The 144,179-nt window shown below is 45.8% G+C and overlaps 1 protein-coding gene across 1 annotated transcript; it reads left to right on the top strand.

Moving 5' to 3' along the window:
* The first annotated feature begins 37,357 nt into the window (after positions 1–37,357).
* On the top strand, positions 37,358–117,329 carry FSHR (follicle stimulating hormone receptor). The gene is made up of 10 exons (XM_033145475.1): positions 37,358–37,622; positions 67,506–67,577; positions 81,537–81,611; positions 84,514–84,588; positions 94,201–94,272; positions 95,954–96,031; positions 102,931–102,999; positions 105,086–105,160; positions 109,970–110,155; positions 116,099–117,329. Exons 1-10 carry the CDS (start codon positions 37,459–37,461, stop codon positions 117,327–117,329), a joined length of 2,097 nt encoding a protein of 698 aa, XP_033001366.1. The 5' UTR covers positions 37,358–37,458.
* Positions 117,330–144,179: the final 26,850 nt, after the last annotated feature.

Raw genomic sequence — 144,179 nt, 5'->3', positions numbered from 1 at the left:
AGTGGGAACTGATAATTCAATACAGACCAAATATGGACTGACAGCAAGGGAAATTGCTAACAGCAATAGGCAATCAAAGCTTTTTAGTCTACTTTCATTAAGTAAACCCGGTTGTCCAAAAAGCTTCAGCAAGCTGACTAAAAAAGCAGCTTTCCACAAACTTCTGAAAGCAGTTCCCATTGAATTCAAAAGACAGACAACCAGTTATTATGCAGCTTTTGATCACATGGAGATGGTTGAGCAAGGCATCGAGCTATATCACTTAACAGAGATCCTAAAAGAGGGAGAGGTGGATCCAAGAGAGCTTTTGATCCTGAGAAACCAAGACCCTACACAGCTAGGAATCTACAATCGTTACAGACGCATCGACTGCAAGGACCGGTGTGGGACTGTGTCATCCGGCCGAGGAAGACAACCTACGTCCCATCACGTGTGGCAGAGAAAAGACTGGTGCCCAGAGAAAGACACTTCTTGTGGCGGTTAAAGATAGTAAAAGGGACCTTGAACATCGTGGCTGTTACTTTGTCCAGGAGACCAGAGGAAGAAGACTGTTGGTGCATTAATAAATTGTTTATTAATAGTATGCTTATTTAATGCATTTAACAAAGGTATGTAAATAAGTAATGTATTTGCAGATGCATTATCTCGTTTCTTTTAAAGAAGAGAGTTATTTGCTTGTGTATATATCAAATATAAAACAGGTATTTTGAATCATTTGCTGGTATAAAGATGGCAAAAGCCTAAGGGTGAAAGTTTATTGTGTTTTTAAAGTAACCCTATGATTGTGACTATTTGCACCGGCATTACTATCCTTTAGGTAGTGAATGCCTATGCAAATTCTCAGAGGTGGGGAGAAATGTAACGGACCAACCCTGTGCCTGGGTGTGGGCAGGTGCCCAGCACTCGAAGAGTTAACACCCACTCTAGATGACTGGCAGCACAATCGCAGAGGCGGGTCTTTTCCTCCTTTTAAAAGGGGAGAATGGCAGTTGGGGCGGTTGGTTCTGGGTTGTGGGTCAGGGAGTGAGGGTGAGAGGGAGAGCGGGTTGGAGGTTAGGCTTAGGTTAGGAAAGGAAAACGTTTATTCCTGTTTAAAGTTGTATCCAAGCTTATGTACCTAATTGAAGAACATTGTAACCGCATTCTACCTTAACATCCTTGATTTAAATGTTACCTCAATAAACATATTTTGTTTGTTCAAACGTTAGTGGACTCTGGCAGTGCGTCAGTACCTCTAGAGGTGTGGTTGAGGGGAAAAACACGTAGAGGTTTCCTTGAGGAGAGGGGACGGGTGGCTTATTTCCCTAACACACAGAGGACTGGGCAGGGAAGCCAAAGGTGCCACACAGTTGCCAGAAGGAAAGGGCAAGCTGCAGCAGTTTGGGAACCCAGGGTGGGAGAATCCCAAGGTGGCAGGAGTTTCACTTTAAGAACGTGGAGAACTGAGGTACCCCGAGGACTTCTCTCATAACTTTCATTGTGGGGATTTCATTTTAGTCGTCGGTGAACCCTAGGGAGAGACACAGTCAGGGGAAACGTTTTACAGTTGTGAGGGCTCTTGGTGGGACACTGAAAGGGCTCGTCACAGTTGGCTGATCAGCTTGACAGCTCAGAACTCTTGAGCAAGGCTAAGGATGCCAAGATGGTGAAGGGCAGTTCAAAAGCTTTAAGGGCACAGAATTTAAAAGTGGGTTGTCAGTGGTAGAAGATCTAGCCGACTTTAGCCAGCAACGGGAGGAGAACTTAGCAAATGACTGTGCTGTGGCTTTGAAAGTGGCACCGTTGACTCTAAGGCAGGTGTGGGGGGGACCCTCTAGATGTTGCTGAACTGCAACTCCCATCAACCCAGTGGCCAGGAATTATGGGACATGGAGGGCCAGTGGTTCCCCATGCCTGCACTAGAGTTCAAGTTAGGAGATGTTACAGGAAAACGGAATGCTAATACCTGTATTCTAATAATTTTTATTATTTTATACTATACTACGGCAAAAAATCAAACATACATTCACATACATTTTCCAATTTTGGCTAACATAGCCGTGACTTCCCTCAGACCTTCCATATGGCTTTCAAAATTGTATCTTAGTATTATACTTCTTTAATCAACCATTGCTTACATTATCATAAATCTCATACATACTCTAACTACCATACTTACAATAATATTTCTACACATTTTCTACAAAACTTCTTGAAGTCCTATTAGCATATTCAATTGTAAATTGTCTTTCAAATAGTTCGTAAACTTTAACCAGTCTTTGATTAATTTCTGGTCCCGCTGTTCCCGGATTCTTCCTGTCATTTTGTCCAGTTCTGCATATTCCATCAATTTCACTGTCCATTCTTTTTTCATCGGTAATTCTTCTTGTTTCCACCTTTGTGCTAGCCAAATCCTAGCTGCAGTCACTGCGTATTGGAAAAGCTTAATGTCCTTTTTTTCAATGTCCGTACCTACAATACCTAGTAAAAAAGGCTTCAGGTTTCATAACAAAACCGGAATGCTAATACCAAAACAGTTATTGAAGCCATGGAACTACCGGTAGGTATTCAGTTCTCTTCTGTCAGGAGAAAGAATGAGCAGAATGGACTTTCAGTGCTGATTTATTTCAGCCACTGTTGTGTGACAGAGAAATGGAAGCAGAAGGCTGAACTCAAATCCTGCCGGGTTCTCAAAACCACCCTTTTCTGTCCTTTTAAGGATGTGGGATATGGAAGAGAAGAGCTCAATACCAAACATGCAAGGTCCCTCCAAAAATCACTGCTTAGCTACCACCGAGGAAGACAAAGGTCACAGACTTTTAATGGGAACCATTGAGGACTGAGACCACCTACAGGACCATTAGGAGAAGACAGTGTTCTCTAGTGGTCAGATGCTGGATCAAGGGAGATCACGGCTCAAATCTCTACTCTGCCAAACACCTTTGTAGGTGATTTTGAACCACTTGCAGTCGAAGGAGTCTGAAGTGATACAGTCCAGATTCTAGTTTACAACCATGGTGAAAATGGCCTGGTTCAACAAACTCTGAGAAAGTCAATTTCTTTCTTGAATGAACTGTTCTGGCTTCTTATACTATGCCTGAGGGCAGGGGGAGTGCAAGGAAGAGCAGTGCCCAACATCCATGGGAAACCAGTTGAAATCATTTGTTTTTAAAACAAAAGCAAAAACCCTATAATTTAAAATGAATCTGAAATCTGGTTTTCTGAGCCAAAAGTAATGCATTTAACACTTAACCTGCGCCTCACGGAAACAACTTTGGGCTGCCACAACTTTCCCCTAACCTAACATTTTTCCTGTACCTTCATGAGTTTTTCCATCACGCTGTGAGATTCTGCAAAGGACAAGAATAAATATAACCAGTCACCTCAGAATCAAGATTTGAAGGAAAGACATATAACTGCTGCACGGTGTTGCCATGGCAACAAAGGCTCCAACACGATCCTAATCTGCTTATGAATTCCATCTCTGAGATGAACAAAATCAACACAAGAGGAGGAAAGAAAATCTGCTAAGTTGAAGGAAAGGTGATGAGGATATTTCAGGTGGGCCATTAATTCTGTGCCCCCAGATTTGCGGCATCAACAAACCCGTTCACCTCGGAGCAGCTCTGGACATTACCAAGAAGCAGCAAAGACACTAGCCGCGTGGTGAAAGGCCGATTTGTATCCAGTCCAGGAATGCCATTCATAATCACAGCTGAGTGCAGAGGCGTTCACACATTACATTCTGTGAGTGTACAATCTGCATACCAGTATACATGAACAGCTACGCTTTGCAGCTATACAGGTATTCACTTACAACTTTCAACAGGTGTGCAGATTGTGTACCTGTGAACACAATAGCTGAGCCGTGCAAATCAACAAGTGTGAAAACACTTTCACACAAATGCATGTACACATAAGCAGGTGTAGCTTGCACTGTATGAGAGCCCTTGTGGTGTCGTGGTTGGGTGTTGCACTGAGACCTGGGAGACTCAAAGTTATTCCTCTAGAGTCTTAGGGAGCTCCTCTAGGGAACCAGCATGGTATAGTGTTTAAGAGCGGTGGACTCGTAATCTGGTGAACCGGGTTCATGTCTCCGCTCCTCCACATGCAGCTGCTGGGTGACCTTGGGCTAGTCACACTTCTCTGAAGTCTCTCAGCCTCACTCACCTCACAGAATGTTTGTTGTGGGGGAGGAAGGGAAAGGAGATTGGGACCTCACTGGTTTTGCAGAAATATATACAACAAAAAATTAATCAATTTGAGTCGTGCCAGGCCCCAAAGATTTAAGCAATGTGGACTAAAGTCACTTCCGTGACCCCTCCAGGATTAGGGGCCCTGAAGTTTAAGCTTCATTAGTTTCATACAGGGCCAAAGCGGGGGGAGAGCCATGGCCCCAGGCTCACAATTTTTGTGGGGCCGAAAACCAGGCATCCCCAGTGTGGCCAAACTCAGTGCCAAGGGCCATGTTGACCAGCCAGGCCCCTACCCCACCCTGGCACACACATCGCCCACCCAATGCCCACGCACCCATCCCAGGCACTGACAACTGATGCTACGCTGCTGAATCCATAAAATATCCACCCCTGGTGGCTCCTTATAGCAGCAGTGATGCACCAGGGAGTAGCTCCTTTACAAGATGGTGGAAAGGAGATGGTGAAAACTGGGCTCTCTTTAGATGATGATGTAGCAGCAGCAGCCAGAATCCTTAACTACTGCATTCTCTCAGGGGCTTCTCACATCCTAGAGAACTCTATAGTATGAACCAGAGCTTTGGCTATAAATTTATTCGAGTAGCAGATCTAAAATGGATCGTAGAGAACAGAACCGTTTGCAAACGTGCCCAGATCTTCTCTGCAAGGTTGGTTCTGTTCCAGTGTGGCACAGGGTAGAATTTTAAAAGGCTTCTTAAATAACTGAGTGCGAGCCGCATGCTTTCTCTGTGTGAGCGCGATCCCAACCTCGGACTGCTGCAGTCAATAGGAAAGCTCGGCCAAGACAGGATTCCACCCTGTGTGAGTTACATGCATATCAAAACAGTGTATGGGAACATCAGGCTCTGAGTCTATAAATATTGGATTTGTGTAAATAGATACAGATGGGCTGCTTGATACAAGGAAAGCTAACAGGTATTAGGGAAAAGAGAGTCCATGAAGCTGACACATGAATAATCCCAGAAAGTGCATAGCACAGAATTTTATAAAAGCTTTCTTTTAAGGAGGAGGAGGAGGAGGAGGATGAGATGGATGGAGCATTTTTTAAATAAACGATTTATAATAAAACTTCAGCATCTCATTATTGAGGATGAAATGAGAGACTCTTAGAATTGTGGAGTTGGAAGAGACCCATAGGGTCATTTAGTCCAACCCCCTGCAATGCAGGGATCACGGCTAAATCCACAGCAGCTATTATGTTCTTGTTGATCTTAAAATAGTTGAGGAAAGGAATGTGCCTTCCGGAAATATTTCCATGTGCCCAAGGAGCTCTTCAGTTCTAATTTAATAGGGCAGGCGATGGTTAGTAGGGAGGGGAAAGCATTGCATGGCAATGTCCCTCTCCTCCCCGTGGAAATAATGACACAGACACATTATGTAAATTTTAATGGGCGTAAAGGCCACAACTTTATTGGTTACGGATGTTGAGCGGTATTGGCTTAGGCATTGGACCCTATCAGCTATATCTGACCCCAACCTGTGTGTTGGAAGTCATGGAAGGGTTAACCACCAGTAAGGAACCCCAGTGATGTACATCAACCGGAATTCCCCCTGTGATCACTGTTAGGGGCGTGCCTTAGGCCCTCAGCTCCCCAGGCTTCGGACAGGGCCACGCCCCCGGAATCCTTTAACGGAATACCCTTCAATTGAGGGGCAGTTGATGACACTACCTCCCCTCCTCACTTCTATGGAAATTTTCCAATGCCTAACCGCCAAACCAAGAGTTGTGACGATTGCTATGAGGTAGGTGAAAAAACCCATTTGGCTAGTACAATTGGGAAAAAGTCCTACCAGCCAGTGTGGTGTAGTGGTTAAGAGCGGTAGACACGTAATCTGGGGAACCGGGTTCGTGTCTCCACTCCTCCACATGCAGCTGCTGGGTGACCTTGGGCTTGTCGCACTTCTTTGAAGTCTCTCAGCCCCACTCACCTCACAGAGTGTTTGTTGTGGGGGAGGAAGGGAAAAGAGAATGTTAGCCGCTTTGGGACTCCTTCGGGTAGTGAAAAGCGGGATATCAAAGCCAAACTCTTCTTCTTCTTCTTCTCTTCTTCTGGCCAACCAAGGCGACCAACTGAAGTCCATAGCAAGGTCGAAGCTAAATCTAAAAGGGGGGTGGGTGGGCGGGCGAACCTAAGCAGCTGGGAAGCGGGACAAAGAGGGCGAGTTTCCCGCCCATCTCTAGTTTAAAGGAACTAGGACACGCCTCCCAGGCCGTCCAGATTGGTCGGCCTGCGGGAGGCGTGGGGATATTCTACCAATCGTGCAGTGGCTGAGCTCAGCCCCTACGCGCGTGATCGGGTCTTGACGCCCGCAAATCCACCTCCGTTGTCATGCGGAAGTGGGCCTCTGCACATAGTCAGGATTCTGAAGGCAGAAATGGCCATTCCACTGAAGAAAACATGAAGCATGGATCTGGTTTTAAGCATTCAACTAGCAATCATAGTAATGATTTCACTACTGAGCCCAAACGAGACCTGGAATATATTAGTCCACGATACAGGAGAAAACATTCATAGCCAAGGGTCTAAATTTGGAGGGGGCGTTGTCAGCCACTTTTGCATTATTTTGTTATATTGTCTTACTATTTATACCCTCACCTTTCCCCACGAAAACAGGACAGCTTCCAACATTCAATATAAAGAAGAACATATCAAAACAACTCAACGTATCAAACAACGAAATGGTGTAGTGATCAGCAAAACAAGGGGGAGAACCAAAGGCAACGATGCAGAATGAAGCCATATTTCATCTTTTGAAAAGAGGATGCACTTCAAAGCCAGATCTGTGCTTTTGACAGGGAAACGGTGCCCAGCTAAGTGCAGCTGTGCATGTGATTCATAGCAGTAATGCCCAGCGATAGTTCAGAAACTCTTAACCGCAGTGCCAAGAATCGAAAGAACCTGGGAAGTGTAGTAGTTGGGATGTCCAAAAGTGATATACAATTGAAATGGGTCTCAAACAAGTGGGGCCCTGCAACAAAGGGTTGCAGCATGACGCACTCCCTAACCACCAGCTAACTAATTGGCAGTCAGTGCAGTTGGGTCAGCATTGATGTTACATGCTCAAATTGTTGTTGTGGTGAGCAACCTCGCCGTCAAATTTTGCACTTGCTAAAGTTTCCAAACCATCTTCAAAGGCAGCCCCACATATAATGCATTGCAGTAATCCAACCTAGAGGTTGCCAGAGCTTAGGCCACAGAAATTAGGCTATCCCTGTCCAGATGGGAATGTAGCTGGGCCACCAGCCAAAGCTGACAGAAGCCACTCCGTGCCACCAAGGCCACCTGGACCTTAAGCAACAGTAACGGATCCAGGAGCACCCCCAAGCTACGTACCTGCTCCTTAAGAGAGAGTATAACCCTCTCAAGAGCAGGGAACCTCCAGGCAGCCAGCCCACTCGCAGAGTATCTGTCTTATCCGATTATGCTTCAGTTTATTGGCTCTCCATGAAGTCCAACAACATCTGGAGGCAGCAACGTTGACTTCCGCTGGTTTTAGAGTAAAACAAAAATAGGCTGCATTCTACATTGCATGGACAAATGGTGACACTATTAGATCACCCGGGGACTAGTTAGTATGCTGGCCCTGTGCAGATCTTCCGTTCCGACCAACCCTTGCCAGAGCAGCGTTTGCCGACGACTGTCAACAATCGAATGAATTATAGATGATGTTGGTAAACAAAATGCTGCCGTGATGAACGACGAGCTGCGCCATTATGACACCACGGCTAAGTCATTCAAAGTGCTGATTAAAGCCATTACAGTAAAATAATCACCATCCATTACCTTTTAGTATTGGGAACTGACAACGTAGTTAAGTCAGCTGACGATGTCAGCAAAACATGATTTGTTGGGCCGGGTGTCCAATGGTGATAAATCACGTCAGTAAATCAATGCACCCAAGCGATGAAACAATACATTTTCTTTTCCCTTTTTCGTGGCACTGAGTTGCAAAAGAGGTACACAGAGTTATTCTTAAACACTGACACTGCTAGAGTCAGTAACCTTCATTATTTTATTTATCAATTTAGAGCAAATGTTTGCCCATTTTGTTTTCTGCTTCCTCCTCCTCCTCCCCCCTCTTGAATCTGTGACTTTTTTTCCCCAGTGTTCTCATATATTCAGGTTTAGCAGCAGAACATCCATCATTCTTCTTTGGGGTCATTTTGCTCAGCGGTTGTGGAAGCGATTCCCACCCGCATTTATTTAACTAAAGCATTTTTACTCACCCTGTTCAGTCAGAAAGGTTCCCTTTAAGAAAGGCAGCCAGTAGAAAAAAACAGTCCCTGCCTGGAGGCTTATTATCAAAAAGAAATGGCATAAAAGGAAAAAAGGCATGAGGAGGGAAGATGAAAGCAAGCAAACAGGCGCCAATTCTTAAACATAAATAGCAGGGTTTCTTTATTGTTGTTGCTGTTGTAATTATTTTGTTTATACCCCACTCATCTGGCTGGGTTTCCCCAGTCACTCTGGGCCGCTTACAGCAGATATATATGAAAGCATAATAAAACATCAAACATTAAAAACTTCCTGATACAGGTCTGCCTTCAGATGTCTTCTAAAAGTCAGATAGCCATTTCCTTGACATCTAAAGGGAGGGTGTTCCACAAGGAGGGCGCCACTACCGAGAAGGCCCTCTGCCTGGTTCCCTGTAACTTCACTTCTCACAGTGAGGGAACTAGCAGAAGACCCTCAGAGGAAGACTTCAGTGTCTGGGTTGCCCGATGGGAGTGGATAACCAGCTGGAATGGAGATAATTCAGGGGAAAGAGAAGTCAAATGGAGCTGGACTCTCAGTAGTGCTGAAAAGCGTGGTCCTGCTTCCTGTCTGTCTGTCTGTGTCAGGAAACCCCCCTCCCGACAATCGGCGGGATCGTGAGAGCGTTTGCAGTATAGGGAACCTCCTGTGCATTTCACCAGCTCGTCCTCCCCCTCCTCCGCCGGAAGCTACCATTCCTCCAGTGGGGAGGGGGAGTCGGAGGCAGGAAGGCGGTGCAGGATCGCAAAGCCTCAGCGCCAAGGGGAGAGTGGGGAACGGGGTCAGGTTCCCACGCTCCGAGGGCGCAGGCCGGAAGGACGCGGAAGGGGGAGGCGGGGGTTCAGAATCCCGCGCCTCTTTTGCTGGACAAAGAACAGGAAGGGGTCATTCCTGGACTCTGCAGAGGGATGAGATGGACGTTTGAACCTTTGCTCCACTGTAAATATTTTGCACAATAAAGAACTTAGTTTTAGAAGTTCTGCGTTTGGCTGATTTCTTGTGAGCAACCACTGAACGTCCTTACAGTCTGTCTGTCTATCTGTCTGTCTGTCTGTTTGTCTACCTACCTACCTATCTATCTGCTGCAGCCAGATGGAATAGCTGCTGCCACGCAACAGGTGATAGTGGGCAGAGCCTGATAGAAAATGTATTCAACTCAACTCATTTTATTTCAGCTTTAAGCCCATATACATAACAACCAAAAACAGAAACAGAACAGCACAGTCTGGTTTACAGTTACTAACAATAAAATAGATTTAAAATTTAGGGAGAGCTGATGGAATGGTCTTGCTTCCCTTCTTTCTCTCTCCTGCAGCCAGATGGAAGGGGAATCACAAGTGGGGGAAATGATGTTGTGCTCAGGTGCTGCTTGCTGGCTTCCAATGGGCATCTGGTTGGCCACCTTAAGAACAGGATGCTAGACTAGATGGGCCACAGGCCTGATCCAGCAGAGCTCTTCTTACATTCTTATTGTTGCTTCTAAGTGAGTTCCCGTAATTCCTTTCATGGTAGGATATCAAGACAAAGTCAAAATGCTTGTATTTTGGGGTGATTATCTGTTCTTTACAAATGCACTTCAGAAAGCAAAGAACCAAATAATAGCAAACAAACTGTTACATAACCTGAAGCGGTTGATGTCTGAACGAGGACCAGCCAAATCCACTGCTTTTCCATAGAAGCCCAGCGCTTAAAATTGGATAAAGGAAATTAGTTTATGAGCCTAAAGGCAAGAATCCTTTTTATTTTTCTGCAGTGGGTAATGAATGCCAAGTGCGGTACAGGTGCTTTTATGAATATTAAATGGTGCTTTTTAAACAAAACAAAAAAAATCCCTTTATTATATTGTAGGAGGATAAGATTTAAAACAAAAGGACAACTGTTAAGAATAAAAATGCTACTGATATAAACATTAGTCATGTGTTTTAGTGCTGGGCTGAATACATTCTCCTCCCTGCTGTCTTTTTGCAGCATGATTCATTCCCTGCTAAAGTGGGGAGGGGAGCTAATCATCAATTTGGGGAAGAAATCAATGCATTTTTTGGTCTTAACAATGAAGTGGCCTGGAGTTTTATCTTTCTTTCTTTCTTTCTTTCTTTCTTTCTTTCTTTCTTTCTTTCTTTCTTTCTTTCTTTCTTTCTTTCTTTCTTTCTTTCTTTCGCAGCCCAATAAGCCTTGCTGTCATTTTCCTGAAGCTCAACATCAAAAAAACTAAGATCATGGCCACTGGCCCCATCACCTCCTGGCAAATAGAAGGGGAAGAAATGGAGGCAGTGAGAGATTTCGCTTTCTTGGGTTCCATGATCACTGCAAATGGTGATAGCAGTCAAGAAATTAGAAGACACCTGCTTCTTGGGAGAAAAGCAATGACAAACCTAGACAGCATCTTAAAAAGCAGAGACATCACCTTGCCGACAAAGGTCTGTATAGTTAAAGCTATGCTTTTCCCAGTAGTGATGTATGGAAGTGAGAGCTGGACTCGAAAGAAGGTTGATTGCCGAAGAATTGATGCTTTTGAATTATGGTGCTGGGCTCAGGGAGCGGAGCCCGGGGGAAAGGACAGGGGCAGGCCAGCTGGCCCAACCCCTCTCCTTTCCCCAGGACAGCTCTGCTCACGGAGTGCAGCGGGAGAGGGGCGGGCCAACGGGCCCGCACGGAGGCGTTGTTCCGTGCGCATGCGTCATGACGTCATGCGCACGGAGCGACGCCCTGCCCCCATGGGTGTCGCTGGGCTTTCCGCCCCCGGCAGCCCAGCGGCTAGCTACGCGCCTGCATTAGCTAAAGTGGTACCTCAGGTTAAGAACAGTTTCAAGTTAAGAACGGACCTCCAGAACGAATTAAGTTCTTAACCCGAGGTACCACTGTAGACACAAGAAGAGCCCTGTTTGGTAGTTTGGAGGGTAGCAGTGCCTGGCGATAGCATTCCCTCCAAAATTTCTCCGGTGAAAATAGGGTAGTCCTACCATACCCTCCAGTATTTCCCCAATGAAAATAGGGGGAAGCTTCTGTAAATCCAGGACTATCCCCAGAAAATAGGGATGCTTGGAGGGGTCTGTGATAGAGCTCACTTGTCAGCAGCTCACTTTATGAAAAAGAGAGAAAACATCTCCCAAAGCAGCTCACATCAATTAAAATTCAAGACGCAATCCTACCGGCAGGAGCTGGGAAACAACGAAAATGAGAGCCAGGCCCTGCCCTCAGACTTGTAAGGCAAAAGCCCAGGACGCACAAGGGCCAGGAAGAGGGTAGGGGAGAGAAAAGAGAGAAAGGGGGAGTTTTAATTAAAAAGGTGAGTTGTTAACGAGCCCTTGCATCCAGCTGGGCCAGGCAGGTTTGTCCCAGCTGGGGTTCTTGCCAGCGCAGAACTGATGCAGCCCCCTGTACCTGGCCTGTACTTCTTCCTTCCAGCAAACAATAAGGAACTTTGACCACATGGGGCACATTCATGCCATACATTTAAAGCATTCATAGCTTCCCCCAAAGAATTCTGGGAGCTGTAGTTTCTTAAGGGTGCTTGGGAGTTTTTAAGGAGACCCCCTATTCCCGTCCCAGAGCTACAGTTCCCAGAGTTCCCTTTGAAATAGTATTGACTGTTAAACCACCCTGAGAGCTGTAGCTCTGAAAGGGGAACAGGAGTCGCCTAGCAACTCTAAGCGCCAGTGTTACTTTTCTAGAAAAAGAGGTGCTGGAACTCACCATGAACGCCTGCCTCCCTTGTTCTCTTATAACGGCAATGGCATCCACCTGAGAGGTGCTGGAACGGAGTTCTAGCGAGTTCCGGTTGGGGGGAAAAGCCCCGCTTAATGCCCTTACCAAACTACAATTCCCAGGATTCCCCATGATCGCTAGAGTGGCCTTTGAATAGGGATGGGGAATGGCAACTCTCGGCACCCTTAGCAAACTGCACCTCCCAGAATTCTTTGGGGGAAGCTGTAGCTTTTTAAATGTGCTACAATTGATGTCACTGGATAGCTCAGCTGGTTAGAGAGTGGCGCCGGAAATGTCAAGGTTGCAGGTTCGATCCCCCATACGGGAGAGCTGTGTATTCCTGCATCGCAGGGGGTTGGGCTAGATGATCCTCAGGGTCCCTTCCAGCTCAATGATTCTATGATTGTGCTTTAAATGTAGCGTGCGAATGTGGCCAAACTTTCTTCAATGGAAGGAAACCTGACTGTCTTTTATTGGGCAGTGAAGTGGGAGATGTGAGGTGTTAAGTAAGGAGATAGATATTCTCTCTCTCTCTCTCTCTCTCTCTCTCTCTCTCTCTCTCTCTCTCTCTCTCTCTCTCTCTCTCCATCCATCATGACTTCTAAATTTTAAAAACTTTCGGCACCAGCTATTCTGTTCTGACTACTTCTTGTCTCCCCCCACCCACCCTCACCCCAAGTACTGAGGGAGCTCATTACGCAAGGAAACTGTTCATTAAATCAAGGTGTGTGTGTGTGTGTGTGTGTGTGTGTGTGTGTGTGTAGGCTCTCGGGCTCTCTGCACCACCCCATGCCCCCAGAGCCCCATAATAAGAGAAATGGATAACTTGTCATACGGCATGTGCTTGCTCTGTGGAATTGTCTGCCTCGTGTCAAAATGGATCCCCCCCCTTCTACTTTTTGTAGTCATTCCGCCATGTAGCTTGTAGCTACACAATCCAGCAAGCGCTTATGAGCTCGTGCTCACATTCCTACTGGGTCTCCTTTCATTAAAATCTCATTCCTCCTGCAATCCTAGGAAATTAAAATAAAGTATCGTCATTTAATATTTATAAAAGCACCTGCACTGCGCTTGGCGCTCATTATATACACGGAGTAAAAACAAACAGGGTCCTGCCTGAAGGCTCATGACCTAATAAGCATGCAAAGTGCTGATGCAGCCCAGGCTGGATAAACATGTATGCAAACTTACACGACCACCTGAGAACCACACTGAGCGAGGTATATCAGCAAATATCTGCTGCAAATTGATGGAAGTGTTTTGTGTTTGCAGGGCGATCGGTGGGTAACATAAGAACGTCGGAAAAGCCCTGCTGGATCCAGCCAGGGGCTCATCTATTCTAGCGTCCTCTTCTCACATTGGCCAGCGAAATGCCTGTGAGAAGACAGCTCAGTCGGCAGAGCATGAGACTCTGAATCTCAAGGTTGTGGGTTCGAGCCCCACGTTGGACAAAAGATTCCGGCCTTGCAAGGGGTTGGACTAGAGGACCTCTGTGGTCCCTCCCAACTCTGTGATTCCATGATTTGCCGGTAAGCAGGCCCTGAATGCAACAACCTGTTGTGGGCAAGGAGTCAGCTTCACCTGATGAACAGCAACCTGGAAATGGGAGGAGGCGGAGTGACTCTACCTGCAGCTGATCAGCTTTCAAGGACATGGAGAAGAAGGCACAGATGAGAACCAGCTGGCTTCAGCCTTCCTAAACAAAGATTTCAGCAGCAGACAGGGGATAGGAACAATGCCTGTTGTCAGTGGCGTAGCAAGGTCAGGTGGTACCCAGTGTGAAAAAATTCTTGTCACCAACACACTGATTTTTTTCCTGCAAAAATGGTTTGATTTGCTTTCAGATTTTTGGGGGGGAGCCAGAGTTGTTGAGCTTTTTTCAACAAAAAGGCCCCCTACGGCTGTACGACACAACATTTTGTCACCCCCCTTGGAGGTGACACCCAGGGTGATCCGCACCCACCTTGCTCCACCCCTGCCTGTGGTTCCTGGTCCAACCATGCTGCTTCCTGCTCTCCATCTGGACCTATGGCTTTGTAAAAATCAGACTCCCTGACCGCTGGATTGTCTGGCTATGTGGACTGCTGTTTGTCCAACCTTTGGAACGGACTTGACTTCATATGCTGATGCTGCCAAGCTTATATTTCAGAGACTCTTCTCTTTGTCCTCAACACTGTTGCTCGTCAATGGGACTATGACACGATTTCTCCTTACTTGTGATTCCCAGCAAAGTGGCATTCAGTGGAGGCAGAACACAGCCATCGTGGCTAGTAGCCATCAGCAGAGAAATCAGCTACTAAAATATATTGTTGCCTGTGCGCCATTGCATGAGTTCTACCACCCTATGATTCTAAGCATTGGAGTGGTCATTGTCGATGGTTTCTGGCTTCACAATAATCCTATCACCGTTGTTTGTAAGAAATATATATATATATATATACATATATATATATATATATATATATACACACACACACACACATATATATATACACACATACACACACACACACACGTGGTACCTCGACTTACGAATTACTCGACATACGAATTTTTTGACTTACGAATGAAAAAAGTGCCCGCACGCCTACGAATTTTTCGACATCCGAAGGACATCCGTTGGCAGTTTTAGATGGGGTTTACTCGACTTACGATTTTTTCTGAATTTTTCGCTTCCAATGCATTCCTATGGGGAAATCGTTTTTTTCGACTTACGAATTTTTCGACCTACGAATGTGCATTCGGAACGGATTAAATTCATAAATTGAGGTACCACTGTATATGTGTATGTGTGTGTGTATATCCTACTGAATTAGACCAAAAGCCCATCAACCTGTTCTCACCCTGGCCAAGCAGGTCCCTCTGGGAAGCCTGCAAGCAATGCTGTGTATACATAGATAAATAAATTGTGATGATAATGTCCAGGGTCCTTATATTAGAAAAAAAACACCACTTTACTTTCTTATATAACTTAGAAGAATATATTGACAATCTCATGCTCAGGTTTCTCCCTATTAACGTTTAGGGATCTCCTCTGTCTGTTTCACTTCAGACAGATCACGCTAACACAAACAGTCCTCAGCAGTGTCCTGAGAAGTCTCTCTCATCAGCCATTCTCACACGCAGAGAGATAAAGCAGAAAAGCAGTTAAAAACAACAGTGACTTGAGTAACAGTCACAACGGAATAGAATGCCTCTCCCATGTGACTCAGCCAGCCAATCACATGAGAGCTACTGTCAAAGGAAAACTGCGTGCGGAACACACACAGCACTTCAACATAAGCAAACGTTCCCATTTCAGGAAATTAAACCATTATCCTTAACAAGCAGTGCATGAGTGCAATCTCCACCTCTGCTGATACCAGAGGTGGAGCTGAGTAGCCTTCATGACTAGTAGATCCCATTTTAAAGCCATCCAAGCTGGTGACCATCACTTCATCTTGTGCTGGCATCTCCACAAGCACTTTCGGCGTGGACCAAAACAGCAGATGCTACCACCTCATAGTTACAGCCTTCCATGAGGCTAGTCCCATGCCTCTCTGTAAATCAAACAGTAATTATAACTAACAGCCCATACAACTGAAACAGCCAACGCTATGTTGAAGTACTTTCTTCTATCCATCTTAATCTTCCAATATTCAGCTTTATTAGGTACCCATGAGTTCTTGTGTTATGAGGCAGGGAGAAAACCTTTCCTCCATGCTCGTCCTTGCTTTCACTGGCTCTGCCTCTCCTACACACCACAAGGGCAGCCATTTTGTGCTATGCCACACCCTTACGGCAGCCATTTTGTGACTAGCATCCACAGCACTTGCCTTAAAATGTCTTCTGTGCTTACTGGCTCAAGATAATTGGCGGTCCTTGGCCTAGTTTGTCAGGTCCCTCATGGCTGGGATTTTATTGCACAATATAAACAGTGAACCTGACACTTTCTTAGGAAACTGAATTAAATGAATGGAAACATACTAGTTTTGCAAGGAAATCATTTGCAGGCTAGGATTGAAAGGAATGCGTGCGCCCCCCTTATAAACGGATGGGTCTAAAATTTTACTACATCTTGCCAATAATTATTTCCTGTAAACCAAACAAATTTCCCACCGTCCCTTCCACTGCTGTCAAGAGAGATACGGGGAAACCACAAGTGTTATGAAAAACCTGTCAACATGCACGACACCTCAGGGTTGAAAGAAAGAAAGAAAAACCAAGTTCCGTAATTATTTGTTTGAGTCCCAAGATTATTAGTGGAAAGATAACCCTCTAAAACTAAATGAAGTTGAGGATATGGTTTCTTAACAAAGCCAAAAACATTGGCAGGGAGAGGAGGAGGGAGACTTTCATTGATGAAATGTAAATTTGTATTTGCAGCAAGTCACAGATAAAATGCTTTTAATAAAGTTTTCTCCCCTTAAGGGGAAATGGTGGGGGTGGGAGAGAGAGAGAGAGAGAGAGAGAGAGAGAGAGAGAGAGAGAGAGAGAGATTTGAACACCATATTGCTGAGCTCACAAAATGGAAGAGAAGGAGACCCGCTTGATAAACAACCCAGGAGCAAAATGCGGCCCTCCAGAGCTCTCAATCTGGCCCTCATAACTTTCCCCAGGCCACACCCCTCACAAGACCCACCCTGCCTCACTATCCCTCCCCTTCCAAGTGTTTTCGCTTGGCTAGAATTTGTCTTTGAACTCGGATAGTTCCTCCTGCTTGCTTAGATGGAGAATAGAGAAGGGTGTGTGTGTGTGTGTGTGTGTGTGTGTGTGTGTAGAAAACATACCCTCCAAGTGTCCTTTTCTAAAATTTATTTATTGCTTTTCTTTTTTGTAAATTGTTATAAGAACTCCAAGATCTGAAATATATAATAAATATTCATAAACACACACGTATCTAAATATAGAATATCTGTCTTGCTTTCCACTGGATCCAGTCTCCATCTATTCTTCTCTGACCGATCATGGACTTAGGGGACTCAAGAGTCCCAAGGGGAGTTGGGCAGCAAAAGCCAAATCCCAATTTTTACATCAAAATCTACCAAAGATTGAAATAAAATCAGGATTAAAGGGTTTTCTCAGGATGGTGGATGCCCTTCTTCTGTTAGGAAATGCTCTGCAGGAAGTGGGATGACATAAATGGGGAGTCATTTGGGGTCATTTAGGGTGGAGTGAGAAATGCCCCTATTTTCATCTGAGGACAGTTGGAGGGCATGAGAAACTAGCCTATTGTACAAAGATGAAATTCTCATTCCAGTGAAAAATAAAATTGCCTTTAATCAAGTTGGTGACAAGTAGTACAGTCATTGTAACTTTACACTAGCCTTCCTTGGGTATTCTTTTTCCATGTTTAGTGAACATGCAAGGGGGGTAGATGGGAAGAGCACATTCTGTCTACCCATTAAATCACCGTGGTCCACTGGAGTTCCCCGGGAGAATGAACTCCATCACCTTCTTCCTTGCAGCATGACTGGGGGGGAGGGGGGTCTGCATTTGGTGCTGGGCCAAAGGGATGCTTTGGGTCAGGGATGCTTTGGGTCTACCAGTCCCCTGGTGCCCAACAACCTCCATGGCCAGGTTAGCTGAGGTGATCTTTGGCATGGTGCAGAAGGAGCCCAAGGTGGTGGTGCCAGATGACTTAGACATCCATGCTGAGGACATATTGCGCCTGGCTTGAGATTTCATGGCCTACAAGGCCTTGAACAACTTGGGCCCAGGAGATATTAAGGACCACTTGAGCCCAGCTGGATCATTGAGATAATCAGAAGGAGTGTTATTAGGTGTCCCCAGTTCTACAAAGGCCCAACTGGCCTCCACAAGAAGTTGGGGACTTAGTATCACTCTTTCAGCAGAGATTTGTCAGGCACCCTCACTTTCAGGCATCTCTTGAGAACTTTTAAGCCAACAGGGTTTTGTGTTTTAACATGGTAGACCACCCTGATGTGATAGGATATGCCTACAACTCAGGCCTCAAAACCGGGAGGGCCAGCATCCCACCTTCGTCGCCAGTATTAAATATTCAAGAAAAGTCAGAAGCCCAATGTAACTTCATTTATTCAACAGCTCACTTCCATATTAAAACAAGAACACACTATGAAAGCCCCAACAAAAACTGACAGTTGGCAGTTGACAGAGCTTGCCATTAGAACTTTTGTCCACCTACGCTTCTGCGATTGGTTAAAACATAACATGTGTTAAACCCAATACATAACAATATGGCAGTTCAGAAATGCTTTTATAAACAAATAAATGATGTATTTTATTGGATAAAATGTCACATAACGTAATAACACGTCACAATAGTTAACAAAGGCTTGGTATAAGAAGTCTTTGGCAAACTTTGCTCTGAGGCCGAGCAAACAAGCCATGCACTCGGATTGTATGAAAGGAAAACCAGAAACCAAAACAGCCCCAGTTACTTTCCTAAAATACCCGGTTCGCCCCTACATGGATGAAACAGGTTTGAATTTCATCCCTGAATGAAAGGCAAAGCAGAAAATGAAAATCAAAAGTGATGTTTCTCGACACGCTATTGATTTTCCACTTAGCCCACCCTGAGTAAATGTTGGGGAGAGTGAAGTTAAATTGGAAGCAGTAAAGAGGCTGAATTTGAAACAGAAAAGATCAGCACAACTGCTGATTGGTTCATAACCATACTGGTTCACCCCTCTCCGTGGGGTGCAAATGTGAGCACCAGCTTCCCTTTTCAACACATACCACAGTTGCTGGCTTTCTGGGGTTTGCTGTGCGTGAGATGGATGTTGGTACACACTGCCTGATCACTCCCTTGGTACGAGCAGAAAACAAACCAGGAATTAAGCTTGGCTTCCTGTGGGTCTTGGGTTTTGCTCGCTAAGAAGTGAGGATGGGTAGCCAGCCTTAAGCCCTAGTTTATTTTTGGTTTACAAATCCTAGCTTGTTAGGGCATAACTAAATCACAGTCCCAGGTTCAACTGCCACGGGAAGCTAGGGATTGGGAGGAAATTGGATTCATAAACATTTAAAGGTGAACAGATGTGATTTGCACTTTCTGCAAAATAAAACACAGCCATCCTTCGAAATCTGCACCATTCCGATTCTGCTGTGCAGTTGTCCAGTGAAGTAAGGCATTTAAACATTGCATATACTGGGGTACATTTGGCATATAAATGCCTACCGTATATTAGCTAAAATGACATGCAAAGCTGCATATTAGGGGAAATGTGTATATTTGGCAAAATTGCATGTAAAACTGTGTATATCAGGAATGCTGATGAGTTTTCATGAGGATTTGTTTTTTTAAAAATAAAAAAAACAACCCTCAGTTACAGGTGGGTAGCCGTGCTGGTCTGCCATAGTCGAAACAAAATAGAAAATTCTTTCCAGTAGCACCTTAGAGACCAACTGAGTTTGTTCTTGGTATGAGCTTTCGTGTGCATGCACACTTCTTCAGATAACAACCCTCAAATTGATGTGGAAATGTGGATAACTGTACTAAAGATGGGAAAGGTGAGAAAATGGGAGAAATTGAAAATGACTGGTTTGCTCATCTCTACAGGATGCCAGGCTTAATTTGCTTGTTCCTGGTTTGGGTCTTCTACTCGCGCCAGGTGAAGCAGGACCGGTGGGATGTCATAATCAGGGAGCTGTGGTAAACCCAGGTATTGATCTTCTAAAAGTCTTGTAGAGCCTCCTGTAAGATTTCTAAGGTTGCTGAGCTGTAGAGAGGACCACTTTGGTGGTGGCCCCATACCTGTGGAACTCCCTCCTCAGGGGAGATAAGTGCTGGCTTTTAAAGTGGCATTGAAAACCCAATTGTAATTTAAGACGCGGGACTTTTCAGTGTTTTACATCACTGCTGGTTTTAAACCGCTGGCTTTCAATTGCTCTTCTTGGCTGCTTCAATTAATTTTGAATGAATGTAGTGCTGGCTTTTGAAATGTTTTAGCTGTTTTAACTTTGATAGCGTTTGATTGGAATCGTGTTTTAATCTCTTTATGTCTGTAACTGTGAGAAGGCTTCGCCCTAAAAGGCAGTCGAGCTATCCTCAAAATAAACCGAGAGGGTGAGCCTTGACCAGCTCATTCATCCTAGGCCCAGCAACTGCTTACCCCCATTTTAACGGGGACATCCCGAATCACAGGTGCCAATTCCGGCTTCTGTTTGGATCCCTGCATGTCCTATTTAAGACTGGCACCATGGCACAAATCAACAGGGTCTCTTTGGCAATCATCAAAGGGGTGTGGCAGACAGTAGGTGGTGGACCTGGGCAGGTGGGGGGGTGAAAAGCCGAGTCGGCCTGGGTGGGTGAAGGGTGGGTATGGGGGGCTAGGACGTGGGTGGCGCTGTGGTCTAAACCACTGAGCCTCTTGGGCTTGCTGATCGGAAGGTCGGCGGTTCGAATCCCCGCGACAGGGTAAGCTCCCATTCCTCTGTCCCAGCTCCGGCCAACCTAGCAGTTCGAAAGTACGCCAGTGCAAGTAGATAAATAGGTACCGCTGTGGTGGGAAGGTAAACAGCGTTTCCTTCCAGTGTTCCATTGCGCCAGAAGTGGTGTAGTCATGCTGGCCACATGACCTGGAAAGCTATCTGTGGACAAATGCCAGCTCCCTCAGCCTGATGCGAGATGAGTGCCTCAACCCCATTGCTGCCTTAGACTGGACTTAACCACCCAGGGGTCCTTTACCCTTTACCTTTTACTTGTGGGGGGCTGCATGAGGGGGTGGGCCTGGATTTGGGACAGAAAATGTTGGAGAATATGGGACTAAGGAATGACGTCCAATGTTTTAATCCAGGAATGGGCAACCTGTAGCCTTTAATCCAGGAATGGGCAACCAGGAATGGGCAACCTGGACAATGTTTTAATCCAGGAATGGGCAACCTGGACTCCCATCAGCCCCCAACCAACAAAGCCAGTGAATGATGGGAACCAGCAATATCTGGATGGCTACAGTTTCTGTTCCCCCATTCCTGCTTTGCCACTACACTTCAGCGGCTCTTTTGCCAGTGTATCCAGGTGGAAATAAGCTCTCTTGTTTATATAAACAATCTTTTGGCCCTCTTCAGCCAGGCTGCGTTGTATTATAAAGGTAAAGGGCAAAGGGACCCCTGGCCGTTAGGTCCAGTTGCAGACGACTCTGGGGTTGCGGCGCTCATCTCGCTTTACTGGCCGAGGGAGCCGGCGTATAGCTTCCAGGTCATGTGGCCAGCATGACTAAGCCACTTCTGGCGAACCACAGCAGCACACGGAAACGCTGTTTACCTTTCTGCCGGAGCGGTACCTATTTATCTACTTGCACTTTGACATGCTTTCAAACTGCTAGGTTGGCAGGAGCAGGGACCGAGCAACGGGAGCTCACCCCATTGTGGCGATTCAAACCGCCGACCTTCTGGTTGACAAGCCCTAGGCACTGTGGTTTAACCAACAGCGCCACCCACGTACCTAGTGCATTGTATTATACTGATTTTTTTATTTTTTTTATTTTAAGATACGATGATTTCTTTGTAAAGTTTCACACACACACACCCCTCTGGTTCAGCATCTTAATTCTAATCATGGTTTCCTGTTAATCAAGGAACAAGAGGAGAGTTTTAAATATGCAGTTTCATTTTTCTAAAAAAAAAATATATTCAAAAGATGTATGGAATTTATGGTGAATAATTCATGTCCTTTAAGATCAGAAGTTTTTAGACATAAAAAGGGGATTCCACAGGGGTTTGGTGCATTGAAAACCAAAAATAAAATAAAAATAAAATGTCTTTCCAGATAAATGCAGCTAAAGTGGGATAAATCTTGCAGCAGCAGCAGAGGAAACGCATATTCTAAAGAGGGTCGGGGGTGTGTGTGTTGTTTTTTAGTTTTTGCTCAAGCTGACACAACTTTCCTCCAGAATTAAAATATTCGATTTGGGGGTCGATGAATTCTGGTTAACATTCGCTTTTATTGTCTGCCATACTTGTTTTCCAGAATATAAAGAACAAGTCTCCAAAGAACTAATGGTGAAAAAGAAGTACCCCCCCCACACACACACCAAAGCTTATATACCCCCGCAAAGAGGTTATCCTGATTAAATGATCACTTAAATTACTGCTCTCTTGTGAAATTAAAAAGAGGAGAGAGAAATGGCCTTTAATTGGGGGAAACTGAGTGGTGATAAATAGAATAAGCTTCTTAAGAAGAAGTGCAGCGAAGACATCTATGAACCTCAAATCTCCAATCCTCCCCAAGCTTAGTCAGAAGCTCCATTTACATTAAAGGGATTTTAAAGGGATTTACTTTTGAACAAAAGTGGCTAGAATTGAGGTGTCAGGTGTTTACTCAGAAGTAAACCCTACTGCGTTCATTGAGGCTTACTCAACCTATGGAACTTGCTCGCCCAGAAAGCAGTGATGGCCACCAACTCGGATGTCTGTAAAAGAGGTTTAGATACCCTCCAACATTTATCCAATGAAAATAGGGGCGTCCTATTCAATAATGATAATAATTGTATTATTTATACCCTGCTATTCTGACTGGGTTGCTGCAGCCACTCTGGAAGGCTTCCAACATATACATAAAAATAAATAATAAAACATTAAACTTTTTTTTTTTTTAAAAAAAAATATCCTTATGCAGGGCTACCTTCAGATGTCTTCTAAAGGCTGTCTAGTTACTTTTCTCCTTGGCTCAGGGAATCACATAACTCCACACCCTCCAAGAGCTTTCCAAAGAAAATAGGGGCATCCTACCATACCCTCCAACATTTCTCCAATGAAAATAGGGGCATTCTAAGGAAAAGCTGGACATTCTAAGGAAAAGCAGGGCCTCATATGCTGGTGTATGGAATGATCAGGATGAACATTTGCCTGTTGGTGATTTACCAACGTTTTCGTCACCATATGCCGTGTGAGCAGGGGAGAAACATTGGTCAGAAAAGGCAGATGGCTGCCATGGTTACTACTCTGGAAGAAGACTATTCCTCCCAAGAGACAGGCCCAGTGTAAGAAAAGTTGCTGCTTGGAATGGCAACTGGCACCCTACCTGCTCTTGTTAAGACTCGTAGAACCCAAGATGAGCCAGGTTGTTTTTTTGGGAGGGAACCCCACAAATTCATCTCCCAACTCCCAGCAGTAAAATAATAATGGTGATGAAAAATAAGCATTTGCTGCCCTGCAAAAAAGATCAAACTTATCCATCCTTAAAGAAATCAGCCCTGAGTGCTCACTGGAAGGACAGATCCTGAAGTTGAGGCTCCAGTACTTTGGCCACCTCATGAGAAGAGAAGACTCCCTGGAAAAGACCCTGATGTTGGGAAAGATGGAGGGCACAAGGAGAAGGGGACGACAGAGGATGAGATGGTTGGACAGTGTTCTTGAAGCGACTGGTATATGTTTGGCCAAACTGCTGGAGGCACTGGAGGGTAGCGGTGCCTGGCGTGCTCTGGTCTATGGGGTCACGAAGAGTCGGACATGACTGAACGACTGAACAACAACAAATCACCCCCCCCCCCCGATCAGATGCCTGAGGTGGCTTCTCTAAGAGTAGAACTGGGCATGATGGATTCATCGCTGCATGCGGTCTTCCCATTCACGCCTTTGTCTCACTATTGTCTTTCAACTGGAGGCTCAGCTGGCAGAACGCATGTTTTCTCGTAGAACCTGCTTGTATAACTTGTTACCCATAAAGCTGAATGCAGCTCATCAACCATCTACTGTGGGTCGATTCAGCCACAGAATCATGGAGCTGGAAGGAAATCCAAGCCCAAGTGATGGCCACCCAACCTCGGCTTAACAATCTCCAATGAAGGAGACTCCACCACCTCCTGAGGGAGTCTGTTCCACTGTTGAACAGCTCTTACTGTCAGAAAGTTCTTCCTGGTATTGAGTTGGAATCTCCTTTCTTGTTACCTGAAGCCATTGGATTGAGTCCTGCCTTCCAGAGCAGGAGAAAACAAGGTTGCTCCATCTTCAATAAATTCACTGGTTTTGTTGCCTGGTTGTGTGTGTGAGGGCGGGGGGTCCGTCATGCATCTGGTAAAACATAATGGCTGGCTGGCTGTGTTCAACCCAGTGGGTGGCAAGTGCTGTGGAGCAAAAATGACACCCCCCCCCAAAAAAAAGTTGTTATCCCACTCCGAGGCACAGCACTTGAGGGAGATGAAGACGGAGGGTGCAACTATTTGGGATTTAGTATATCTCTGAGCATTAGTTGATGCTTTCAGAATTCTAGCTTGAAAGCGCCTACGAGGGATAAGAATAGAGATCGTTCCATCTTTGCAAATGAGCATTGCTTTTCCATTTCTGTCGAGATATTATTCAAGAACAATACCTTTTAAGAAGGCTTTCTGAGAGAGAAAGCCATTTTTGGAATCACAGACGCATGTTTTGTTCGGTTCCTTTACCATTTTACCTGTGGGAGCAGAAGGTCAAACAGGGCATTAGCAGGCAGCCTTGACTATACGAAAGGCAACAAATGCTCTCAGTAGCATTTGTTGCAAACACTAGATGCAGAATTTTGGGGATGCTGAAAATGCCAGTCGATAGGAGAGCAGTCGCCCTTATAAACAGGACTGGTTAGGAACCACTAATCTGGGAGCAGGGATGGGGGATAAATTTGTTTTCGTTTGCATTTAAAGGTGAACATACTTAATCTGCACTTTCTGTAACAATACAAGTGACTCTCGGTTTACATGGGGGTTAGGTTCTGGGGATTGTGCCTAAAGCCAAAATCATATATAGTCAAAATAAATTGGGTTCAATGGCAGGTGGGATTGTCAGAAATCTTTTCCCTGAACACCCACCTCCTTTAAAATAATAATAATAATAATAATAATAATAATAATAATAATAATAATACTGCCAAGACAAAGTCATTGATATCTTACAGATGTAAAAGAGTATTTGAAATTGTAAAACAGAAAATTAAATAAAAATTATATCATTAAAAAAATGTGTGTAAGTTGTGAGTTACATGTCGTCCTTCAAAATTTGCACCCCCTGAATTTTGCAATGCGTGTCTCCAGCCAAGCGATGTGCACAAAATGGGTAAAGTGCACATAAAGATGCACATATTGCTAAAAATGACACACCACACAAAAATGCACTGAGAGAAATGCTTTGCAAAAATGTGTATGTTAGGCAAAACTGAGTGCAATCATGGGTGCATTAGGAGAAATTCTCACTCGAATGCTGATGAATTTTCACGAGGTGTTAAAAAACTTCAAAATAACATGGAAATGTGGGGAGCGGAAGTTAAGACTAGATAAAGAAGAAACAGAGAGGAACGGAAATTGAAGTCAGGTGTGAGGCAGGAAGTTATAGGGGGAACCCATCTCACGCAAAGCACACCTGTAAGGCATTTCCACAAGTCCCAACTATCAGCTGATCGTTGTGTCTTGCGGAGCCTTTTGCAAAGCACTCCGAAAGACCCTTGAAAGCAGAAAAGGGCCAGGTTTACAGTGGCAGGAAGTGTTCAGCTTCAGGTATCATGATGGAGAGGAAGCTCAGCCTCTCTTCACCAGGTGTGCAGCAGTTCCACAGGTGAAAAACAACAACAACACGCAGACTGGCCTCTTCATTTTCCTTGCACCTCTAATCTACTTTCCTCTCGGCTCCTTCTTTCTAGCAGTGGCCTGACTCATCTCAGTGTCTTTGTTGCTCTCTTTAGAATGGTCAAAGAACCTTTTGGAAGATTCTGAAAATGCTCCATTTCTTTCCTGTGTTCTCTCTCTCTCTCTCTCTCACACACACACACACACACCATATGTGCTCTGTTTTAATGAACCATCAAGACAGGCTGCTGTAAGAGGGCTGCATTTCCCAGAAGGATTCGGTGAATATGTTATGTCTCTATTCATTTGGAGCCTTTCTTTTCCACATGCAGATCTAGTTTGTCTAAAGCAGCGCGAGGTCAAGTAGAGAGAAGATGTATTTTATTTTTAGACATTACAGGCTACTGAGCGAGAGAATGCAGGCAGCTCGAATATACGGCATACATTTTTAGTAGGGCAAATAAATAAAATAATGTTTAAACAAACTAGCACAGGAGTAAAAATGGCTTATTCCTCTGACAGATTCTTAAAAACTTTATTCTTCCATACCCTGTTTTCCTGTTTATCATTTGAAGGGCCATTGAATTCAATGGAATCTACTGCCAGGTTTGTGCCTACGATTGCTGCCCTGGAATCATGCAGCGAAAATTTTGATGTGGCGCTTACCCCAACGTTCATTCTTACAAATAAATGATTGTCTGGACCTTTTTAGACTTTAGAGCAAAGAGGGGGAATAGAATCTAGCTAGGGGGCCAGATCCTGACCTCCTTGACCCAACTCCACACATGTTGACATGTGGGCAGGGGCTCCCATTTGTCAATCACCTGATGTCATCAGGTGACCCACGGTTGGACTGCTGCAAAACACTCCAAGTCACTTTGAAGGTGACTCGGAAAATACAACTAATCCAGAATGTGGCAGCTAGAATGGTGTCTGGGAGTGGCTGCTGGGACCATATAAAGCTGGTCGTGAAAGAACTACATTGGTTTCCAGTATGTTTCTGAGCACAATTCAAAGTGATGGTGCTGACCTTTAAAGTCCTAAACGGCTTTGGTCAAGTATACCTGAAGAGGCATCTCCATCCCCATCATTCAGCCCAGCCACTGAGGTCCAGCTCCGAGGGCCTTCTAGCAGTTCCCTCATTGTGGGAAATGAGAACAAAATTAAAAAATTAAAAAATTCCTTCCAGTAGCACCTTAGAGACCAACTAAGTTTGTCCTTGGTGTGAGCTTTCGTGTGCATGCACACTTCTTCAGTGGGAAGTGAGGTTACAGGGAACCAGGCAGAGGGACTTTTTCGCAGTTGAATCCTCCCTATGGAATGCCCTCCCATCAGATGTCAAGGAGATAAGTAAATATACAACATTTAGAAGACACCTGAAGGCAGCCCTGTACTGGGAGGCTTTTAATGTTTAATGTTATATTTTTGTATATGCTGTATGCCACCCAGAGTGGCTGGGGCAACCCAGTCAGATGGGTGGGGCACAAATAACAAAGTAGTAGTAGTAGTAGTAGTAGTAGTAGTAAAGGTAAAGGGACCCCTGACCATTAGGTCCAGTTGCGGACGACTCTGGGATTGCGGCGCTCATCTCGCTTTATTGGCCGAGGGAGCCGGCGTACAGCTTCCGGGTCATGTGGCCAGCATGACTAAGCCGCTTCTGGCGAACCAGGGCAGGGCACAGAAATGCCGTTTACCTTCCCGCTGGAGGGGTACCAATTTATCTACTTGCACTGGTGTGCTTTCGAACTGCCAGGTGGACAGGAGCAGGGACCAAGCAACAGGAGCTCACCCTGTCGCGGGGATTCGAACAGCCGACCTTCTGATCGACAAGCCCTAGGCTCTGTGGTTTAACCCACAGCACCACCCGTGTCCCTCTAGTAGTAGTAGTAGTAGTAGTATGAATACTAGGGAGGCTGTTCTCCACTCTTGTAGATTCCCCCTAGTTCAGTTTGTCTACCGCCCAAACCTTTCATGATTCTTTCACTTACTCCATCTGCCTAAGCTCAAGTCCTTTTCCTCAAGTCTTGAGTTTATTCTCCATTTCTCCCTTCCTTCTGACTAATTACACTGGCGCTCCTGGACCTGCTTTTACCTGGCCTGTCTCTGTCTAGGAACCTGATTCCGCCTTCTCTTTCATGACTGACCACCCTGGCGCTCCCATGCCTCACTCCCTGACCCGACAAATCTGCTCACACCTCGACTCGCTTCTCCCAGGTTGAGAAGTCAGAGAGCAGCTCACTGCGGCTCTGACTCTGGACTCCCTGCTTCCCCACGAAACCAACCCCTCAGCCTCCCCACTTCAGTTCTCATCAGCAGCATCTTTTAAGACTCGCCAAGTAATTAGGCCATTTTCAGCTGTCTTCTATCAATATTAATAACCTTCAGTAATTGCACGAGGCTTTCAAATTTCCCTTCCTTTTCATCAGTCCACTACGGGGATTCATCCTTCATTTGCATCTTTTTGGGGAGAGTTTAACAAATGTTAATTTGTCATTTTTACCTCTCTATTTATTTCATTAAGTGTCAGGATAAAATGCATTTCCCGGAAGACTGTTCTTTGCCTTTCATGCCTCAGTCAAGTGCTGAGCTTCCCCCTTTCCCTTCTTTCATGCCTAGCTGGTTCCCCGCCTCCCCCAGAAGCAGCATGGGGTCAAGGAATAAGGAGACACAGAGGAGGATGGTGCATTGCAGGGTACCTTGCAAGTTATGATGTGGGGGGGGGAGAAATGATTCAGGATTAAGCTGGGCAGGAATCAGCTGGGCAGGGGGGAAATCTTAGATTCAAAATGGGATTCAGGGCAGGATCTACAAGGGACATGATAACATAAGACCATAGTCATAGCCCTGGTGGGTCCATCTCCTTCAGAATCCTTGCCAACGAGATATGCCTGTGGAAAGCAAGCAAGCAGGATCTGAGCCCAGCTCTGCCTACTGGGGATTGCCGAAAAAATAAACCTATGCTGCCAATACTCGTGGTAAATCAGTGTACAATAAGCAGCACAAAAACGGCGCACACGAATCTACCAAACCATTCCAAGTTCTGAATTCTATATTGGTAGTCCAACCAAGGAGAGAGCAATGTAAGAAGTCTAACAGAGAAGCCACAAACAGAAAACTCATTCAAGTTAGTGCAACAGGACAATTTCAGTCTTTAAATTTCTTTAGCCAGGCTCCTGTAGATATTGATGAAAATAGGTCCAGTCAGATGAAATATCAATGATGATACGCACAGATGTTAATTGACGTAAGCAAGTCCAATCAGATGAAATATTGAAGATGTTACACACAAAAGTTGTAAACAGGGTGCCGGTGTTTGTCCCCTGTTTCGCCCATGGACAGTTTGGGGCTTCTTCAGTAAATTATTTCCCAGGGTTTACTGTATTTTCATACATACACTGGTGGGATAAGTCAAACCTTATTAAAATTAAAACATACAGTGCAAAGGGTATCAAAGTTTGTAAATAGTGTCTGGACAGACAAATACAAAAATCCATACTTACAATTTACATGTTACATCTCATCTTAACTAGAACATCTAGTCTTCTTCTTCAAAGAAACCAGGAGTAAATCACACCATTCACAGTTGGAGTCAACTCATTCCAGTTGTACCTTGGTTCTCGAACGGAATCTGTTCCGGAAGTCCGTTCGACTTCCAAAAACATTCGAAAACCAAGGCATGGCTTCCGATGGGGCTTCCTGCACTCAGTCGGAAGCTGCGTAAGCCACGTCGGACATTTGGCTTCCAAACAAAGTTTGCAAACCAGAAAACTCACTTCCGAGTTTGTGGCGTTCAGGAGCCAAAACGTTCGAGTCACAAGGCGTTCGAGAACCAAGGTACGACTATATCAGCAAAAATACTATCTTCACAGGCTTGACTGAGTGTCAGGCCTAATGAGCACAGTGATCTTACTCCAAGAATTCAGCTGCCGAGACTGAAAGTCCCTGCCTCCCTGCAGCCTTCTAAGTCCCCAACTTTCCAGAACTTTCCCCAAGCAATCAGAGACTACACCTGCATGAAGCCTGTTGCTGCTCTGCCCGTTTCAGCCCTCGTCTGGTTCTGGGAAACAAGGAGGGAGGGGAGCTTGTTTCAGCAGGAGGGGGAGGCACTTGTGACTCTTCACCAGCCTAACTCATTTCTACCTCTTGGCCTCCTTCCTCCCAGTCTCCTGCTTCAGCTTCGCCTTCTGATTCTGGACTTCTCTCTGCCACAGATTCTCCCTTCTTACTAAGCCTTGTTGCCTCTTCAGCTTCCTACACCTCCTCTTCCCCGTCTCCTCCCTCTGACCACTCATTGGCATCCCATCACCTCTCCCAGGGCTCTGAGCCTTCTTCCCTTGGGCGTTCCCCAGCGGGTTCTTCCCACCAAATACTCCAAAAAAGGTCCTTGATCAGCACTGATCTCCCCTTTGAAGGAAGCTAAAACCTAATAGCACTACCCCTAGAATATTTTCCAAGCTGAGGGCCACATTTCCCTCATGGGCAACTTGGCAGGGGCTGCATGCCGCTGCTGGAAAAAGTGCTTGCGGCCAGAACCATGGAAGGGACTCTTAAGGTTTGCCCAGTAGGCCACATTCTAGCTACTGCAAATGTCAGAGGTTTCTGAGTCTGCACATATCTCAGCATCCTCCAAGCAGACAAACACCAGGCATTATCGCAACTCAAGGGCACATTCTCACTAGGCAAAGAGGCGCTCCAACGGATGCAGAATGAGGCTGGGGTGTCAGTTGAGAGGCCCAACCAGCTTCCAGGGCTGAGGTTTCCCACATCTCACTGCTTAGGAAACTGGGTGTTATATAGAAATATCAACTCACTCTCACTTTGTACCACAGATTTAACCCAGAACTTTTTTTTTTAATCCCTGTGAGGCATAGTACAATTAGGTTAGGAAGGACAGCGATGAAACAGGAATATGAGCCTCGGCAAAATCAGCCCCTCGTGCCTGTCTTTATTATGGTTTTCTGTCTGCCTCTCTTAATATCACTTTGTGGCAATTTTATTTCAGCATCAGAAATGTGCTCCTCTGACCCGGCCAAGTAGCCGAATGCCACTTAAGAGTGAGATTGGATAAAAGCTTCGTGCCAGTCCTTGTGGAATTGAAGCAGCTGAGCCCGCCTGCCCTACATGTTGTTTTCATCACATTGCCTGTTCTAGGCAGAGGTTAGGTCAAAGAGAGTCGTGTTTCCTTCCGGGCAAAGTTCTGAGAGCGGGTGTCACATGACAGTGGTGGGTGGGGCCAGAGACAACAGCGGGCGGGGAAACAAATGTACATCCATCTTGCCCTTTCTATGGTAGGCTGTTTTCTGCACACACACACACACACCACTTTCCTCCATCCAGCAAGCACATAGTCTGAGGACAGATTCCAGCCAGGCAAAAACTTGCCAAGGGAGTGAAAAATCAGGGCCAGCGAGTGGCGTGGCTTGTGAAAAAGGGTATTGTGGCATGGGGAGAGTCCCAAGAGTGACGGAAAGATGCTTGGAGGGCTGCATCTGCCCCACAGAATTGAGGCTCCCCAACCTTGAGCAAAATGAATGCTTCATTTCTGCAAACCGATATAACAACAACAACAACAACAACAACAACAACAACAACAACAACTTTTTTATACCCTGCCCATCTAGCTGGGTTTCCCCAGCCACTCTGGGCGGCTCCCAACAGAATACTAAAAACATGATAAAACATCAAACATTCAAAACATCCCTAAACAGGGCTGCCTTCAGATGTCTTCTGAACATCACATAGTTGTTTATTTCCTTGACATCTGATGGGAGGGCGTTCCACAGGGTGGGAGCCACTACCAAGAAGGCCCTCTGCTAAAAAAAACCTATTGAGTATTTTTGTTTTTATTTTTTTGCAAAACCCTTTGTAAATGCATCAAGAAGACTCAATTTGAATTTGCACCCCAGCCCCACCCCATGCTTGTATCTCTGACTGATAAAATAAACCTTTGGCTTTGTAGTGCTTCTAAAGGCACACGTGCATTTCAGTACATGCCTGTGTTTCTGTTTGCCTGTCTTCCTTTGTACTGAACACAGGAAAGGGGCCATCATAAGACAGACAATATTCTACGCAGAAAATTCAGCCCTGCGAAGCGTGTATCACTCTTTAGACTCCATGAAGTTGTTATGCATATTTGTTATTAAAAGCTGTCAGTTTTATCTATATTTTTGTAATTTTACTCTGTCTACTGTGCCAAAGACTTGTCTCGTTTCTCCTTCTTCTTTTAAGGAATTTATATATATATATACTTTGTCACTTTCCACAAGAAACATCTCAAAATGACAGCTCTGAACAATTTCCCCTTCTCTTTTCAGTCAATCGCCATTGCATAAGGAACCTCTCAGAGATCGGGGTGCAGGCAGCAATATTTATATCCATTGATTTTGTTTGATTCCCCTCCCAAAGTCATCTTAGCCAGTGGCCAACACATCTGGCAGGGAATTCAGCAGTGCTGGGCAGGGGAGGGAGATCTCAGGGCCACAGGCCATAGGCAAACACCCCACCCCAGTTCTCCCCAAATCTTACTTCCTCTCCCCAGGCTACATCCTTTAGCAGCCCTGCCTCGCACCCTCCTTGGGTCCTATAGCATGGCTTGTAATGTGTCCTCAAACTCTGGCAATGTCTCTTCCTTGCCTGGATGGAGGGCACAGAGGGTTGTGTGAGTGTGTTTGCAAAATAGCCTGCTGTACAAAGGTTTCTCCACCCACTTTTGCAGCTGGGTATGCCTGCCACTGGCATGTGCCCCCCCCCCAAAAAAAAGGTTGCCCCAAAGGGAATGCAGCCAAATATTCAAAATATGATGTGGCTGTATCAAACCTTTCCCCCTGCACTTGGAATTTCCTGCTCTCTGCTTTATTTTGCATGCACTTTTCTTTAGACTCTTCCGAATCTGCTGACAGTCCATCGGGTGACCCTGAATTCTAGCCTTATCAGTGAGGAAAGGGGGGGGGCATCCTTCCACTATCACCACATCCTGCAAAAAGTTAAAAACCTTGAGCTTGCTTTCCTCCCCACCAGCACCAGCCTTAGTTACTTGTCTAAGAAGAGGTGCAGGATCTAAATTAACCATTGCCAGACGAAAATAAAATAAAGGTGGGGCAGGTAGTTTAAAGGTCCTCAATGACCTTCAAATTCATGCCCCAGAGACTCTGTTTCAGTTTCTGGGTTGTTTGCTGATTTAGTGTCTGTGGGTTTCAGTTTCATCACGACTCTGCAGTCGCCCATTCTCTCCACTCAATGCAAGCTTCCCTTAAACGCCGCTATAGATCAAGTCTCAACCGTACAGAAATTCCTAGCACCTAAGCAACCCCCTACATCAGGAGCGATCTCTTTTAAAAAAAAATAATTATTTGTCTAGTGGCAATAAGGGCACTGTCAGGTCAGAGGGAGAGACGGATACTGCTGTGTGCCTGCTTGTTTGTTGACATATGCTACTGAGATACTTGGCACGCTTTGAAACGGACAGCAAGCAAGCATTATCTAGAAGGATATTTATGGGGCTCTTTTCAGCATGCATGACCTGGGAGCGTTCCACGCTGGGAAAAGCAAAAAAAAAAAACTTCCCACAAATACCAGATGAGGGTGATAAACCTGCGTCTGGGCTGTGCCAACTCAGGTGGCAGAATGAGGGAGGGTGAGTCTCACCTACTGGAATGCTATTCCATACCCCCACAAAAAAGTGAATAAATCCCTGTAAATAATGTCAAGGAGAAGAGTTCAACTTGAGCTCGCTCCTTGAAGTGCTAGTTTTCTACCTGCGTGGATTTTTGAAAACCTTTTTGTGTAGAGGAGCATCCAGTCATATCAACACCTCCCCCCACTTCTCTCTGAAGTGGTGTTTCTTGAGGCCTAAATTGGCGTACGACAATGGGCTTAGAAATCCTGGCACACACACACAAACACACACCCGTTAAAAAGGATTTCATGGGAGCAAGCGAGAAGAAAGATGTCTTCAGCCTGAGACCTTGAAGACTCCAACCCAGAATTCCCCAGATTTCTGGCCCCTTCCCCATGCACCCAGCCAGCATGACCAATGGAATGATGGATGATGGAAGCTGAAGTCTAAAACATTTGCAAGACACCGGTTTGGGAGAGACTAACCTAACAATAAGATTGACCAGTTTTTGAGGTCAGATCTCATAGATAGCTCAACTGGTTAGAGCATGGTGCTGAAAATGCCAAGGTTGTGGGTTCGATTCCCATATTGGACAGCTTCATACTCCTACATTGGAGGGAGTTGGGCCAGATCAAGGGTTGTCAACCTGGTGCCTACTGCCCACTAGTGGGTGTTTCAGGATTCTAGGTGGGTGGTAGGGGGTTCTATGGCACAAGCTCAATCCTCCTTCCATCGAGTACTGGTGGGCGGTAAGGAAATTTTACCATCAATGCATTAGTGGGCAGTAGGTATAAAAATTTAATGAGGAGGAATTAAAGAGCCTCTTAATGAGGGTGAAAGAGCACAAAATATGGTCTGAAGCTCAAAAAGATTTTAAAAAAACCTAAGATCATGGCCACTGGTCCCATCACCTCCTGGCAAATACAAGGGGAAGAAATGGAGGCAGTGAGAGATTTTACTTTCTTGGGCTCCATGATCACTGCAGATGGTGACAGCAGTCACGAAATTAAGACGCCTGTTTCTTGGGAGAAAAGCAATGACAAACCTAGACAGTATCTTAAAAAACAGAGGCATCTCCTTGCCGACAAAGGTCCATATAGTTAAAGCTATGGTTTTCCCAGTAGTGATGTATGGAAGTGAGAGCTGGACCATAAAGAAGGCTGATCGCCGAAGAATTGATGCTTTTGAATTATGGTGCTGGAGGAGACTCTTGAGAGTCCCATGGACTGCAAGAAGATCAAACCTATCCATTCTTAAGGAAATCAGGTCTGAGTGCTCACTGGAAGGACAGATCCTGAAGCTGAGGCTCCAATACTTTGGCCACCTCATGAGAAGAGAAGACTCCCTGGAAAAGACCCTGATGTTGGGAAAGATGGAGGGCACAAGGAGAAGGGGACGACAGAGGACGAGATGGTTGGACAGTGTTCTCGAACATGAGTCTGACCAAACTGCGGGAGGCAGTGGAAGGCAGGAGTGCCTGGCGTGCTCTGGTCCATGGGGTCACAAAGAGTCAGACACGTCTAAACGACTAAACAACAACAGGTATAAAAAGGTTGACTACCCCTGGGCTAGATAATCCTCAGGGCCCCTTCCAACTCTACAATTCTAGGATTCTATAAAGCAAGCAGTTCTCAAGCACCCTAAATTTCAGGGACGAAACTAAAATCCAACAAGCAAGAGCACCCTGAGCATATGCAAGCAGAATGTCAAGTTTCCTCTGCTCCGAACATCCACAGACTCTGAAACTGAGAACCTCTTAAAGCAAAAGAAAATGAAAAGGTACCCTATACAGTCGTACCTTGGAAGTCGAACGGAATCTGTTCCAGAAGTCTGTTCGACTTCCAAAATGTTCAGAAACCAAAGCATGCCTTCTGATTGGCTGCAGGAAGCTCCTGAGGCCAATCAGAAGCCTTGGAAGCCATAGCGGACATTCGGGTTCCAAAGAACGTTCGCAAACCAGAAAACTTGCTTCCGGGTTTGCGGCGTTCAGGAGCCAAAACATCTGAGTACTAAGGCGTTCGGGATCCGAGGTACGACTGTAGTATTATTGTGAGCAAAAAAATCATCACCCGTCTTCCCCAAGACCCTGACAGGCCATACAGAAAAGGGCAGAGAAAATTTGATATTTATCAGCATCCCAAGGTCTACCAACCAGAGGCAGGTGCAGAAGACAAGCATGAGATAACTGGATGCCTCTGAGGGACGTGACTTTTGGTTTCTCTCAATTTCTCGGTTTCCCAATCCTACATTCAGTTTGTCAGATCAAGTTGTTGTTTTTTTAAAGTACTGATGAAAACCTGCCAGCATTTTAGTGCACGTTTCTCTGAATAAACACAATTCTATGAGCAGTTTTGCACCATGCAAGCAATTTCTTGCAAGCAATTTCCCCTCATATAATGCATTTTTAAAAATATATATATTTTCACTAGTGTATGAACCTTGGCACACTTTTTTCTTTGGCTTGGAAAATGCATTGCAAGGTTTGGTGGAGAAGTGCAACTTTCAAATGAAAACTTCGTCTGGGTTTGCACACTGATTGAGGAAGCATGAAATAAGTAGGTTTGCAGTAAGATCCCAGAATAATAGGGTGGGAAGGGACCACAAAGATCATTTAGTTCAGCCCCCTGGGGTTACGAGTCTCCCGCTCTACTGACGGAGCTATCCTGTGGGGCTGTTCTTCCTTGTTCCCCACCTCTCGACACCTTCTGAGCCACGGCAACTGTTTCCCCCAGTAGAAGTGAGCTGAGGTTCCCTGCCTTGTTAGCAACGTCGTCAGATGCCACATAGAAAGTCAGACCCCTGGTCCACACTGCCGCTCTGAGTGTGGAAGGAAGACTGCTCCCTGCTGCAAGGCCTATTTCCACCTGGCCTAGGGGGCGGGGCCCACACTCACTCTGAGCATGTCAAAAATGTTTTTAAATGTTCAAAATATTTGTTCATCTGTGGTGTTTTAAATGTTGTTTTGTTTTGCGTTTTGTTTTTGAGCTGTCGTGGGTGTTATGGATGTTCGGTGGGGCTGGGGATGAGTTTTAGTTTCAGTATAAATGTAATTCTTATTATTTCAATTAGTATTTATTGTCTTGATGGTTTGCTGTATAGTTTTGTTTTAAAGGAGAGAGGGTATGAGTCACGGAGGTGCAGAGATTGTGTGAATGGACTTAGTGCTTAGCCTACATTTTCAGTTGCTGTTTTGTTAATGTTTTTATATCGTTTTATAGATTAGAAATGCCACATTGATTTGTTAATCATACGACTTGCCATAATTGTGAGGTTTAGCTTATTTTTAGTTGCTGTTTCGTTAAGTGGTTTTTTATTGCAACTGTTTTATTGATAATTTGTTAATTATTTTATATGATGTATTCGTGATGTGCTATTAGGTTTTATTATGTTATGGTTATTTATTGGTTGTAAGCCACTTTGAAATTCATTTGAATGGAAAGCAGCATATACTGTATTTTTTCCATGTATAACACACCCCTGTGTATAAGACGACCCCTATTTTGGGGGACTCCAAATTAAGATAATGGGGGGAGATTGCCCAGAGATGTTGAGCTTTTTTGGGGGGGGTTGCCAAAAACCACTCAGCCTCCTGTCTGACACTGCCAATCGCACACATCACCAAAGCCACCAGTCATCTCCCAATCACACCCAACTGATGCAACGGCAGCCAATCAACAGCAGGCCTTCACACAGCCACCAATCACCCGCCCAATTGACAAAGCAACAGCCAAACGACACCAGCCCTCGACGCAGCCACCAATCACCCACCCAATCGTCAGTGACAATCTCCTGCTTGCAGTTGAAACCAATCCACCCCCCTCTGAACTATCCATGTATAAGACGACCCCATTTTTTTTTTACATTATTTTATAATTTTAAAAAATCGTCTTATATACGGAAAAGTACAGTAAATACAATCAATCAATCAGTCCACCTATGTGCTTTGCCACTGAACTACAGCCCTTCCCTGATGCCATGTTGCTGTTTACTCAAACAACTGGGGAGGGAGCAAGCCTTGCTGAAAATCACTCACATTGACTGCAGATCTACCTTCTGGCCCACCCCTGACATGCAGAAGACCTTCCTCGGGTGTCACATGACTCACCATTGCCCATTAAGGCGGTGCCTCGGTGGAAGGAGTGAGGCAGGAGGAGCTTTCCCTTTCAGTGGCCGGGAGAGAGGGCATCGCAGAGGCAATCATGGTTCTGTTCCCTTCCGCTTGCTTCTGCCTGTTTCTCCTCTTGGGGGCTTGCTCCGGGTGGCAGCATCCCATCTGTGAGTTCTCGGACAACTTGAGGTTTCTATGCAAGGAGAGCCAGGTGACCCAGGTGCCGCAGGACATCCCCAGGAACGCCACGGAACTGTGAGTAAATTGGGCAACTAAAAGAACTCTATGGCAGATTTTTTGATTTGGCCTCTGGAGATTATCTCCTCCTTTGATAAATTGGGTTCACTCTTTCCGGCGGATTTTCAAAGGGAGGGATGGCTGGTTCTTCTGGGACCACAGCAATCCTCCCCCCCAAGACGTTTTGCAAGCGTTGGAGAGAGATAAGTTGCCTGTGCAAAAAAAAAAAAAAGTTTCAATCGGAGTTTCCCACAGCAGTGGGGGTTTCCAAAGTAATTTATGATATTAAGCACTTGGCATTTTCTCCAAAACAAAAAAAAAACCTTGCTTGAACACAGCTGAAACTGAACAAAGCAAAAGTCCATCTGCTGAAAAGCAGCACAACTTATCCGGGGAAAATCTGGCAACCTTTTCAACAGGAGTGTTGTAGCAACTAGCTCCTATCTTCTCCGCTGAGATGTTTTCTCCTTTGCAAAGAAGTTGATGGTTTGCATCGTGATCGCACAGTACTTTGCAGAGTTTCCTAAAAGGGGAGGGGGTAGGGGGTACGTGAGGGGGAGTCCTAGATAAGGATGGATTTCTTTCAGTGGTCCTTATGGGATGAAATGGAACAAGAACCACTAATGAGAATAAATGAAGACAGCTCACTGTAGGATTTCCCAATTACTAGGCAGTTTCTTGAAGTTCCCATTTATTTCTCGGGGACTGACACAGGCAGTGTTCTTTATCAGATGTTTCGCAGCTCCGTAACACAGAGATTACCACCAATACTTAACGGTGTCCTTGCTGGAATAAATTTGTGGGGTTTTCTTCTTGCTGAAACACAAATGGCAGATTCTCACCCTATGCACCAAAGATATATAGCAAGGATTTGGTCCAGTAAGGGGCCTTACAATTGTCCCTGTATCCATGAATGTTTGAGAGGAGTTGACACCAGGGATGGGGAACCTGTGGTCCTACAAGATATTCCTGGACTACAGCTCCCATCGTCCCTGAACTTTGGCCATGCTGGCTGAGGCCAATGTGAGCTGGAGTCTGAGATCTGGAAGGTCACACTTTCCCCATTTGTGCCTTAGTAGACCACATCACTTACAGTAAGCATCATTTCAAAGCATTGTTGCACATATCAGGGTGGTTTTATAAGGCGGAGTTGTCTTTCTAAGGGAAAGAGCAAAGAGCATGTGCAGATTCTTCCTCAGGCATAAGATTTCAGCAAAGTTTGTTTTCAGCAGCAAACCTCAATGTGGTTATGCACAACAAAGGGATAATTTATGAAATTTCTATGTGGCCACATGATCATAGCTTCTCTCCTAAAGAATTCTGGGAAGTGTGGTTTGTTAAGGGTGCTGAGAGTCCTCTATTCTCCTCCCAGAGTTCCCTGGGGTGAAGGAACAGCTGTTAAACTACTTTGGGAATTGGCCTTTGCGTTGGTTTTGAAAGAAAGGGAGGACAAAGCAGATATGGATCAGATGAAATCTGACAAAATAATTTCTCCAGTGTAAGTTGCTTCTCCATTGCAAGTAACGGCAGAGATAATAGTTCATTTTCCGGAGATCAGATAGTGATATTAACTTTCTTTAAGGTGTTTCATGTTATTGGGAAAGTATACCTGTGGGTGAGGGGGCAAAGGGGAAGGGAGCACAGAGAACCTGCACAGGTACTGGAGACTCCCAGCTGCAGGCAGTCACCTTACCCAAGTTGGAAGGTGATGGAAATGATGGTGGATGGGTGTGCTTGTCACTGCTCTCCTCCTCACTTGTTTACTTTCCCCCTTTATGGAATGCCTGAAGAGAACTTGCATTTCTTGGTAGACATGTTTCTGGGCTGTACCACTTTGGACAGCAGGAGGGGAGGGACACATCTTACCATCTCAATCCCCTCCCCCTCCCAAATGACCTCATGCAGAAAACTAGCATATCGGGGAAAGGCTAGGCAACTTTTCTATGTGGAAGGAATCTGAAGTAGTACACCCCATATATAGGTTTAACACTTCACTGAGAGAACTTGGGGGGGGGGAAATACGTCAGGAAGTTACCTCACTGTGCATTCCAAGGCCTATCACACAGGGGAGAGATTTTTGGACATAATGCATAGCCCCCGTAGCATGTTGAGTGGCAACAAAATACTCTTTTCAATTGACATACTCTGCCTAGAAATGGTACTGGCCCAGTTCACAAGAAGAAAAATAGTTTGGATTTGATATCCCACTTTATCACTACCCGAAGGAGTCTCAAAGCGGCTAACATTCTCCTTTCCCTTCCTCCCCCACAACAAACACTCTGTGAGGTGAGTGGGGCTGAGAGACTTCAGAGAAGTGTGACTAGCCCAAGGTCACCCAGCAGCTGCATGTGGAGGAGTGGGGACGCGAACCCAGTTCACCAGATTATGAGTCTACCGCTCTTAACCACTACATCACACTGGCTCTCTAAGCCATTGTTTATTAAATCCCGGTTTACTAAACCATGGCTTCGTGCTATGTGTGAACATTACACAATGGTTTAACTATGGCTTGTTAACTGCCAGCATACCATGATCTGAAGACATGGTTTGTTGTTGGCTTACGAACTTTTGCTTGTTTATCTATAGCTTGGCATTACATGTGAACCGAGTGCCTCTTCTTAACCATGTTTCGTTTGACCACAAAATTTCACACCATATTCTCATATTTTCTGTTGCACAAAGGACCCACAAATTCACTTCAAATTTTGTCTTAAGCGTGATCTGGTTAGACTCTAGCCTCTAACAGTTAGAGGCTAGGCCAGGGGTAGCCAACATGGAGCCCTGCAGGTGTCATTGGACTACAAGTCCCATGACCATTGGCAGAGGAGTCCAGCAACTCCATAATGGCTTCCTCCCATCTAGACTTAAGCAGAATCACCACCCGTCTTTGAAGAGATTTCAGTAGTAATTATCTTCTAAAACTCTTTAGATTCTTCACCTAAAGAGGAACCTCCAGAGTTGCTTCCAATTGTGTTTTAGGCTAAATTTCAATGGCAACTCCTCCCCACCCTCTTTTGGTAACATTTGTTCTTCTCATCTGTTCCTCTCATCTGTTCCTTTGTGAAACTAATCACTCAACAATCCAAAATTGGAAGAAAGGCAGATGGAAGCAGGAAAGAGATAAAAAAGCAGCCATTAATCAACCCCCTAATAGGCAAAGTGTTCCTGTGCCAAAATATTGAGCAAAAAAAACTTTTGTTTGGCTTTTATAATTGTTGGGACAATGCCTTCTTCTGAGAGACTGAGAACTTGCCATTATCAGAAGTGGTTTGCCAGCTGGGGTCGACCCACTTCACAAGCTTCCCAGCAGGCATCTCACCTGTTGCTTACCTGGAGAAAGGTGAGAGGTGGCAGGGAAGTTTGTGCAGTGAAAATGTCCTAGTGGAGCCAGTTTGGTGCCATTAAATTTGCACCACTTTAACCCCCCGCCACCATCACCACCACCACCCCTTTGCCCCTGCCCCTCACCTTCCTGTTAGGAAGCTAGCATTGTGGCTTCGCTTCACCCATTGAAACGTTTCTGGTTATTATATTATTCTAACAGTTTCATCCCACCTTTTCTCCAAGGAACTCGGTATGCTGAAAATGGTTCTTCCCAACTCCGCATTATTTTCATAACAATCCTGTGAGAAAGGTTAACCTGACAGCCCGGTGACTGGCCCAATGTCACTCAGCAAGATTTAAGTCACAATGGGGATTTGAGCCCTGGTCTTCCCGGTCCTAGTCAGACACACTAACCACCTTGCCATGCCGAACATTGTGAAATGTCGTGCTGGCGATTGTTAGGTGGGTGCTTCAGAAATTCTACTTACCAATTAAAAAAAAAACCAATTAAAATACAAAAAAATTGTCAGTTCAGACAGAGCTGGTTGAAATAATAATAATAATAATAATAATAATAATAATTTATTATTTATACCCTGCCCATCTGGCTGGGTCTCCCCGGCCACTCTGGGCGGCCTCCAACAAATACTAAAATGCAAGACAAAGTCACAAATTAAAAACTTCCCTAAACAGGGCTGCCTTCAGGTATTTTCTAAATGACAGGTAGTTGTTTATGTCTCTGACCCCTGATGGGAGGGTGTTCCACAGGGCGGGCGCCACTACCGAGAAGGCCCTCTGTCTGGTTCCCTGTAGCTTTGCTTCTCGCAGTGAGGGAACCGCCAGAAGGCCCTCGGTGCTGGATCTCAGTGTCCGGGCTGAATGATGGGGGTGGAGATGCTCCTTCAGGTATACAGAACCGAGGCTGTTTAGGGCTTTAAAGGTCAACACCAACACTTAGAATTGTGCTCGGAAACGTACTGGGAGCCAATGCAGATCTCTCAGGACCGGTCTTATGTGGTCCCGGCGGCCACTCCCAGTCACCAGTCTAGCTGCCGCATTCTGGATTAATTGCAGTTTCCGGGTCACCTTCAAAGGTAGCCCCACGTAGAGCGCATTGCTGTAGTCTAAGCGGGAGATAACCAGAGCATGCACCACTCTGGCAAGACAGTCTGCGGGCAGGTAGGGTCTCAGCCTGCGTACCAGATGGAGCTGGTAGACAGCAGCCCTGGACACAGAATTAAACTGCGCTTCCATGGACAGCTGTGAGTCCAAAATGACTCCCAGGCTACGCACCTGGTCCTTCAGGGGCACAGTTACCCCATTCAGGACCAGGGAGTCCCCCACACCTGCCCGCCTCCTGTCCCCCAAAAACAGTACTTCTGTCTTGTCACCTGTTCAGCCACAAAGCTTCCTGTAGGCCATTCACGCTTATTCTAGCCACTTTTGAAGAGTTGTGAAGTTAGAATGGAAAAGGGGCGGCAAAGATCACAGCTTCTTGAGAGGAGCGATGGGAGAAAAATGCAAAAAAAACCCAACAACCTAAGAAATTACCAACCAGGTGTCCCATCCAAGTACTAACCAGGTCTGACCCTGCTTAGCTTCTAAGAAGAATACATGTAATTTCCTACATGTACTCAAGTTATCTCCATGCAGGAAATTGAATTAAGCAAGATTTAACCCCCCCATCCCCCTTGTCCTCCATGAGATCATCATAAGGCTTCCACGATCCACAAAGCAAGTTGTTTCCTCCCACCCACCCATTGCCTTTGTGCCTGCACACCCCATGCCATTCCTTTGCTTTGACTGGGAATGATTGAAGAAAATGTTATGCAAGTTTTACATGGATAAGTCTGGCTAAGTGAATGGTATCTTTATTGAAGTTAGAAGCAGAGAGAGATATTTTTCAGCCAGAGCTCACCGGAGCTCAGCTCCAGCAACTCTCAGTTGGGCACCATTGTCATTCTAAGAGACCAAATGGGAAGTTCATGGTGAACTCCATCACCAATTCTTCTAGAAAAATAGCACTGGTTAGAAGAGATACCAGTTGAAGTTAAATGAGTTCCTTGCCCTCCTTCGTTTGAAATAATCTTATGCATTTCAGAAGCAATCAAGATTGCAGCATAAAGATTCCCAGTGCTTCCTATCCAGCAGCCATTGAGTCTAGACAGAAAAGCTGAGGCGCCTAAACAAAACGTTTGACTGGATTATCTCTGGTGTTAATTGTTTTGCTTGCCAAGTTTTATCTTGGGGTAACCGTCCTCAAAAATCTGCTGTCTTGTTGATGGTACATCCTTTTCTTTTGTTGTTGTTCAGTCGTGTCTGACTCTTCGTGACCCCATGGACCAGAGCACGCCAGGCACCCCTATCCTCCACTGCCGCCCGCAGTTTGGCCAAACTCATGCCAGTCGCTTCAAGAACACTGTCCAACCATCTCATCCTCTGTCGTCCCCTTCTCCTTGTACCCTCCATCTTTCCAACATCAGGGTCTTTTCTAGGGAGTCTTCTCTTCTCATGAGGTGGCCAAAGTACTGGAGCCTCAACTTCAGGATCTGTCCTTCTAGTGAGCACTCAGGGCTGATTTCCTTGAGAATGGATAGGTTTGATCTTCTTGCAGTCCATGAGTCTCCTCCAGCACCATAATTCAAAAGCATCAATTCTTCGGCGATCAGCCTTCTTGATGGTCCAGCTCTCACTTCCGTACATTACTACTGGGAAAACCATAGCTTTAACTATACGGACCTTTGTTGGCAAGGTGATGTCTTTGCTTTTTAAGATGCTGTCTAGGTTTGTCATTGCTTTTCTCCCAAGAAGCAGGCATCTTCTAATTTCGTGACTGCTGTCACCATCTGCAGTGATCATGGAACCCAAGAAAGTGAAATCTCTCACTGCCTCCATTTCTTCCCCTTCTATTTGCCAGGAGGTGATGGGACCAGTGGCCATGATCTTAGTTAGGCAGTGATCCATGAGGGGGCCTTTTCTTTTACAATACCCCAAACTTTATTTTCATCACGAGTAAAGGAGGTGGGTTGCATAAACCATAATAACATCCTTAAAGTGAGTTGTGTACTGGAAGATTGAAATTAATCACCCAGACATTTTTTTACAAGCAGTTTTGTTCAATTGTTGCTGCCTCCAGTTCTTTCAGACATAAAATACAGACGTGGGTAAGTTTTGTTTAACTGAATTCCGCACAAGTCTGATTCACCAATGCATACCTACTTACCAACCAAGGCCTTACTAAAATATTCCAAATATTTGCCGAAAAGTCTGTAAATCAAGCATGCAGAGTTGAACACTTCAAACTGGAAGCTTCTGGGTGGCATGAGTTTTGGATCGCCTTCAGAAGACTTCGTTTGCAGGTAGAGAACTTAATACAGATATATTCAACAAATATTTTGGAGAACGCAATTTCGCTATCTGTAAATCCTGGCCACGATTGTGGATCCAGATTTAATCAGTGTTTAATATTATTTTAATACTGTTGAAGAAAGCAATGAAATTGAACAAAAGAAGCTGCTCTACCGAGTCAGATCATTGGCGCATCTAGCTCAGTACGTATTGTCTCCAATGACTGACAGCATCTCTCTGGGGTTGCAGGCAGGGAATCCCTGGAGATCTGGGGATTAAATCTGAGACATTCAGCATGCCAGATAGATGCCGCTAGTTAAAAGAGGAGGCCGACTCCTCTTTTAAAGAATTCAAGAATTCTGGGAGCTGTGGTTTGTTAAGGGTGCTGAGTGTTGCTAAGACACCCCTATTCCCTCTCACAGAGCTGCAGTTTCCAGAGTTCCCTGGGAAGCAGGATTGTCTGTTAACTCACTCTGGGAATTGTAGCTCTCTGAGGCTGAAAAATCTCGGCCCAAACAGTTGACCCTGATCTTAGTTCCACCCTATCTGTCAAATTGAATAGCCCTTACAAAGCAGAAAGCACAGCTCTTCACTGTTTTCTCCAATCACCACTAGAGAGGGGAGGAGCTTAATGTCAGGTGGTCCCAGACAGGCCATTGGACATTGCTTTTCTGTCTCGCTTCTCTCCCTCTAATGAAGCCACCCGGAATGGCAATGGATGGATGAGCAGAGAAGCTTAATAGGTCTTAGTCCCAGCCTGGCTGGGAGACACATTCTGTAGCTCCATTGTGGCTGGCAATAGCACATGGTGGGGTGGGCCAGAGGCGCTTACCTGACCTCCTGGCAGGTAATTGGCTGCTTCTTACTGGGAGTGGGAGGGGCAAGGCAGCTGGGAGGTCAGCTCAGTGCAAACGCACCAGTGGAGACAATCTGATTCTCCTGCTGGTCCACTTACACCATGCTGCCCTCCCCTCTTCCTCTCCAGCAACTCACCTGCCAGGGGGTCAGGTAAGCTTCTCCACTCCATCAGACCATTCACTAAAGGTGTCTCCTTGTTTTCTTTTTACCTCTGCCCTAAAATTTACTGCTACTGGCTACATGGTTTTCATGGATGCGTTTGTTTTTCTCGTTGTTGTTTTTAAAATGCAGACATTTTTGTGTTAACGAAGAAGAAAATAGTGAGTAAATAAAGGAGAGCAAGTTGGGGGGGCTTAGAAAACATTGTGAATATTCCAGAGGCTTCTATAGTTAGCGCCATTTATGTACAGTTTATGGTTATACATAATTTGCACAATTACAATGTAACTTTCTCGGCTCAATTTTGCCTTAAATTACCTCCAAAACAGCTTGTCGTACATTTTGTTTCATTGCACCAATAAAAAAACAAATAAACTTCTACCACAGGTTTAACAAGTCTTTTAGCTTATCGAAAGTTCCTTCCCATACCTCCCTCCCCCCTTTCAGTATAGCATGTTATTATATACATCGGGATCTTGTGCCAAATTGCCTGCTCTCTTTCTTTTAAAGCTAGGATTTGTGGTTTTCCCCAGTAGTTAGCAATGGGAATCCTTGCCGATTGTTTAATTGGGGGGCAGTGTAGAACTGTGATAAATCAGTTGGTCCCTCTTTTCAAGAGTAGCCAGCTAGGATGATTCTGGAAAGCTACAGCAAGGGATGTATCATCTTTCCTTGCTGCTTGTGTGGCCTCTCACCACCCCCCACTCCAGTCCCCAGATATTAAGTCAGTGCCACATAGCCTCTGCGCTTGGTACTTTCATGGCCAATGGCCATTGGACCTCTCATCCATGAGTTCCCTTTTAAAGCCGTTGTCAGGAGCCAGGGCCCAGAGTCGGCCAGCAATATATTAAAAAAAAACCCACTCGTGTCAGTGAAGTTAAACTCTTTATTCAAAGAAACCCAAACAGTGCAGGCCTATTGATCGCAGCAACTTTTCCCAGTAGGTCTTGCCCCAATGAAGCAGTTGCGAGAACTGAAGGTCCTCACCTTCCCATAGCTTTCTAAGGCTCCTCCCCTGATTCCTTTCCCAGCAGCCTACGGCTCTGTGGTCTTGTCTCTCTTTGCTCTTCTCTCTTCATTTCTCTGCCTGTTCTGGGAGACCAGGCAGGAGGGGAGCTGGTTGCAGCAGGAGGGGGAGACCCCCTGGCTTCTTCAGCAGACTGCTTCATCTCTGTCTCCTGCCCCACTTCCTCTCCTGCCTCCGATTCTCGAGAGCTCTCTGCCCCAGCATCTCCCTGCTCGCTAAACTCGATTACTTTTTCAGCTTCTGACACCTCCTCCCCCCGCTCTCTCTTCTCCCTGTGACCACTCATCATCATCCAATTGTCTGGCTCTGGGCCTTCTTCCTTTGGGGGTTCCCCAGCTGGTGCCTTCCCCCCTCCCCCTCCCTCCTCTGCATCCAGCTGGTCCATGACAGCCATTGGCCATCACCACACCTTGCAGCAGGGAGTACCTTAAGTTGATGGTCTGTTTCCTTTGTCCTGAATTGCTCTGCTGTTGTCCCTCCTCCTGTTGTTGTTTTGTTTTTCAAAGCAATTCTCAATAGGGACACTTGAGGATTTCAATGGGTCCATGTTTTTGTTTTGTTTTTTAGCGCTGACATTGTTTTGGCAAATCCCAAACAGTGATTAGGTCGCTACATACATACAGGTGTGGGCAGCCTTCCAGTTGTTGCTGGATTACAACTCCCATTATCCCCGACCATTCATTGGCCATGTTGTCTGGAGCTAATAGGAACTGAGAGTTCAACATCTGGAGAGCTGTAGTTTCTGCCACCTCTCTTTTAGGGTAGAATGCATACCCTCAAAATGAGGCTTGTAGCTCAGTTGTAGAACATCTGCTTTGCATGCAGAAGGTCCTTTCCATCTCCTGGTAGGGCTGTGAGAGAGCCTTGTCTGAAATCCTGTAAAAGCCACAACAATATGTGGATATTGTTGTTCCAGAAAGACCAATGGCCTGACTCAGCAAAAGACACCTTCCTCTTCACCTGTGTTGTTCCTCTGAATGAGATGGAACAGACTTATGAATGAGCACATGCAAACCTGCCACAGACCAGAAACAGCTCAACCCTTCCTTCCCTACTTATAAAGAATAGACGCCCTCCTGTTCAGCATGGAAGCATTAACTGGGGTAAAGCTGAACAACAACAACATCAGTTGGTTTTACAAAAGCTGAAATTTATCAGTAATCTCAAACACAGAGATTCTGGAGTTCATGTCTCCAATGGGTAAGGGAACAAGGACTCAATGTACTTCATGGAAGGTGATTGAAATAAAAGCTTCAGAAATGTGGCAAAAAGGGGGAACAAACAGTTGTGGAAAACACAAATAGAAAATGCCTCTGTAAGCAGAATTCTCCGCTTGCAGCATTGTTTTCTTTAAAGCCATTATCACACACTTAAAATTATGGAGTGGAAAATGAGTGAAGAAGCCCTCTTTAGGCACTGTACTTATCTTTACTTTTATTTATTAAATTTGACCAAAGATCACAGGGCGGTTCATAACATAAAAACACAGAATGAAAGCTCAAAATACATGCCAAAACGAAAGCCAAACTAACCAGTGACACACACACACATAAACACCCATCACATTTAAAAGGCCATAGGATGTGAACCAGCCAAACACCTGGTTGAAGAGAAACGTTTTCACCTGGTGCCTAAAGTTATGTAATGAAGGCACCTTCAGCAGGTATAGCCAGTGTGCTGCTCTGTTGCAGGAATCCCAACACCGATGAGCCCCAGTCAGTATGGCTAGCAGTCAGGAATGATGTAAGTTGTAGTACAGCAACACCTGGAGGATGCCGTGCTGGGCACCCCTAAACTTGACCATAAAGGAAATGTCGGGACAGTGAGGACTAGCACCTTAGCTACATCCCAGTCAGGGGCGGAGCAAGGGGGTGTGTTGGGGGCAGTTCGCCCCGGGTGCCACCCTGGAGGGGGTGACACTCGGCACCCCCGCCCCCCGTGACTCCCAAGCTGAGCCCCGCCACCCGGCAAAAAGCCTCGCTCGGCAGCAGCTGGCTTGCAAAGCTCACCTGCTCGGCCAGCGCACATTTTGCTTCTTCCTGGGCGGAGGTGAAGGGCGGGCCGGAAGAAGCAAAGCGTGCACCGAGCAGGTTTGCGAGCAATCTGCGGAGCGAGGCTTGCTCGTGGTTTGCCGGCGCTGCTGCTACGTAGCGTGCATGCGCAGCGTTGCTATGTAGTGGCACATGTGTTGTACGTAGTGACGCTGCGCATGTGTGCTATGGCGTGACACCCCGCCCTGGGGTGCCCCCGGGTTTGCTGCTCCGGGTGGCCAAGCGGCTTCCGACACCACTGATCCCAGTCACTTTCCCCGTTGCCCTCCAGCTCACGGAGGATCCACACACCTGTCACAACCGCACCTTACATTTAAAACAGTGCTATACCACATTAACAGCCGTGGCTTTCCCCCAAAGCATCATGGAAACTAGTTTGTTAGGGTTTTTGAGAGTTGCCAGGAAACCTCTTCACAGAGCTACAGTTGCAGAGTTCTCTACAAAGAGGAATTGATTGTTAAAACCACTCCGGCCATTTTAGCTCTGAGGGGGAATATAAATAAAACAACGACATAGCATAATAAGAGCTTGCAGGATCAGGCCCAAGGCCCAGCTGGCCCAGCTTCCTGTTCTCACCGCGGCCAACCTGATTCCTGTAGGAAACCCACAAGCAGCATTCAAGTGCAAGAGCCCTCTTCCCTCCTGTGGCTCTCAGCAAATTCAGAAGCATTGCTCCCTTCAACCACAGAGGCAGAGCACCATCTTATTCCCCCTGAATGTGGTTCAATTTTCTTTTAAAGCCATCCAAACTGGTTAGCAGCCATCACTATCTCCTGTGGGTGTGAGTTCCACTGTCTAATTTCATGCACTGCATGAAGAAGTGCTTTCTTTTAACTGTCCGGAAGCTTCAAACATTCGGCGTCAACATAATAAAAAAAGCACTCAAATTGGTGCTACTTTTTGGTCACAGGAGAGAGTGACACGAAATGCCATTTTTTCCTCAGTGAATAAGGTTTTAATCAGACATTATTATTTTTATTGTTATTTATTGAATTTACATACCGCTCTATACCCGCGGGTCTCAGGGTGGATCACAGAATAAAACCAATTCACAAAATAAAATCGTTATAGACAAATAGGAGTCACCCATGGAGGCTGATTGCGCTTGCAGGATTCCCATAGACATCTGTTTAGCCACTACAAGAACACAATGTTGGACTAGATTGTCCTTTGGTCTGATCCAGAATGTCTCTTCTTGGCTTCTTACGCCACCACTGCAGTTATCCAAAATTGATTTCCTCTCCCCTCCAAAGAAAGAAAAAGAAAAATATCTGTTTTCTCATTTTACCTGAAACACCTGCAACTTCTCGTTTTTCTGCTTCCTGTCTCTGTGTTTACTTTTCTCCCATTAGATTGTGCCAAATTGTTAAAGGAAAAGCTTTTCACGGTTGTGTTAGAGTCAGTAAATTTAAAGACAGCTGAGATAGTGCTTTTTTTACTTTTACTTTTTGCATTTACGCATTTCAATTACAGATAAATGTTAGATCAGTTATAGTCCCCCGGGGGGCTACTTGTAGCACACTAATTTGAAACTTGTAACGGTGAACGGTGGGGATGTGTCTGCATTGGTTCTGCAACTCATTCTCTCGCCCCCTTGCTGGCAAACTCTGTTTGTGTGTTTGCATGTGCTGATAAATTTCTTCTAGAGTACAGTCCTGTGAGGAAAGGGGGAGCTGGAATTACACGATCTTTTTTTGCAGTGGGGGGGGAGTTGCATTTGAAGGGCATGTAAGTTCTGTTGCACAAACAGAAATCCTTGCACACACAAATAAGTGCTGAGCATATAGAATCATAGAATTGTACAATTGTAGAGTTGGAAAGGACCCCTAGGGTCACCAATACAACCCCCCTGCAATGCAGAAATCCTGCCCACAGCTGTCCCTGGTGGTAGGGGGGCTCGAACCACCAACCTTCTGGTTAGCAGCCAGATGCACTGACCCAATGCATCACAGTGCTCTGATTTTTCTTCCCTGTGGGCTTGTTGTTGTTGTTTAGTCGTGTCCGACTCTTTGTGACCCCATGGACCAGAGCACGCCAGGCACTCCTGTCTTCCACTGCCTCCCGCAGTTTGGTCATACTCATGTTGGTAGCTTCGAGAACACTGTCCAACCATCTTGTCCTCTGTCGTCCCCTTCTCCTTGTGCCCTCCATCTTTCCCAACATCAGGGTCTTTTCCAGGGATTCTTCTCTTCTCATGAGGTGGCCAAAGGTTTGCAGCCTCAGCTTCAGGATCTGTCCTTCCAATGAGCACTCAGGCCTGATTTCCTTAAGAATGGATAGGTTTGATCTTCTTGCAGACCATGGGACTCTCAAGAGTCTCCTCCAGAACCATAATTCTAAAGCATCAATTCTTTGGCGATCAGCCTTCTTGATGGTCCAGCTCTCACTTCCATGCATTACTATTGGAAAAACCATAGCTTTAACTATACGGACCTTTGTTGGCAAGGTGATGTCTCTGCTTTTTAAGATGCTGTCTAGGTTTGTCATTGTTTTTCTCCCAAGAAGCAGGCGTCTTCTAATTTCGTGACTTCTGTCACCATCTGCAGTGATCATGGAACCCAAGAAAGCGAAATCTCTCACTGCCTCCATTTCTTCCCCCTTCTCTTTGCCAGGAGGTGATGGGACCAGTGGACATGATCTTAGTTTTTTTGATGTTGAGCTTCAGACCATAATTTGTGCTCTCCTCTTTCACCCTCATTAAAAGGTTCTTTAATTCCTCCTCACTTTCTGCCATCAAGGTTGTGTCATCAGCATATCTGAGGTTGTTGATATTTCTTCCGGCAATCTTCATTCCGGCTTGGGATTCATCCAGTCCAGCCTTTTGCATGATGAATTCTGCATATAAATTAAATAAGCAGGGAGACAATATACAGCCTTGTTGTACTCCTTTCCCAATTTTGAACCCTGTGGGCTTATTGTAATGCAAACCAGCAAGCAAGGAACCTCGGGTTGGGAGAGCAGATCAGCAGAGGGAAGGTAATGCCAAACCTCTTCCTTTCTTCCCTTTTGTCTGCTCAGAAATCTCTCTCTCATCCACAAACCACCGTTTTTCCATATCTTCCCCCACCCCCACAGAAAAATAGCATACCCGCTTGGCAGCCCCCCACTCAAATGCCAAGCTCCCCCTTATGCAATGTTGAGCTTTAAAGATCACCAGCGGAAACATAACAATTGCAGAACCACAGATAATGATGTATAGTTTGCCCCCTGTTAATTATAGGAGGTTGTCAAATTTGGAATTAGATCTATTTTCTTTCTTTGTAAAAGGTCATGAATTATTGGTGCTGGGGGGGACGGGGGGGGGAGATGAGACATTCAATTGAAAGCTGGCCTTAAATAATAAGTATTAACAAGAAAGAAAGAAAGAAAGAAAGAAAGAAAGAAAGAAAGAAAGGGAATAAACAGAGGCAGAACCTACTACTAATGACTCTTAATCTCAAGGTCATGGGTTTGAGTCCCATATTGGGCAAAAAGATTTCTGCATTGCGGGGCATTAGACTAGATGATCCTCATGGTCCCTTCCAACTCTACAATTCTGTGATTCTGTAAAGCACTATTATCATGTCAATAACAGGTGGCAGACAAACCTGTAGTAAAGGGGGTGGCAAGAGAAGGAAATCAAGAAAGGGTTTCGGGTTTTTTCAGCATAGGAAGTCAGATGAAAAATGTCTAAAGTTCAACTCCAGGCACCTCCGATTAAAATACTCAGGTAGTATTTTAATTTGGAGGTGGGGAGAAAAATCTCTCTCTGCATGAGAACACTGGAGACAATATTTGACATGATGGACCCCTAGCCTGACTCAGTATATAGCAGCTTCCTTGTGTAATTAGGGCACCTCCAGGAGAGATTCAAGTGCAAACTGGGGGACTTGGGTGGTGCAATTTAAAGTGGATTAAAGCACTTTTCAGCCTTGTGCCGCGAATCTGATTTAGAAAAAGAAATAGATTTTTTGCAGTTAGGAAAGTGAGGAGGAAAGTGAGGGTAGTGACCTGGAAATGCATTGAAAATGGTCGAATGAGCAGGTGATTAATGGGAAGACACCCTGTGACACCAGATGGTGCCGTAGAGTCCCATCTTTTGCCAAAGGGATTTCCCTGTATGAAGTTTGCAATGTGTTTAACTGAATTGCTTCAGCCCCTGTCAGCAAATCAGGACGAATGCTCATTGTCATACAGGCTCCCCACAAACAAATCAGAATGAATGCTCAACAAAGACCAGACACGATCTTAAACTCTGCGTGAGAAAACCAGGGTGAATGCTCGGTAAACAGGTCATCTTGCCAGCCTTTGGAGAGGCACATGAAGAATGTGCTTCTCCAAGAATGAAGGCTGAACAAGGCTCTGAGATGGGAGTGTGAAATGCCTCCAAGGAAACTCTCTTGCAGGTGCTGGAAGAATCCCTTTTTTCCAATGATAACCACTGGCTGCTGCATTCCTTCGCCCTGGAGGACATCAGACAGCTGGATCTCTCACCAAAGCCCAAGGCTGTTATTCGGCAGGCTGTAGATGGAGGGAGGGAGAGAACACTCGAAACCTTGAACAAAGAGGTTCTGAAATCCATCTCATCCTAATGAGGTTTTGGAAATCCAGATTACCTGGCCTTATTTCCAATGGGGAAATGATGCTTTAGCCATTTTCCATTTGCTTGTTTGTTTATGCAGTGGGGAAAGAGAAATCTGAACTTTTAAGCAAAACGCTGTGTGTGTTCAGTGTGCCACATATTTGAGAATTCCTTCATCTAATTCATAGATTCCCCCCCCCACTCTTTTACATATATGTGGGTGGGGTGCATACACATCAATAAGACACAGAGTAGATCTACTGAAATTAGTGATCATGGCTAAGTTAGGTCCATCAATTTCAGTGGTGCTACTCTCCATAATACTTGGTTGAATACCACCCTATGAGATCTTCCAAAAAATCTGCCCTTCTTCTTTATGAGTCTTAAAATAAATTTAAAAAGCAAGTTCAGAAGAGCTTCCGAAAAGAGCAACCAAAATGATCCAGGGGATGGAGCAACTCTGCTATGAGGAAAGGTTGCAGCATTTGGGACTTTTTAGTTTAGGCAAAGTTTCCCAAACTTGGGTCTCCAGCTGTTTTTGGACTACAATTCCCATCATCCCTGGTCCTGCTAGCTAGAGATGATGGGAGTTGTAGTCCAAAAACAGCTGGAGACCCAAGTTTGGGAAACACTGGTTAAGAGAAAAGGCAAGGGAGATGTAACATGGCAGAGGTTTGTAATATCATACACGGCATAGAGAAAGCGGATGTTGTGGACATCCAGGGAAGCCGAATATTCAGGACAGATAAAATAAAGTACTTCTTCACCATCACAGAGTGAAATGCTGGCACTCACTCAACTAGAAGGCAGTGATGTCTACCAATCTGGATGGTTTCAAAAGAGGATTGGACAAGTTCGTGGAGGATAAGTCTCCACTGTTGGAGGCAGCAGTGCTTCTGAATAACAGTTGCTGGAACCCACAAGAGGGGAGGGTGCTCTTGTGCTCAGGTCCAGCTCGCTGGTTTCCCACAGACAACTGGTTGGCCACTGTGAGAACAGGATGCTGGACTAGATGGGCTACTGGCTTGACCAAGCAAGGCTCTTATGTTCTTAGGTATGGCAGTGTGGGATGGACTTTATCAAGTACTTTAGTCTTATTTGGTGATCGCTTGTAGCTGAGTAAGATTGTCTTCCACAAACATGGTTTTAACAGTGAGTCTGTAAGTGACTGTGGAGGTCAATTTGGGATCCACACGTCCTTCCACATAGGTTTCCGGGCAGGAGTTTATCATGGTGAGGGTTTGCCAAGTGTGCCTTCCTCTTAGCACGTTTCTCCCTTTCATCCTGAGTTTGAGCGTCTTCAAAGCCCATGACACTTTTGATGAAAGCTGTTCTCCAACTGGAGCGCCAGTGTTTCCCAGTTGTCGGTGTTTATACTACATTTTTTTTAGATTTGCCTTGAGAGAGTCTTTAAACCTCTTTCATTGACCACCAGCATTACGCTTCACATTTTTAAGTTCAGATTAGAGTAGTTGCTTTGGAAGACGATCATCAGGCATCTGCACAACATGACCAGTCCAACGAAGTTGATGTTGAAGAATCATTGCTTCAACACTGGTGATCTTTGCTTCTTCCAGTACACTGGCATTATTTTGCCTGTCTTCCCAAGTGATGTGTAAAAAATTTTGGAGACACCGTTGATGGAATCTTTCGAGAAGTTGGAGATGGCGTTTATAAGTGGTCCACGTTCCACAAGCATACAGTAAGGTTGGTAGTACAATACCTTTGGTTTCCCTGTGAGTGTCCCAGTGTGAGGTGGACTTTATCAAGTACTTTAGTAAGGAGGCAAGTATAGCAATGGGAGGGGAAATCATGCCAGCTACAGAAAGTTACTCAAAGTTTTCTAAACAGAAAAAAGTCTACATGTTAGAGATAAATGGGGTCTTATCGGCAATTAATCTCACCGAACAGTTAGCTGCAGCTGGACTGCCGTTTGCAAATTGTGTATGGTCCTATCTGTTCTACAAACTTAGACCAATTTTACTCTAACCTGTGTGGCTTCCACTGAAGAATTTTGGTGACTGTAGTCTGGTGAGGGTGCTGAGAATTCTGCTTCCTAACCCCCTCCGTGAACTACAGTTCCCAGAGTTCCCAGGGATGAGGTTGCTAAAAGTGATTTGTGTCTGCAGCCTTGCCAAGCCCTAAGTAACAGTGGGGTGTGATAAACGAGGTTTTGGGAAACTGAATGCCCTTTTAGAAACCCGCGCTTGTTCTCTTCCCTCCAGAAGGTATCGTTTTGCTCTTGAAATAGCTGGAGATGAAATGACCTTCCCCAGTTATATTTATTGTACCTAGCATTTGGCGGAGGTAATTCCAGCAACAAAACACATGCTGCTGTCAAGCTATATAAACGGAAACCAAGCTAAAGGCACTGAATTGCCACACACAGCCTATAGCCCTGCAGTTCAAAGTCTGCAAATTAATTGCATTCAAGGTCCGCCGCAATCTCTAGATACAAAAGCAGGCAGTTCATTCGCTCAAGTGAGCAAGCAATTCCAGCATTTGAGGGGGGATCCAAGGGAACAATTAAACGTCTGAGTTGCTCCCTGTGTCGTGGTCACAGCAGGGGTGGACAGCATGGGGGGCACCCCCACTGACCTGACCACCGGTTGGTTGGTCACACCATCGATTCATAGAGTTGGGGGGGACCACAAGGATCCTGTGGTCCAACCTCCTGCAATGGAGGAATCATTTGCCCAATGTGGGGCACAAACTCACAACCCTGAGATTAAGAGTCTGAGCTATTCCCTGCTACTTACTAGGGGGGGAAGGTGATGGTGAGGTTGGAATGGTTCAGACACACAGGCAAGAGCCCTGGATTAGCTCCACTGGTTCATTTGCACCCAGCAGACCTAGTCCCTCCACCTCTACCTCCCAGGAATCAACAACAATGCAACTGGCCAGAGGTCAAGTGAGTGGCAGAGTTCCACCGTGCTGTCCACTACTGATCCACAGTGAACTAACTGTGCTCCATGAGTCCATGAAGCTGTCTCATACTGAGTCAGACCACTGAGAGTCATGTGGCGTAATGGTTAGAGTGTCAAACTAGGGCCTGGGAGACTAGGGTTCAAATCCCCATTCAAGCATGAAGCTGTAGCCTGAACGTTTAATCCAACTGCATCTTAATTTCAGGTGCAAAAAAAAAAAAAACCTTCCAAAAATTCTCTATTTTTCCAGGAGGAGATGAGGCCAAGCTCTTAAACAATATTAAAATTGTATTAAACAATAATAAAACAGGATCTGCAGCTGCATTCACTTTTCACATGTAAGGAAGGGGGTTTGGGGAGGGGAGTATTTCATCCAGGGGGTTTTAATTATTCAAGAGACTGAAGGGAGCTCAAAAAAGATATTAAAAGGGGGGGATCAGGAAAGTATTTTCTGAGAAATTTCTCCCCAGCCCCTAGTTTTAATCCCACATTTGTCATTATTTGCTATATCAGAAAAGATACCCAGCCTTTTCTGCTTTCATTTCCATCGTGGCCTCCTGACCATGCTTCATGAATCTCTGGCTAGAAGATCTGCTACAACCTTTGCATGCCTGGCGCTGTCCAGATGTTTTAGACTATGAGAGATGTTAAGTCCAAAACAAATGGAAGGGTCCCAGGTTGGCGGAAGACTGATTTCCTGGGTCACTTCAGATTTTAAACTCCGATCGTAATGGATTCTTCTTCTTTTTTTAACCATACACCATTTTTTGGAAGCCGAGAAAGTTATTTTATAATCCAGATTTTTGCCCTGCTGTGGACATTTTGAGATTCAGCAGAGGGAGGGAGAGGGCGAAAGTGGCAATGGTTTCAAACACTTGCAATACTTCCCTGTGTGTAATGTTTCTCTTGAAGGTAAGCAGCCCAGATAAGCTACTGGTCCACAGCCAACCCCCATTTTCTGTTATTTATTATTTGGATTTTTACTTTTATTTTGCAAAGTTCCTCACATTCAATAATCATTAAGTGTCACTGCTGAGGAAATCAGCTGCTCCTCGCTGAAAAGAAAATAACTTTTATGCCCCGTTTGAATCACAAGCGGTACTTTGTCTATTGGGTTGAAGGTTGTTGGGTCTTTTTTTGCTGGGATTCTGCCAGCCTTGCATTTTTACCAAAGCGGAGTGAGCTGTATTTCGGTTGGTAAGGACATTAGCATGGCACAGAACATTATGGAGCATATTGCAAAATGGATGAAGCGCAGAGAAACAACTTCTGGAGTTGGAGAGATTTAATTGACTGTCAAAGGTTCAGTGTTGTGTTCTTGAAATTCATTTGCAGGAGGAGGAAAGAAAAAAACCTGGTAGAAATAAAGATCTGTTGAGCAGAAAACGAAGGCTGTTGTTCCTCTCACCTTTTTTTTCCCCCTTATCTAATACATCAGCCTCAACATTGATAAGGACCCTCGTGTATTGTATACAATGTAAGCCTAAACAATGGGCTGCCAGAGAACTCCTCATGCACCACAAGAAAAAACATTTATTAAATACAGAACAGGTTCGGAGAGTCCAAACAACTCCGTCAGAAAGGAGGCTTCCTGTTGCATTTCTGCATGATTCATTGCTCTCACCTTGCCTCTCATTCTGCCCCATCTCTGCATAAGATGTCATGGTGGCATTCGGTTATTCCCAGGGTAAAGAGACTTGGCAATATTCGGGTCAGGAAGATAATGGTCTCGCAATGAGGGGGAAATGAGTTGGTCCCTTCATCGTAGACAGGCATTAGGCTTATGTCAGCCCTGGGACTCTGCAGGAGTGGCAGACCTATTTGGAAGGTCTGACCCTGCAGGCTCCAAGAGGTTTCCTGATGGCTCTAGGGAATTTTTCCTGTCTATATGGCAGGCAGTCTCTGCCGCTGATGCCTTGTTCCTTATTTGGTATCTGAAATCAAGAGGTGACTACTCAGGCAATTGAGACAATCACTCTTAAGGTGTCCTACAAATCCTGGGCAAAATTAATTTGTCTCCATCTAAAGAACTGGGGCCTCTGAAATAGCTGGAAAGTCAACTAGAGTGATGGTGGAGGAAGACTGGGGATGAATCCAACAGTGGAATCAATTTTAGAGAATATTCTGTGGCAGAGAAGGTGGCTACCCAGATGTTTAGAAAATTTGTACGAGTTTTAATTTGTTTTCGTCTGTTCTATTGAGCTTTAACCTTCCGTATGTTTTAAATGACGGTTGTATATTTTTGTGATAATTATATTGTTTTATCTTTTTTTGTAAACCACTTTGAGGGGTTTTTTTCCCCATACAGTTAAGCGGTACATACATTTTATGGTATAAATAAAGTGGTTATGCTTCTTCACTCGCATTTGTATCTCCAACGTGTCAGTCTGTGTAGCTGTTCTGGACAGTGCAGGCCCCTACTTCGATCACCAGTGTCATTCTCTATCTTCCTATAGACATAAAAACGTAAGGCTATCATCATGCTTCAGTTCTGTGGCTGCTGATAGGCAGCCATGCCAACTCCAACATGATGGCGGCAGGCGGGTGAGTGAGGAAGCAGCACTGGTGGCAGGCAACCCAGCAGAGTAGATACTGTGAGGGTAATAATAATAATAATTAATAATAATACCTTACCCATCTGTCTGGGTTTCCCCAGCCACTCTGGTTGGCTTACAGCATCTCTATGAAAGCATAATAAAGCATCAAACAGTAAAAGGTTCCTGATACAGGCCTGCCTTCAGATGTCTACTAAAAGTTGTGTGACTCTTTATCTCCTTGACATCTGAAGGGAGGGTGCCACTACCGAGAAGGCCCTCTGCCTGATTCCCTGTAACTTCACTTCTCTCAGTGAGGGAACCAGCAGAGGACCCTCAGAGGAGGACCTCATTGTCCAGCCTAAGAAAACTGTGTCCAATTCTGGGCACCACAATTTAAGAAGGATGTTAACAAGCTGGAACGTGTGCAGAGGAGGGCAACCAAGATGATCAAGGGTCTGGAAACCAAGCCTTATGCGGAGCTGGGTATGTTTAGCCTGGAAAAGAGGAGACTGAGAGGAGATACGATAGCCATCTTCAAATACCTTAAAGGCTGTCACATGGAAGAGGGAACATTCCTGTATTCTCCTGCTCTGGAGGGTAGGGCTTGAACCAATGGCTTCAAGTTACAGGAAAGGAGATTCCGACTCAACATTTGAAAATAACTTTCTGACAGGAAGAGCTGTTTGGCAGTGGAAAAGACTCCCATGAGAGGTGGCGGGCTCTCCTTCCTTGGAGGTTTTTATGCAGAGGTTGGATGGCCATCTGCCAAGGATGCTTTAGCTGAGATTCCTGCATTGCAGGGGGTTGGACTAGATGACCCTTGGGTCCCTTCCATCTCTTAAGATTTTATGATTCTATAATTCTATGAAACCTTAACTTCTGCAATAACCATTTCATTTTCTTAAGGGAAATTTAAAAAAAAACTGCAATGCATGAGTTAAATTTAGATCGGTGGTGGTTGAAAAAAAATATTCTCTCTGGCTTTATTTTAACTGCCTGCATCTGTGGCCTTGAACACAGAATAACTCAAGTGGAGTGGTTCTGTGCAGCAAGTGATAAAAGAGACAGTGAATTCTTTGTCCTGGCTTTTTATTCTGAGTATCGGTGTTGAGACTGGGAGCACCATGTTTTGGAGACTAACCCATGCTGCTGAAGGGCATGTTGCTAAGTGTTTTGTGTTTCTTGCAGATTATTCCAGAAGTGCCCATGCAACAATCTGCCTTTATTTCTGTCTCTGCCCTGCACCTCATGCTCAGATTAACTAATTGGCAAAAATGCCTATCATTGTCATGGGCAGGATATTTGTGGAAGGAGATCCTGTATATTTCGGAGACTATTTCTATGCCTCTCTGCCTGTTCCACCCACAGAGATGCCTTGCAACACCCTTACCGCAGCCTCCGCCCATATTGGGAGGGGAAGGTAGATTTTTGCACTCGCTGCAAGAATCCTTGAGTGAATTGCTTTACTTTTTCTCCATGGAATGGAACAGAAATTATTCTCTTATTGGAGAGAAAGCAAAGAATCATAGAATCATAGAATCATAGAGTTGGAAGAGACCACAAGGGCCATCCAGTCCAACCCCCCTGCCAAGCAAGAAACACCATCAAAGCATTCCTGACAGATGGCTGTCAACCCTCGGCTTAAAGACCTCCAAAGAAGGAGACTCCGCCACACTCCTTGGTAGCAAATTCCACTGCCGAACAGCTCTCACTGTCAGGAAGTTCTTCCTAATGTTTAGGTGGAATCTTCTTTCTTGTAGTTTGAATCCATTGCTCCGTGTCTGCTTCTCTGGAGCAGCAGAAAACAACCTTTCACCCTCCTCTATATGACATCCTTTTATATATTTGAACACGGCTATCATATCACCCCTTAACCTTCTCTTCTCCAGGCTAAACATACCCAGTGAGGGTGCGGTTTCTTTGCGGCTCTACTGGGGAAAGCCCTACACCAAAATTATGCATGGCATGGGGAAATGAGGACAGAGGGGGGGAAATTTCCCCTCTCTCATTATGCTTGAACTTCATTACACTGCACACAAACTATGGAACTCACTGTCACAAGAGGTAGCGGTTGGCCCCCAGCTTGGATGGCTTTAAATGAGGATTGGACAGATTCATGATTAAGGCTAAAGTGGGTGAAAAAGTGGGTTGAGTCAATTGTTTTGCAAGGCCTGTGGTTGGATGAGAGATGGTGATGTATTGGGGTGGCAGCTGAGCAGAGGATGAGCAGCTAAAATGACATCTATTTTACTTAAATAATGTGTTTCCTAATTAAAATACTGTTGCAGACTCTTGGAATCCTGTCCTGTAATGCATTGCTGAATCAAGTCTGACTGACTAGGAATTCGGTGTGCGCATCTGTACTTGATCACCCTCCAAGGGGAATTTCCCCCATAGTGTATGTTGAAAAGGTAAACCGCTTCTGGCGCAACAGAACACCGTGGCGGAAACCAGAGCGCACGGAAACGCTGTTTGTGTTCCCGCCGCAGCGGTACCTATTTATCTACTTGCACTGGTGTGCTTTTGAACTGCTAGGTTGGTAGAAGCTGGGACAGAGCAATGGGAGCTCACCCCATCGTGCGGATTCGAACTGCCGGCCTTCCGATCGGCAAGCCCAAGAGGCTCAGTGGTTTAGACCACAGCGCCATCTGCGTGCCTTGTATGTTGAAAGTAACCTGCTGTGTGAAGGTTAAAATATATATTCATTGCTCTGCTCACTGTTGCCTCTGGCGCTGCTCACCACTGGCATGTGGGCCTGAAAAGGTTGCCCTGAATGGAATGTGGCCCTCAGAATGGAAAAAAAGGTTTCTTTGCTCCTGGTTTTATAACACAATCTGTAGTATAAGTTGATGTTTGAGGGAGAGCTGGGTGTGATGAGCCAATCCTTGTCTGGCATCCTTGTTTCCATGCCTGTTTTGTCTCCCCTGCCATTGTAAGGGACAGGGAAAAATCCCCAAGATGGTACGAGGCACGCAACTAATCACATTGCAAACAGGCTTCTTTTAGGAAATTAAACTCCTCAGCAAATATCTGCTCCTGACAAAACACACATTGCTTCAGAGGCTTAGGAAAAGATAACATCACACTATTACTTCCAAGATGAAAGCAAAAATGTTCTTCAGAACCCTTTCACAGTTATCGCTTTGGAACGGAGACCGGTGACATAGGATTACAGTTACTGTATCTTGCTGGGGTTTTATTTTATTTTATTTTGTTATGAAAAAAAAAACCCTGCTTTACTGTGTGGTGCTTTACATAAGTTATAATGTTTAAAAGAGATGATAAATATCAGGATAAATATCATGACTTGGCGTTTTGGGCAAGCTAAAGGGAATAATTTGACGACGCCTGTGCTTTCTTATTAACTACATGTAGCTTTCAAATGGCTGAGATAAATGGGTTTGGAGGAGGGTTTTGCAACAACCTAAACAAAAGTATGGCATTATGAGCCATGGATCAGACGTTGCTTGCTAGTACAACTAATGGCTCAATTTCCTGGATTCTGCAATTACGGAGCAGAATCTCAGTCTCAGGGGAGGTTCGTGCAAAACACCTGCAGGGTGGGTGTGTTTGTATGTTGCGTTCATGAGAGCAAAGACTGAGAGAGTGGATTTGCTCAGGTGCCGCTGGGTAAGAAGCACAGGGATTGCGGGTGAATCAAAATGCAGCTGTTCTTTGAAATTCACACTTCTCTGGATTTTGCAATGCAACTAAAGGTAAAGGGACCCCTGACCATTGGGTCCAGTTGCGGACAACTCTGGGGTTGCGGCGCTCATCTCGTTTTACTAGCCGAGGGAGCTTCTGGGTCATGTGGCCAGCATGACTAAGCCGCATCTGGCGAACCAGAGCAGCGCACAGAAACGCTGTTTACCTTCCTGCTGGAGTGGTACCTATTTATCTACTTGCACTTTGTGCTTTTGAACTTCTAGGTGGGCAGGAGCAGGAACCGAACAAAGGGAGCTCACCCCATTGCGGGGATTCGAACCGCCGACCTTCTGATCGGCAAGCCCTAGGCTCTGTGGTTTAATGTGTACCAAATGGAACACAGCAGGGGGGAAGGGTGCATAAGAATGCATTGATTTGTAAAAAAATACCATGTGAAAATGTTGTGCATTAGGGAAAACTGCTTGCAAAAAAATGTGTATATTGGGGGGAAATGTGCACTAAAATGGAGATGAATATTTTGTAGTCTTCCATGATCTGAACCATGAAAATTTCAAATCACCTAATCCAGGCATATGCATTATCAGCTTAAAAAAATCTGACATGTGGCCCATTTCAGAGAAGCAGTTATGATTCAGAAGGCCAGCTCCTGGAGAGCTAACTCAGAGGTGTGGTCTAGTTGGAAAAGTTAATGGGAATCTCTGCAAGTTCCCAGGCCTCAACAGCAATAAAGTTTTGTTCTACCCATAACTCAGCTTGTAGCGAATTTCTATGTAAAGAGCAGAGGGAAACTCACCAAGTTAAGCCGCTGGGGAGATCTGCTTGGGATCTTTCAGTCCTGTCTTAATGTAAGCAAGTCTCATACACAGGGATGTGAAGAACTGCACCGAGAGGGACATCAGAAGTTTTTTTGTGTGTGTGTGTGTGTGTGTGTGTGTGTGCATCATGCTAGGACTGGGGTGATGGTGTGTTTCATCTTTAAATCTGTAAGTTGGATTTTGGCCAGAGAAAATGGTTCAAAACAAGATTCCTATTTTCATGTAATGGCCTAGATTAGAGTTCCTGGAACAACAGGAGAGCGTACTCCACAAAGAGGAAGAAAAGCTGCAGAATGCCATGATAAATATTTATTACCAGTTGATGGACCGGCATGCATTTTGAGCAATGCACTTTTTATTTTTTATTTTTTAAAAGATAATAAATAAAAGATAGAGCATCTCTTTACAGCTGTTGCCGTTAACTCCCCAAGATGCTGGACGTTACCTGTAACAAGCAGCTCTCTCTCTCTCTCTCTCTCTCTCTCTCTCTCTCTCTCTCTCTCTCTCTCTCTCTCCCCCTCTCCCTTTCACAGTATATCAGAGTTGCACAAGAAAATGAAAGGATTAACCATAATCTTATTGTGTCAAGCAGAGGTTCAGCAGCAGGAAATGCAGGTTGCCGGCCAGGAAGTGCAAAGTGTTAGTGGGGAAGGTGCAATTTGCACTGGAGAAACAGCTGGATGGAGGGATTGCTTAACCCTTCTCTTGCTCGTAGCTTTTTCTTCCTACAACCCTCATCCCCAGCGGCTTATCTCTTCTCGACTCGAGGGGGGAGGGGTTTGAAGGAAGCGTTGCAAGAGGAAGCAGTAGGTAAAGGGGGGGCAGCTGGTTAAACACACACCCCCTTCTTGCAGATATTAATATTGTGTATCATGAAGTGACTGGATGCATAAGAACTCTGAAAAATATTTTTATGGGTCTGAGCAATGTTGATTTCCGAAAGGAGTCAATTCTTATGCATCCAGTCACTTCATGCTGCTCCTTTCAGAAAACAACATTGTTGTTGTTGTTCAGTCGTGTCCGACTCTTTGTGACCCCATGGACCAGAGCACGCCAGGCACGCCTATCCTTCACTGCCTCCCGCAGTTTGGCCAAACTCATACCAGTCGCTTCGAGAACACTGTCCAACCATCTCATCCTCTGTCGTCCCCTTCTCCTTGTGCCCTCCATCTTTCCCAACATCAGGGTCTTTTCTAGGGAGTCTTCTCTTCTCATGAGGTGGCCAAAGTACTGGAGCCTCAACTTCAGGATCTGTCCTTGAAGTGAGCACTCAGGGCCGATTTCCTTAAGAATGGATAGGTTTGATCTTCTTGCAGTCCATGGGACTCTCAAGAGTCTCCTCCAGCACCATAATTCAAAAGCAGCAATTCTTCGGCGATCAGCCTTCTTGATGGTCCAGCTCTCACTTCCGTACATTACTACTGGGAAAACCATAGCTTTAACTATAAGGACCTTTGTCGGCAAGGTGATGTCTTTGCTTTTTAAGATGCTGTCTAGGTTTGTCATTGCTTTTCTCCCAAGAACAACATTGCTCAGACCCATAAAAATATTGTTCTGAAGTTTACTCTTCAGAAATGTGACAAAACACATCAGATGATACATCCATAACATTCTATACAATATATTGTGCTGTCTGTCCAGCACAGGTTCAGCATCTTAAAAATAAAAGATAACTCCAAAAATCAAAATGATGTCTCTCCCCCCCCCCTTCCCAGAATGAGGGAACCTGTCACGGGGGATGCCAGGTTGGGCCCCCTCATGCCATTTCAAAACTCTGTGTCCGGGGCCACGGCTACCCTGTCCTTTCTCACACTATGCCCCAGGTAGCTGCATGGATTGGTTTTTAAAAAACCCACAGAAGTATATGCACTGATCTGATATACATCCCCCACCCTGATCTGATATTTATGGGATATATGACATGCTAGTGCCAACCGCAGCCACCAAAGATCATTCTCCAGGCTACCATGAGGCCGATTCTAGAGAATGTGGCTCAGAGGGTGCAGGCGTGAACTGTAATGCGGCAATGTTATGCCATTGCTCGCATCACCAAGTCCAAGATCCAGGTCCCCAGCCCACGCAGATTTAATTTGGTAAGGGCTGGAGAAGAAAGAGAAAAGGGTGATTTTGTAACAACGTTGGAAGGACAGGTTGATTCAAAATTGTTATTACGAAAGAAATCTGCGCTCCGAGGAGATAAAAAGTGGAGATTCATCTCTCAGGCAAGGCTGCTGAGGCAAAAAAAGGAAAGAAAAAGTCCTCCAGTAATTCAAGAAACAATTAGCTGTCACTTCTCAGGGGTAGCAGACTGTGAAAAGTAGTTAGATGGTGATATAATCTTTGTATTATGACTGGCTTTGGAAGAAAATTCTCGTTTAGGGAGGGGGGCAAGTGAATCTAGAGTCAATCCTGCGTGAGGCCGGGTTTTTTTATCAGGCGGCGATTTTCAGTTGGCAGAATTAACCTACTCAGGCTTCAGCTCAGGTGATGGATAGAGACTGGGGGAGAAATCCGGTCCTGTTGGCTTTATCGTGTGAACACACCCGTCCTGGCCTTCACTATGCCCAAGGAACTCAACCTCAAACTTTAATGCGCAAATCGGATTGGTACCTAGGGCAAGGCACAGCAGGTATGTAAGAGGCTAAGTGCAAACTAAGGCATTGATCCCACGAGTACTATGGTCCCTGCCTTTTCCTTTTGAAGGACAGAGTGGGCACAGCAGTTAGTGGCCAGAGTCTCAGGACCACACAAGCCAAAGGACACTTCTTTGAGTAGGTTGGGCTTGTGTCTGTTTGCACCAGCGCTAACATGCCCATGTCCTTGCAGGTGGGGTTGGAGCAAGGTCAGCGTCCAATTTACTCTGTTTGCCTCCTGAAGAGGCTGCTCATTGTTAGAAGGAGGTCCTGGAGGTTTCTTCACAGCAAGAGGTGTCTGATCAGAGTGCCCAGTGCCATAGGGGCATAACACTCCTCTGCCAACCTGCTTGGTCCCTTCCCTGGACCCAGATCTCCATTCTTTGGGCTTATGACCTCCTCCACAGGCTCAGACACTTATTGGGGTCATGACTTCACTTCTCCCATCCCACAAGAACACTCTCTGGTTTCATCTACATCCAGCTCCTTGGGCTCCACAAGGATCCAACCATCCCCTCCATGGCACCTCCAGGAGACTCACGGCGCTTCCTGGTTTGCACTTCCTGAAACAATATGGGAACTGAAATGCAGCTGTCCTAAAAAGCTGCCTTCTAGCAAATCACACCATTGGCTCATCTAGCTCAGCAAGGTCCGCACTGACTGGAAGCAGCTCTCCAAGGTTTTAGACAAGGGATCTGTCCTGTGTGCTGGGGACAGGGATGGGGGGAATCCATCTATTTCACTTTCTCATTTTTCCAATCTTCATCTGTCCATCAGTCTTTATGCATTGGTTTGGAAAGCAGGGGCAGAGAGAGAATTAAGTCCTTATGAAAATCCATCAGCATCTTAATGTGACTTTCTCCTAATATACAGATTTTTGTATACAGTTTTGCCTTTTCGCAAAGCAGTCTTCCCTAATATAATCCATATGGTGTTATTTCCCCCAATATATAGGCACATCTATGCACACTTTAAATCGTATGAAGTTTCGTACACATTGGTCGACTGGAGAAGTGCTCTGCAACATTCAAAAAAAATGTGAATTTTGATTGGTGCCTGTGTTTCCTTCCACATACTGTGTATTATTTTGGAGAGTGTGGATTAGGCAAAGTCGCCTCCAAATGCAAATTGAAAGGAATTTGTCTCCCACCCCTGGCCTTCCCTTGTGCTCACCCAGCATTACATCAGCTATATGAGATCCAGTGCTGAGGGCCTTCTGGCGGTTCCCTCACTGCGAGAAGCAAAGTTACAGGGAACCAGGCAGAGGGCCTTCTCGGTAGTGGCGCCCGCCCTGTGGAACGCCCTCCCATCAGAGGTCAAGGAGATAAACAACTACCTGACATTCAGAAAATACCTAAAGGCAGCCCTTTTCAGGGAAGTTTTTAATGTGTGATATTTTTGTATCTGATTTTTGTTGGAAGCCGCCCAGAGTGGCTGGAGAAATCCAGCCAGATGGGTGGGGTACAAATTATTATTATTATTATTATTATTATTATTATTATTATTATTAATCACTCTGGGATCATGTTTTGCAAACCATACATTCTGTCTGTGATTCACTTTTTTATTCTGTTTTTCTCCCACACAACCATATAGGGGTGTGAGAGAGAAAAACAGAATAAAATACCATAAGTGATTCACAGACAATATAGATAGATAGATAGATAGATAGATAGATAGATAGATAGATAGATAGATAGATAGATAGATAGATAGACAGACAGACAGACAGACAGACAGACAGACAGACAGACAGACAGATAGATATTTCAACAAGTCAACTATCAGAATAAAAGCTCATGCTGAAGTAATTTTGGGGGGAAAGGGGGGATGAGAAAGTTAGCATCAAAATGTGTTCCTATGAAGTTTAACATTGTCTTGGCATGGAATTTTAATTCTCTTTGTCCAAAACGTGAACTGTACTAATTACTCATCAAGCTATGCATAATACATAAATATGTTTTGTTCCCCACCCCCACCCCTTTGTGTTTTCAGGACATTTTTCCTCACCAAAATAAGAATCATACCGAAAGGAGCTTTCTTGGGACTCAATGAAGTTGAAAAAATGTATGTACCTCCATATTCACTCATTACATTTGTAGAATGATTTATAAGGCTATTTTTGGTTTGGGGTTGTTTTTCCTCTCTCTTCCCTAGACCTGCACTGTGCTTTAATTAAGCTATCAGCTCACCGCTCCCATAGGAGCCTCTTCTTCATTCACTCAAGGACTGGGGGGAAGGGGGAGTGAAGGAGAGTTTGCCACGCCAGTCTTCCAAAGCGCCGTTGCCACAATTACATCTGCGCATCCTTATAAAATAGGTTTTTCAATAAGGAGTTGATTGGTGGGCACTTAAGAAGCAAACGGAGTAAGAGATCGCAAGAGAAGAGCAGAATTTGTAAGGGCTGGTTCTCTTCATGCGGGTAGCACCGTGGTCTGAACCACTGAACCTCTTGGGCTTGTCCATCAGAAGGTCAGCAGTTCAAATCCCCACGACGGAGTCAGCTCCCGTTGCTCTGTCCCAGCTCCTGCCAACCTAGCAGTTCTGGGGCACCCAAGATTTTTAAATTTTAAATAGAGGCTCACTGATTCAACTGTCCATTGTGAAGGGTCCTGGGCAGGTGGTACATATGCTGGCAGCTGTCTTAAGCATGTGCTGACGCTGAACCGGCACTCATTCATTCATTCATTCATTCAGAAGCGGTGTGTCCCATTTTGTCTCCCTCATTGCCGCCGCACTGCTGGCACCGTGCCTCTCTTACTTATGTTGAATGGCGGTTACTTAGAACTGGTTACTGAGAACCTCAGGAGGGTTGAGTGCAATCGCACCAAGGTCCTGCTTGCAGGTTTCCTATAGGCATCTGGTGGCTCTTGTGAGAACAGGATGCTGGACTAAATGGGCCACTGGCCTGATCTAGCAGGCCTCATCTCATGTCCTTGGCAAAGACTGATACTAGTTCGGTTGTGGAGGTTGGACCATGAGGGTGAACTTGGCTCTGCCCCACCAGCCTTATTTACAACAAGTGTAGGGGAGAGCACTGGCTATCAGCTTCTTCCTAAGTCTCCATGTTTGCCTTTGTAGGAACCCCTCAGAGAGGAGGTTGAGGACAAAACTAGGATCAGTTGACTTTACCTGCCACTGGCGATTGGCTGTAATAATAATAATAATAATAATAATAATAATAATAATAATAATAATAATACTTTATTTATACCCCGCCCATCTGGCTGGGTTTCCCCAGCCACTCTGGGTGGCTCCCAACAGAATATAAAAACCATAACAAAACATCAAACATTAAAATCTTCCCTAAACAGGGCTGCCTTCAGATATCTTCTAAAAGTCAGATAGTTGTTTCTTTTCTTGACATCTAATGGGAGGGCATTCCACAGGACAGGCACCACCACCGAGAAGGCCCTCTGCCTGGTTTCCTGTAACCTCGCTTCTCACAGTGAGGGAACCGTCAGAAGGCCCTCGGAGCTGGACCTCAATGTCTGGGCTGAGCAATGGGAGTGGAGACGCTCCTTCAGGTATACTGGGCCGAGGCTGTTTAGGGCTTTAAAGGTCAGCACCAACACTTTGAATTTTGCTTAGAAACATACTGGGAGCCAATGTAGGTCTTTCAGGACCGGAGTTGTATGGTCTCGGTGGCCGCTCCCAGTCACCAGTCTAGCTGCCGCATTGTGTATTGTAGTTTCCGAGTCACTTTCAAAGGTAGCCCCACGTGGAGCGCATTGCAGTAGTACAAGCGGGAGATAACCAGAGCATGCACCACTCTGGCGAGACAGTCTGCGGGCAGGTAGGGTCTCAACCAGCGTACCAGATGAAGCTGGTAGAGAGCTGCCCTGAACACAGAATTGACCTGCTCCTCCATGGACAGCTCTGAGTCCAAAATGTAGCTCAGTAATAGAGTACCTGCATTGCATGCAGAACATCCCAGGTTCAATCCCCAGCATCTCCAGGTAAAACTAAGAGAGGACAGAGTCTGAAATCCTGGAGAGCCACTGCCAGTTAGTGTAGATGTCAAAGTGATAGACAACTACCAGACATTTAGAGGACATCTGAAGGCAGCCCTGTTTAGGGAAGCTTTTAATGTGTGATATTTTAATGTATTTGATTTTTGTTGGAAGCTGCCCAGAGTGGCTGGGGAAATCCAGCCAGATGGGCGGGGTACAAATAAATGTTGTTGTTGTTGTTGTTGTTGTTGTTGTTGTTAGATAGCACTGAACTAGGTGGACCAAAGGCAGCTTACTATGTTCCTGCCATTAGTCTCTACCCTTCCACCCTGCAAGTCACCCTTGTGGGGCAATACTGGCTTGTTCATTTTTGCTGCAGATCCCTCGCCTCCCAGCAGGGCTCATGGAAGCATGAAAATGACTGCTGAGCCCACCTGTAAGCTATTTCTGTTGTCGTTCGTTACCTGCAGAAACCATATGTCTGCCTTGTACAAAGTACGAAAGAGGGGATGTTGACGAGGGAGGAAGCTTGTGACAAAACTGACAAACACTGTTAGCGAAAGAGCAGCCGGGAGGGTGCAGGGGGAGAAGAAACACAATGCTAAGCAGGGGAAATGGCTTTCATTTGAAAATACAGCGATGTGCTGTGGAAACTCTGTGGGGAAACAGTTTAAAGTGCGGCAGCAATGAAAATAGGGGGTTGATGAATATGCAAACGAGACCAATCAGCATCGGCGGCGTCTGCAGATGAGAAGCAGCAATGAAATGTGAAATGGCACACAAATCAAAAATATAACCAATAAAACATTCATTGGAAATATTCATAATAATGTAGGGGCACAAACTATATAATCAAGTGATATATTTGCATATAAAAAGGAGACCCCTTGTATGAGATTCTTCCACCTGCCTCCCCCCATCCCGCAATATCATACACACACACACAAAAAACCTAAGATTAAAGTCAACGGTAGGCTATTTAAAGGAAATGGATATTAGTAATGTGATGCCTCCATGTGGTAAAATGTATTTTTCCTAGAGTATACAAATTAGATACTTCAATACACATGCGGCAAACTGTGTCAGCACGAAGCTAGCGGGGAGAGAAATTCCCACAATGGGTATATTCGCTGCAGAAGTTTAGTGAATTAAAAATTTCATGTCTGTGTGAAGGGGATGGATGACTTCAAACAGGCTCTCGAGGACCCATCTACAGGGCCTATCGACTGAAAAGAGAGTTTAATGGAAAAACGTCATTGTGCTGAATTTTGTAGTGGGAGAGAAAAACATCTTTTCCACAGAGGGAAAAGTTTTTGCATTGGTAAAATAGTCGAGCCAATCATCTGCATAAATGTAACGAGATCTGCACCGGGGTGTTCAGATACGGTTAAAGCTTGTGAATAACTAAGCCACTGCACATTGGTATGCGAGGTGCTGATCGGAGACACTTTCAGACTGATGCTATTTAGCAGGTGGAATTCAGCCACATACCAGATAATTCAGGTGGTGCAATTAAAGTGGATTTGGCACTCTCGTGCAGTAAAGTGGCTCCCCTCTCTCCCACCCCTAGAAAAAAAGGAACTGATCTTTTTGCAGTAGGGAAAATGATGGAGAAATGTGGGCTGTTGTTGTTGTTGAGTCGTTCAGTCATGTCCGACTCTTTGTGACCACATGGACCAGAGCATGCCAGGCACGCCTATCTTTCACTGCCTCCCGCAGTTTGGCCAAACTCATGCTAGTCACTTCGAGAACACTGTCCAACCATCTCATCCTCTGTCGTTGCCTTCTCCTTGTGCCCTCCATCTTTCCCAACATCAGGGTCTTTTCTAGGGAGTCTTCTCTTCTCATGAGGTGGCCAAAGTACTGGAGCCTCAACTTCAGGATCTTTCCTTCTAGTGAGCACTCAGGGCTGATTTCTTTAAGGAAGGATAAGTTTGATCTTTTTGCAGTCCATGGGACTCTCAAGAGTCTCCTCCAGCACCGTAATTCAAAAGTATCAATTCTTTGGCGATCGGTCTTCTTTATGGTCCAGCTCTCACTTCCATACATTACTACTGGGAAAACCATAGCTTTAACTATACGGACCTTTGTTGGCAAGGTGATGTCTCTGCTTTTTAAGATGCTGTCTAGGTTTGTTATTGCTTTCCTCCCAAGAAGCAGGCGTCTTTTAATTAAATGTGGGCTATCTGCTCCAAATTTAGGTGGAAGGAACATTGCCAGGTCTCAGGACTGGACCTGAAGTTCCAGGCATTTTGACCCTTTCTCGATCTCTCCAGGGAAGGGGGTGAAATGTGAATGGGGAACAGGTTGGTTGCCTTCCATATGTTTCCGGAGTCCAATTTCCAACATTCCTGGACCTTGGCCATGCTGCCTGAGACTGATGGGATTTGGGGGTGGTCTAAGAACAGTTTCCCCAGACCAGGGTAATGGGGTCAAAACCAAGGGGTTGGACTCATTTCTGCTCTTCTTGGTCAGAGATTTTGCTATAAGCTCTGCTTCCATCAGGCACTGGACTTTTCCTCTGGCTAGATGACACAGTTCTGCCTTGCCCAGACTTTGAACCTAGGATCTCCTTGAGGAAGAGCACCCATCCAGCAAACCTGAGGAATCTGTCACTTTTGCAGAGCCTTCTGGCCCTGATATTTGATTAGCGGCTTCCATAACAGTTGACTGGGCTCCTGGGTATCATTTCCACCGTCTATTTGGATATCTTTCAACACCCCGATATACAAGAATGCTGCTTCTAATTCCTAGCTGCCAGTCTCTTGGAGGCAGAAAGATTATTTCATTGCAGGTGCACAGCTATGCGCTTAGTTAAGGGATGGGGAATCCATGGTTCTCCAGCTGTTGCTTGGGCTATCAGCTCCCTTCAGCATCAGGCACCATGGCCAATGGTTAGGGATGATAGGGTTTGTACTCCAACATCTGGAGGGCCACTGTTTTCCCCCCTCTCTGTCTTTGTCTTGTAGGGCTAGCACTCCAACTGTTCTGGGATAGGCCAGTCAGGTCCGTGTCCTCCAATCACATTGTCATTGGCTGCAAGCAGGAATGTTAGAGGATTCCTTCGCAAATGGAAACAGGAGCAGAAATTGCTGCAATTCTCATGCACGTCCAAGGTCAGGAGTGGAAAGCACACAAATGAATAGGAGTGGTGTTCAGTATCATAGGTATTTTAGTCTGCTCACATTATGTAAATAGATACGTTGTTTTCCGCGATGATTTTGGCATTTCCCATCCATTGTGCTGAAATTAATTGTGTAATGAATTGCATAATAAATTCAATTTGCCTTGGCCATAGCGGATAGCAAAACGAATGGCGTAGGTTGCAGCGAAAGATGAGCCGAAGCAGTACTGATTGTAACAAATGTAGGGTAGAATGGAAATTGCTTTCGCCCCCCTAGACCCATCCAGACTACAATAGAGATTTGACTCAACCGATCAGAAAACTTTGCTACATCATCTGGACATTGCAACATGGAGCCTTATCTGTCATCTAGTGAGTTTCACGGCGGTAGATTCCTGCAATAATAGCTGACCCTGCCAAAGAAAACTTGGCCGTGGAAGAAAGGTGGCCTGTTGTCTTTTGTGGGAGCGCAGCTGGCACAGCTTTGCCGTAACGAAGCCAAATCTTGGCAATGCAAGGCCTTGTGTGTGACTTCTGAAATCCACAATGGTCCAATAGCATCGCTTAGGTGTCTTGTTTGTTTCCTTTCTCCCATCCCTCTTCTGGCCTGCAAGTGGAACACCTGGCAGCTCGCTTTCTCTTGCCAAGGCCTATCAGTAGGAGAGACCTTGACTATTGTGATACCCTTACAGCTCCTTGAAGAAGTAATAAATTTTTAAAAAAACAACGGAGCTGATCATTTGTTATTCCTGCCAATAACTCACAGCTGCTATCAAAGAGCAAAGCTTGTGCTTGGCTTGTTTTAAAACTTTTTGAATGAACAGACCAAGAGCAGTGCTCTGTAAAAATGGAGCTTATACATTCTTGGATCATGGTCTCTGCTTCCTTGAGGTAGGATCCCAAAGTGGGTTAGAGAAATATAAAAGTAAATATTCACAACCCGAAGAATAGGGTGAGTCCTAAAATCACTCTCTTTCAGCATCAAAGGCCAGGTGAAGAGGAGTGTTTTCGGCATACAGTGGAGGCTACATAAAGATCATGAAGTCACACTGTTTTAATTATCTTAAGTATTGAACATGACAGGAAGTGTTGCATGAGATGAAGTCGGCGGTGATGTATTTTGCAAGGTATCGAATGAGAGAGAGCACAGTAATCCTCTGAGTTTATCAAAATGATACCTAAATACATCCTCTGTAGAGTGTCATGTATATAAAGGTCAATGTTGTTCATTGCAATTCTGTTTCTGGCAAGGGATAACACACAGCAACAAGAAATATTGACACATTTTGTCCATAACAAGCTTTCTGGTGATCGTTCAAATTCTGAAGGCTGTATCTACAATCTAGTGTTGTGCCAAAGATTATGGGTTGTATCCAAACTTAGAATAAAGGTAAAGGTACCCCTGACCATTAGGTCCAGTCATAAACGACTCTGGGGTTTCATGCTCATCTTGCTCTATAGGCCGAGGGAGCCAGTGTTTGTCCGCAGACAGCTTCTGGGTCATGTGGCCAGCATGACTAAGCTGCTTCTGCCGAACCAGAGCAGTGCATAGAAACGCCATTTACCTTCCCACCGGAGCGGTACCTATTTATCTACTTGCACTTTGACTTGCTTTCGAACTGCTAGGTGGGCAGAAGCTGGGACCGAACAATGGGAGCTCACCCCGTCACAGGGATTTGAACCGCCGACCTTCCGATCGACAAGCCCTAGGCTCAGTGGTTTAGACCACAGCACCACCCGCGTCCCTCTCCTAGTCAGAATAGACTCATTGAAATTAATGTAGTTGCATCCATTGCTTTCGATGGGTCATCTCTTGGGTATGGCTTGGTTGGATACAACCTTTCTACATTTTCCAGACCATTCTCCATCAATTGATGAGGAAAACAGGTAGGAGAGCACCACCGATGGGCTTGTTCACCCCTAGAACAAGACCCACCTCTTCTAGTTTCGATGTTATTATGTATGATGACTGCATAGGAATGTAATGTGGTGGACAGTCAGACACCATGGGAGCAAGGGCTGAACCCAGTACTGTAGTGGCAAATTCAGTAGTTCAGGGGCCCTTTGTGATAGCCACAGCCACAACCCCTCTCAGTTCTTCCCCTTCTAATAATTATCATTAGGGATGCATTACAATCATCAATGCAGATCTCCACTTAATGCCTTTCAGCAAGATCTAAGATTTTCTAGTCATGCACATGGACAAATAATTTGGAGTGCAGCAATATCCTATTTCGGAGTGACTTAAGTTCTGTTTTCCTTGGAGTTCCATTGCAGATCACAGAACATGCCCGCTATTCCCTTGAAACTGAAAGAACCTTGTGTCTTCAGTTTTCCTAAATGCTTTGCTTTGGAGCATTCAGTGGCTGAAAAGCTCCCCTTTCCTGCTGATTTGGTGCTGGATTCGGGGACCCTGCTGAAGATATAATAGCAGGTGACTTCCTCCGGCCCCAGATCGCTACACCACTGGCTAAACTAGTCCTCTGCTTTTGTGTCTGAGCCACAAGGGCAGGGTTTCCTTACTTCTCAGCTGTGTCTCTGCTTTGCAGTCTCCAATGACCCCCCACCCCCAAAAAAGAAAAAAAAAACCCTCTATGGGAGCCAACCACTGGGGCATAGCTGTCAATTCCCATAAGTGTCAATTCCCTTATTCCGAATAGGATTCCTCGCAAGAAAAGGGAAATGTTGACAGCTATGCACTGGGGATGAGTGGGATCCTGCAGCCCTCCAAATGTTGGACTCTGGCTCTTGATGGGTGTTGTAGCACAACAGCATTTGGAGGGCTACAGGTTCCCTATCCTTCATCTGCAAAACGGACATCCCAAAATAGCTGCAGCTGGCTTCTCTTTAAATGGAGGTCATTGATTCCAGCTATTGTAGCCCACCCTTCGATGTAGAGAAACAGCAGGATTAGAAGGATTTGCTTCTTAGAAGGGTTCAGGCAACTCATAATGTAGATGACCATCTACATGCTGCTCGAACAGGCTTCCTCAAACTCGGCCCTCCAGATGTTTTGAAACTACAATTCCCATCTTCCCTGACCACTGGTCCTGCTATCTAGGGATCATGGGAGTTGTAAGCCCAAAAACATCTGGAGGGCCGAGTCTGAGGAATCCTGTGCTAGGTGACGGTTATGGTTCTGATTTTGTGCAATTGCTTTTACTGTCATGTCCACGTCCGCAAGCAAATTATTAGGTTGCCCTCTCCATTTTGCCTGGCTATTTCTGATCTGCCATGGCCTTTTAACAAAATCCATAGTATTGGTTCTGAAGCTGACCTTGTCTAATCATATCGATGGTGACCAGCTGAAGGCTAATTGGGAGACCAGTTGCTATGGCAATGCTTGGGTCACACACCGAAAGAGACAATGCTGGGTATCTGTGGAGGGTGGATGAAAAAATGTTGAGCTTTCGGAAACTAACAGATAACGCATTACGATCGAGTCTGGAGGGATGCAGTGGTCAATGGGGCATATTTTTATTTTCTCCCTTGCTGCCTCCGCCACCCCAATTATGTTCCTTTCATTTTTCAAGTTCTTTAAATTATCTACATCTTCTGAACCAGTGAATGTAACAACAACAACAACAACACCTTAGCCACAAGAGGGTTTTCGGGGGGGGGTGTTAAACATGGAGTTGCTACACATTCTGATTCAGCTGGCAAAAGGCAGGACCGCCACAAATTCTAAATTTGGTGTGGGAGGTTGGTATAAATTTGTTTGTTAAGTGGCAAATGAGACTTGGCACCCCCTCCATCTCCCTTTTACCAAACAACTCATAGCTTCCGATTGTTCCTGCAGTTTGGATGTGTGATTGAAGTGATTGGGCCTGATTTTCTAATGTAGATTTCAGTGGCAGCCTCCCTTATTTGGATCAGGACCATAGCAAAGGGTGAAAACAAGAGTACAGAATCCAATTGGCTCCACAAGCCAAGATTTTTACCAGGATCTAGAGGCGTGGGCCAGATTTGATGGGTAGTTGGGGCTGCACATTTACCTGTCACCCCTCAATGACATCGCATGATTGGGCACTTTGAAGTTCTGAAGTTGCAGATTCAAATTTAAGCTTGTTGGTGTCTCTCTGGTCCCTTTCATCATGGATACTGTCTTATTTTATGGTTGTATGCTCCATGTTATTTCATTAATACTATTGCTACAGGTTTCTCATGGCCTTTGGCTAGAATGATAAACTTATTATCTTAGAACTATAATCGCTTAACTATGATAGTCTCCAAACCAGCCAGTGTGGTGTAGAGGTTAAGAGCGGTAGACTCATAATCTGGTGAACTGGGTTCACATCCCTGCTCCTCCACTTGCAGCTGCTGGGTGACCTTGGGCTGGTCACACTTCTCTGAAGTCTCTCAGCCCCACTTAACTCACAGAGTGTTTGTTGTGGGCGAGGAAGGGAAAGGAGAATGTTAGCCGCTTTGAGACTCCTTCGGGTAGTGATAAAGCGGGATATCAAATCCAAACTACTACTACTACTACTACTACTACTCCTCTTCTTCTTCTTCTTCTTCTTCTTTGGCTAGTCACACTTCTTTGAAGTCTCTCAGCCTCACTCACTATGGCAGACCAACATGGCTGCCTACCTGTAACTCACCACTTTGTTGTGGGGGAGGAAGAGAAAGGAGAATGTTAGTCACTTTGAGACTCCTTAGGGTAGTGATAAAGTAGGATATCAAATCCAAACTCTTCTTCTTCTTCTTCTTCTTCTTCTTCTTCTTCTTCTTCTTCTTCTTCTTCTTTAGCTAGATGCTAAGGATAGGACGTGGGTGGCGCTGTGGGTTAAACTACAGAGCCTGGGGCTTGCTGATCAGAAGGTTGGCGGTTTGAATCCCTGAGACAGGTGAGCTCCTGTTGCTCAGTCCCTGCTCCTGCCAACCTAGCAGTTCGAAAGCACATCAGAGTGCAAGTAATAAATAGGTACCACTCCGGCGGAAATGTAAACGGCGTTTCCATGCGCTGCTCTGGTTCGCCAGAAGCGGCTTAGTCATGCTGGCCACATGACCCGGAAAGCTGTACACCGCTCCCTCGGCCAGTAAGCGAGATGAGCGCCGCAACTCCAGAGTCTTCCACGACTGGACCTAATGGTCAGGGGTCCCTTTACCTTTACCTTTAAGGATAGGAACAGCCGCACCTATTGGTTGGAGGCATTGCTTACCTACTCAGTGCCGATGTGACAAAGAGTTGAGGGAGAGAAGACTGGAGAAATCAAGGAAAGGAAAGCTGTGCAGAGCTAGGAAAGATAGAAGGGTATACTGATACCGTGTGCCAAGCAAGAGAAGCAGCAGGGACCCTAAGAAAAAAGGGATGGAAAGGGGAGCAGGCCATGGAAATGCATTGTTTCTGGATGCCAGTTGTTGGGAATAGCAGGAGGAGGGAGTGCTGTTGCACTGATGTCCTGCCTGTTGTCTTACCACTGGCATCTGGTTGGCCACTGTGAGAACTTTGATGCTGGACTAGATGGGTCTCTTCTTATCATTTTAGAAGATTTAGCCTTGGAGCGATGATGGGGCTCTACCACAAAACTGTGACAGTTGAAAGAGCGTTGTTTTTCTTGGCAAAGAATTTGAGCTAGTGGGGTGGAGGATTTTGATCTGAGAGCACGCAGAGTTCCACTCACGTTTAAACCAAGCCCCACGTTGCAAAGCCTTCTAGAAACCTCATCCCACCCTGCTCTCCCCGTGCCTCGCTCTTTTCCTCCCTCCCTCGCTCCTGCTAGATAAAGATGATAATTACTTGAAACCTAGCATAGCTTGAAACAATAAATGATCCCTTTAAGAGGGGTTTGTATTCAAGGAAGCAAGAGCTGCTTCCGCTTGCTTAGCTTGGGTGAATTGCGGGAGACAGATCATAAACATAAAAGACGCATTTTTATTTTATCATAGCTAGACTGTGTGTGTGTGCGCGCGCGTTTGTGTGTTTAAGTTTTGTTTAATTTACCATTCGAGATTTATTTTAAAAAATGAAGCAAAAAACCTTGATATATACTGTGTCGCTGTAAAAGCACCTGCTGTTACCCATTTCATCATAATGTGTAATGTAGTGGAATTAGCAATAGAACTTCCACTTAATGGCATTTCTTGACGTGAGTGGGGAATTTAAGCACAGGGTTGTTAATGTTGGGTCGTGAGTTGTTTTGCATTTTCCATTCACTGTCGATGTGGTTTATAAGGTTAATTGAGATGTGTGCCTCTGCCTCACAGCACCTTGGGGTGGGGGTAGGACCCAACACGGTGGCTGAGGGTGGCTTTCTTCTCCTTCTGAAGCCCAGCTTCAGAGCTCTTTGACAAGGAGGGAAGAGCCGTAGCTCAGTGGCAGAGCATCTGTTTTGCCTGTTGAAGATCATAGGGCCAGTTCTCATCTCCAAGTAGGGTTGGGAGAGAACCCTGCCTGAAACCAATCAGCATAGACCATACTGAGCTAGGTTGGTCCATTGATCTGAGTCAGTATAAGGGAACTTCCTTTGACAGAATGCCCCATGGGAAAGATGGATGCCGCCAAGGACCATTTTGGCAGTATTGTCAGTGCTCAGCGAAGAAGAAGAAGAAGAAGAAGAAGAAGAAGAAGAAGAAGAAGAAGAAGAAGAAGAAGAAGAGAGGAGGAGGAGGAGGAGGAGGAGGAGGAGGAGGAGGAGGAGGAGAAGAAGAAGAAGAAGAATAAGAAGAAGAAGAAATAAGAAGAAGAAGAAGAATAAGAAGAAGAGAGAGGAGGAGAGGAGGAGGAGGGAGGAGGATGGAGGAGGAGGAGGAGGAGGAAGAAGAAGAAGAAGAAGAAGAAGAAGAAGAAGAAGAGAAGAAGAAGAAGAAGAAGAAGAAGAGAGGAGAGAGAGGAGGAGGAGGAGGGAGGAGAGGAGGAAGGAAGGAAGAAGGAAGAAGAATAAGAAGAAGAAGAAGAAGAAGAAGAAGAAGAAGAGAAGAAGAAGAGAGATGAGGAGGAGGATAGGAGAGGAGAGGAGGAGGAGGAGGGAGGAGAGAGAAGAAGAGAAGAAGAAAAGAAGAGAGGAGAGAGAGGAGGAGAGGAGGAGGAGGAGGAAAGAAGAAGAAGAAGAGAAGAGAAGAAGAAGAAGAAGAAGAAGAGAAGAGAGAGAGAGGAGGAGGAGGAGGAGGGAGGAGGAAGAAAGAAGAAGGCAGAATAAGAAAGAAGAAGAAAAGATAGAAGAGAAGAAGAGAGGAGGAGGATGGAGGAGGAGGAGAGGAAGAAGAAGAAGAAGAAGAAGAGAAGAAGAAGAAGAAAGAAAGAAGAAGAAGCAAGAAGAAAGAAAGAGAGGAGGGAGGAGGAGAGGAGGGGAGGAGGAGAGAAGAAGAAGAAGAAAGAAGAAGAAAAGAAGAAGAAGAAGAAGAAGAAGAAAAGAGGAGAGAGGAGGAGGAGGAGGAGGAGAGGAGGAGGAAAAGAAGAAGAAGAAGAGAAGAAGAAGAAGAAGAAAGAGAAGAGAAGAAAAGAAGAGTGAGGAGAGAGGAAGAAGAAGAAGAAGAAGAAGAAGAAGAAAAGAGAAGAAAGGAGGAGGAGGAGGAGGAGGAGGAGGAAGAAGAAGAAGAAGAAGAAGAAGAAGAAGAAGAAGAAGACATGCTAGAACTTCCTCTCCCTGAAGATTTTTTGCAAACATTGGGAAAGGTTTTCACCCATCCCTTGAATGTGCCAGAAACTTCAACCCAGCACTACTATTCAGTTAACATGTTATTATAGGATTTGGGGGAATGGGGTTGGTTGGTTTGGATATCATCTTTGGGTCCCCTCTAAGGCTGCGGTTTTATAAGATGGGGTTCTTCAGTAGAAGTGATGAAGTGGTTAAACCAGTCCCTTTGTTAAATTAATGGCCCTAGCCAAGCTGTTAAGCAGTCTTCTTACATGACTAAAGAGTTGGCCACGTTGTCATAGAAACAACTAGCTAATGCTATTTCTAGAAGGAAGCAGCAGGCCCTCTCCTGGCTGATTCTCTCTTCTGGCGTGGTCCAAATGGGATATTCCTTTTGAATGTATAACACAGGGGTCCCCAAATTAAGGCCCGGGGGCCAGATGCGGCCCAATCACCTTCTAAATCTGCCCCGCAGGCGGTCCGGGAATCAGCATGTTTTTACATGAGTAGAATGTGTCCTTTTATTTAAAATGCATCTCTGGGTTATTTGTGGGGCCTGCCTGGTGTTTTTACATGAGTAGAATGTGTGCTTTTATTTAAAATGCATCTCTGGGTTATTTGTGGGGCATAGGAATTCGTTCATATTTTTTTCCAAAATATAGTCTGGCCCCCCACAAGGTCTGAGGGACAGTGGCCCCCTGCTGAAAAAGTTTGCTGACCCCTGGTATAACAGATGCCCTGCAAATAGTAAATAATCACAACAAAGAGATTCATTTTCCTGATGTGCTCATATTTCAAGTATCTATCATCTGCCTGCCTGCCTGCCTGTCTATTGCATTTGTATCCTGCTCCTCAGCCAAAAAGACTCCCAGAGTAACTTACATGCAATAAATTAAAATAAGACAATCCCTACCTGCAGGCTTAAAGTCTAATAAACATGACAGAAAAGAGAGAAAAGGACGGGGCGAGGAGTGGGGAAACAAACTTGGGCACCAGTTCATAAAGTCAAATAGCAGTTCTTAGAAAATCCTCAGTTTTCGGGGGTGGGGGTGGGAAAATGATCTTCCACCTTCACTTGACTGGTGGATTCTATCCTGCAAACTCCTGGAGATGTTTGATACACGATCTAAGTTATCTTCCCCCACACACACGCACACACCTCCATCCTCTATTCCTGCAACAGGTTCTTACAAATATTCTTTTCTTTTTAGCCAGCTTTGTGTTTCAATGGGGTGTAGACCAGGATTTATGGAACCTTCGATGCCGGCAATGTTTTTAAGTTATTCCCATCATTTTTCACGTACATTTGTAATGTTGATGCTTCTGGTAAATAGCGAGGCCACCTTGGCTGATGTTTCCTTTTTCTTGACAGAGAAATCTCTCAGAATGATGCCTTGGAAATTATAGAATCAAACGTGTTCTCCAACCTTCCAAAGCTCTATGAAATGTAAGTCAATAAATGGAACTGGAGGGCTGGGGCATTACAAGATACTGGTGGACCAACCATAAAATGCAACATGGTGATTCCTTGGGGACAAAATAGCCTCATCCTACTAGATGTCAGTGGTGATTGTGCTCAATGTACTGTGTGAATTGGCTATTGCAGGGTTGCCAACCTTTTTAGGCTCGTGCACACATTTGATTTTTTTCCTGTAGGTACCACCCCTTTTGGTCACTTCCCTCACCCTCTCCCCTGGATCAGACCCACTTCCAAGAGACAGAAAGAATGTGTCTGGTGACTGGGAGTGGCCGCTGAGACCTTATAACACCGGTCCTGAAAGACCTACATTGGCTCCCAGTACATTTCCTAGCACAATTCAAAGTGTTGGTGCTGACCTTTAAAGCCCTAAATGGCCTCAGTCCAGTATACCTGAAGGAGCATCTCCACCCCCATCATTCAGCCAGGACACTGAGGTCAGAACCAAGGGCCTTCTGGCGGTTCCCTCACTGCGAGAAGCGAAGTTACAGGGAACCTGGTAGAGGGCCTTTTTGGTAGTTGCACTTGCCCTGTAGAACACCTTCCCATCAGATGTCAAGGAAATAAACAACTATCTGACTTTTAGAAGACATCTGAAGGCAGCCCTGTTTAGGGAAGTTTTTAATGTTTGATGTTTTGTTGTGTTTTTAATATTCTGTTGGGAGCTGCCCAGAGTGGCTGGGGAAACCCAGCCAGATGGGTGGGGTATAAATAATGTATTATTATTATTATTATTATTATTATTATTATTATTATTATTATTATATACACACACAAACACAAGTTGCTTTTCCAAAGGAATCTAGGTAAAACTAAGATCCTGTAAAGCACATAGAGGTGAAAGCGGAAGTGGGGCAGAGTGTCACTCTTCCAACTTCCTTCTTCAGCTCTATTTGCATTTCAAAGGAGAAAGAGGTAACCACCCTCTGCAACTCGTGACAAAGGGGGCTGTGAGAGGGGATGCTTCTGCCATCCCATAATGGAGACTGAGGACAGAAGGAAGAGGAGTGAACAGGTGATGGCCCTCAAAGTGTCCCTATTTTTCAAGGACAGTCCCAGATGTACAGAAGTTGTCCTGGTTTTCTGATATCCTGCTTTTTCTTAAGACGTCCCTATTCTCCTTTGAGAAATGTTGGAGGGTATGCTTCACTACTTTGGCAATTGTGGGTCTTGCATGTGGTAAGCCCCCTGCTTACAATTAGGCTTACAGGTGCCTGACCACACACTGGGCTTGATTACTTTTTTCATTTTATTTACTTCAAACCTTCCTTGGCAGCCTTGCAGGGCAAAGCCCTCTCAAAGCAGCTTCCATTTTAAAAAGAGAGGATAAAACGTAATTCCCATAAAATGCAATTAAAGTTAAAGCAGCAGTTAAGACATTTCAGAAGCCAGCACCGCACTCATACAAAATGTATTTAAATTGCTTTTTTTTAAAGCACTTTGAAAACGGACAGTTTAAAACCAGCAGCAATATAAAACATTTAAAAGTTATGCATCTTAATTAAAAAGAGCTCAGTACAAACGGGTTTGTTGCCATACGTCCAGATTTTCCTGGACATTTTTTCTGATTTCCGCCCAGACATTGCTTCCGACTGGTATGTCCAGGAAATTCTGGGGTTTTTTTGTTTTTTTTATAAAAAAATTATTGGTTTTCCACATTAAACAACAAATCACAAGTACACCACACAAATACATTAAAAACACAGCAAATACAATACAATACCAAAAATAAAAAATAAAAAGAAAGAAAACTTATACATACCTAACACACGAAATTCTGGACGTATGGCAACCCTGAGCAAAAGGCTTTATTGTACACCATTCAAGGTCGCAGTCCAGTTAAACAAAAGCACTCAATGAAAGTGTAGAGCCTGTCTGATGAGGGGTGTGGCCTTTGGAGGGGAAAGCCTCACGTGTCAAGTTTGCAGGGGGCCACCATTGAAAAGGCCCTTTCTCTTTTCGTTATCTGCGTTTGTTTGTTTGTTTGTTTGTTTTCTATACCTCACTATACCCAAAGGTCTCAGGGCGGTTCACATAAAATATCAAATACATAAAATCAAAACAAAACCAACAACCCAATTTTTTTTTAAAAAAACCCAAAAGTTGACAGTTGAGGGCATTGACACCTGAAGCAGGGCCTCAGATGGCAATCTAAAAGAATGGGCGTGCTCATGTGAAAGATGACCCCAATTTAGTTAGGCACATGTATTGAATGAAAAGATTGGAGTGGGATGAGAGTTTGCTAAGGAGATGCTAACACCTGTAGCAATTGGGACATCTGGACCAGCCCGAAACCAAAAATTCACCAGAATCAGAGGTGGCAGCAGTCAAGTGATAAGCTGTTTCCGTTGAGAGCTATGGTGTTAATCAGCCTCTGCCCATGACAGCTAAACAGTGACAAACTGCTTGTATCACATCACAAATGCATTTGTGTGTGAATGTAGTGGTGGCCCCGGGGGGGGGGGGGAACGGAATATTTGTGGAGAGGATGGTTTTGCACTGTCAGGTCAGTGGTTCTCTGGACTAGAAGGGGCAAGTCATATGCCCATCTGCAAGCATGGGAATTGGTACCAATAATCTAAAAGAACGTAAGAGAAACTTTTAGCTGAAGAGGTATATTGGGCGATATCCACTCACAGCAGCCCACCTGCGCAGCAGACATTCCGCAAAGAGGAGCCAGACCCAATAGATAAACTGCACTTGCGAATGAAGTTGCTTAACCCCAGTTGCGCTGACCTTACATTGGGTCTCATCCACACTGCTTTGCGGATCATGTTGCTTCCCCAGCCAAAGAATCTCATACTATGGGAAAACGAGACAATTCAAATTATAACTGAAGTTTTTCTTCTTCTTTTTTTCTTTCCCCCCACAGAAGAATTGAGAAAGCAAACCATCTGGTGTATATTGATAGATATGCCTTCCAGAATCTTCCCAATCTCAGATATTTGTGAGTATTCCTGACGTGGTGGCCGTATTTCCTGGAAAATTGTACTTTTGCACAGACTTTTTTTCTTGCCTTATTCCTGTTTTGAACTGCTGGATCAAGTTTGCCACATGAGAACTGGATTGGCAGCTGTTGGGCAAAGGATAAAATGACCCTAATAATCTAGATCGGAGCTTTCCAAACTTTTCATGTTGGTGACACACTTTTTAAGACATGCATCATTTCACGACACAGCAATTCAGTTTTACTAGCAAACCGGAGGTTAAACTAACTCCTTTCCAGCCCTAGGAGGAGCATGGGGAGCATTCACACAACACAGCTACACACTGCAGCCGACACACTAGTGTGTCATGACACACAGTTTGGAAAACTCTGATCTAGATTGTCCAAGCAAGTGATGTTTTCCTCTCTTACTTACTGAACTCTTTTCCTCTCCTGCCTGCACAATGAGCATTTTAACTTCACATGGAAAGGCATGAGCTGTGGTTCCCATTTATATGCAGCGCTGGGTGATGAGATGCCTTTTAATAAGAAAGCATCTGATTGTCAAGCTTAATTCCACATCTGTTTGAATGGCACCCTTCACAATGGATGCAGGTCTCCCGATATGCTTGCCACATCCGCTCCCATGGGGTTTCCATCATAATTCGTGGATAATTAATCCTACCCTCTGTACAAAGTACCCTCCAAAAATAGTCAAGCTGCTGTTAGCATCTGACCTGAATCTGACTGATAATATCTCTTCAGTCGTAAGTAAAGAGAGGAAATATAATGAAATCCAGCGGACTCTTTTAAAATGGAAAGAGTGGCTTTGGGGCTTTGTAGACCACTTCCCACACCCCACACCCCACACCCCCACACACACACACCATCGCAGATTTTATTCTTAGCCCTGATTCAGCACAGCTGGTATGATACAGATTTCTTACACGCGAGACTCCTTGCTGCAGAGGAGAAAGTCTGGCTATAAGAGAAAAGCCTAACTGTGTGCCCCACAGTTTCCTAATGGACAATAAGCACACAGACACGAGTATTTTGGTTATTGGGTTTGCATGGGCCACAAATTTATTGGTTAGAGATGTGAGCGGTTTGGCTTAGGCATTGGGTGAAGCCAGACTATATCTCGATTCCCGCCCATCTGCAGGGAGTCCAACTAAGGGTAAACCACCAATAGGGGGGAGCCCTATGACTTACATCAAATTGGGGCACTCCAAGGGGTCCCCGTTGGGGTTGTGGCATGGCCCTAGCCCACGTCTGGACATCGGAAAGAATCCACACCCCCGGACCCCTTTAACAGGATACCCTTACTGAGGAGGGGCAGGCAGAGGCTACAACGTCCCCTCCATCCAAACAAAGGTTTTCCCAATGCCTAACAGCCAGCAAGAAAGGAGGGTCTGGCCTCCCACGGCCCCACCCCCTCCCGGCACTGATTGGCCAGCGGTGCCACACTGGGCATGGCCCTGCAGCTGGGACAACACGGAAGGGGGCGTCACTTCTGTCCCCTTGCTGGATCACTGCAGAGTCCCAGAAGCCTAGCCGCAATGCTGCCCACCAGAAAACGTAAGCGGACTTCTCTCATTTTTGGTTATGTCCTGCATGGGAGATTCCTGCATTGCAGGGGGTTGGACTAGATGACCTGTAGGGTCCCTTCCACCTCTACAGTTCCATGATGATAAATGGGGAGTGTTTGCTTATACATTTAGTACCAGTACAGAATCACAGAATTGTAGCATTTTTAAGGCAGACAACATTACTATGATGGGGGAAACCAGACTTGCTGGTGATCAGACCTTGACTTCTGTTTTTTTCAAAAGGAGTCTCATAATTCCCCTTCCCTGATTAGCAGCATCTCTCCAGGATTTCAGACCGGGGGTCTTTCTGAGCCTTACCTGGAGATGCTGGGGATTGAACCGGGGACCTGTTGCATGCAAAGCAGATTCTCTAATCACTGAGCTAGGGACATGCCTAGGAAACAGAGTGGGCATCCACTTGTATAGATGCCAGACCTGAACTTGCAGACAACATGATCCACGGAGCATTTTGCAGGGAAGGCTGCTCATTTTCTCTTGTTAGTAGCTTTCGTGTAAAGGAAAGGTTAACAAGCATCAAACCCTCGTGCTTGGAGAGAGAACTTTGAGGAGAAGGTGGCAACCATGTGCCCCTGCAGCCTTCAGCTTCCCCACCCTGGCTCTTGTTTACTGCACAGAAACAAGACCAGCTTCGGGGAGGGGGAGGGAGCCGGTCAGTTTGCTTCTTAGGAGCCGTGACAAATTCAAAAGCCAAGCAGCCATTCATCACTTCGAAGCCGAGGCCTCCTACACCTGGCGCCAGCTCTGCCGCGTAACTTTGTATTATTTTTCATTCCGGCATGGTAATGTGTTTACAAATGTTGTGCCGGTCCAGCCCTGGCGCCAGTTTTCGCTTCACGCTGGTCGGCTGATGGGATGGAATTAGAGGAAAGACAGGGGAACCTGCGCGCTTCATCACAGCCTCGCACACTCTGCTGAGAAACTTCAAGTGGCTTTTTAGAAAGTCATGAATAAAGACAAGGCACTTGAGCAGCAGAAACAAGTGCAGATTGGGGAATCTGTCCCCACGCCCATTTCTTTTCCAGATACACCCCCCCCGGGTTTCTCATGCACTTTGTCTAAACCTCTCACCCTGGTGATGGGGAGGGGTTTATCTACCAAATTTTCCAATAAAAGGAGCCCGATAGCCCCTTCCCCCCTATATACCAGTTGCAAGCATTCCGAGTCAGGATTTTATCCATTTCCCGTTTGTTCCTTAATCTTTAATTCAGTCACACAGCAGCTCCTTTCAGCTGGCTTTAGCAACCCCAACGCACCCCACCAGCTACAATATCCCAATTCTAAACTTACAGCTTGTGACCTCCTTCATTCAGCTGGTATCAGTTATTCTCCTTTACTTTCCAGAAGGCCCATCCATACTGCTGTTTGATGCGGATGACAAGCCTGTTAACCCTCTGTTGTCCAGACGATGTTCTCCTCCACATCACTGCCCTTTTCCCTTCCCTCAGTTTGGATTTTCCATACCCTCTCCTTCGTGAAGTGTCCCTGGTATGAGAAAATCCAAACCGAGGATGGGGGGGGGGTATGGAAAGGCAGCGATGCAGAGGAGAATGACCTATGGACTGTGGGAACTGAATGGTGGCACACGCATATAGCTCAGTTGGTAAAGCATGAGACTCTTAATCTCAGAGTCATAGGTTCGAGCCCCATGTTAGGCGAAAGATTCCTGCATTACAGCGGGCTGGACTAGATGAGCTATGTGGTCCCTTCCAACTCTACAATCCTATGAGCTCACTCGTGGTTTAAACCCGTTAAATTAACGGGTGCTAGAACAGGGTTCCCCCCACCCCGCTCCTCACCCCCATTTTCCCTGCCCTCGAAGCCCCCTCACAGGCCCTCAAGATGGGGAAAGAAAGTGGGCGGGAATCCCTGGAGGAGAGGTGTGGCCTCTCCACGGCCACGCCCGCCACCACCTCCCTCTCGCTCCAGGCCAGCGGACGACGTTACTCCCTCTCGCGCGTGGGGGGGGAGCTAAGCATTGCCGTTTTCGCCAGCGGCAACAGCTGGGCGGCGCGCGGGATACGCGGGCAGGGGACGCCTCTACTCTGGCGTCTCTCCCCTGGCCCGTTTCCTTGGCAACGGGGGATGGAAGCTGCGTCTCCCCCAGCAGCGGCAGAAAGGGCAGCAAGGCGAGAGCCGCCCGCAAGCCCCGGCGCCGCGAGCTCCTCAGTGGCTGCGAGTCCCTGGCAGCGCGATGCCACAGTGGCTGCTCAATCTCCTGCTCTCTCCCATGACCAGCACCGGCGCAGCCTCCGCAGCCGGCATGTCCCGAAGTGTCTCTGCGTTCCAAGTCCCAACGGCTGTCCGTGGGGCACATGCGCAGTAGCACAAACCCACGGACACGGGGACTGGACACAGAGACACTTGGACTTTATTATATAGGATTCTCCACATTAAACCACGGTCATACCGCTCCAGTGGGAAGGTAAGCGGCATTTCCGTGAGCTGCTCTGGTTCGCCAGAAGCGGCTTAGTCATGCTGGCCACATGACCCGGAAGCTGTACGCCGGCTCCCTCGGCCAGTAATGCAAGATGAGCACCGCAACCCCAGAGTCGTCCGCGACTGGACCTAATGATCAGGGCCCCCTTTACCCTTTACCTTTACCATCTGTCTCACTTCCTCACAGAAACTTTTGCTGTCCATTCGTGGAGCTTTCCATGTTTTTAGGGGTTTCATCACGTCTAGTGATGTGAATCTTGTCCTACCTAGGGGGGTCTTCTGAGCGCAAGGATGTGTGCTCATTTACTGAGCTACATAATAAAAGATGCACAGGATCTGGCTTTACGTCTTGTTTTTAATCCTGTGAACATTTGTTTAAATTGAGATGGGGAAACTGCAGCTACTCAATTATCTTCTCCCACATGTTAATGGGGACACACACACACACACACACACACACACACACAACCCTTAACTTTAAAGGCCTTGTTAATAAAGCATCCATGCTGGTGATTGAGAAAGCTTTCAAGCTGGCCAATCCCTTACTTAGGAGGCATTATTTCCTAAGTTGCAGAAGTTAATAAACATCATTAGAGTCCGATTAAGTTTGTTAGGGGCTCATGCATATATAATTAATAATAATAATGAAAGGCAGCCCTTGACTTGCTTCCAGAGATTTTTCACACAGAGGATGAAATTGTTAATTGCTCCTCCTGAGTGGATGCAAAACGGACAATCTGTTTCCAAATGGTAACTTGCTGCCCTTTTCACAGATACAAGCCTCATTAGAGGAAGAGAGTAAATGGAGGCATTGTCTGCTGGGATAATATATCTTTGCCTTTTCAGATCACACCATTGAAGTCTTTTTTGTTTCCAAAATTACTTTGCATTTGTAATTGAGACGCCAGAAAGCCCTGAAACCACCATTGTTATCCCTTCCACCCTCATCCTCAGATATACAATTCAAATTCAAAAAGAGAAAATGGATTGAAAAACACCATCCCCTGGAACAGTGGCACTGGCTCTTAACATATTGGGTATTCTTGTGAATATGTTTTAACAGGGGTGTTAGGGGAGGGGTAGTACCTCTGATGGGGGGGCACACATTGTGCTCCTTCTGTGGTAGTTTGTCCACTCACCTGTGGCTCCTAGAAGCTGTCAGCATGCAACAGCGGCCACACCACACCCGGCGAACGGCTTCAACTGGCCGGCTAAACCAGGTGAGGGTACCCAATGGGTCTCAAACCCTTGGTGAGTTAGGGACTTCCCCTGCATTTGAAGACAGGCTCCAACAGATTGAGCGGATAAGGCCAGTAGTGGGTCCAAAAATCCAGAAGGCGATTTCTGCACAAGCTGTAGAGGGGAGTGAGGGGCAGATGGAGCTTGTCAACCTGGGAAGGTAGCCCATCTAGGAGAAGGAAAACTCTGATCCTAAATCTCCGCCGCCTTGTGGGATATCTTCGGGAGAATAAAAGGCTAAGTAGTAAACCTCTCCAGCAATTCCTGCAGCCAAGCTGGCGCCAAACATATTGCTCTGCCTTCCTTTGGACCACATCGGTGAGGCTGAGGAGGGTGGGTCTTGTCATGTGGGCAGCCCAAGACCTCCATACACATTGCATAGGCTTGTGCCCCGGGGGGGGGGGGGTCACTGTGGTGCTGCTAACACAGTGGTTTGACTTCACCCCGGAGGCGTGCTCCATTGTCTCTCGACAGAAGCCAACAACAACTGCATTAACATCTCTTGCTAAGAATCACTCTCTAAATGCTTTTCTCTGTTCCTCTAACCAGGCATGGCCAAACTTGGCCCTCCAGCTGTTTTGGAACTACAATTCCCATCATCCCTGACTACTGGTCCTGTTAGCTAGGGGTGATGGGACTTGTAGTCCCAAAACAGCTGGAGGGCCAAGTTTGGCCATGCCTGCTCTAGCCCACTTTACTGAAAAGGCTCTTGAACAGAGGAAGCTGCCTTATACCAAAATCAGATCATCGGCCCATCTGGTTCAGTGGCCTGAGACCTTCTGCATCCAAGGCAGATGCTCTACTGCTGAGCTATGGCCCTTCTGCCTGATCTACTCTGTGTACGTTTCCTCTGCAATGGCCTGCCCTGTGCTGCCCTTAGAAACAAGTGTATTAGAAAACCTATATGTAAACACACCACACATTTTTTTTTATTTAAAAAAAACTGAGAAGCCCAAACATATTACTTAAGTTGGCCTGCACAAACAGAAATTATTCACCTGGTGCGGGAAAGGCCACAAAAATGGTGCCAAGTGAGCATCCCTGAGAAGACTATTCCATAACTGTGGTACCACTACCAAAAAGACTCTCTCCTAATGGTTACCTGCCTCACTACCATGGAAGTATTGCTGTTGTGTTTTAGGCATGCATCATTGTTTCTGTTCTGCTGCAGTTCATCTTCCACCCAAAACTACATTTTTCACCTTACTGCAGCAAAATTACATAACTCGCGTAATTACCATACATAACATAGCGTGAGTAAATTCTGTAAATGACATTATTCCACCCATTCATACCAGCACGAAGGAAACACAATGCAAATGGGGAAAGAAACTTACGATTTGCAGACAGAAATCAACGATGCCGGCAAATGCTGATCTACTGATCACATTTGCTGGATTGATTTTTTTCCTGGACACGGGACAAATAAGTGGACATTGTCAATATCCACTCGTTTCTGTTTTGGCTGGAATCTTTTGACAACCCTATTTGCTACCCAGGTGGCGCTGTGGGTTAAACCACAGAGCCTAGGGCTTGCTGATCAGAAGGTCGGCGGTTCGAATCCCTGCGACGGGGTGAGCTCCCGTTGCTCGGTCCCAGCTCCTGCCCACCTAGCAGATCGAAAGCACGTCAAAGGAACCGCTCCGGCGGGAAGGTAAACGGCGTTTCCGTGCGCTGCTCTGGTTCGCCAGAAGCGGCTTGTCATGCTGGCCACATGACCCGGAAGCTGTACGCCGGCTCCCTTGGCCAGTAACGCGAGATGAGCACCGCAACCCCAGAGTCGGACACGACTGGACCTAATGGTCAGGGGTCCCTTACCTTTACCTTTATGATAACGGAGTTCTGCCTCCACTCTGAATGCCAGCTGATGGGAATCACAAGTGAAGGAAGTTCTGTTGTTGCACTCAGGTCCTGTCCATGGAATTCCCATTGGCGACTAGTTGGCCATTGTGAGAACAGGATGCTGGACAAGATAGGTCTTTGGCCTGATCCAACAGGGCTTATGAATCTCACTTGCCAGAGAGAACTGGAGCAAGTCTTCCAAAGAGGATCAAAATATCCTAATAGAAAAGAAGGCAACCAGGCCCCAAGCTGTTTAGGACTTTTTAAACATTAAAGCCAGCACTTTAAATTGGCCTTCAAGTGGGAGCTGGTGAAGCTGACAAACAGAGGCTTCATATGATCAAACCACCCAGCCTTAGTGAATAATCCTGTAGCTTTTTTCCTCCCCAAACTGTAGAATGTTTAAAGACACGATGAGTCACTTTGCACTTATTATACCAAAGCTGACATGCAGAGGAAGCCATGTTAGTCTGTTACAAGGCGTCATTCTGAGAGATTGTCAAGAAAACATACGCCTAACGCAAGTCAAAGGTTCAATAAGAACGTAGTGCAAGTAGAAGACGAGATGAATACTGAAACTGCAAGATGATAATAACTATGTAGACTGGGCTCACCCTTTAAAATACAGTGGTACCCGGTGTTATGTACGCGATCCGTTCCGGGTTGCGCTACGTAACCCAGGCGTATGTAACGCGAACGAACAAAAGAAAAAAAGAAAAAACCCGGAAGTTCATGGGTTTTTGCGCTTCTGCGCATGTGCGAAGTGCGCAGAACGCTTTTGCGCATCCGTGCGTCGCGTGCACTCCGTGGAGAACTTCCGGGTTGCGGAGATGCGTAACCTGAATGAAAGCAATACGGAGTGTACGCAACACGAGGTATGGCTGTAACTAAGTAGACCAGAACAAAATCAAAAATTCTTTCCAGTAGCACCTTAGAGACCAACTGAGTTTGTTCCTGGTATGAGCTTTCGTGTGCATGCACACTTCTTCAGATACCAAGTAGACCAGGCCTGCCCCAGAGTTTCATCCCTGCCACTACCTAGAGGTCCTGCTAAGGAGCCAGAAGAGCCAATCAGCCTGATAATTTTATTTTTAAAAAAGTTGGAAAGGTGCAGCAGCCACATGGCAAAGTTCAATCCCGCTCCAGCCATTTGGCTCAGTCAGTAGAACACGAGACTCTTCATCTCAGAGTCGTGGGTTCGAGCCCCAATGTTGAGTGAAAGATTCCTGTGATGCCTTTGCGCCCGTGAAGCACAGTCAGGAAGACGAGCCATACTGAATGAGACATCAGGCTTGTCGCTGTTCCTTCTGATATATAACGATTGCGGAGATTCGTCAGCTTTCGCATGCTCGCAGCAACGACAATCTAAATCCCTCCTTCGCATGCTGCTTTCCTATGAAGCAAAGGCACGGAGGATAGGAAATGAGACGGATAATGAACCCTTATTAGACTGTGAATGGCCCAGCTGAAACTCTACGGAACATTTTGATAACGTGCATTACAGATACCTTATTTGAGGGCTCACTTTGGAATGGAAATGGCGGCTCCATTCATCTCGAGGCCAGCTAGAATGCCATTAGGGCTAGCTGACGCATTGCATCGATGCTCACATTGGTACATGAATACCTGATGATTCTTCCTTGTGCTGTCAGAAGCACTTTGGAATCATAGCCATAGCACAGCCGTGAAGGTGATGCATCTTTTATTCTATCGCTGCCGTTCTTGACCCCTGCTTGGCACAGCCTTGTTTTACCTCCACTGTCAGCCAGTTGCTAGGAATCACAAAGTGGGAAGAGCACCGTTGCCCTCAGAATCTTCTTACATTCTTCCAATACTGAGTAGACTTCTAGGTGCCTCAGGGCATTGTATGCTTCTTAAATTGTCTTGATGCTTTTATTTTGGTATATAAGTCACAGCAAAAGTTCTGAAACCATGGCTGCAGTTTCCTCTTCCAAGGCTTAAACTGGGTTTACCATAATTTCGTCTCCCCGGGGAACCCTGGGAACTGTAGTTTTAATATGACGCCTCCAAACTGGCATGGGTTTTGTTTGTTTTCTAAAGCAACATATCAATAGGAGTACATTAGTGGTGGATTTATACCGGGTCATCTGCACATCATTCCACTTTATTAGTTGTTCTGCAATGCTTCCCCAGTATTATTGAATTATTGTCGTACGGAGAGCTGCTCTTGTTTGCAGCAAAGGTGTGGTACAACAACATCGCAGGATTTCAGCAGGAAGCTACAGGACATGAACCAATTGGAAATGAAGCAATATGTCTGCAATATGTCCTGCACATGAAAAGCTGTAAGCAGGCTTATAGAAGACATCAAACACTACCCAGAATTTGTAATGTTTGGGGGGGGGACGATGACTAAATATTGAATAACAAAATGAGGATAACAAAAATTTGCCTGCAACTTTTCTTCCTCAGTTTCATTTCAGTCATTTGTTATTCTTTAGTTTTCCTCGGAGATGTGCTAACAGCCTCTACTTATTCCCTCTAGGTTGCTATCAAACACTGCAATCATGTATCTACCCGTCATTAATCAGATACATTCTTCCATGAAGTTTGTGCTGTAAGTTTTTAACTGGGTTATTCTAATATTTTGGGGGTTTGACCATTTTTCTTGGGTTGCCCATGAAGGAAAGAGGGAGGCGAAATTATTTAAAACTGAATTCGTCCATGCCAAGAGCTGAATCGGTTCTAGTTTGTTGGAGGGAATGTCAACCAGATTTCCGCGCTGAATTTTGCATCAAAACATCTGCAAGTAAAAAAGAAACAAATTATCTTCAATGTTTTGATGTATTTGAATGTTTACTTCGTTGCATCCAGGTTTTCCCTGACGTTTTGCCAATTTGGCAAAATATCTTCTCCCCCCTCCCACACACACACCATTTTTACACCTGAAAACCAGGACACGTCAGGAATTTTCCTGACGTATGGCAAGCCTACAAAACAGTGCTGGGGAGGGGGGGTGATGTGAGCCCTGTTGCTTCTCTATGTGTGACTGATTGAGTGGAGCGAAAACACCAGAAGAGGGTTGCAAATCCATATATCCATAAGAATGCATGATTCTTGACGTCAGATTCAAGGGGTCCTTTGGGGTGGTGCTATCAATGCCCCCAACCACATGACAATGGCTGGACCACAGCTACACCGTTCCTGCTCCCCTTGCTGCAATAGCAATGGGAGAGCAGCAGTGATTGATTTGAGTTTACTTATGTGCTCCTTTTCCACCGTGAGCTGTGCCCAAAGCAGCTCGCAGTAAACATTGTTGTTCAGTCGTTCAGTCGTGTCCGACTCTTCGTGACACCATGGACCAGAGCATGCCAGGCACGGCTATCTTTCACTGCCTCCCGCAGTTTGGCCAAACTCATGCCAGTCGCTTCGAGAACACTGTCCAACCATCTCGTCCTCTATCGTCCCCCTTCTCCTTGTGCCCTCCATCTTTCCCAACATCAGGGTCTTTTCCAGGGAGTCTTCTCTTCTCATGAGGTGGCCAAAGTACTGGAGCCTCAACTTCAGGATCTGCCCTTCCAGTGAGCACTCAGGGCTGATTTCTTTAAGGATGGATAATTTGATCTTTTTGCTGCCTATGGGACTCTCAAGAGTCTCCTCCAGCACCATAATTCAAAAGCATCAATTCTTCGGCGATCAGTCTTCTTTATGGTCCAGCTCTTCTTCAGTATGGTCCAGCAGTAAACATTAAACGTCATCAAAATTTTGAAGAGAATTTGTTTCTTTCTTACTTGCAGGTGTTTCAGTATTTTACTTTATTAGATTTTATTTTGTTCTTAGCACTGAAAGGTGGATTAGAAATCTGCCAGACCAAGGGAAAGTTTGGTGTTTGATGCAGGGCTTGCCGATCAGAAGGCCGGCGGTTCGAATCCCCGCAACGGGGTTAGCTCCCGTTGTTCGATCCCAGCTCCTGCCCATTTAGCAGCTTGAAAACACATCAAAGTGCAAGTAGATAAATACCTCCGCCGGGAAGGTAAACACCATTTCCGTGCACTGCTCTGGTTCGCCAGAAGCTGCTTAGTCATGCTGGCCACATGACCCGGAAGCTGTCTGCGGACAAACGCTGGCTCCCTCAGCCTATAGAGCAAGATGAGTGCCACAACCCCAGAGTCGTCTGCGACTGGACCTAATGGTCAGGGGTCCCTTTACCTTTACCTTTTATGCCAATAATGCGTCAAAAGGGTGCATTTTAATTTCCCTTTTTTAAAATGTTTTTTTTTTTCTCCTTTAAATCTCAGTGACGTCCAAGACAACATAAATATACACAAAATTGAAAGAAATTCTTTCCTGGGGCTCAGTTCTGAACGTCTTGATATGTAAGTACTCTCTGGTCAATAGGATTTATTTTGCCCGTGTATGTGCTCATGTTAACCTAGCTCCAACTTGAAACAAGGGTTTTGATGTTCATGTAAACAAACTAATATAGAGTTGGATTCTTCACTCCTGCTAGTGAGTGATATTGGGGTTGGGGAGATGACATTTTATAATTTCCCCCTCCTTTAGCCTCCAGCACTTATTTTATTTTATTTTATTGCATTGCATTTATTTCCCACCTTTTTTCTCCAAGGAGCTTAAAGTGGTGGCCATGGTACTGCCCCTCCTTGTTCAATCCCCACAACAACCCTGGGAGGTCGGTTAAGCTGAGAGGCAGTGACTGGCCCAAGGTCACCCAGTGAGCTTCATGGCTAAATGGGGATTTGAACCCTGGTCTCCAAGGTCCTAGTTTGACACTCTAACCACTATAGCACAGTGGCTACTAACACTATTCTAGACAGTTACAGGTAGGTAGCCGTGTTGGTCTGCCATGTTCTTGTTGTTGTTGTTCAGTCGTTCAGTCATGTCCGACTCTTCGTGACCCCATGGACCACAGCATGCCAGGCACCCCTATCCTCCACTGCCTCCCGCAGTTTGGCCAAACTCATGCCAGTCGCTTCGAGAACACTTGGTCTGCCATAGTCAAAACAAAACAAAACAAAAAAATCCTTCCAGTTAGAGGCCAACTGAGTTTGTTCTTGGTATGAGCTTTCGTGTGCATGCACACTTCTTCAAATACACTGAAACAGAAGTAACTTCTGTTTCAGTGTATCTTAAGAAGTGTGCATGCACACGAAAGCTCATACCAAGAACAAACTTAGTTGGTGTCTAAGGTGCTACTGGAAGGTTTTTTTTATTTTCTTTATTTTTTTATTTTTATTTTGTTTTGACTATTCTAGACAGTCATGGGATCTTCCAGAGCAATGTAGGAATTGGTGCTGGGAGCCGTGAGGGTGGGAAAATCTGTCTCTGACCAAAGGATCTGTCTACAGGATCAAAAGCTACCTGCTTTGCATTCCATGGAAGGTGAAGTCTGAATCCTACCCAATACTGGGTAGTAATTAAAAACACTGCTTTAGCAGAGCCTGGCCCTGGGAAATGATTACTGTCCTAGATAAAAAAGAGCCCGGTTGATGCATACATAAAAATCGCTGCAATCTTCATCAACACACTTCCAGCTCTTTTCCTGCTGCATTTTCAGTATTTAGCTGAGGTTCCTGCATTGCGAGGGCTTGCAGCTCTAGAGTTCTATGATTCTGTGTTTCCGCTGTGTTGCTCCTTCTCCCCAAGCCCATGCAGTTTATCCTGGGTTTTTATTTTTGTTTCTGGAAAATGGAAGAACTACCCTGGAGTTGCATCCACAACAACTTTCCAGCCGATTAGGTTTCACGGACCTGAAAACAGGCCTTCTCCACGCCAAACAAACTGGATTTTCTTCTTTTCCTTTCCACTCACCAACTTCTCCTTCACTCTCTCTCGAATCGCAACGTGCAGCAAATTTAAAAAGTAATGATGCCCAGGGTAGCCTCTCTTTTTACACTTGCCAAGGCAGCCCAACATCATTCAAGCAGTGCTCTAGAGGACAGCAGGATGACTTCATCTTTCCTGCTGGTTGCAGACATTCCATTACTCAGACAAGCAAGAGGCTGATAATCTGCTACGCTTATGCATAATGTTAATATATTGTCACAGACGACTTCACAGTCGTGTGTCACGCTGAGGCCTTAAGAAGCCTTCTCGTCGTGCAGGAACAATGATGTTTCCTAATGAACCACCCCTGATTTCTCCTCCCCCTCCCTCTTTTTTCATTTTGTTATGGTGGGGTGAGCTTATCTAAATGTCCCCTGAAGCAGATGCCTGCATTCCATTGTTGCTATCACCAAAACAATGGTCACCATTTGTTTGTGCCTTTGTAGAGGTTTCCATGTGGGTCGTTCGCAGGCAGCCATTTTGTCCAGGGATGTGCAGAATTGCTGTGCAGTATAGATCCCTCCCTGCCAGGTCAGATCTGAGTCATATGTAACCTGAGTGGCATGACTGGCAGTTCTTCAGGACCGTGTCCCAACCACAATCCTGTATGAAAAAGATGAAGATGCAAGCCAGAATCATAGAATCATAGAGTTGGAAAAGACCACATAGAGTTGGAAAAGATCCAGTCCAACCCCCTGCCAAGCAGGAAACACCATCAAAGCATTCCTGACAGATGGCTGTCAAGCCTCCGCTTAAAGACCTCCAAAGAAGGAGACTCCACCACACTCCTTGGCAGTAAATTCCACTGTCGGACAGCTCTTACTGTCAGGAAGTTCTTCCTAATGTTTAGGTGGAATCTTCTTTCTTGTAGTTTGAATCCATTGCTCCGTGTCCGCTTCTCTGGAGCAGCAGGGTCGGGGAGATATTGTAGAGGCATATACAATTATGAATGGAGTGGAGAAAAAGAATAGAAAGAACCTAGAGCGGGGACAGAGAGCTTATGGCCTTCCATGTCCTGCTGGACTCCAACTCCCATCGTTCCCTGACCATTGGTCCATGCTGGCTGGTGCTGATGGAAGGCCACAAGGCAACCAGACCTGACCTAGTTAGGCAGCGGCCTTCAGTTTCATGGGGCTCCCCCCTCTTTGGTGCGTAGTGTGAAGTTCGAGATGCAAAGGTACAATGTGCAGCCTGCTTGCTAAGAAGTATAAGGCCCCGAGACTGAAAGAGGATTGGATATTATATACGGATTATAAGGGGTGGGGATGTTATAACAAGAAAACAATCATAACAGGCTGAAAAAATACTCAACATTAGATGTTATAACGGGAGGTTATGTAAGGTAATGAAAATAAATTAGCAGAGTAAGAAAATGCAGTTGAAAGGATAGTAGATAGGAAACCATGGAAAGAGTGGAAGGGAAGTATAATTTAAGATATAGAGGATTTAAATACCGTATTTTCCGGCGTATAAGACGACTGGGCGTATAAGACGACCCCCAACTTTTCCAGTTAAAATATAGAGTTTGAGATATACTCGACCGCAGATTCTCCACCCGTCGTATAAGACGACCCCCGACTTTTGAGAAGATTTTCCTGGATTAAAAAGTAGTTTTATACACCAGAATATACAGTAATCTCAGAAGAATTTAGATATGTTGTTATTATTACTATCATATGTTTTTGTTTTATACCTATGCTATCTTTTTTCTATAATTTTATGTATCATTATAACATATCGGTAGTATGTTTTGATGATGAGATAAAACATAAAAGCAAATGAGAGAGATTGAGCGCGCCCTTTGATAAGGCTATAAGGCTATATGTTTACTCTGAGAAGCTTGGGTGCTTAGGATGTGTAAAAAAAAACCTTTAAGCATTCAACATGCTTCACATGCATGACACTATTATCATCCTTGCAACAAGGTAAATCAGTATTGTTATCCCCCATGTTGCAGATGGGGAGATCGAGGCTGAGAGAAAGTGACCTGCCCGAGACCACCTAGTGAGGACATACTGTAGTAGGGTTGAGTTGCGATTCCAGGCAAGGGCATCCAGAGTTGTGGCTCTCTGGCCACTAGATCAGCCCAGCAATCTTAGAAGTAACTGTTGTGAGTGCGATAGACCATTGGGTGGAATTCAGCGTTGTGGCATTACAGACATTCTGTCTGAGGCAACACATCGGCTTTCCCTCCTGTTGAGCTGTTCTTGGGGGGGGGGTTCTGGAACACCCCCAAGCCAGTTTGAAGGGGAAGGGGTGAAAGCCCCATTGCACAAGAAGAAACCCTTGAGCAAGGCTTCCAATGACAGGCTTCGTTTGGGCAACTCTTGCCCAGTATTACAAAAAAAAACCTAAAAAAACCAATGTTACATAATAAGATTACTTGTCTGGGAAGAATGGTCTAAAGAAGGAAGTTTTGCAGGAGTTATAAACTGTTATGTACTGACTTGAATAGGATCCAAAATGCAGCAGTCTGATTGGTCCTAGAACAATAGGATCCAGAATGCAGCAGTCTGATTGGTCCGCAGGAGCCACCCAATCCAGCTATAGGTGGAAGTGAATCCGCAACCCGATTGGCATATAGGAGTATCCCGGAATTAGCCAATCACGTGGGGCCCATTGTGTAAATAGTGTATATAAAGCAAACGTTTTGGGGGAACTGCATTCCTCACTACTATGAGCTGAATAAAGAGCATGAAATTCACACTTGACTCCGAGTATATTTCATAAACAAAGCAATGAATGCACCTTCCTCAAATTACTAATTAATGGCTAATAGAAACTACTGCAATATTAGTATTCATTATTATCGTCATCAATGCTCTGACCTCGTTTGGAAAGTCTTGTCAGGAGCTTCCTGGCTGACGAATGACTCCCTGTCTGACTCTCCCCTCAGGGGCTGCAGGCTAGGCCTCAGGGAGTCCACAACTTGATTTGTTCTCTCTCCTGCTTACCCTGTTGGTTTCACACAAGCACTCATGTCAGGGATCCTGGCTGTGAAGCCATTTCTCTCTGGCTTGTCTTGTCACCTCCAGAGGCATCACGGGAGGTTTCCTCGTAAGCCGTGATCGCCTCTGACATGCATCAAAGACGTGACACTACCAGGCACGTGCCTTTCACAGTCGAAAGGGTAATCTCTCCGACCATGACTGTAATTGATTTCCATGTCAACCTTCGCACACCCTCTTGGACCTTAGATAAGCGTATCGCTCGAATGGGCAGCTTTCGCTCTGGATTAGAGGCCAGGCATGGAGGCTTTCTGACAGTTTAATTAAATGATTCATTGTCAGCCCATCACTCAAACCTGCCACTTTGGGTTAAGAGTGGATGAGTCTTGCCGAGTCACAATAGGAGCAGGGGAGGAGGCAAATTATGGGGTGGAAGTGATAAATACAACTGACTGTAGAAGATTGTTTGGGATGAAGCAAGGAGCCGGAGAGAGAGAAAGGCATGTTAGCTATCGTCGTTCCCTGGGAGAAAAATTCCTCCACGAGCTTGTTGAGATTCCCCAGTATTACTGTTATTTCGTCATTTTGGAAAGCGCTTTGAGTTTCCAAAGAAACTCGCAATTGCATAAGGAACCGAATGCTCTCCTGCCTCATCCCTCAGTCTGGTTTGCACAACGTGGTAAGCCAAACTATGACTTTGTAAGACTGCAGGAACATGCCTGCTACCAGATTGAAGCTTGCAAGTGCTTTGCTTCTCTCTGGCTCTCCTTCCTGCCATGTCATGCTATGTCATCCAAACTGGGGTGCACCATGGTCAAGCTCTTTCCGCATTAACCGTGAGCTGTAGCCAAGGTTTGTTATTGCTATTTGTGCAATGCAGGGATGAAGAAGAGGACCCAGGTGGCGCTGTGGGTTAAACCGCAGAGTCTAGGGCTTGCTGATCGGAAGGTCGGCGGTTCGAATCCCTGCCACGGGGTGAGTTCCTGTTGCTCGGTCCCAGCTCCTGCCCACCTAGCAGTTCAAAAGCACATCAAAGTGCAAGTAGATAAATAGGGACCGCTCCAGCGGGAAGGTAAACGGCGTTTCCGTGCGCTGCTCTGGTTCGCCAGAAGCAGCCTTGTCATGCTGGCCACATGACCCAGAAGCTGTCTGCGGACAAATGCCGGCTCCCTCGGCCTATAGAGCGAGATGAGCGCCGCAACCCCAGAGTCGGACACGACTGGACCTTTACCTTTACCTTTACCTAGGGATGAAGAATTTGGTTCAGTTCAGGTTTAATTCACACTTTCCTAAACAATCTGCAAGCCAAAACACAACAACCTTTCAAAATTTGCATTTTTTTCTGAATTTGGCAATGAAGTTCTCTTGCCAAGTAATGTGTGCAAAAGTGCATGCACTAGGGCAAAATGTGCATTTTTTTTGCTTGAGAGAACGTGTTTTTGCTATAACGGAAGTGTCCAGGAAATGCACTGGAAAGCGTGGGATACGTTTTGCTTGGCGCAATATTGTCTGAACTCCCTGTAAGCCAATCAGGATGAATGTTCAATTAACAGGTCATCTGGAAACAACCTTAAGTAGTCATTATGGTCTATAAATGTTAAGGTAATGAAGTTACTGGCCAGCTTGACAAATGCATTATTTTAGGGTGAAGAACCTAATTAGGAAATTAGAATATTTGCAAATGAAGTGATGCATAGCAGGATTGCCCCCTTCAAATGAGCAAATCGAACTTTGAAGAACTGTTACACTGCAAAAAATGGGGCGCTTCTTTTCAAGTCTTTCTGGCCACCCCAGGTCCAAATCCCCAATTAGCTATGAAATTCATTTTGTAATCTTGGACAGGTCACTCTCTTTCGACCTAACCCAGTGTTTTTCAACCACTGTTCCGCGGCACACTAGGTGTTGCCTGGTGTGCCGTGGGAAAAATTGAAAAATTACTTTATATATAGTCAATATAGGCACAGAGTTAATTTTTTTAACATTTTCTAATGGTGGTGTGCCTCGTGGTTTTTTTCATGAAACAAGTGTGCCTTTGCCCAAAAAAGGTTGAAAAACACTGACCTAACCTACCACAGAGCACTGCCATGATGACAAAATGGGGAGAGGGATAAACATTGTATGCCGCCTGAAATTCCTGGGCGCAAAAGTGGTATATAAATGAAGCAAATAACTTTCTTCCTTCCATCATCTCTTTGCTAACATTTTGATTGACCCCCGCCTTTTACTGCAGAATATGTGGCACATGGTAGATGCAACTCACTGAATTCTTATCACTGTGCCAGAGGCTGTCTGATTGACTTTCTGTGGGAGTGTCACAGTTTGAAGGCTGTTGTTGTTTTATGGGGGGGGGGGAGTTCTTTACCACAAATTCATTTTTAAAGGGGTTGGGGGGGGAGTTTGTTGTAAGGAGCATTTCAGTAGAATGTTGCTGTGGTTTTTTTTTAAAAAAATGGAATCTAACAGCCGTTTTCTCTTTATTGCAGAAGGCTGTATAAAAATGGACTCAGCGAAATTGAAGACCATGCCTTCAATGGGACCATCTTGTCCTCACTGTGTGTATTATTTCTTTATTCTACTGATTTGGCTCTTTGGGGGGCATTCCATAGGAGATATACCATTGCAGCAAAATAACTTCGGTTACGGTTTTGTTTTCCCCATAAGTAGAGGGTGGTGTCCGACTGAGCTGAACTCAGGTTAGAGCCACGGCAGTTGCAACCCCCTCCAGTGGAACGTGGCCCAAATCCAGGACACCATCTTCTGGGTCGGAAATCCCATGTGAGTCATGTGACCCATGTGAGATCTCAGCCCAAAATCACATGAAAGCAAGGCGCCCAAAATGGCTGCCGTGCTCTGACCGGGGGGGGGGGGAGAGGGGATGTCCTGGTTTTTATGAGGCAGTTGATGGGTATGCAGTTTATGATCATGGCTATGCTAGGCCCCATAATTTCTACTCTGAGTAAACCTTGGTTGAATGCCACCCATTGACATGCATCTCCCATTGATAGGAATCAATGCTTTAAAATACTTAACTGTAATTGGATCGTGCTCAATTTATTTCAGTGAATTTCTTTAGGTGACAGGCTTCATATACAGCAGGGGTCAGCAAACTTTCTCAGCAGGTCCACTGTCCCTCAGACCTTGTGGGGGGGCTGACTATATTTGTGGGGGGGGGTGATGCAAGAGCACCACGAGCCCCGGTGGCTGCTTACCTGTGTCTTGCAAGTGGCGGGGGCTGGTGGCGGTGACGGCAGGATGATGAATGGCGTGCGAAAGGGCTCCGGAGAGGGGCTGCTTAAAATGGCGGCAGCTTGAGCGCTGCTGCTGCTGGCACCAACAAAGCCCAGCCCCCTTCCTCCTCTAGGCAGGGCGGGGAGAAGCCAGGAGGAGGGAGAGAGGAGGTGCCGGCACCGCCGTGTGAGGGAAAGGGATGGAGAGGGAAAGAACGTGTGTGCACTGGCAATCCACGCAGCGAGTCCCAGACCATCCACGGGCCGGATCCAGAAGGCAATTGGGGCTGATCCGGCCCACGGGCCTTAGTTTGCCTACCCATGATATACAGCTTAATCTCTGTGTTTGTGTGTGTTTACGTTCTTTCTTTGCATAGGATATTGAGTCTTAAGCCAGGTAGCTTACACAAAGCTAAGAATCACTGCGTTGTTAGAGATGTAAATCCTACAACCATTGAGTGAAATCATAACAGAGAGGGGAACAGTGGACGTTGCTTTATGCAGAGTCACACCATGGTCTTCCAAGCTCTGTTGACAACAGGGTTATTTATCAGAACTCCCATCCAAAGCTGGAGCCAAAGTCCTTTGGATCCTCTGAGGGGGGTGATTCTTGGGCCCCTTACCTATGCCACCCTGGAACTGGCTTAATGAAACAGAGGGGGGGAAATACCCTCCCCACCTTCTACCTTGGCTGCCACAAACTGGCAGGGCTTGAGGTCCAGCTGTGGGCCTGACACTTCACGCCTCCTTGACTCCATTTCGGATTGTTCTGCCCACTGCGGAGCCAGCGGCGGAGCAAGCCGATCGGGCACCTGGGGCAGCATGCGTGCCCCACACATAAGGACAGGGCCAGCCGCCCGTGGGGCAGGGCAAGCCAGGGCAGGACACTCTGCAGGGCCTCCAAGGAGTCTGCCTGCCTCCTCCCACTCAGCCGCCCTACAGCTGAGGGGGGGTGGCGGGCAGACCATTTGGGTCAGAGCGGAGCCTGTGGGTGCCCAAGCAACAGGGTCACTCCCAGGAGAGACTCGTAGCTCGGGCACGTTGCAGGCCCCGCAGTGAGTACCGCCCGGCATTTTGTCACCCCCCTCAGTGGTGACACCCGAGTCAGACTGCCCCCCACCACACACCCCTTCCTCTGCCCCTGCCCAGAGCAGACTTACAGTCTAAATTACACAAGACAAAAGGGGGGAAAGGAGGGTGAGAGGTGAAAAAAGCAAACTCAGGGACTCGTGCTTAAAGTTAAAGGGCCCCCTATGATGGTCGCAGGGTCCGGATGGGTTCATAGCCTTTCTTTCAAAATAACTGACTAGTCAATTAAACATTAGCCATTTAAGCAACCCTAGCTAGTTGATTGGGGGGGGGGAATCAAACAGCAACCATGACTTTTATTTATTTCTTCTTTCTAACATAGAAATCTGCGTGGTAATGACAAGCTGGAAAAATTACCTAATGAAGTTTTCCAGGGAGCCGATGGACCAGCCGTTTTGTAAGTAATAATTTTCACTAATTTTCTGCTGCCGTTGTGTCATCATCTCAGATGAGTGGTCACAACAGACAAGGAGGCACATCCGTAGATATTCAGAATTCAAAAACGCCGCACCCCAGCCTGCTGTCTTAAGGGGCATGGACCAGCAAGACCTGCTCCCTGTGATTATTCTGTCCATGTGTCCAGGCTAATGGATTTTTTTATCGTACGATCATGTTCAGCAGTGCTTGCCTCTCTCGGGCAGAGCCCTCCATTTCTGGGTGGCAGAAAGGCCTCTGACTCCCACAGCACCGCCAGCCTTATGTAAATCTCACCATCTGTATTTGTCCTCTGCTCCTGATAATGTTTATTCCAACCCCCCTGTTTCGTTTTGTTTCCCCTGCATAGGATTCCAGCTCTTCCTTATCCGTGATTTTAATATTTGGATAAGGCTGTAACTGAAGCCTCTTTGTAGCAGCCAAGCAATAAACATTTCTTTGAGATGGGGTTACGGCAGGGCGGGGGGGGGGGATAACCACCGTTTCCCTGTAGCGAGAAGTTAACGTGACGCCTTTGTAAGCAGGAGCCAAACACCATCACATTCTGATGGGTTATCAAATTGATTTCACTGCAGTTCAGATTCATCCGATACTTCACATTCAAACACTGAGTTATTTTTATGAGAATTATTCTGTTCTATTACATCGTTCTGTGGATGGTAAATTGCCTTCTTTTTCCTTTTTTTTTATCCTGTGCAATGATCATGAAAGAGAGTTTTTCTACTCATCTGTCACCGGAGAATACACCCAAACCTACTTTCACTTACAGGAATGATTGACCCATAATAACATCTTTGCTTGGCGAAAACAGAATTGACTAAATCAATTCTTGCTTTCTTTTTCTTTTTCCAACCCCCCTCTTCTTCTTCTTCTTCTTCTTCTTCTTTTCTACCAGCTCAACAAATGGTTTGTTTTTTTTATTAAATTGCCCGACAGGCTGATTTAAGGCTTGTTGTTCCCGAATCAGTATTCAGGTGACAATTAACAATGCCGAGTAGTTTATATTCAAAAAGAAGAATCCAGAGGCAGCATTTGTGTAGAAGGTGAAGCCGCACATTGAGTTGCAAGTTGGTGCCCGCTCAAGCTAAAAATGGAACTAGAGCTCGGGACATTGTGGGATATTAGCCAGGGATCCACCCTGTCTTCTCCTATCCAACTCTAACCAACATAAGGTGCTTCAGAGAGATTGGCCAGGCAAGCAAGAAGACCAGTTGACACCAAGATGGAGAACCTGTGGCCCTCAAGATGTTGTTGGACTACAACTCCCATCATCCCTGCTGGCTGGGACTGATGGAGAGTCCAACTGTATCTCAAGGGCTGCCTTCTCCCCAGCCCCTGCTTTATTGGCACCTTCAAATCTGCATGCGGATCGAGGTGGGCCACTTCTGCCTGCCAAATGGTAGAACCGGCCCATTTTATACTTGTACCTGAGATTGGTTCCCTTACCTGGCCCAAATTTAGTTGTGCAGTCTGCCCATGAAAAAGAACAAGTTCTATCCCTGGGGCTTTCCAAAGAGCAGGCAAATCCACAACAATAAGATGCCCAAGATGAAAGATTCATCGCCAGTATCCGGTTGGACCGGTTAAAGGCAACATTTTTGACCTAATTCCATTCATTATGTCTTGGGCTTACAAAGCAGCCACTTTATCAGCTTTACCAGTATGTCTCCTCTCGTCCCTTTGAACGGTGGTCATATTCAAATTCTCACCACCTCATCCGCTTTCATGCTGACCTAATGGTCAATTTTCTGCAATGAGCAGAAGTTTTTACCCTCTCCAGGCCCTTCAGTTTCAGCCTCCATCAGGGAATCATCCCTCCTTGCTCCACCCATTTTGTGCCATCATCCAACACTCATTCATTTTTGGGGTGCCTTGGTGTAGTGGATAAGAGCGGTAGACCCGTAATCTGGGGAACTGGGTTCGTGTCTCCACTCCTCCACATGCAGCTGCTGGGTGACCTTGGGCTAGTCACACTTCTTTGAAGTCTCTCAGCCCCACTCACCTCACAGAGTGTTTGTTGCGGGGGAGGAAGGGAAAGGAGAATGTGAGCCGCTTTGAGACTCCTTCGGGTAGTGAAAAGCGGGATATCAAATCCAAACTCTTCTTCTTCTTCTTCCTTCAGACCACTCATGTACAGTGAAGACAGTCCTTGACCAAATTGCAATCCACTTGAATTCTCTGCATGACACTTTTCCTCATACACTGGTTTGCTTCCCTGTATTGTGGCCTTGCAGCTGTGAAGCTTCATCTGAACACACACACACACACACACACACACACACACACACCCCTCTAGTGTCAATATCTGGTCGTGCTAATGCTGCAAGAACTGTATTTTGCGGGCATGGAAGCCAAATAGATTGCCTGTTGTCTCCTCCTTGTCAGCTCTCGTTGCTATTTTCTTGCAGAAAGCAATCATATCTGTTCAGCATGGCTTCCCTCCTGGAAAACTGGGCTTGGTACTAGCAACCTTGACATCCATATCCCTTTATATGAGTTTACTTTCCCCCGCCCCCTCAAAAAAAGAAAGCTAAAAGCCCTCTATTACCTGTAGGCTGCCTATCTACAGGCTAACATGGGACGTTCATAACCATTCTAACTGCCCAGGACAAATGCATCAAATGTGCCAGCTTGCTAGAACTTTGGCAAACAGTGTGATTTCTAAGAAGGAAGTGAAAGGCCCCCTTGGGTGAGGCAGAAAATTCACTCAGGATCTAAAGACAAAACAGGTTGGGTGCTGACGGCAGAGAAGGAACCAATAGGGAAAGGAGCTTCAGAGATCAATGCCCTGAGGACCGGGGAGAACAAAGTGATGCTCAGTGGGGTACAGGTTGAAGTTAGGGCAGGCAACAGAGAATGGGGCACGTGTACCTTTAACATGTTATCGGCAGAGTTAATCTGTAATGGGCATGGGTGAACCTGCCGGAATTCCCTCTTCCCACAAAACTGTTCAAAGATTAAGGAGCCCTATCCGTCTTTGTGTCAGTTGAAGCGACTGCCAGGCATTGGCCCAGTTCCAAGACAGGTTGCAGCTGGGGCTCAATCGCAGAAGTCAAGAATCAGACATGATCAGAGACAGTTGGAAATCAGGAACCACTGGCATAGGAAGGGCGAGGCATAGGGAGCGGGGTGCCCCGGGCAGCGTGATCCCGGTAGGGTTCCATCTCGACTGCCCCCCCCCACCCGCGCTGCATGCCCTGCCCCCAGAATGCGTGCCATGCCCCTGCAGACGACGCACCACGCCCCCAGAATGTGCGCCACGCCCATGTGGGCGGCGCGCCACACCCCCAGAACCTGCGCCAGCCCCGCCCCCGCCTGCTTCCCGCCCCTGGTGCCAGAGCATGAAGCTCCGCAACTGTCAGGAACCACAACAGGCAGAGTCTGTATGGACTCACTGCACCGCTTGCGAAACTGGCTTGGATATAAGGCCTTTATGGAGTCTGGTGTGTCCTGATTGGCTTGCAGAGTCAGCTGACTCCCTTCAGGCTAAATATGCAGCTTAAGAGCACCTTTTCCCTTAAGGCAGGGTGTTCCCCAGGCCACCACCCACTCTCATTAGGCCACACCCCTTTCATGCCCTTCTTTGAACCCTCCTTGAACGCTTTTGCCTAGTTGGGAAGGTGTCCTTGAAAAGCCTCTTGCCTACCTGGCTGGAGATGTGTGTTCAGAAACCACTCCTATCCTAAGGACTAGCCAGCCTCATCTTCTGATGATCCAGATGGCTAGTGGTGCAAATAGCTATCTGCTGAAGACCATAGCTGAGAGCTTTTCTCAATGTCTTAAAGTATCCACCCCCACCCTGTCTCCACCCCCATCGTTCTGCCAGGACACTGAGGTCCAGCGCCGAGGGCCTTCTGGCGGTTCCCTCGCTACGAGAAGCCAAGTTACAGGGAACCAGGCAGAGGGCCTTCTCGGTAGTGGCACCCGCCCTGTGGAACACCCTCCCACCAGATGTCAAAGAGAAAACCAACTACCAGACTTTTAGGAGACATCTGAAAGCAGCCCTGTTTAGGGAAGCTTTTAATGTTTAATAGATTATTGTATTTTAACATTCTGTTGGAAGCCGCCCAGAGTGGCGGGGTATAAATAAATATTATTATTATTATTATTATTATTATTATTATTATTATTATTATTATATCTGTACAAGTCTTTAGCTGCAGGTTTCTAGTATTTTAACACCAGGATCAGAGCGTATAGTTGAGAAACTATGTATTGATCTCAGGAGTGTTTACCTACAAATAGGGGAAATCAATTCAGTGAATATGAAACGGAAATCAATTCAGTGAATATGACCAGTATTCCCTGTTGTTTTTGCTTTCAGTCCACAAGCAATATGTTATTGATTACATTTTCTTCTCCCGTTTGCATTGCGCTCCCTTTGCATTGATATGAATGGGGTAGCATGACACAATGGTGATGCAGTTTAGGTAATTGATGACCTAAGTTAGGTATTGTCACCACAGAGGACAGCAAGACAAGTAACATGGGTTTTGGCAGAAGATGAACTGCAGCAGAATGGAAACACTGCTACATGTGACAGGGCACGATAAAAAATAATGCCTTCTGACGTCCCTACTTACAAGTAAGACCCATGTCTTCGGTAGGGCTTACCCTCAAGGAAGCTTGCACAAGATCATATTATCAGTTCTTATTTTTTAGTGCTTCTTGCTAGTTTATTTTACGTTGCTAATGAAATGTCTCCAGCGTTCCATGTAAGTAGTGAATTGGTTTGTTTGGAATTATGAAGCAACCGCATTTCTTCTTAAAGGGATATTTCAGAGACCAAGATCAGCCAGCTGCCCATCGTTGGACTGGAGAACATTAACAAGTTGATAGCAAGATCTGCCTACAACTTAAAGAAACTACCTCCTTTGGACAATTTCCGCTCCTTGATTGAGGCAAACCTCACCTACCCAAGCCACTGCTGTGCATTTGCAAACTGGACAAAACAAAAGTGAGTGGGCCCATTTCTTTGCATTTAAGAGTCTGAATTTATTTGTAAGTGTCTGAGTCTGTCTTGAGTTAGATGGTGTTTGTCACGTGCAATTTCTCTGTCCTGCTATGCCAGAGAGACTGGTGTAGCACCTTTAAAGTTTCTCAAGCAGTTTCAAAAACACGCAGGCTCACAAAGCTCTCATGCTCTGAGCAGGAGATACCAATGGTCAAGTATGGTCACCTTTCCAGATGTAAGGAAGACTACCCATTAGACCAGAAATTGGGAAGCCTGTAACCCCTCCATATATTTGTTGGACTCCAGCTCCTATCAGCCCTGGCCAGCATAGCCAGTGGTCAAGGATGATGGGAGCTGTAGCCTAGCAAGGTATGTTGGACCGCGGTTTCCCACTCCTATTTTAAAGGATTCACCAATGAGAGTGGGAATCCAACAGCATGGAGGGTTGGTAGTTAGCCACCGCTGTAAGGCAACTCCTCTTCCTTCTTGCGAAGGCCTTTTTCTTATAAGGCGGAGGAGGTTAGAGAGGGCCCAAGAGCTTTCACACACTACTATAAAAATCGCAGAATCGTAGAATCATAGAGTTGGAAGGGAATTGCAAGGCAGGAAACTCAGCTAAAGCAGCCATGAGAAGATGGCCATCCAACCTCTGCTTGAAAACCTCCAAGGAAGGCGAGTCCATCACCTCTCATGGGAGTCTCTTTCATTGTTGAATAGCTCTTACTGTCAGAAAGTTCTTCCTGATGTTGAGTCGGAATCTCCTTTCCTGTGACTTGAAGCCATTGGTTCAAGCCCTACCCTGCAGAGCAGGAGAAAACAAGCTTGTTCCCTCTTCCGTGGGATAGCCGTTGAGATATTTGAAGATGGCTATCATGAATCAGACACCCTTCAAAAACCATTCTTGTTTCTGCAGTGCAGCTCTCCAGGAAAGTACAAAAAAGCATTTGCTATGTAAAGCTTGCATAAATCTGCATAGATTGGTGAAAATAATGTATACAGGGCCATGTAGACAGGGGGTGGTGAGGTGGGCGCAGACGAGGAGGGGGTGCAAAATCAGCTAAAAACATGTACATAAATATGTCTATAATTAAAAATAATCAATTATTGCCTCATAAGAAAAGGTTTTAAATAGAGGGTGAATTGAATGGGTGGAGGGGGGAGTTTGGAGGAGAGGCAGAAAAGAGAGCTAATTTGTCTGTGGCTAGAAACAAACATTTGTCTGTGGCTAAAAAACAAAACCTGTACAAACTGGTGTGGAAATGTAGAGTACTGAGCCTAAGACTGGGAAAATGAGAATCTGAGATAAACCAAAACTGACATATTCATCTATCCCTGCTCGCTACCAGACAGACCCTTGCCTGCTCAGGCGAGAGCCCAAAGAAGTTGTTGGACCATTTGGGAATCCAGCCAACAGAAGGGAGAGAAATCTTTCCTTCTTCTTTTTTTGCAGCTTGCCAGAAACAAGCAGGGGAATAACAGTGCCCCCTCATAATTAAGATCTCATTTATTCTTGTTTTAATTGTGCCGAATCCCGATTCAGCTCATTTTATTGGTTATATATGGTTTTTATCAGTATCTGTAATATGTTTTGTTTGTTTGTTTGTTTGTTTGTTTGTTTTGATGCAACGGCCTGTGGGCTATGCAAATAAATAAAGTTTGCTATTAAAAGAAGTTGTTGGACCATTTGGGAATCCAGCCAACAGAAGGGAGAGAAATCTTTCCTTCTTTTTTTTTTGCAGCTTGCCAGAAACAAGCAGGCTTTGGGTGGTGCAGTCAGGTACACATTGTTTGCCTCTGGGGGGACTGATGTTATTCAATCTATCTGAATGCCTGTTTGGTCCTCCCGTGTAGAATATGTACGTAAATGACAGGCACCGGCAAAGTAGAATCAATCCTGAAGTCTGCAAGGCTTGCCTTCACAAAATAACTGACCACGTTAAAGGCTGCTTCCGGAGGCTGTCTGTCACTTTGGCAGATGGGAAGAGGACCATAGGCATTTGGGCAGCTGCAGGGCAGGATAGGAGTGGGCACGATGAAATTGATACACCCACAGTGTGCGTTTGCGTCCCTGATTTTCGAAAAGATTCATTATCAAGACCCCCGTGGAGCTTTGCCAGTGCTAATCATAGGGCCTCCTCAGCCTCTTAAATCAACCTTCCCTACAAATGATTTGCCACCAGTGGGGTATCGCAGGGCCTTCGAGCATCAAGGGTCCTCCTCATTTATCTCCATCTTTCTCAAGTATTCTTTGAGATTTGCACGTTGATTGATTTAATTAACCCACAAACTCTCTCGGTTTGTGTTGCCGGTCGTGCATTTAACTGCTTCTCGGTTCAGTGTTTCACGGCATAGGTGGGCTGGCTTCAGCCTTGCAAAATCCATTATAATTATTATTATTTATGAGGACCCTCCTGGTCCACCACTCGCGTTCGAAATTTGCAGACCAAGAGTGCATATGCTCAGGATGTCCTGACGCTTAAGGCACAACCAATCTGCTTTAAGTGATCCTGAGTATGTACTCCTCGCTTAAGAAGTACTTGACAGCGCAATGCTGTGCATGACTATTCAGAAGTAAGCCCAACTGAGTCCAACGCGACTTGCTCCCAGGTAAGTGTGTAAGGTTGCAGCTTTGGGACTGTCTTTGCAGTTGATAAGCAATCCACGAGCAAATGGCCAGTGGTTCTTTCACTTGATTAGTGTGTAGCATAAACAGACAGATAGGTAGACAGACAGATGTGTGAGTACAGTGCTTTCCGACAAGAAAAATACGTGCCGGAAATCACAGTGAAGTTGTTACAATAAGTCACCAAGTGCCTTGGGGCAGCCCTGAACAGATGCTGGTTTGACAACAGCCATGTTCGCTGCCTGCAGAGGTTCTAAAAACTACAGCAAGCTGGTTTGGGGGTCGCCCCTGGTTCTGGTGCAGGTCAAATAAATGCACCTCCGCCTTCCTCGTTCCCTTAGATTCAGGTAGATGGTTAGGGCAGCTCAGAAGGGCTCTTGCACAAACACACATGTGCAATGGTAGAGGCCTGGCAGGAAAGCTTAAAGCCCTCTGCCGCAACATGGGAGGCAGATAGAAGAGAAGGAAATATGAATTGGCCCTGTAGCTTGATCAAGCACGGCTAAGAGCGGCTAGGAGCTTTTTGCTCCCTGCTACTGAGATGCCGCCCCAGATGACTATTTAAGAACATAAGGGTAGAGTTCTGGGCACCACAATTTAAGAAGGGCATTGACAAGCTGGAGCACGTGTAGAGGAGGGCAACCAAGGTGACCAAGGGTCTGGAAACCAAGCCAGAGAGAGCTGAGTAAGCTCAGCCTTGATAACAGGACATTGAGAGTAGATAAGATAATAATCCTCGAATATCTAAAGGGCTGTCGCAAGCTCCAGAGGCTAAGACCTGAACCAGTGGCTTCAAGCTACAAGAAAGGAGATTCCAACTTAATATCAGCATGAACTTTCTTACAGTAAGACAGTGAAACGGACTCCCTTGGAAGGTGTTGATCTGCTCCTTCGTTAGAGGTTTTTAAGCAGAGGTTGGCTGGCCATCTGTCATGGATGCTTTAGTTGAGATTCCTGCATTGCAGGGGGTTGAATTAGAAGAAGAAGAAGAGTTTGGATTTGATATCCCGCTTTTCACTACCCGAAGGAGTCTCAAAGCGGCTAACATTCTCCTTTCCCTTCCTCCCCCACAACAAACACTCTGTGAGGTGAGTGGGGCTGAGAGACTTCAGAGAAGTGTGACTAGCCCAAGGTCACCCAGCAGCTGCATGTGGAGGAGTGGAGACACGAACCCGGTTCCCCGGATTACGAGTCTGCTGCTCTTAACCACTACACCACACTGGCTCTCCCTGGGGCCCCTTCCCACTCTACAATTCTTTGATTCTACCCTCTTCTCATGGCAGCCTACCGGGCGCCTGTGGGTAACCCACAAGCAGGATCTGAATGCAACAGCACTCTGCCCTCCTGTGGCTTTCCAGCAACTGGTATTCAGAAGCATTTCTTGCCTCTGACTGTGGAGGTCGAACATATAACACAGATCCATGCCCCAGTCTCCAAAGTTGGCCAAAGGCGATAAATAATGCACATCATATTGCTAGAAATATCCTGAGTATTTGCTCTGCGTTTATTTCAAGACCGAGACAATTCTCCTAGGATTTTTTTTTGTGGAGGTATGCGAGGGAGATAGAACAAGAGTGAACAGGAGATAGAGAGAGAAGGGCTGGCGGAATCGGAATAGGATTGCAGGAAACCTCATAAAGGTGCTGCCCTCTCAGGACTCTGCCTTGGCCAACGTAAAAGATTTCCACGTCAAACAATGCTTTCTTCCTCAACTTCAGGAAGAGAAATACTTTCTTCTCGACAGCAACCTCTCTCCCACACAGAGGGGAGTGTGGGCTGGGTGGCTGTTTCCTCTCTCTCTCTCCCCCCACCCCCCAACACCACTCCACTTGACTTGGAAATGCAATGTCTGTTTCCAAACCTCCTCTGCAGTCAGTCAGCCAGAGAGTTGCTGTTGTTTCCTCCTAAGCTTTGATCAAAGAAATCAAAGAAAGGTGATGATTCTTTCATGGGATTGAGTTCAGCGGCAGAGACTTCAAGTCAGCTTTTGTGTTCAAGATAGGCTCCCTCCCACACACACACAAACGAGGAAGACGAGAGACGAAGCTGGGGCTGTTTAGGGATTGGGGAGGTGGGAGAGAGAGAGAGAGAATTCGGTTCATTTCGCATTTGAAGGGTGAGCCTACTTAATTCATACTTCCTGAAATAATATGCGAACCAAAACGTAGCTGAAATTGAGATTTCTGTGAATTTTGCAGAGCAGTTCTGCCGCTAGGCATTGTGAGTGTTGAGGAAGGCTGCTCCCCCCTGCAAGCCAATTCCTTCGGGCCTATGGGGCGGGGCCCACACTCACCACCACAGCTTTAAGAGGCTCCAGCGAGGCCTCAGGACACTGGTGCTGCTGCTACTCCTGCAGCAAATGTCGAAAATGGTTTTACATGTTTTTAAATGTTTTAAAAGCATTTTTACTTTGTTGCACCATGAACGGTGGTTTTTATTTACATATTTTTATTTTATTTTTCTTTGGGGTGGGACAAATGTTGAGTTGGGGTGGGGATTGGTTTTATTTTAGTATAATTGTTTTTCGGCTTTGTTTTTACTTTTACTATTTTGTTAGGCTATTGTATAGTTTGTATTTTGCTTTTTAGAGTTTTTAATGTTTGATGCTGTGTTGTTTTTAATATTTGGTTGGAAGCCTCCCAGAGTGGCTGGGGAAAGCCAGCCAGATTGGGGGTTGGGTATAAATAATAAATTGTTATTGTTGTTGTTGTTGTTATATTAGGCAATGCATGAATAAATGCATATATTGGGGGCGGGGCTGTTAAACTGTCCATATAAGTGCATATGTTAATTTTTTTAAAAGCACAAAAGATATATAAAATAACTTACATTATATTGGGGGAAATTGCTTTGCAAAAATGTATGCATTGTGCAAAATTGCACATGAGAATGCGTATAATGAGTGGGAACGGACAGAGTGCTTGTGGGGGGAGCTTCCCATATGTAGGGGTACCATTGGTGAGAAAGCCCTCTGCCTTGTAGGTTATCTCTGTGCTGCCAATGGACAATGAACATGGGTAGGGCAGGTGATCTTAAAGAAGTGAGTTGAGATGGGAGTAGGTGCCCATTCACATATTTGAACCCCAAGCCATTTAGGATTCTAAAGGTAAGTATCTGCACCTTGAACTGGAACCAGAAGTTTAGATATAAAGCCCTGTGTAATTTGTCATTAAAAAGAGAAGTGCAAAGGGCTGTGCCACAGTTAACAAGGAAAAATGCAATGGTTTGCATTTGTGTGTGTGTGTGTACCTGAACATGCACAACTCTTTCTTTCTTGCTGCGTTTTTGAGGCTTGTGACCGTATTCTTTTTCTTCCCTTCCAGTTCTTTTTTCCACCCCATATGCAATAAGTCATCTCTCCTGCTAGATCCCGACACGAAAGATTTTGACCTGGACGACCACGATTACTACCAAACCCTGTGCAAGGAAGAGGTTCAAGTCATTTGCTTCCCTGAGCCAGACGCCTTCAACCCCTGCGAAGACATCATGGGCTACAATGTCCTCCGGGTTCTCATATGGTTCATCAGCATCCTCGCCATCACGGGGAACCTGGTTGTGTTCCTGATCATAGTCAACAGCCAGTCCAAGCTCACTGTCCCTCGGTTCCTCATGTGCAACCTTGCATTTGCAGACCTGTGCACCGGCATATATCTGTTGCTGATCGCTGTCAAAGACATACAGACCAAAAGCCAGTATTACAACTATGCCATCGACTGGCAAACGGGTGCCGGTTGCAACGCAGCCGGCTTCTTCACCGTCTTTGCCAGTGAACTTTCCGTCTACACCCTGACCTTCATTACGTTGGAGCGCTGGCACACCATAACCTATGCCATGGAGCTGGAACGCAAAGTCCGCTTCCGACACGCTGTGGCCGTCATGCTTGTCGGGTGGGCTTTTGCCTTCACTGTGGCCATCCTCCCCATTCTCCAAGTCAGCAGCTTTATGAAAGTTAGCATCTGCCTACCCATGGATATAGAAACTCATCTTGCCCAGGCATATATCATGTTTCTGCTGGTACTGAACATCCTGGCCTTTTTCATCATCTGCACTTGCTACATCAGCATCTACATCACCGTGAGGAACCCCAACATCATCTCGTCCAACAGCGACACCAAAATTGCCAAGCGCATGGCGGTCCTGATCTTCACGGACTTCCTCTGCATGGCGCCCATCTCCTTTTTCGCCATATCGGCATCGCTCAAGGTCCCTCTCATCACCGTGTCCAACTCGAAGATCCTCCTGGTTTTGTTCTACCCCATCAACTCGTGCGCCAACCCGTTCCTGTACGCCATCTTCACCAAGAATTTCCGCAAGGATTTTTTCATTTTGCTGAGCAAATTTGGCCTTTGCGAAATGCACGCTCAGATTTACCGAACGGAAACCTCCTCCACTGTTCCTACCTCTCATATGAAAAACGGGCACTGTACACCTGCTCCCAAAGCCAGTGAGGGACCTGCTTATGCATTAGTCCCCCTGAATCATGTGAACTCAGAACACACGGGGGTAGGACCCGAACCAACGGCTTCAAGTTCCAAGAAAGGAGATTCTGACTAAACATACGAAAAAAAACTTTCGAGGTTTTGGAGTCTCCTTCCTTGGAAGTTTTTAAGCACCGGGTTGGATGACCATCTGCCATGGATGCTTTAGCTGTGATTCCTGCATTGCAGGGGGTTGGACTTGATGACCCTTGGGTCCCTTCCAACTCTGCGGTTCTATGATTCTATGATCCGTGGAGTTATGCCAAGAATTAACAAAGAGGGACCCATGCTTTCCTGGAGAGACAGAGAAGTACAAAAGAAGACAGAGGCTCCTGTTCTTACCATTTACATTACAAAATGTACCAAACCTAAGTGTTCTTTAGACACATGGATTAGGTATGCCTACCTATGAGTTGTGTTCTGACTTGATTTTGCCAGGTACTCAGATTCTGCAAAACAAAAAATTAATTTTTAAACTTCTGGGGAGGTTTTCTTTTCTTTTCCTTTACTAGGTGACCCCACAAACTGAAAGCTTACTTAGCACTCACCTAGACTTCCTTTTGTGTTGTATTTCTAGGTACAGGTCTGGACTTTAAAGCTCCATGTCCTAGCAGGTTTGGTTGCTGTTTGTTTGTCCTGGCACTTTCCCCAGGAACACCCACATTCTACCACTGAATCGGAGAAAATGGCAATTGGGTTTTCTGTGGATTGTCGTTTGCTCTGATTCAGTAGTAAAACGTGGGGGGTTTTCCGAGCAGAGGCAGATTTAGGGCAGCACGACCTGTTCTCCCAGACCGGGTGCTGAAACGAGGGTGGTGCCACAAGGCGTTGCAACTATGACATAACAAATTTAGCAGCATGGAAGGCGAGAGCTGGGGATTGCCGAATTTTGGCCTTGAACAGGGCACCGCACCACCTAACCTGTGCTTGGAAAGTGCAGTGCAAAGGGAAGTCTGGATGAGCCCCAAATGAATGTATTGAGATGCTTTGTATCAAATTTGACCCTCCAGATATTGTGGGAGTCCATGTGGTCAACGGTCAAGGATCATAAGAGCTGCCATCCAACAACATCTCGCCATTACTTGCCCACCCCTTATCTACTGAATTGGCAGAAGCTCTCCAAACTCTCATGCAATGGTCTTTCCAAGTGGTTCTACTGCCTACGAACCAAAGATGTTGAGGGTTGAACCTGAGACTTTCTGCATGCAAAATGTGTGCTCTTATCACTGATTTAGCCCTTTCTGCATGTTTGCCTCAGTAATAAAAGGGAAGTACTATGGGTCTCATGAGAAGCCCTTGTTGGGGCTTTTGGTTTTAACTGGAAAAGCCTCAAAACCAGTTTAGCACTTGGCGCAACACTTCCTGCTGCGTTTTCCTGCTTCTCCAGTGCTTTTGCAGAGTTGTTCAAACTTCAAACCTCTTCTTGCGCAATGGTATGTGTGCCTTTCTTGCCAGCAATTAAACTCCCACAAGTCTAGCTTGTTTCAAGTAAGCAAGCTTTAATTTACAGGCATATAAATCACGGACACTCCTGGGCTTACAGACGACATGTCCGTTCCAGTTAAAAGTGAAAGGTGGACTGACCAGGATATAAACAAAACAAAATCGAAAATTCTTTCTAGTAGCACCTTAGAGACCAACTGAGTTTGTTCCTGGTATGAGCTTTCGTGTGCATGCACACGAAAGCTCATACCAGGAACAAACTCAGTTGGTCTCTAAGGTGCTACTAGAAAGAATTTTCGATTTTGTTTTGACTATGGCAGACCAACACGGCTACCCACCTGTAACAGGATATAAACAGTGTGTCACATAAATCACATAGGCTTTGCATACAGCAGATACCCCGTATGTTGTAACACATCTTCCCTGTGGGAGGGGCGAACTGTTGAGCTTATTTAACCCTGAAAGCTCCAAACCTCACAGCCCTCCAGGTTCCCTACACTACGCGAACTGCAGATCCTTGCTTCCCCCTCTTTTTCCATATCCTGGTTCCCAGAACCTAAACCAAAGGTAAGAGTGAGCATTACTCTCCGAACCATCCAATCAGTGTAATTTCTTGGTAATATTCAAAGAGGCTCACAGTCACACTTCAACAGATACAGCCTGGAAGATTCATCCCCAGCATCTCCTCCACTTTTCAACGTTAAAAGCTGCCAGCAGGGCAAGGAATGGGGTTGATCTATATTGCACAGGGAGGGCTTAACCCTTTCTTTTTATGCCATTTCCCTGATTTAAATGTCCCCTCCATGTTCCCGCTTGCCCACAAGGAAAATAATCAGGTGAGCTATAGGTACATGTATGTTCTCTTGACCAGAACAAACAGCAGAATGTGGCGAGAGATTGGGAAAGCTTATATTATTATTATTATTAAAATAAATAAATAATGGTGTATGGTAAAGGGTTAACTCCCCACATAATACTATGAAGTTGATGTGACTCACAGCTTCTTTTAAGTTAAAAAAAAAACCTTAATAGAATAGTTCTCAGATCACAGATCTCTCATGTCTTATGTACCAGTGCTTTCAGTTGTTCTCATTCCAGTCTGGCTTCAGGCCTAGTCATGGCACGGAAACTGCCTTGGTGACCCTGATTGTTCTTGATCTTCTGGTGGCTCTCGTTACCATTAACCACAGTATCCTTCTGAGGTGTCTCGGGAAGGTGGGGGGCACAGTACTTCAGTGGTCCCCCTCCTATCTCCATCACCATTTCCAAAAGTAGTCATGGGAGGATACTGTTCAGCACCATGAGAGTTGTCCTGGCTCCATCTTGTCCCCCCATGTTATTTAAAATCTGTCTGAGGCCTATGGCCCTGTCATCAGGAGATTGGGTGTAAAGTGTCATCCATGGGCAGGTGGTGCCCAGCTCTAGCTCTGTTTCATCTGAATTAGGAGAGGCAGTGATGGATTTGATGTGGGTCGAGAAAATGAAGCTGAATCCTAAAAGACAGAGGTGTCGTGTGTCCTGGGTTCTCACATCCATGAGGTGGGGAAGCGGCCTGCCCTGGACGGGGTTGCACTCCCCTAGAAGGAGCAAGTTTGTAGCTTGGGGGTGCTCCTGTGATGGATCTACACACGGGGGGGGGGGGGCTCTAGTACAGGCATCCCCAACCTGCGGCCCTCCAGATGTTTTGGCCTACAACTCCCATGATCCCTAACTAACAGGACCAGTGGTGAGGGATGATGGGAATTGTAGTCCAAAACATCTGGAGGGCCGAAGGTTGGGGATGCCTGCTCTAGTATCTTCCAGGTTGGATTGTTGCAAGGCAGTCTGCATGAGGCTGCCCTTGAAGACTACTCAGAAACGTCAACTGGTATAAAATGCAGCAGCCAGATTACTGGCTGGGGTTCCCTTGAGATCTCCCAAAACTCGTTTGAAAACAGCTGCTCTGGTTGCCCATTCATTTCTGGGCCCAATTCAAGGTGCTCAAAGCCCTAAACAACTCAAGCCCTGTATATATAAATGACCACCTCTTTCCCCGCAAATCCTCTTAGGTGCTGAGATCAGCAGAGGAGGCCCCCTTGTTAGTTCCTCTGCCATCAGAGATTCAAGGGGTGGCTGTCGGGGACAGGGCCTTCTCTGTGGTGTCCCCTAGGCTGTGAAACTTCCTCCCCACAAAGGTGCATCTGGCATCTTCATTGCACAGCTTCCAGAAAACACTGAAGACCTCTCAACCTTGGCTTTTGACATTTGATGTGTATCTTTTTTAGGACCCGCCTTATATTGGTGATTATAAGCTTCTTTTAAACTGTTTCAAATACTATGTTTTTAATGTTTCAACCTGCCCCGGGGACCTTAGGGTGAAGGATCGGGTAACTAACAACCACAACTTGGCGGGTTCACTGATACAAACTTTGAAAACTGTTACCCTGATGGTAGAGCAATGACTGCGAATTAAGAAACCAGTTTGAGGGATGGGGGAGAATTTTAGGAAGAGGGAAGAAATTCAATTCCAATTGCATTCAGGTGAATGCACCTAATCTGCACTTTCTGAAACAATGCACCAACCGAAACACACTCATCCTTCGAAATTTGCATTTCTACACATTTTGCAGCCAAGTAACGGGTACTAAAACGCACGTGCTCGAGTAAAGTGAACGGAAAAGCATATCTTAGTGAAAATAACTTACTGCTTTATATTGGGGGAGATTGCGTGTTAGGCGAAAGCACAGACACGTGTGTATATTAGAAGAAATCCACATGAAAATGCTGGTGAATTTTCACGAGGACATTTTTTATTTAAAAAACAACAACAAGAAATTGGTGTGGAAATGTAGAGAACTGAATTTAAGACTGCAAAAATAAGAAACCGAAATTGAATGTGTATTTGTGGGTCGCAGCAGACCCCATTTTCTACTGTATTTTATATTATCATAAATGGCCAGCATGGATGCCATATAAAATAAAATCCTTATTTGTGCTGTGTCTTGTGCTGCTTCCATACTGTGCATGCCCTGTGGAATTGCAGGGAGAGCAGTCATAATCGGGAGTGTGGTGAGGAGGGAAGAATACACTATGAATCATAAAACTGTAGAGTTGGAAGGATTCCTGAGGGTCATCTATTCCAACCTCCTGCAATGCAGCAATCTCAGCTAAAGCATCCATGAGAGATTGCTATCCAACCTTTGCACACAAACACACACACACAAAACTCCAATTAAAGAAACTGTATATTTCCCCACAGGGACTGTGCAGGTGGCTAGAGAATGTTATTTAGATTCCACAAGTCTGGAAACGGAGTAGCTATTCTACATGAAGCTTAAAGCTGGCCAGTGGCAATTGGGTACTATTAAATTTCCATGTCTGGTGTAAGCAGCTTGTAAGCTATTTCCTGTTTGATTTGGGTTCCTGAAGCTTCACCAAGCCTCAGCTTTGTGACTGAGAACTTTGGGGTTGGTATTACGATGGAAAACTACAGAATGATGAACGGTCAAGAAATAAATCTGAGAAGTTAAGGATGTCTTGCAAACACACACACACACAAAATAACATTTACCAGTCCAGTGCAATTAGGCAAACTGCACAGAAGGGCAAAAATTAACAAGGTCACTGCAAAATGTTCCACATGCCAGGAAGGAAAACCAGCTACATGTTGTGGATTGATTGATTGATTGATTGATTGATTAAGTAAAATAATTTCTGGTGAAGATTTGAGCCCGTGACCCATCATTGGATCACAACTCCCATCATCCTTGACCTTTGGCCATGCTGGCTGAGGCTGATGGGAGTTGGAGTCCAACATCTAGGCAGGCACAGGTTCCACACCTGAAATTTTGGAGGAAGTTCAGGAACTGAGTGGTATATTCTCATCTGGGTGGAATGTTGGCACAGTAACAGGAAATTCAAAAGCAAGGTCTTTATTTGCAGATAAGTAGAATGTGGCCAAATGCCCTCTCTAAGGGCGCTGATAGACATGGCAAATGACATTAGCGGCCCGTTGGAAACTGCAGCATCTCCAAGGAGCTTTATTGATACAGATTGCCTTTCAACTATGTTGCACTTCTCAAATCTCCTTTTGCCCAGGCTAATATCAGAGAAATAATAAATAACAGCCGAGGACAAGTATATATAGCTGAAGAGGGAGTCTGTTGATGAAGTCTGCAAGAAGTGCTTTCACTTATCTACAATTCCACTTATCTGGTACATCCTCTGCAACTGGGGTCAAGGTAACCTCTGGGAGGATCTGGCCAATTGCAAAAAAACCCAAAAAATCCAAGGCTGTCATCGAGCACTCAAACAGCACAACGGCAGCGTGAGGTTGAGAAAACTATTAAGCAAATAAATCAGGGGTGCTGGAATATTTGTATCGAGGAGTGGAAATTGCTCTTCGCATTTAAGATCCTAGCCTGCTTGTGCAATAGAGACATTGGAGTTCTCAGAGGTAACTCTGGCAAAGGATTGAGTTCAGAAGGTGCACTTTTAAAATCCCAAACAGTTTCCTTCTTCCCCTTTGATCTCTGTCCAGCTGTGTCTCTGGTCTCTCTCTTTAGACACTGAGCTGCTTAAGATGTAAATGCTAAAATAGGGATAGGAAACTTTTAGCTCCTCAGATGTTGCTGGTCTACAGCTCTCATCATCCCTAACCTCTGGTTTTTCTGGCTGCGGGGGCGGGAGGGGGAGTTATAGTCCCACAACATCTGCTCGGCAATGGGTCCCCCACGCTTGTGCTAAATTATAGTTTAGTTCCAGTTACAGGTGGGTAGCCGTGTTGGTCTGCCATAGTCAAAACAAAACACGAAAGCTCATACCAAGAACAAACTCAGTTGGTCTCTAAGGTGCTACTGGAAAGAATTTTCTATTTTGTTTCAATTATAGTTTAGTGTTGCATATGTGACTTGTACCAGTCTCAGGTTTCCATGGTCCCTCTTCCCCTCCTTTGGTGTCGCCACAAGGAGAAGATCGGAACCGTTAGCTTCTGCTTTTAAACTAATCAGAGTTCCCTGTTGCATCCAGACTCTGAGTACTTTGATTTTGGTGTGACTTCGACTTAGGTTACAGCACAGAACAGGGGGCTTTTGCTGGGTTGTGCTATTTGAAACTGCAGCGGGGTGTGAGTGCAGCTCTGAATGCTTCCTCTTACTTAAAATATAAATAAATCCCTGCACACAGAGAGAGCACCCCTATATTACAGCCCCAATGCTGAGGCCAAGAGATGGTGCCTTTCTGCACAAGATCTCTACCAGGTGTGGACTGTGGAGCAGCATTCCCTGACTCACACGTGAGCCCCGGCATCGCAGCAGTGGGACGCGTCACGTGATGCGCCCCTGCATTTTGGGGGGGGGGGCAAGTCAGCGCCCATGATTAAGAGGCCTACTCTTTCACTCACACGGGTTTACTTCCCGAGTTCTCCGAGAGGAATTTATAAGGGTGGGTTGTCGTTTCTGCTCAGCAGCTGTAAAATCATAGCAGGGGAGCGGGGAATCTGGCTTGCTTGATGTGATGAATGGACATCCTTTTGTCTCTGAGACACAGGTCTTGGAAAGTGGGATCTTGAAAAGTGGAACCTTTAAGAAAGAAGACCGGAGCCTTTAATCCAAGGGACATTGTCTAATGGAGAAGAGAAGGTTAGGGAACTGGCTGGTGGGCGGGAGAAAATGTTTTGCTTGATATAGTCTGACACACACACATGACTGCTTTGCATATTATACTTCTCTATAGAAAATGCTACCACATATGGAAGAACATCAAACACATAGAGCATCATGTGTGGCAATCACTTTTTTGTATTTTGCTCCATGTATGCATACTGACAGTGACATCCAGAGCAGAATTCTTGTTTCGTGTGTATAATCATCGCATTGTCGATCTCTACATGTAGGTTACAAGTTCCATTGTTTTACGTTTTTATTTTTTATTAGTGCATTTCTTGCAATATTAATTTCTTGTACACCACCCTGCTATTGCAATCACAGTAGAAGGGTGGGCATGAATTATCTTGAGTTTAATTTAATTTAATTAATTAAAAGGAAGGTGTCTTTGCTGCTCTCACCGCCATCTCATAGGCCTGCACATGAGCTCCGGATTCTGCATGGGGCTTTTCACCAATATGCCCCGGTCATCTCTCGGCCCATTCCCAGCTCCCCCCCCCCCAAAAAAGGGATTACCCAGGCAATACAAAACCCACTGGCACGTTGCACTCAGAGCTCTGCTGCCTAGAGTGGTTTCCAGTCTCTTGGTCACACTCAAGCGTGACCAGAAGTCAGAAATCACAAAAACAGATGTTGACCTGGGGAGAACCAAATATTGCTGAAATCTCTGGAGTGCTGCTGCGGACTTCATTCCAAGTAGCCCACTGGTGAGCAAGCATCAGTGCTGTGTGTGCTTGCTCAAAGCAAACAACCTCTTTCCCTGGAGTAATTAATATATACAGAATTTTCTCAGCAGCACAGTTCCTTGCCAACCCTGGGAGGGAGCCATTCAAAAAAAAAATAATGAATGCCAGGCACTTCTCTCCCACACATAGCTGCAGAAACGGCCAAGTCGTGTTTAGCTACATGAGGAGTGCAAAGTGACCAGGCCTATTTCTGCAGGGTGCATATGGGACACCTAGGATGGCAGCACACGTACACAGGGACACTTCAGTAAGGGGGCATTCATTCATTCATTCATTCATTCATTCATTATTTCCATGGCAAATCTAATGTACAGTGTTCCCTGCAGTGCTTCTGAGAGTCAGTCTGCCTGGAGGGATCTGAGGGATAAACTTTGAGGATGGAATGTAGCTCAGTGGCAGAGTACATGCTATGCATGCAGAAGGTCCCAGGCTTAACCATGGGCATCCTCAAGCAAGACCCTTGCCTAAAAGCCTGCTGTCGATTAGTGTAAGCAATATTGAGCTGGATAGGCCAAGGCAACCTTCCCCAACCAGTTGCCCTCCAGCTGCTTTAAACTACTACTCCCATCAGCCCCAGCTAGAATGCACTCATACAGGCTGGGGCTGATGGGAGTTGTAGTCCAAAACAGCTGGAGGGCAACAGGGTGGGGGAGATTAGGTTGCCCCAGACCACCACCCACTTCCTGCACAGCTCACCCCCATGCCTTTTAACATCGCCACTCCTGTGATGTTTGATGATGCGGGGAGCTGCTTCAGATAGAAGTTTGGCAAACTGCTCTCTAAAGTGGCCACATTGGTAGCCACATGAACTGCAGCATGATGACAACCTAACGATTTTATTATACAGTAAGAAGAATCCTCATTAAATTCGCCAGCATTTTAATGCAATTTTTTTCCTAACACACACACACAACTTTACCAAATGTACACGTTTTTGCACAGCCATTCCCCCTAATATAATGCATTTTTATATATTATGTTCATAAATATATGCATATTTACGCACACTTTACACTCTACCGCATTACTTGGCAAGACAGCATCGCAAAAGTCAGAGAATTGTGAATTTTAAAGGGCGGCTGGGTTCTGGTTTGCGTATTGTTTCAGAAGATGTGAATTAAGTAGGATTGCCTTTAAGTGCAAAATGAATCGGATTTGTCCCCAACCCAAGTGCACGTAAGAAGTGGCTAACACATGTTGCAACACCAGCTGGAGCTGCCACCAGACAGAAGCATTCCTGGCGGCATCCAGATCAGCCATTAACATGAAAATTAAGCTTGAGCATATTCTGGAAGTATTGTAAGATGTTTTATTTCAGTTGGTTCTATTGGTGGCCAGGGGGGAGAGCATGGGATGTGGATGGGTTTAATAACTGTAAAATGCGTCTCGTATACTGCGATTATCTGGTGCAAGAGTTTGCAGGGGGGAAGACCACAAATCAGATCTATAGTAATATGCCCAAAGTTGACCATCACCATTTCTGCAAATGGCACTGGGCTTAATGCAGCAGATTCAGTTGCATGGGTCATCTAAGTCCCATGCTGTCTTTAGTGAGAGTCTGTGAATGAGCCGTCACAGGTCAAAGATTAGAAAGGCAGAACCTCACAGTGATTTGCAGTGAAATGAATTCCCAGCATCCTAGAACTGAAGTGTTGGAAGAGACTCCAAGCGTCATCTAGTCCAATCCCCTACAATTCAGGAACCACAGCTCTGGGATAGGGGAGGAGGAAGAGACAGGCTATAACCTGCATTTGGTCGACCGATAAAATCTGATGATGGCACTTAGCAAACTTAACAGGCACAATTCACCAGGTGCAAGAGACAAGCAGCACACTGGTCATTCAGGGCAGTGGCTTACCATCAGCTCAGGCTCAAATGTCTTTTTGACCGAGGCTGCCAGCAGATCATGGCTCCATCAAGGCAGAGGGAAACAGCTGCCCGGGCCCCTCCTGCCTGCAGGAAAGCCCTTCCTGCGGTTGCTCAGGACCCTGCTTGGCACCACAGTAGCCCTCACAGCTGCTGTTGAAGGCACGGGCTAGGAGGCTCTGAATGTGCCATACCTGGCCAAATCCCTCTTCCTGGTCCTCCACCATATCCACACGGACGCTGGAGCTCCATGGCTTCAGGCTTCATCTCTGCTGAAAGACCAGATCCATCAGGCCTCGCCTCCCTCAACTGTCAACAGGCAGCAGCCATTCCATCAGGCTGTTTCAGTGAGAGAAATGCAAAGAAGGGCTCGTTCCACCAGCCTTGCCCAAAGAGAAGTTCCATCAGGCATCTCCTCCTGCTGAACTGCTTCTGTGATAGCTGGCCAGTATAAGAACTGCTGTTTAAGAACTGATGCCTGGGTTTGCTTCCCCGCCCCCTTCCTTCCCTTTCCCTTTCCCCTTGTGTGTCGTGTCTGTTAGATGGTAAACCTGCTGGCAGGGACTGGTTTGCCTAAGGCCACCTTAGTGAATTGATGGTGAAGGCAAGATTCAAACCAGGAAATTACTGCAGACCCTCCAAGTGTCCCTATTTTCCTTGGACATCCCTGATTCAGAGGAGCCATCCCACTTTCTGATTTGATCCCAGAATGCTCCACTTTTCCTTAGGTAAAGGTAAAGGGACCCCTGACCATTAGGTCCAGTCGTGGACGACTCTGGGATTGCGGCGCTCATCTCGCTTTATTGGCCAAGGGAGCCGGCATACAGCTTCTGGGTCATGTGGCCAGCATGACTAAGCCACTTCTGGCAAACCAGAGCAGCGCACGCAGACGCCGTTTACCTTCCCGCTGGAGCAGTACCTATTTATCTACTTGCACTTTGATGTGCTTTCGAACTGCTAGGTGGGCAGGAGCAGGGACTGAGCAAAGGGAGCTCACCCCGTGGCGGGGATTAGAACCACCGACCTTCTGATTAGCAACCCCTAGGCTCTGTGGTTTAACCCACCACGCCACCTGTGTCCCCCCACTTTTCCTTAGGATGTTCCTATTTTCATTGGAGAAATGTTGGAGGGTATGGAGTTATCCGACCCCTGAGATGTCTGAAGGCAATCCTGTATAGGGAAGTGGTTTTTTTTCAATTATTTAATGTTTCATTATGTTTTTAAATATGTTGGAAGCTGCCCAGAGTGGCTGGGGCAACCCAGTCAGATGTGTGGGGGTATAAATAGTAAAATTATCATTATGGAATGGGACGCCCCAATTTTAATCGGAGAAATGTTGGAGGGTATGTGATTGATTCATAGCTCATTCTCTTAGTCACTTCACTATGCTCACCCACATTGAATTGGCCAAGGGTTTTGGCCAAGAATGTGCAACAAGCTGATATGGTCTTTGGAAGCACTTTAAACGGTAAAAGCAAAAAACAAAAACATGTAATTTGGATCATGTGCGGCATTGCAGGTGTAGAAAGCATTCTGGTCTGCAGACAAGTCGAGGAGAGAGGATACTGCAATATTCTTGGAGCTAATAGTGATGCAGTTATCTCTTTCTCACAGGGACTCTCAGGGAATGAAGGTGCGCAGGCTTCCTGTTCAACACTAACCAGGAGGGAGGTGAGGGAAAGCCATTTCTCAGACAGTTAGATTATGGATAACTGGACATTCAGCAAAACAGAAATGGGCTGCAGGTCATAAAAATGCAGCTGGCTTGGGGTAATCTGAAGCACCTCAGTAAAATATCTGTAGGCTTTGACAGCCAGAAAAGTTGGCCGCTGATATAGTGCTGCCATTTCACCACAACACCTCGCATAAGCAGCAATTCCGCTGTAATACTGTACCGAAAATGTCTCCTGCATTTTTAAATTAGGGGGGTGGTGGTTTCATTCTTCATCAATTAAGACCACATCTACACTAAACAATTAAAAGGTTAAAAAAAGAAGAAGATAAAAGACCCCTGGACAGTTAAGTCCAGTCAAAGGTGACTATGGGGTTGCGACGCTCATCTCGTTTTCCAGGCCGAAGGAGTCAGCGTTTGTCCACAGACAGCTTCGAGAGCCAGTGTGGTGTAGTGGTTAAGAGCGGTAGAGAAGACTCGTAATCTGGGGAACCGGGTTCGAGTCTCTGCTCGTCCACATGCAGCTGCTGGGTGACTTTGGGCTAGTCACACTTCTTTGAAGTCTCTCAGCCCCACTCACCTCACAGAGTGTTTGTTGTGGGGGAGGAAGGTAAAGGAGAATGTGAGCCGCTTTGAGACTCCTTCAGGTAGTGATAAAGCGGGATATTCTTCTTCTTCGAGGACAAAGAAGGGGGAAGGGATCTCCCTTCTCCCCTTCCGGTGCTTAAAAAAGGAGTCATGTAAAGCCTGGTTGCATCTTTCTGCTGGAGACACCTCTGTGGGAATTGGGTTCATTTCTGCGTACAGGCTGTTGGTGGGGTGTTTCCGTTTCATTCGCACAATATCATGAGCCCCCCACCCCAACTGGCACTTCCTGAAACAATATGCAAATTGTGGAATGAAACGCAGGCATCCTTTGAAACCTGCACGTTTCTGAATTTTGTGATGCAGTCCTCTAACGAACGAAAGGAGAAAAAAGGTATGTTTAGGGGAAAGCATGCAAAAATGGCAAATTATTATTATTATTATTTATTTTATTTTTAAGATTTCTTACTTGCCTTTCAGTATAAGGTCCCACGGGCAGGTTGCAATAAGAGAGTGCACCATTGTAAAACAAACAAACGGATAAAGTGATGAAACTTATTTAAAATAAATAAAAATTAAAAAAAAAACATTCCAGCCAGAGCAGTGTTGAAGATAATGCATTATATTACAGTAAACTGCTTGCAAAAAAAAAACAACCCATGTGTGCATTAGTGGAAATAGTATATATCAAGAGAAGAGCACACTAAAATGTTGATGGGTTTTCATGAGGACTTTGCCAAATCGATGCACAAATGTAGCAAAGCTAACTTAAGAGTGGAAAAGTGAGATGCTGAAATTGAAAGATTTTTTTTTCCTGGCCCCTAGTTATATACACTGTAAGGTATTCATGTGATGTCCCGGAATATGTGCAAGTTGCTGTGGGGTGAGAACTAAGTTGGGAGGAGGGAGCACCCCCCCACACACAGACACCCCTACTCAGCTAAAAAAAGCACACCGAACATTTGCTCCCAGGAAGTTAAAAAAATAATAATAAACCACATTTCCTTACATCCATCTCATGCAGGAGGACCTGCTAAGGGAAAGGAGCATTAATGATGTATTAGTGCACCAAAGAATGTTGTTTTTCTCGGGACACGGAGTTCTGCATTGGCTTTGATGATGCAGAGCAGCCACAGGAGGTTTGTGCTGAATACTGGAGGTTATGTAAGGACCCCCCCTTTTCTTCCCCCACTGTCTTCAAATAACCCATTTGAAAGTGTTAAATGTCACCGTGTCTCCTTTGCCTCTTAATTGTTTCCAAGAGACAAAGGGAATAATCGGGTGAGGATTTGGGGTTCAGGGGTGGGGGAGTTTCTGGCAGATTTCGCGTTTCTGAGATTTGGGAGAGGGGAACCTCCCGAGCAGGAGAGTGAGCAACACACACACACACACACAATCCCAAAACATTTGTATGCAGCCTGCGCAAAACACACACCCACTGGTTAAAATTGCGAACCTCTCAAGCCTCCATTTTCAAAAATAGATGTCTCCATCCGACTCGGCTAAGAAGAAAAACTGAATGACTGAAAAAGTCGAAGACTGAATGCAAAGAAGTCTGAATACACATTTCCTTAGTGGTGAGATGTTTCAAGGCAGCGCTACTTCCAAATCCGGTTCCCTTTGGGTGGCAGAGCACCCGAGGGTGCTTTTGTAAACGTTGCCTTATTTTCAAATACGCAAGCCTAAGTGAAGGCAAAAAAAAAATTCCGGCAGCATGCAGGGCAGCAGGGGCAGAGGAAGGGGGTGCGGTCGGTGTGAACCACCCCGGGTGTCACCAATGAGGGCGGTGACAAAATACCGGGCGGCACTCGCCGTGGGGCCTGCAGTGCGCCCCAGCCACGCATCTCTCCTGAGAGAGAAGCTGTGGCTCGGGCGCACAAAGGCTCTGTGCTGCCCAAACGGTCCGCCCACTGCCTCCCCCCCCCACCAGCTGTAGGGCGGCTGAGTGGGAAGAGGCAGGCAGACTCCGGAGGCCCCGCAATGCACCCCACCCCTATGGGCAGCTCACCCCGTCCCTGGGCACGCTGCCCCAGGCGCCCGAGCTGCTTCCTCTGCTGCTGCAGGGCAGGTAGACAGAGCAAAATCTGTGCAGTTCCAATAAGCTCCTGCCAGAAGGATGTGCTCTCCTTCGCCATACCTTCAATGCTCTTCCCTGCAAGCCGCACCTCCTACCTCCTAAGTGCTGCTTCTCACACCATCTCTCTTACTCTAGACCACATCATTCTTTGCATATGCTTCATACAATGACTGGGAGTTATCCCCCTCTCCACCACAAAAAAACCCCACACTACTGAGCCATGGAGGTGGGTCAACTAAGGAGAGCAGCATCTCCCCCACTCCCTTGTCCTCACACCAACCTCCTTCATGCACATTACAGGCCCCTCTCTTCACCTCGAGCTGTAATGTCCTCTGCAACTTCAAATAGGTCTCCCTCCAAGATTCAATGTGAGGGAGATTCAAAGCTATCGGGCGACCGTCTCCTATTATTAGCACCCATTGATGGAAGATCAGTGGCTCACCCCAGCAGTCGCAGACCCTCCAAGCGCCCCTATTTTCCAGGGACAGTCCAAGATTTACAGAAGCCATCCCGGTTTCTGATTTGATCCCAGAATGTCTCGCTTTCCCTGTTTTCATTGGAGAGATATGGAGTTGTTTGACACACACACACACACACACACACACACACCCCGAGCCATGGAGATGACGGAAGCCAGAGCGCACGGAAACGCTGTTTACCTTCCCACCTAATTATCTACTTGCACTGGCGTACTTTAGAACTGCTAAGTTTGCAGGAACTGGGACAGAGCAACAGGAGCTCACACCGTCGCCGGCATTCAAACCGCCAACCTTCCAATCAATACAGCCTTTAGAAGACACCTGAAGGCAGCCCTGTAGAGGGAAGTTTTTTAATGTTTAATGTTTTATTATGTTTTTATATATGTTGGAAGCCTCCCAGAGTTGCTGGGGCAACCCAGTCAGCTGAGCAGGATATAAATAATAAAATTATTATTATTATTATTATTATTATTATTATTATTATTATTATTAGGCACCCCTATTTTCATCAGAAAAATGTTGGAGGGTATGCAGTCTATGCAGTCATCACAACAAAGGCATGGCCAAACAACAGGTTGAAGAGCACCATTAAATATCTAAAACCATGTGATTTTTCAAGGGTAAAGGTAAAGGGTAAAGAACTCCTGGATGGTTAAGTCCAGTCAAAGGCAACTATGGGATTTGGTGCTCATCTCACTTTTCAGGCTGAGGGAGCCGGCGTTCACAGACAGACTTCATGTGGCCAGCATGACTAAACCACTTCTGGCGCAACAGAACACCATGACGGAAGCCAGAGCGCACGGAAACGCTGTTTACCTTCCCACCTATTTATCTACTTGCACTGGCGTGCTTTCGAACTGCTAGGTTTGCAGGAACTGGGACAGAGCAACAGGAGCTCACACCGTCGCCGGGATTCAAACCGCCAACCTTCCAATCGACAAGCCCAAGAGGCTCGGTGGTTTAGACCACAGCGCCACCCGCACCCCAGATTTTTCAAGACCATCTGGTAAGTGGAGGTGGCTATGATCCACCTTCGCTGTCAGGGGCAGTAAGCCTCTGAACACCAGTTGTCGGGAATCACGAGTGGGGAAAGGGTTGCTGTGCTCAGGTGCTGCTTGCTGGCTTCTCCTGTGCATCTGATTGGTTACTTCCAGAAGAGGATGCTGGGTTAGATGTGTTTGCTGGCGTGATTCTGCCAGGCTCCTCGTACACTTAGAAAATCCAGGCCATGAACTGAAGAAACGAGCCATAAGTCAGGTATATCGTTTCGGTGCATCTCGTTCCAGGTTTGCTCATCCTCCTCTCATCTGCTATTTATTTATACCCCAAAGCACAAACATACATCCAGGACAAGAGCATTATGGCGCAACGTTCATTTGTGAGTAATAGGCAGGTTTATGTGACGTGCCGATAACAAAAAGAAGAAGGAGAGCCTCTGATGAAAATTTAACAGCTGCATATCTGCCAAAAGCGGATAATTTTAAAGGATCCAAGAGCACTTTGAGAGCATGCATTATTCAAGGAGAACACTCTTTTATTATCATCACATTCATACGGGGGTGGACTGCACGGCTGGGATGCTCTGCATATAAACAGCATGCGCCCAAGTCCCCCGGTCTGGCCAGCCATGCTAATATTGTGCAATAAAACCCCTGCTGTAATGGGGACGGATATACCTTCCTAATAACTTGCTGCTTTTGACCTGCCATTCGGAAGGAGTGACAGCTTCGGACAAGGGGGGGTGGGGTGTTGTGCAAATGGTAGATGCATTTGTCAAGCTCCTTTTTTTCAATTGTCCTGCTGTGTGTTTTGGATCTCCCCCCCCCCCCACCAATAGATTAACAACACATCTGCCTCATCAGTTTGTGCTTCCGACATTCAACTGAAATCTGCAGTGCGAGATGCATTAAAATAAATAAATAAAGATACCTGCACTCTTCCTGTTTCTCCCCCTGCACTCCCCCCCCCCATCAGAAAATAGTATCTCTACTAGGAACAACCATAAGACTTGGGGAAGAATTTGGACTTGTGTTCTTATTGTTCTATCAGTGCAAGCATTTTTGTTTGCCAGACGGAATAACCCCTGCCCCCCCACACACACTGTTATGGGGGTTTTCCTGACATCCTGGGCAAATTTGGGGTAGGACGGGAGGGGAGGGGGGGACCCATTGCACAAGTGGAAGTCCTTGCTCAAGGCTTCCGCTGATGACGGCTCATCATATAATGATCCCACTCATGGTGCCTTGCAGAGTTGTTGTTCGTTTCATTGAGCTGCTATAGTTGGATGCTGCTGAACAGACCCGTACAAATGGCAAGAACTGGTACTATATTTGGGGCTCCGCTAAACATCTTCTCCAAAGCATAGTCAAACAGCACAGGGCATGTGGGCCCAAACCACTGTTCGCGAGCCACTAACAACTTGGGGTTGTCCATTTCCTCAGCTAGAATCATAGAATCATAGAGTTGGAAGAGACCACAAGGGCCATCCAGTCCAACCCCCTGCCAAGCAGGAAACACCATCAAAGCATTCCTGACAGATGGCTGCCAAGCCTCTGCTTAAAGACCTCCAAAGGAGACTCCACCACACTCCTTGGTAGCAAATTCCACTGCCGAACAGCTCTCACTGTCAGGAAGTTCTTCCTAATGTTTAGGTGGAATCTTCTTTCTTGTAGTCTGAATCCATTGCCCCGTGTCCGCTTCTCTGGAGCAGCAGAAAACAACCTTTCTCCCTTCTCTAGATGACATCCTTTTATATATTTGAACATGGTTATCATATCACCCCTTAACCTTCTCTTCTCCAGGCTAAACATACCCAGCTCCCTAAGCCGTTCCTCATAAGGCATTGTTTCCAGGCCTTTGACCATTTTGGTTCCCCTCTTCTGGACACGTTCCAGCTTGTCAGTGTCCTTCTTGAACTGTGGGTGCCCAGAACTGGACACAGTACTCCAGGTGAGTTCTGCTGCTTCTGCTTAGACCTGTCCTGATCCCCACTTCATGGGTTGTTTCATTCTGGTCTTTTTAATTCAGGGAGCTGTGATTCCTCCAAGCCTCCGCTTACTGCCGCTGTCCTTGGAAAGAGAAAGAGAGGCTCTTAATAAAACAAGTATTTTCCTATAGCTCACAATGAAGGCGACGACTGTTCTTGGCAAAATGTTCTGCCTTTGCAAGCATCACATAAAGGCTTGATTGCAAAGACACAGCTTGGCAGTTTTTTTGGATTTTTTTTGTCAGCAAACATTTTTTGCGAGGCAGAATTAAGAAGCATGCATACTGGAACCCAAACAATTTCCTACAGAGGTGAAACATCCCAAGTTGTTCAAGGGGGTGGAGAGAGAAAACAATCACAGATTTCTGCCTGAAGACAGATTAAGCTGGCACTTGTTCATTTATTTAAACATTTGCCAACCAGCTTTACGCACACATATGCACACACAAGTCTCAAAGACAACTTACAGAAAGAGTTAAAATAATCTAATAATAATAATAATAATAATAATAATAATAATAATAATAATTTTATTATTTATACCCCACCCATTTGGCTGGCATGCCACAGCCAGTCTATTGTAACCCCTTACTCTATCAAGGAATAAAACAAAAGCGAGCAAAACCAATTGACAGTAAGCAGCAGCAAATAAACAGCCAAGCTAGATGCTAATGCTGTCAGAAGCCCAAGTGAGTAATAATGTTTTAATGGGTGCCTACGAGAAGATTAAGGGTTGTATTCAACTAGCTTTTACGCAAAGTAGACCCAGTGAAATTAATGGATATACGTTAGTCATCATGGCCATGAATTTCAATGGGTCCAAGTGTGACTAACTTGGTAGGGACCCACTCTCAGATGTTTCAGCTGTGCACCTAAAAGACAACATGTTAATGTGGCAAACCCATATACAGGAGCATTCAGGAGGGAGGGAGGATCAGTTGTGCCTCCCTTTCAAAGGATCCTTGTGAAGAGATATTGATTCCACCCCTGGGAACAGGGGTCTCCTGACAACTCTCAGCACTCTTAACAAACTACAGCTTCCAGATTCTTCAAAGTGCTGTGACCATTAGGACCAGTCGCGGACGACTCTGGGGTTGCGGCGCTCATCTCGCTTTACTGGCCCAGGGAGCCGGCGTACAGCTTCCAGGTCATGTGGCCAGCATGACTAACCCGCTTCTGGTGAACCAGAGCATCGCACAGACATGCCATTTACCTTCCCACCAGAGTGGTACCTGTTTATCTACTTGCACTTTGACGTGCTTTCAAACTGCTAGGTTGGCAGGAGCTGCGACCGAGCAACAGGAGCTCACCCTGTCACAGGGATTCAAACCGCCGACCTTCTGATTGGCACGCCCCAGGCTCTGTAATAGTGCTTTAAATGAATGGTGTGAGGCTTGAGTTTTTTGTCAGCAAACATGTTTTGCGAGACAGAATTAAGAAGCATGTATACTGAGACCTCCGGGTATAGGGCCGTATATAAATTCGATAAATAAATAAAAATAAAAAATTATTTAAAAAATTACTGGAGCCCAAACAACAGTCTCATGTGGAGAGACATGCTTGGACGTTGATCTGCATCCCGTTGAGTCTCTGGCATCACTTGCTCATTCCCAGCAATGTCCTTACACTAAGGTTACCAGATTTTTTTCAGTGAATCCGGGGACACTTTTCAACTTCAGTAGGAATGATAGGATTTTGTCAGGGGAATGGTTTGTAAATCCGGGGACTGTCCCCGGGAAACGGGGATGTCTGGTAACCTTACCTTACACTTGCAATTGACTGCAACATCATTAGGAGACCCTAGGGCCAGCACACCTATAAGGTAGACTGAAGCAGCTGTCTCAGGTGGCAGAATCCCATGGGGCACCGTCACTTCTCATGCCCTGCCCACCACTGCTACTGGGGTCGTGCTGCGGCTTCCAGCGAGATCTTGCTAGAGTTCTGTGAGATCTGAAGATCGCATGAGATCTCCCCAGAAGCCACCGCCACACGACTCCAGTAAGCGAGGCTTCGTTGGATTGGGGCGCACCTTCCCATTTCACCTCAGGCTCAAGTGAAATGGGATGTGTCAGCCCTGGGAGACCCCTTGTTCCTTCATAAAGTTACAATACTCAAGAGTAGTTTAGCAACTAATCCCTCTCTCCCCAGGGAACTTTGTGAATCATAGCTCTTAACTATTCTTGGGATCTTTAACCGGATACAGCTCCCAGAATTCTTTGGGGGAAGCCGTGACTGTATCACTGTGTGGACGTGGACTTAGTTCCAGTGTGTATAAATTCAGCACCTTCTCATGTAAAAGGGGGTTCTTCATCTCTTCTCAAAAAGCCCCCTGTTACTCATGGGAAGCCCTTGGTGCGAATCTGCTGCCAGCATAAATAACACTGGCCGTTTTGCTGGTACAGGCCTCTTTCCTGAGGCAACGCTCTCACCGAATCCACGGGAAGAGCTGTAGTGACTGAGCTGATCTCCGATGCAGGATCTCCCCACCCCGGGGACGCATTATTGTTGCAACTTTGCTAACTTTCTCTTGAGGGAGAAACAACACTGAGATGATGAGTAGAGTTGTCACCATGACAGCGAACACTCTCCATTGGAAATTGAAGCCAAGGGGGGGGGGGAACCCCACTGAGTCATACGGCACTCTGCACTGTAGCTCCTGCTGTGCCCCCGACACTTAGGAACCTATTTATAAAAAGAAATAACCATAGACAAAGCACAGACAGAACATGCCATGTTTCAGAAACAGAATGAGGTAACAGGGAAAGATCCTCGTGGTTTCTTTCTCATAGGAGAAAGCAGAGATCCTGGTTGGAACGGCACTGAATATTCTCCTGATTTGTTGTTTGTTGTTCGTTTTGATTTTTAGAGGGGTTGCAAAATCTTGCTTTTAAGGAGAAAACAAATACGTCCCCAGAAACACCTTAAAGGTGAAAATATTTCAATTTATTTTTTTCTAGTCCTTTTTCCTGCTTTTGTTTCCCATAGTAGCTGCTCCCCAGAGTGGCTGTGGAAACCCAGCCAGATGGGCAGGGTATATATAACAAATTATTATTACTTTTATTATTAAATATTATTATTATTATTATTATTATTATTATTATTATTATTATGCTTCTACACAAAGGTAGCCATTGTGGTGACCTCCAAGTGTTCTGGACTACAATTCCCATCAGCATTAGACATATGGCCAATCCTTGGGGGGAGTGGGAGTTGTAGTCCACAACATCTGGAAGGCATTACGTTGGTTACCCATGTACTTGATCTTCCTGGGTTAGTTGCGGAAGCAATCTCTAACAATCAGGGATCACGTAATGAATTGAACAGTGCCACACAACACTATGCAGCCCATCAAATGTGGTTAAGAGATGATGTCAGGGAGGACAAGCAACGCTTAGTGAAAAATAAAGCAATGCTCAATCAGTCACATGAGTAAAAAATAAAGCAATCCTCAATCAGTCACATGAGTAATTCCAGCCAATTCTGAATAATAGGCCATTAAGGCGATAATGTCCTGATGCTGGTAAGATGTAGGGTATATCCATGTTGATGGCAGAGCCATCTTCTTCAGCTTGGTGTTGATAGGCAGGAAAGGTCCTTGAACAGTTAATTAAACAGTCGGTCTGTGAGCACTTAGAAAAGAATGCTGCGATTCCCAAGACTCAACAAGGGTTTCTCAAAAACAAGTCATGCCAGATGATTTCTTTTCGGTAGAGTCAGAAGCTTGGTGGATTGGGGGAATGCTGTGGACGTAGTGTATCTTGATTTCAGTAAGGCTTTTGACAAAGTCCCTCATGGTATTCTCACGAGAAGCTGGTAAAATGTGAGTTGAACAAGGTAACTGTTAGGTAGATTTGCAGGTGGTTAACTGACCGAGCCTAAAGAGGGCTCACTAATGGTTCCTCGTCATTCTTGGGGAAAGCGACAAGTGGGGTTCTGTCCTGGGCCTGTTGTTGTTCCATGACTTTATACAGTGGCGTAGGAAGGGCGGGGCGCAGGGGGCGCTGCGCCCCGTGTTCCAGGGGAGGGTGTCACACTCCCTGGCCCCTCCCCTGCCGCCCGGCATCCCGTCCGGATGGGGCAGCCCCACAAGCCGCCGCTCACTCGCCGGCTCGCCGCAGGAGCAGCAGCACCAGCCCGCTTGCATCCGGCCAGCACTGCTGCTCCCGCCACCCGACCCACCCCTCACTAGCCGGCTCGCCGTGGGAGCAGTGGCCGGTGCCGCTGTGAGCCAGCGAGCGAGTGCCGGCCAGATCCACTACGCATGCCCAGAAATTCCGGGCATGCGCAGTGCATCCGATGCGCCGTAACGCCCCGCCCCCAGGGGGGTGCCTCCACGCCACCACCCTGGGCAGTGAAAAGTCTTCCTGCACCACTGTCTTTATAAATGACTTGTATAAAGGAATTGAAGGGATGTTCATCACCTCCACGGGGCTGCTACACCTGCGAAGAGATGCACAGGCTCACTTTGTAAAAGATAGTCCTATGGTGCAAGTTGAAGTTAGTGGGATATGCTGGGTCTGAAAAGTACTGAGGACCTCCAGGCTTGTGCAAATTTGCCCTGCTATAGTCCACTTGTTTTTAAGAGCAGTCAGAGCAGCCTACATTGTGTGCAGGGGCAGAAGGGCCAGCAGCTTCCGTGGTCTCCAATCCAGACGCTGATTAATTGATCTAATTTCTACTACCCTGCCTCTCGAAGTGCTTGAGGTGGGTTCATAAAAACATAATCAAAGTACCACACTGTAAACATCCGAATGCAATCGCAATAAAAGCCAGCCTAATTCAATTTGGGGAGGGCAGCAGCAGCTCTAGCCAATAAAGCCCCTCCAGCGACGTCGGCTCAGCCTGTATATTCCTGGAAATAAAAAGGTCTTCCATCGACACGGGGAGAACATAAACGCGACACATCGATCCAGGCCAACAGCAGCTTAACTTTGACGATGTTGCGGCATCAGATGATCTCCAAGACCCGTTCATGGGAGTGTTCAGAGACAGGAGTCTTTCACAGATGGGAATGATTGGCCCCATCTGCACTAAGCATTCAAAGCAGCATCAGGCCACTTTAAAAAGTCATTACTTCCCCCAAAGCATCCTGGGAATTGTAGTTTGTTAAGGGTGCGGAAATTAGTTTTGTTATTGTTTAGTCGTTTAGTTGTGTCTGACTCTTCGTGACCTCATGGACCAGAGCACACCAGGCACTCCTGTCTTCCTCTGCCTCCCACAGTTTGGTCAGACTCATGTTGGTAGCTTCGAGAACACTGTCCAACCATCTCATCCTCTGTCGAGCCAGTGTGGTGTAGTGGTTAAGAGCGGTAGACTCGTTATCTGGGGAACCGGGTTCGTGTCTCCACTCCTCCACATGCAGCTGCTGGGTGACCTTGGGCTAGTCACACTTCTCTGAAGTCTCTCAGCCCCACTCACCTCACAGAGTGTTTGTTGTGGGGGAGGAAGGGAAAGGAGAATGTTAGCCGCTTTGAGACTCCTTCGGGTAGTGAAAAGCGGGATATCAAATCCAAACTCTTCTTCTTCTTCTTCTCCTTGTGCCCTCAATCTTTCCCAACATCAGGGTCTTTTCCAGGGAGTCTTCTCTTCTCATGAGGTGGCCAAAGTATTGGAGCCTCAGCTTCTGGATCTGTCCTTCCATAGCTGTCAACCTTTCCCTTTTTGCGGGAAATTCCCTTATTATAGCATTGGGAAACAGCAGGGAGGGTTGACAGCTATGGTGAGCACTCAGGGCTGATTTCCTTGAGAATGGATAGGTTTGATCTTCTTGTAGCTGAAAGTAGCTAGGAGACACCTATTGCCCTCCCTTGCAGTTGAAGATCAGGAGACACTTCTTGTCACTATGAACAGCTTGAGAATGGAACCAATTGCCTGGAGGTGGTTTCTCCCTTGCTAGAGGTCATGAAGGAGAAACTGGGCAGCCATCTCTTGAGGATGTCCCCCACTCTAGATTTCCATCAGAGAAATATTCCTTCAAGACCTCCCTTCAACCCTGTGGTTCATTGATTCCATGATTCTTGGAGGGCCCCACATATTTTTAATAGCTTAAATGATCTCACCGAAATAACTCCACTGGAGAGGCAGTCTTACACAGTATAAATAGTGGGGGGGGGGATGTTTCAAAAGAGAGAGAGCTGCATCGTGTATTAATCAAAGGGAAAAATCACTGTGAAACACTTCATTGTCGGTCCTTAAATCCATGAACTAAGCGAAATCTATAAAAATGCAATGAGATGATGGAGCCATGGTCACTGTGAAGTTAATTTTAACCATCTGCTCCATGAAATCTGTGGTAATTACATCTCGCCATATCCCGTCTAATCCTTTTGGTGTTTCATTTGGCTGTTGAAGTGATACTCTGAGCTATGTCAATTCCATTAATCTAGAATTTCCTAGCAGCAGCTAAATATCAGTTGCTAGCAGATGCCATTGTTCTAAAGCACCCGTAGCAAGACTGAAATTGAAAAAAATTCGCTCTGTACGAGTAAGAGAGGGCAAGCAAAATGCAGAAATTGCTACTAGCTGTAGTGTCAGGCTGCAGAGGAACCAACCCCCACGGGAGGTTGCCAGGAATGGATAAGGCAAGGGAAAGTCCTTACCATCTACTTTTTATTCAATATTTACAGAGAGAGGCTTAGGAATGCAGCCTCTTAGAATAATTCATCGTCGCTTCTATGGGTGGCGCTGAGGGCCCTTTGCTTCTGAGCCCTTTGCTCTCCTACTTTGAAAGCTCGCCGGGTTCTGGGAGATGGTGGGTCTGAAATGCTTTCTAGTGATAACGTGTCAGGCAGCTACTCCGGCTCTGCCTCCTCCTCCTCTCCCTTTATTTCTCAACTTCTCCCCTCATCTTCCTCTCAGCTGTGACCTCCCTCAAACCCCTGTTGTAATTCAGAACTGTCTTCTTCATCTCTGGAAGGGTCAGGCTGGGGAGGCGGTCTCCACCATTCCTCCTCTGCCCAGTCCCTGACATGTAGCTACTGACCCTGGTGCTATGTTCTATCTCCACTGTCTGAGGCAATATGCTTCTGAATACCAGCTCCTGGGAACTGCAGGAGGGGAGAGAGCTGTTGAGCTCAGGTCTTGCTTGTGTGCTTTCCATGGGCATTTGGTTGGCCACTGTGAGAACCGGCTGCTGGACAAGATGGGCCTTTGGCCTGATCCAGCAGACTCTTCTTAAGTTCTTGTGTTAAAGCTCTGGCTGACTGTGGAGTCTAATTACAGAAGATCAAAAACTGAGTTGGAAAATGCACATTATTACGGTTGTTATAATAAAGTATTTCATGTTTGAATTTGTTCTCATTTGACTTAGAGAAATTAACTGGGGGAAACATGAAAGCCGCAAAAAATCATTTACACAGGGGTAAATCTGAGTGATTGAAATGGGAAGGACTTCTAAGGACACAAAAGCAACCCGGCTGGATCAGACCAAAGGCCTAAATCATGCAGCTCCCTGTTTCCCAAGTTGCATCTTGGCAGCACTGGATTTAGGGTGGTGAGGGCAGAATCCCCGGCACTGGGCCGAGGGGGTGCAAAATTGAGAAGACCCCCCCCAAAAAAAAACCCCAGCCTTTTCTGTTGCGGATAATTCAGGCTGAAATCCCCAGGTGCCAGAAAATGTTATTTATGTATGCGACAACTGCGGCCTGTGGAAAATGAGAGCGGCCCCAACCAAAGAAGAATGGCAACTTAAGTTGGGAGGTGGAATCAGGATTGTACCTTCTGACTGCAAGCACAACCCTGATTCCACCCTCCAAGCATCAATCCTGCCCATATTCAGAGTACATGAATAGGGCTCCAGTGGGAGAGCAGCTGCTCATTTTTAAACCAGAGGGGCGAAAACATTGACCAAACTCAAATGCTGGATTTCGCAGAGCTGCTGGTGGAAAGACTTGCAAATATCTCCATCCGCAGCCGTCTCCTACAAAACCCCATATTTTAAACAGACATCTTCATTTCCTAGGAACACTTCCATGCAGGCTCCCCATGAGAGTTTTTAAACTGCAGAAGTTTAAAAAAAATACTTGTGAGATGAAGCTGCCCTTTGAAATGCTTCCTGTGCTGCTTCAGTGATGACATCTTTTTACACGCCTGCTGTGTTGGAGGGGAAATCGACCCCCCTCGAACAGAAAAAAGACATTATCTTTGTGATTAGGTGCAAAGTGCTTACTGGAACAAGAAACAATGTCTTCCCTTCAGTTGACATCTTTTCCTAGGGGGACTTGTTTAGCTGGTTTAAGGCACATAACTTATTTCTGGCTCAATTTTTTTAAAAAATTGCATTCGGAACGCTCATCAATCTAATACGGATAATGTCTTTAAAATGCAACTCCCTGCACAAGCTACAGTTCGTGAGTGTTGCAGGTATATCATTCCTGCACCAGAAGACACTACTGTAGGTGAAGGAAGAAATAGAAACAAAAGGCATTGGGTCTCAAGGACTGATTGGATCCCTTAAGGAGAACCTAGTGCCTTATATCCCTGTCCAATCACTAGGGTCTTCGTGAATGTCACTTTTTTGCGGTACCACAGGACTCAGATGCATGGCCCCTATCTGCCAGGAGTCGTGTGTTCATTATTATGGGCCTAATTCTGTGGAATTCTTTTCAGGCTGAGATCAGACAGCCTGATCTCCCCCGTCAAAAATACAGTGCTCGGGGAAACTTTTTGAATTGCAGTAGCCATCTTATTTATGGTGCTGGAGGAGACTCTTGAGAGTCCCAGGGAATGCAAAAAGATCAAACTTATCCATCCTTAAAGAAATCAGCCCTGATTCCTCACTGGAAGGGCAGATCCTGAAGTTGAGGCTCCAGTACTTTGGCCACCTCATGAGAAGAGAAGACTCCCTAGAAAAGACCCTGATGTTGGGAAAGATGGAGGGCACAAGGAGAAGGGGACGACAGAGGACGAGATGGTTGGACAGTGTTCTCGAAGCGACTGGCATGAGTTTGGCCAAACTGCGGGAGGCAGTGAAAGATAGGCGTGCCTGGCGTGCTCTGGTCCATGGGGTCACGAAGAGTTGGGCATGACTGAATGACTGAACAACAACAAAGCCATCTTAAGTGAGAGGGTTTCCCCCCATATTTTATAGTCAATTTCAACTGATTTCTTGTTATAGCCCTGTTGCATCCCTCTTGTATCCATATTTAGGGAAGTTTTTAATGACTGATGATTTAATGTATTTTTAATCTCTTGTTGGAATGGGCGGGGTATAAGTAATAAATTATTAGTATATTATTTTTATATTGTGCACAGCTTAGGAACTATGGTATTAAGCAGTATATAAATTTTATTATTATTATTGTTGTTGTTGTTATTGTTATTATTATTATTTGAATTTATATACCACCGTATACCCAGAGGTCTTGGGGCAGTTTACAGAACAAAATCAAAATATAAAACCAAAAAATATATAATCAAAATGAAAACAACC

Source organism: Lacerta agilis, chromosome 3, assembly GCF_009819535.1.
Source record: "Lacerta agilis isolate rLacAgi1 chromosome 3, rLacAgi1.pri, whole genome shotgun sequence".
In the NCBI taxonomy this organism is placed as follows: domain Eukaryota; kingdom Metazoa; phylum Chordata; class Lepidosauria; order Squamata; family Lacertidae; genus Lacerta; species Lacerta agilis.
The sequence above is the reverse complement of the archived record's forward strand: the minus strand, read 5'-3'. Positions and strand labels throughout refer to the sequence as shown.

What these genes read in the sequence shown, in the direction of transcription:
- FSHR (XM_033145475.1), top strand. Translation starts at nt 37,459, where the DNA reads ATGGTTCTGTTCCCTTCCGCTTGCTTCTGCCTGTTTCTCCTCTTGGGG. An exon ending in CCCAGGAACGCCACGGAACT is followed by an intron (nt 37,623 to 67,505) that starts GTGAGTAAATTG and finishes TTGTGTTTTCAG; the next exon opens with GACATTTTTCCTCACCAAAA. An exon ending in CTTCCCAATCTCAGATATTT is followed by an intron (nt 84,589 to 94,200) that starts GTGAGTATTCCT and finishes TATTCCCTCTAG; the next exon opens with GTTGCTATCAAACACTGCAA.